The following is a 142,634-nucleotide window of genomic DNA, read 5'->3' as shown; positions in this document are numbered from 1 at the left end:
GTCTCTACATGCAGCATGGGGCTCAAACTCATAACCCTAAGATCAAGAGCCACACATTCAACTAACTGGGCCAGCCAGGAGCCCCCAAAGGCAATAATATTCTGATCCATATTACAACATGGATGAACCCAGAAATCATCATGCTTAGTGAAATAAACCAGACAGAAAAAGACAAATACACAATTCAATTTATTGGGGCTACCCAGAATAGGCAAATTCATAGAGACAGAAAGTAGAACAGAGTTTACCAGGGGCTGGAAGAGCCTGGATGGGGGGTAATGGAGAAAGGGGTACAGAATTTTGTCTGGGCTGATGAAAAAGTTCTTGAAATAAATAGCAGCGAAGATCACACAACATTGTGAAGATAAGTAATGTCATTTAATTATATACTTAAAAATCATGAAAATGGTAGATTTCATGTTATGTATATTTTATTATAACAACTGTATTCTGTTATATGTATTTCAAGCACCTAACATGATACTTTGTGGGCACTCAAATTTAATTGGAAGCATTCCTTAGGTAATACCTTTACCGGGATTAAGACTTTTCCATAGTTAAAGAAAGAGGGTGCAAGACGTCACCTGGGAAGAGAGCCACAGCAGGGCGTTAAAGAAGAGGTCAAGGTAATCTTCATTGCAACCGTTTATTCACCCTAGTGCCAAGCCCACGGTAGAACACCAAAGGCGGAAGGCAAAAGCTGCCCATCCCTGCCCCCGCTCCCAGCACTTACATCTCTCTGAAGACATGTCACAGAAGAGAAGACAGAAAACGTGAATTGATTTTTCCCCTGTCACAGGAGGATTTACACGTAAGGCCAGCTCTGCTGTCAGGCAAGCTCTGGAACCAGGTTGAGGGATGGAGGATGGGGGTGGCCTCGAAAGCTGACGGAGCACTCTATCTTTACAGGTTGAGGACCTCTATCAGCTTCTCCGAAGGTGACCGGATGGACCCCAGCCAAATCTTGTAAGGTCAGTTTTCAACCCATAATCAAGTATTCGTGTCCAGTAATGGCTAGAGTCATTAAGTAGATCGCCATGAAGAGTCCGCCGTCAAGTCTTTGGTGTGGTAAAATGCTCGACACACAAGGACGTGCTCTTACTCTTTCCTGCCCCTTTCAGAATTCCTTGCAGACCCCCCTTTTCCTATAAGCCATTTCTCCTTGAGACAGATCCCCCAGGTATCTATGTTGCTTGCTGCCTCTAAGGGGCACCGTGGGCCTGAGGACAGAGTCGCCTGGGCCTCCACACAGGCAAAAGTGCTACCAAACCCCATGAATGTGAGGGACCTCTGCAGCTGTGTGCCTCCCCTCCGGTGACCTGCACCCCCACTGGATCCCTTTAAATCCAAGTTCCGGAGGGAGGGGCTTCAGACTGAAAAGCCACCCCGGGTGGCGCAGTCAGTGAAGCATCTGCCTTCACCTCAGGTCATGACGATCCCAGGGTCCCGGGGTTGAGCCCCGCGGTGGGCTCCCGGCTCAGCAGGAGAGTCTGCTTCTCCCTCTCCCTTTGCCCCTCCCCTGACTTGTGTGCGTGTGCGCTCTCTCTCTCAAATAAATAAAATCTTAAAAAAAAAAAAAAAGTGAGGCAGGCACTAGGGAGTGGTGAGGACTGTGGCACCTGTGGGCTCTCAGACCTCCCCTGAGAAGGCAGCCGCTCAGCTCTTGCCTGCCGTGGCCACACCCACAGCTGTGGCATCCCAAGACCCTCCTACTTCATACACAGAAGTCCTAAGTCTAGATTCTTACGTGAAATATCTCACTGTCTAAACACTGGTGTATTAACCGTGTGTCTTATTTTCTGCATTCCGATGCTGGGGTCTTGTTGACCCTGGGAGGACTGTCCCTCCCAGGGTTAGCTATTTCCTGGAGAGAGTAAACAACTCACCCATGAGCACACTGGTCAAATCCAAAGTCCACACCTCAGCCACCTCTTTTACTGGGCTCTCGTGATCTGTGTGTCGTTACCTTCCTGCCCTAATCACCCCAGGGCAAGTCCCAGACAATCAAGGGCCCCACCTGTGCCCCTGTCCCTGCTGACATCATTCCAATAGCCAATCCTAAACCCGACACCCCTGCCTTGCCCACTTCTTCCCACAGAAACCACCAAAAAGGCTCTTGCCCATGCTCTTCCCCTCCATCTCTGTCTCTGCTTCTGGACCCACCCTAGCAGTTTCCCTCTGCATCCGCCCCCCACTCCCCGCCCCTGCCATGGTGTAATATTTCCTCTCTTGGGAACTATAACCAACTATGTTTTCGATGACAATTATTTCCTCAACTATTGACCTTACTGAACTTCAAATTCTCTATTGATACACTATATTTTATTTTTAAAAAATATTTTATTTATTTGACAGAGAGAGAGAGATACCGAAAGAGAGGGAACACAAGCACAGGGAGTGGGAGAGGAAGAAGCAGGCTTTCCACAGAGCAGGGAGCCCGATGTGGGGCTCGATCCCAGGACCCCGGGATCATGACCTGAGCCAAAGGCAGATATTTAACCAACTGAGCCACCCAGGCACCCCTGCCCATAGTTTTATAATATAGTGTATCAGTAGGGGCACCTGGGTGGCCCAGTAGTTATGCGTCTGCTTTAGGCTCAGGTCATAATCCCGGGGTCCTGGGATCAAGCCCCACTTCGGGCTCCCTGCTCAGCGGGGAATCTGCTTCTCCCTTTGTCTCTGCCTGCTGCTCCCCCTGCTTGTGCTCTATCAACTAAATAAATAAAATATTTTAAAAAATAATAATAATAAACAATGGACAACATGGCTTTTTAAATTTTATTGTTTGTTTGTTTATATTTTATTTTTAGGGAGAAGAGCAGGGGGAGAGGCAGAGCAGGAGGGAAGGAGGATCTTCATGCAGACTCCCCGCCGAGCCAGAGCCCATTCAACCCAGGACCCTGAAACCAGGACCTGAGCCTAAGCCAAGAGTCTGCTTAATGGACTGAGTGACCCAGTTGCCCCCCCACCTTTTTTTTTTTTAAGATTTTTTTATGTATTTATTTGGCAGACGGAGATCACAAGTAGGCAGAGAGAGAGGAAGAGAGAGAGGAGGAAGCAGGCTCCCTGCGGAGCAGAGAGCCCGATGCAGGGCTTGATCCCGGGACTCTGGGATCATGACCTGAACTGAAGACAGAGGCTTTAACCCACTGAGCCACCCAGGCGCCCCCCAGTTGCCCCTTTTTAAAAATGTTTAATTGGTAAGAGCAGTGACATCTGTTATAATAAAGGAAAGAGGCTAACATCTATGAAGCTTGCAAAGAAGTTTTCAGTACTTCTTTCCACTGACTCTTCACATCAATCCTGTCCAGATACTATTGGTTTCTTTCTTATAGATAAGGAACCTGAAACCCAGAGAAGTTAACTACTAGCCCAATGTCAGCAAGTAAGCGTGTACATGGAAATTGAATTTGAGTTTGAACTTGGAGAAGGCAGGATTAGGGGAGGAGGAGAAACAGAAACTCCTCAAACAGAGATCAGGACTGTAATCTCACAGCGGCCAAGGAGAGAGACTGTCCGAGGGGACTGGCTAAGTGGTCGTTTCCTTTTCTCAGGACATTAAGAAAAAAAAATGGGGGTGCCTGGGTGGCTCAGTTGGTTAAGCATCTGCCTTCAGCTCAGGTCATGGTCCCAGCATCCTGGGATCAAGCCCTGCATTGTGGCCCCTGCTCAGCGGGGAGCCTGCTTCTCCCTCTCCCTCTAATCCTACCCCCTGCTTGTGTGCTTTCTCTCTATCAATAAAAAATGAAATCTTTTTTTAAAAATGGTTTCAGGGTACCTGGCCGGCTCAGCCAATAGAGCATGTGACTCTTGGTCTCTGGGCCATGAGTTGGAGCCCCACATTGAGTGTAGAGATTACTTAAAAAAAAAAAGTTTGTTAGTGCCCATTGGTGATGGTTAACAATTGAATAAAGATTTTATCTTGTTCTAAGGTTTGTGTTTTACTTCGGATCTAAAAATAGAAGGGCTTCATCCAATCACAAATTAGCTCTGGTAGAGGAAGAGGAGGATTGAGCCGCTAGATAGTTAAGATTCCAAGTTAATAAAACACCTGCTGGGGGCGCCGGGGTGGTTCATTTGGTTAAGCGTCTGCCATTGGCTCAGGTCACGATCCCAGGGTCCTGAGACTGAGCCCCTCATGGGGCTCCCTGCTCAGTGGGGAGTCTGTTTCTCCTTCTAACCCTCCCCCCCCATTCTCTCTCTCTCTCAAATAAGATCTTCTTTTTTTTTTTTTTTAAGATTTTATTTATTTATTTGACAGAGATCACAGGCAGGCAGAGAGAGGCGGGGAGGCAGGCTCCCTGCCGAGCAGAGAGCCCAATGTAGGGCTCGAACCCAGGACCCTGGGATTATGACCTGAGCCAAAGGCAGAGGCTTTAACCCACTGAGCCACCCAGGCGCCCCTCAAATAAAATCTTAAAAACAAAAACAAAAACAAACCCCTTATTTAAAACCCTTGCTGGTACTGAACTAGCAGACCTGCAGTGGCTGCTGTATCTCAGGCCCAAGGTCATTCCCATCAGTTTGTACCAAGCGATACACACAGGTGTGTTGGGCATACTGAATGGTACCTCTGGAGTTTGCAGACTGACATTTTGCATGTCCAAAGAATGCAGATGTTGATCTGGTTGTTTTTTAATGTGCTATATAAATGTCATCTCAAAACAGAAGAAATTCAAGGCATTTCATTTCGGGGCTATTATTGAATTGCTTGCCTGGGTAAAGTCCATTTTCAGCTATGTGCCCCATGACACCACCAGGACCCCCCAGGTTGGGTGTGACACCCCCCCCCCCAAGCTGTGCAGGGTCTTCAGCCCTATACTTACAGAATCACACATGTTTTGGGATGTCTTTATACTACCAGTGAATGTGGACAAATGCCAGGATCAGAGAAATGGGTGTACCCCCGACAAGACCGGCTGTGTCAGAAACCAGGCAGCGTGACCAGCAATAGGGTGTGACAGGCACCCTTAGTATGTCTCCTCAGTGTCCATCTCACCCTCTTTGCTAATGAACCAAAGGTGGGAGGGTGGGGTTGGCAATGTGCCCAGCTAATTAATCACCTGCCCTCCTCTCTTGCAGGTACAGCTGGCCATGTGACACAGCTCGGGACAGAGATGGGGAACCAGAAATCCACTGGGAGTTTCCTAAGAAAGCTTGGCCTTTCCAGGAGAACGGGGACAGAGGCAGCAAATCAAGTCTTTACCTCCCGCTCCCTCAAATGGCGGTGGGATGACTGCAGCGCAGCAGGTGTCTGAAAACCACGAGATGGATAAGCCTGAGAGTGGGAACCAACTTGGTAGGATCGATGGAGCAAAACCTAGAAGGCAGCTGGGTCCCCAATGGCACTGATGAGCAGCTGTCCCGAAGCCAGCTCCTGTCTGCTCCTCTCCCCACCTGACGTCTCATTGTGAAAAAGTTTTAAACTTACAGAGAAGTTGAAGGAGTTGTACAGTGTACACCCACCACCCATCTTCATTTTATTACATCTGCTTCATTGCGTGTGTGCCCGTCACACGTCCTTCCAACCATCCCTCAGTCTGTCTCTTCTAAATGCATTTCTGAGAACACTCCCTCCCATACATTTTAGTACGCATGTCATTCAGTAGACTATTGGTTTAGAATCCTTTTTAAAAGATTTTATTTATTTGAGAGAGAGAGAGAGAGAGAGAGTGGAAGCGAGAGAGAGAGAAAGAGAGAGAGAGAGAGCATGAGCAGGGGGAGGGGCAGAGGGAGAAGTCGACTCCGCACTGAGCAGGGAGCCCGTTGTGGGGCTCGATCCCAGGACCCTGGGATCATGACCTGAGCCTAAGGCAGACACTTAGCCACTGAGCCAGCCAGGCACTACACCGCATTTTTTAAATTTTAGATTTTAGCTCTCTGGAGCGCATATCATGATATCTTATAGTGATTTTAACTCGCATTTCCGTGATGACTCATGGTGTTGAATGCTTTTTCATGTGCTCATTGACCACTTGGGTGTCTTTTTTGTCAAGTTGGCAGAAGCACACGACGGGGGCTGCCAGCATCCCCCTCGCACGGCCTGGAGGAGAATCGACTGAGCAGCACAAGCTGGGATGTGAATGAGACATAACCTTCTGTTTTGCGAATCCACTGAAATGCCATCCCATTTGCTTCAAGAGTTAAACTGTATATTAAATTATACCTCTGTACACTTAATTAAAAAATAAAATGAATGGTGGAGGAGGGGGTGATCCTGAGAAGACAGGAACTCCAAGGGATGCTGAGGTGATCTTGGACCTCCAACCATCATGACTCACAGGTGGACAGGGCTCTGGGCCCTGACTTTCCGTGGTTGGATTTAGCCCTCGACTGAGCATTTGTAATGTTCACTCAATTGTGTTCCTCCCAAGATGTCATCAGTCTTGAGGTGAAAATTTAAACTAGAGCAATGCAGATGGGCTGGAATTACCCAACATTGTCCCAAAAAACCCAGCTCCGGTACTGGTAAACCAAGAGGCCAGGCCTCAGGCTCCAATATCTGCTCCAAATGGGCCCACCTCCTGCAGTCTGGGAGTGGCTGATTCTGGGCCCAGCCGCCTGCAGAGCTAAATTGAGACCGCCGGGAACTCTGTTAGGCACAGGTATTTCTAAATCCTCTGGACTGTCCTTGGCCGAACCTTCCTCCACCTCCCCCAGGCCTGCTAAGCTCTATTTGAAGAGCTTGCAATTTAAAGAAGTGAAGAACCAGCAAATACATCGGGTTGAAAATGAAAAACATTTTCTGCAGGGTTTAACCAAGTCCTGGAGTTAAGACTTGTTAGTGGAGCCCACCTGCTATCCTTTTAAATAGATAAAAGACATTTCAGTCTCTGGCCTTGAAATACTAGAGGCCCTCCCTGCTCCCCCTTCGCTTTCCTACCCCCCCGCTCCCCCCTCCACCCCAAAATCCTATAATTAAAAAGGCTCTTTTCAGACTGGAATACAATTCAAACATAATCATTATGAAAACTCTGCCCTGTTTCTGTGGTTACTGACAACTCCCTTTGTGTAAATCTCATTAAATCAAACCAGGGACTCCCGATTTGGGGGACAATCCCCGGGAAGAAAAGGCTCTGTTGATTTTAGAAATAATGTTGCAGGTCTCAGGTAGGAGACCCTTCTGGATTAGAAAATAATATTATTTATCTCTCCGACGCCACTGACAAATCAACCATGAAAAATTGATAATGGCTTTTATCACCCCACGTGCTTTTTCTGCCGCGGCGGTATTCTCACGTCTCCTGTAGAAGGCGGCTTTCTCTGACAAGCTAGCTTATTTTCCTGCCTTTAAGAAGACAAATGAAATCACTGAAAACGTTGCTTTAGAGACTATGTTCCATTCATTTTCATCCTATACATTTTCAGCGCTTAGGAGAAATCAGCTTCTCATTTGTAAAGAATGATTTCTATTCAAGCTGTAAGCAGTGGTGGGTTTTCATTACACCCTGAAAAGCTTGAGAAGTAAAGTGGTTCTCATATAAAATTAAAGACAACAGTGAAATTTCTGCATATCTTACAGAGGAGCATACAATATAGAAAACTTACACTTCTCTCTAGGCCTAGAGGTGATGTTAGCTACTGTCCGTTTCCCCTTTAATTTTGTTCTTTCTATTCCAATTCTGGAATTTCCCAAGTCCTTAACGGTAAAAACATTCCTCTTGCCCCTGTGACTTTTTCCATTAGAAGATATAAATGGCTTAGACTTCCTTACCATCAAATGCACAAACAGACTATATTGGGCCCTATTCTGGGTGTGACCAATAAAGAATGAGGGTACCACTGACCCTGTGTTCTGCCCTGCATGGATTTATGCATGCATATGTCTTTCCTTGCAGGAATTAGGGCTCTTCCTTGCCACTGTACCAAGACAACTGGCAGAATGGGAGAAGATTATTTGCAAATGACGTATCAGATAAAGGGCTAGCATCCAAAGTCCTAGTGACTGGAAACAAGCTCCTTGGGGACTCCATTTATTTTTAATTTTTCAGAGATTTTATTTATTTATTTGAGAGAGACACAGGAAGAGCACGGGGAGGGGGACGGGGGAGCTGGGGGGAGGAACAGAGGGAGAAGCAGACCCCCGACTGAATGTGACACATGACGACGTGGGGCTCAATCCAGGATCCTGAGATTAGGACCTGAGCTGAAGTCAGTGGCTTAACTGACTGAACCACCCCGGCGCCCCTTGGGGACTTCATTTAAAGGAGTTAACTTCCACTGATTCATCGGTCTAATAGGGATCTTCCTATAAGCCTTCTGCCTCGCTCAAATTCACGTGCATTTACTAACCTTAGTACATGGTTGCTGCAATCAATGGCTAATGTGTCAACTTAGGAGAAACAGACTCCAGGTGGGGTAAGGATAAAATATCGAGTGTGACCATTCAGGGATCAGCAGGAATAGAAACTCTGAATGCCACACTAAGGCCTGAGCTGCCCCCGCCCCCTGCATCTACCGGCTCCCCCTGGGGCCCACGGGCCCCCAGCTGCTCCCAACATGCTAGCTTTTGCCTTGTAAGTCTTCTATTTCATTCTGCCCCTTATTACAGAGCACTGTTTCCTTTGTGTTTATCCTTAAAGACTGGAAGGTGTTATTCTTCTGGGTGGCCCTCCAGGGCACACCGCTCTGCCCGGCACGCCCATTTATACATGTGAAGAGAACCTCTTATCCATCGCAGGGAGTATCAACGGAGTACAATGCCCAAGAATCTAGAGCTGTGGGGCCTTGGTCAGATATACTTTACAGAACAAAGATAACCTTCTGGTAGAATAAACTAAAGATAGAGGTAAATAAAGAAAGCTTTAGATCAGAACCAGAAATATCTTTACCCTGAATGAGATTGCAAAGACCTAGGAAGACCTTCGGAGGTTTAGGAGTGGAGAAGAGTATCAGACAAAGGGAGGAGGGAGGAGAGGGCCAAAGGGAAGAGGCTTACGGAGGCACACCCTTTTGTGAGATTACATAGTGATTAGCACAGTGGAAATGAATATTTATGAAGCCGGCGTTGATTATACTGTATTACGGGAGATCATTTGAATAATCATGAATATGTTTCCACGCATTTGGACCTAATGGGATGGTTTTCCGTCTTTAATGAGGCACTGGCGCGTGTTTGAAGAGCCTGGGAGAGGGGGGTGGGAGCAGGAAGAAGGGAATGAACAAAACAGGTCACCGGGTTTCAGCCCGTATTTTTCTCACTGTATTGCTCTCATTGCTACAGTCCTACCAGTATAGATCTGAGGGAGAAAAGGGTCTAAAATCATGAATTGGGTGCCCATCGATGCATAAGCTAAAAGGTTAGTGACTTTCCCAAGGTCACACAGGGATGCAATGGCTGAACCAAGGCTGCAGATACATTTCCGCCACCACTTCCAAGTGCATAGGGTGCATAGACAGCCGGGTCCCAGGTTACCCCTACTGTTTTGCCACAATGACTATGCGATTATCCCTTTCATTGGCAAAAGTGTAACCCTTGGGATGTTAAAATGGTTTCTTTTGTTAAATGGTTTGAGGAAAGCACCCATTTATTTATTCTACCTTCAGTCCCTAGCGGGATGCCAAGTGCCCATAAATGATGGTAGCTGTTTTGGAAGGAGAGCTCTCAGGAGGGCAGGTGGAGGGAGACTGGACAAGCATAGAGAGATGGGAGCACTTCTGTGTTCTTGTGAGTTGTTGGGAAGCGCGGGGGGTGGGGGCGCTGTGGTCAAAGACCGTCTGTGGGAGCGAACACAGTTCAGTATCACTCTATTGAGATGGATTTGCTGCTCAGAGAAGACATGCATGAAACCAGCCCTGCATAAAGCGGGGGCATAAACCAGAATGCCAACTCAGTTATTTTCTACAAAGAGAAACACAGCTCTCCCTGGTCCAGGCATGCTCGCGTGGGCGGAGCATGCCGGGGAGAGGTGAAGCTGTCCTGCGTCCGGGAGCTGGGCGAGCCCGGATCCAGACCCCAGCTCTCTCTCGGCATCTGCAGTTTGACCTTGGACAAGTCCTCTAGCTCCCGGAGGCGTGGGTTCCTTGGCCGGAAGCTGGGCTGTGTGGGACTGAAACGCAACGAGGAGTGTACCCAAGGTGCCTAGCCCAGGCTGCAGACCAAGCACGTGGGAGCTATTATTAGCCTCTGCCTGAAGGCGGAAGCGGAATTGCACTCGGGTTGCGGGAACTAGAGCGGAGGAGGTAAGCGGCTGATTCAGCTGCTGGTGCATCCTTTTGGAGCCGGGCTACACCCGCAGTAGCTGGCACCTCCAGCCTGGGAAGGTTCTGGGTGGGCGCCGTCAAAGAAGGATACCGACTGGAGTTTATTTTCCCAAGGTTCTAAGCTAACCGCCCCCCCCCCGTGTGATTGACACATTCTTTCTTTAGATATGCTAATACCCTCCACCGGCGTACGGTCTCGTCTTGCCTTGGCAGCCTTTGTCTCTTAAGAGAACTTTGTCTATTTCAGTACTTTCATCTGAGGTTTTTTAATAGTTCACCGCTGAGGCAAACTTTTGACCTTATTTCTGAGTTCCATCAGGGGTATCCCACTCCGGGTAACCTCCAAGGCCGACCAGGGCCCCCAGGGCCCCACTGGACAAAGACTTTTTTTTTTTTTTTTAATAGCTGAGACCTCTTGATCAATTTCTTTTTAAACGGGAAACTACAGCACACTTTCCTAATCTACCAGCTGGGTTGTCCAGTGAGTTGTTATGAAGCTTATGCTAAGTAATCCTCAAGGAAGGATCAAGTGAGCAAATCTGGGGTATCCTAGAGCTTGGTGCATGGTAGTTTCTCCATAGTGTGTTGAATGGATAATGATTGTGGCTACTTTTTGGGAATACAACAGTGAATCAAACAGGGTCCTCACCCTCACTGAGCCTGCCGTGCACAAGGGAGAAAGGCAAGTAAGCCTAGTGCTGTGTCATAAAGGCAGTGATGGGGGACATAAGGGTGTTACTGGAGCTCTTAGCTGGAGGACCCAAGTCAAGGACGAGGTCTTTGAGGTTCCCCAGAGGAAGTGGCTTCCATGCTGTGATAGGAATTTTCAGAGTTAGCCCAGCAGAGGCGGAGAACCTGCGCGCCCTGGTGCAGAGCTCTCAAGGCAAGACAGCTTTCTTCCAAGAGAAAGACCCTGACGAATTATTTTGAGTGTTTCTTGTCAGAGGATCTGGGCCTGAGGAGAGGCTGAGGGGGTAAGCTAGGGTTGGATTTGGGAGGGGGTTGTAAACCACATAAAGGAGTTGGATTTTGTCCTAAGAGACAGTGTTAGAAGACAAGGTTCCACAGGCTCAGCAAAAATTAGAGTGCGGAGGGAAGGCTGAAGGAGGGCTATGGACGACTCAGGGCTTTCAAGGGTGGATTCCATGTTGAGCACTGATCCGCAGAACATGGTGCCGGACGGCCTGGGACTGAGCGCTGACCACTGTGGAAGGCCGTGTGCTGGCGAAAGCCTCATCTGTAAACGGAGAGAAGTCCCAGGACCCAACTCTTAGGCTCACAGGAGAGAACGTGGGTTAAATGTGACAAGATACAGAGCAAAGTACTTTGCCAGGACCGGGCCCAGAGAAAGCACCCCCTACGCGTTGGGTGTGGTCTTTGCTAGGAGAGCTCACACAGCAAGTCAGCGAAGTCGGAGGCCCAGCCGGCTCTGTAAAACGTACCTGGGGATTGCCAAGGGAGGGGCAGCTTAGAAGCTGCCGGGAAGATGGAGACTCCAGGAACTTGGAGCTCCTCCTCTCGGCTTAGTCCTGCTTCCTTACAAACTTGGTTTCCATAACCTCATTAGAAGAGGAGGAGCTGGGGCGCCTGGGTGGCTCAGTGGGTTAAGCCTCTGCCTTCGGCTCAGGTCATGATCCCAGGGTCCTGGGATCGAGCCCCACATCAGGCTCTCTGCTCCGTGAGGCGCCTGCTTCCTCCTTTCTCCCTGCCTGCCTCTCTGCCTACTTGTCATCTTTCTCTATCAAATAAATAAAATCTTTAAGAAAAAAAAAAAAAAGAAGAGGAGTAGCTGCCGGAAGCAGGTCCGCTAGAAAGGCAGAAGGAACTACTGGCAGCTCAAGGAAAATCCAAGGTACTAGGAGACAGACCCAAGAACCACAGAAGTAGAATAAACTGGCAAACTGGGCATTGCGAGCATAGGGTGAGTCCCGTCCACTCAAAGCTCAATGAAGTCTTCACTGCTTCTAGTACAACTACTGAGCGCGTAAAGACACTGTTCAGAATACCGAACGTTTGCACGTTACGGCAGGCGAATGTTTCATGAACTTCAGAAACCGTGTTATGTGGGACAAACCATAACAGATTCCCAAGAGATCTAATGCAAAGCAGCCCAGGGCATGCTCTCTGGTATTTCTATTCTGAACCTCGGCTTCCGCCTGCCGGGCTGTCTAGGTTTGGCACCGGTTTGGCTTTTTCTTCTTGGGGTGGATTCTTGGATCTTGACAATGTTCTGGGCAGGTTTTCAACAACATCTGCCTGAACTGTTAGCCTCACTTTCTTCCTGCATCCCCCCGCTGTGTCCTTGGTACTTGGTCCTTTCCCCCCGGATGTTCCAAGACCCGCACTGCTTGTAACTACGCTGGAGGGTTAAGGCACAGCAGACCTTAGAGGAATTACTAAGAAAAAAACATACATGGCAATTTATTTATATGAAGGTAGATGGTTTCCGGTGGTTTTTTTTCCCCCTCATTTCTTTTCCTCCAGATGGGTGGGGTGTGGAACAGGCAGAAGAGATGTTGGTTTCTTTCTGGGTGTTAATTTCAAGTTTAAACCATGGCAAGAAGCACTCACCTTCTGTTGCTGGGTAGGAAAGGTGTGCTGTTTTGAGCTTCCGCCGCCTCCCCGGCTTCCTGCCCCTGGAAGAGACCCGTACGAGGAATGCCACGGGTCACGAGAGTTACTTAGCTGAGTAAACACACATGAGTGATTGGGGGAGAATTACAAAGTCTCCTCTAAGTAACCGAGTCAAAGCTAACAATACTCAGTTGTCAGAACATCAAATGAAGCTGCCCAAACTATCACCCTAGACACGTCCAAGCATTTAAAAGACTAGCTGTTGAGGACAGTATTTGATGGATGTAGTTTTGTTTTCGAGCTTATGGGAACCAGAGCTCCACGGAGGAGTAACAGAGTGAATGCAGTTGGGGAAGGAAATCCGGGGATTGTCCCCGGGGGCTGCTTGGCAAGACAAGGAATGGATGGGATGGGGGTATGTTTAAAAAAAAAAAAAGGATTCTGTTTTTACTGCCACATTTATGGCTCAATTTAGATTTGTGTCAGCAGGATTTGTAAGCTGTCCTTTGCCTGGGGTTTGGCGGGTTGGTATGTACTGGTGGTCTTAATCCAGTATCTGGACCCGAAAGCAATCGTTTACATCCTTGGAATCCCCGTTACAATTGGAAATTTTCCAAGGAGACAGCAGAAGCCAGATGGGAATGTCGCATGCTTTGCCGGGTTAGCGCTGGGTCCTCGGTGCTGTAGTGCTTTGTGCTTTCTTCCTTATTCTGTAAACTGATGAACTCCTGCTCTGTGCTAAGGCTGGTGAGGCCCCAGAATGCTAGGTGTTGGGGATTTGGAGCAGTGAATCCAAAAGACCCCGTATCTCGGTCGCACGCAGTTCCTGTTGGGAGTGGGAGGGAGAGAGGCGATATAAGTGAAAAATACAAGACGCCCAGTTAAATTTGAACTTCTGACGAAGGATGAATGATTTTTTTAGTGTAAGCAGGTTCTGAAGATGGCAATGTGTGTTATCTGGCGATCTTAAAAATAAAGCCGGGTGGTGGCAATGCTGCGGGGCAGATAAAGCAGAGTCAACGGCCAGCTGGGGATGGAAGGAGATGTGAGGGTGCCATTGAATTAGCGTGATCAGAAATGCTCCCTAGGACAAGGTAACAGTTGAGCCGAGAGGGGAAGGGGAGGGGGCCAAGCCCCTAAGTGTTGGTGGGTGGGAAGAGCCTCGGAGGGAGCAGGAACTGTACTGCAGAGGCCCTGAGATGCCATTCTAGCTCCAAGACTTGGACTCTGCACCAGCAGGCCCTCAGTCACGGACGGAAGAGGTTAGCCGCTCGCTTCCTAGTGCTGCCGTGGGTCTCTCGACATCTGGGTGGTTGGGTGGAAAAGGACGAAGAGTGGGAATGAAGCAGGAGAGTACAGAGACTGTTGAGCATGGTCTGGGGATGGAATTCAGCCTCAAAGGTCCACCCTGGGCACAGCTGGGAGGGGACCTTTGCGAGCTGACGCTAGGCACGTCCCTGCACGCTGGGTCTCTAAAGGCAGGCTGGTCGTCTAATGGAAGGGCTGTTTTAAATCCTATCCTCCGGCATCAGAGTTTGGCATAAGGTTGAGTGCCCCTGTTGTTTCTACACTGGCACGTACGCCTCAGGACTGTAGCATCCACTGTCGTAAAGTACCCCCTGTAACAGATAAAGGATGGTTTTCCAAATGCTGCCTAGAGAGCCATGGTTCTGGGACAAAGGGAGGCCTTCCCTGGCTTTGTATTTGTTCATGGGCTTTTGCCGTTTAATTCTAGGTGTTTATTCACATGTTCGCTTGGAACGGTAATTTAAAAAAAAAAAAGGTTTTCTTCTTCTCTTGACGAGTTTCCTAGCAGAAACAACAGAAATAGGGGCGCCCGGCTGGCTCAGTGGGTTAAGCCTCTGCTTTCGGCTCAGGTCATGATCTCAGGTTCTGGGATCGAGCCCAGCAGGGAGCCTGCTTCCCACCCCCCCACCTGTCTCTCTGCCTACTTGTGATTTCTCTCTCTGTCAAATAAATAAATAAATTCTTAAAAAGGAAAAAAAAAAAAGAAACAATAGAAATATTTTAACACAAGACAAAATGGTTGGGAGGGGCTCCTGGCTAGCTTAGTTGGTGGCGTGTGTGACTCTGGATCTTGGGATTGTTAGTTCAAGCCCCATGTTGGGTGTATAGATAACTAAAAAAAAAAACAAACAAACAAACAAAAAAAAACAACTTTTTAAAAAGATTATTTGAGAGAGGGAGAGAAAACACAGGAGATTTTGAGGGAGAAACAGGCTCCCCACTGAGCAGGGAGCTGGTGCAGGACTCCATCCCAGGATCCTGGGATCATGCCGAGCCAGAACGCAGACACCCAATGACTGAGCCCCCCCCAGACAACCCTAAAAATAAAAAAAATCTTTTAAAAAATAATAAAGAGGTTAAGAGGCTAAAAGTTTAAACACAATTCTTTTCCCAGATCTGTCCAGTGCCTCCCTCAGATCCTACTTACCTGATCATGCAGGTGTCCTGTGATGGTCTTGGATTTACAGGTAGCAGGATCTGCCCCCCTTTTATGGCAAGACTGTGGATTTGCGAAGGATAAAATGACCGGACCGTTTTACTGAAATTTTTCTTACTTATCCAAATGCTTTACTCTCTAGTAGGTTCCAGGGAATACTTCTGTAAATGTTCTCTTTCCTTCGGGTCACCTGGCCTTCTTCTGACCTCAGACTGGAAGGAACAACTGGCTACCCCCGACCCCAGCCGCTACATTGAGAACTTAAGCTGCACCTTAGTATCTGCATTAACATTACTTTGCAATTTCATTGCCTTAATTAGCATTTCTTCCAGAACTCTCTTGCCCAAGCCAAGAGTTTGATTGTTTCTTAGAGGAAATTCTTCAAAGACCCATCAGCTTTTCAGTGGAAAGGGCCTAAGCATTTGTGCTCTAAAATTCTTTCAATACCTCTCCTTGTTGTTACCAGCAATCCTGGACTCACACCTCTTAGCCAAATTCCTGCACTGAGAGACCCACCTTAAGCCAAGCTTCCGGTTCTCTATAAACTCTAACCAGACATCACCCATCCCCCACCCCCTCCAGATACCGCCCAAGCTTTCCAGGTGTTGTTCTCTCTTAGGTAAGCCTTGAACTTGGCTTTGCCTCGTCAGCAGGTTGTGTTGGTCATGTCTGGGGAGCCAGCTTCTGACAAGAGGGACCTTTTTCTTTCAGAGGAGAGGAATAACATGGTTGCTCTGTATTTACTCTGATAAACTGGTTGTTTAAGGGTGAGGTTAGTGATTAGCGACATGTCTGTAAGACCAGGTGATGGACAACCGCTTACAACAGGGCATCAGTGCAGATAGAAACAGCGAATCCCGTGGAGACTGTGGGAAGAACCGGCCTCACTCTCTGGGATGTGGAGGGAGGAGTGTAATAGGACAAGGGACAGGGAAGTGGGTGTGGTGCCACTGAGTCACATACTGGCGGCCCAGGAAGAAAGAGGAGGAGGTACCATTTTGGACCTCCTGAGTTGGAAATGGTTGTCAGTGATTTCTCTAATTTCCTGGGCAGTTTATTGTGATCTGGAGTTAGAGGAGATTTGAGCGCTAAAAACAGATTTGAGGAACACCAGTGCAGGTACTTAAAACCCTGAGTGCAAATGTGTTTACCCAAGAGGGGCAGATTTAGAAAAGAAGGGCTTTGGGTACACCTGGCCTGCTCGTTCTGTAGAGCTTGTGACTTGGTGTCATGAGTTCAAGCCCCACACTGGGTATAGAGCTTACTTAAAAAAAAAAAAATAGGGGCGCCTGGGTGCCTCTGCCTTTGGCTCAGGTCATGATCCCGGGGTCCTGGGATCGAGCCCCACATCGGGCTCACTGCTCAGCGGGGAACTTGCTTCCCTTCCTCTCTCTCTGCCTGCCTCTCTGCCTACTTGTGATCTCTGTCTGTCAAATAAATTAATTAAAAAAACAAAAAACAAAAACAAAGAAACAAATCTGGGGTGCCTGGGTGGTGCTGTCATTTAAGTGCCTGACTCTTGGTTGCTGCTCAGGTGGTGATCCCAGGGTCCTGGAATCGAGTTCCGCGTTGGGCTTCTTGCTTCACGGGGAGCCTGCTTCTCCCTCTCCTTCTGCCTGCTGCTCCTCCTGCTTGTGCTCTCTCTCTCTCTCTCTGTGTCAAATAAATAAATAAAATCCTTTAAAAAAAGAATGCATGTTTAATATAGGAATGCAGAAAAAGCAGCTAAGAAGAAAGCCTGAGAAGGAATGATCTTTTTGGGAAGGGGAAAAGCCTCAGGGAAGTTAAGGGAAGAGAGAAGTTCCAGAAGGGGCTGGAGAGAGGTGTCCCAAGCAGAACTCCCCAAATAGAGAAAATCTTGCAGACCATCGTTTCACTAAGGGAGACAGCCAAAAAGGGGCCAGAGGATTGATTTTATGCCCCAAGAGAATGGGTCATACATTATTCGTCTTTGACTTAATTTGTGTTTAGAAGGTAAGAGATATGCTGGTTGAAAGACTATAGACGGATGATAGCACCTGGAGGGCCTTCCTCACTGCTCTGTCTGCAGAGCTGGTGAGCTCTGTGCACCTGTCTGGTGCCTGATGTCGCTTCCTGGGTTGTGATTTATGCTCAGAATTCCCCTCGGCTACAGTTGAGGTGACAACACTGTATGGCCCGCGTGGGCGGTGGGGGTGGGGGGACAAGATGAGATGGGAGAAGGATCAGGGAAGAGGCGAGGCCAGAAAGGGAGGCTCCAGGAACTGTCTGCAAGGGAGCCGTCCAGGCAGCATTTACGTTCGGTCAGTGGTTGAGATGGAAACTCGCAGACTGTGGTGATGTGACTTATCTCATGCTTGGACTGGGCTCATTCAGCACCACAGGCATTATATTTACCCAAATCTACACTGTCAGCGCAGTGACAGTAAGGAGTACGTAGGTGTTCGCCCTGTGGCTGGCAAACGTTGAGCTTGCCCACTCAAGGACATATTTTGACCCACTGGCTCAGTCGCACCCCTATGTTCACTTTTAAATTCAAAACAGGGAGTCCTATGCTAATAGGTCATATGTTACAAATTATACACAAAAATAGAAGTCAAGTTTGAAATTATGGTGGACTAAACAATGTCATTGACATTTACTTCTCTTTAGAGGCGCCTGGGGGCTCAGGTCATGGTCTCAGAGTCTTGGGACCGAGCCCCCCTCCCCCCCCCCTGCAGGCTCCCCCCTCGGCGGGGGGTCCGCTGCTGCTTCTCCCACTGCCCCTCCCCACACTCACTCATTCTTGCTCTCTCACTCTCAAGTAAAATCTTTAACAAATTTTACTTTTCTTTAGTAGCAGTATGGAGTAATTTTGCTTTCATTAAAATTCTGAATATTGAACATGCTTCTTTTTTGGAAATCTTGGAGTAACGCGTTATGACAAGATGATTTGAAGATCTTGTTCTAAATTCCATTTATTTCAACCTTAGTTGTTTTCAAAGCTGTCCTACTGGGAAAAGATGCTTCACAAAGTTATGTACCATTGGAAGAAGTCAATTATTTTCACCATATACTTAATAACAATGCTCGTCTGTCTTTCCTTTCTTTTCTCTTCCTTCCTTCCTTTCTTTCCTTCCTTCCTTCCTGATTTTAAAAATAATCTCTACACCCATCATGGGGCTTGAACTCACAACCTCGAGATCAAGACTCACATGTCCTCCGACTGAGCCAGCCAGGCGCCCCCTAATGCTTGTTTTTCAATTCCACCTACCAACTAAGCAAAACGTTTAGTTGAAATTTAGTTGATGAATCCCTGTTTCCCAAAGTCGGTCCATCATTCCTGCAATGTAAATTGGAGGATTTTGCATTTGCATTTTTATATTTTAAACAAATAGATTTCAAGCACACTGAAACTCTTCATCCGGGAACTGTTGTTAATGGTTTAGAAAATTGTTTATGACATTTTAAGTGTACATATCTGATAGCTGTCAAAGGTAATACTCATACATAATTTTTAGCATCGAACTATGAGTGATTTCCAAACATCTGTTTCTAAAATGCTCTCTCCATAGCATGAGTTTCTTCCTGAAAGCAATCACTTTCTTTTTCATGGTTAAATGTTCTCTTTACCTTAAAGTGTCAGATTAAACATTTTTGTTCCAACATATTTCTGCCAGATAGCATATTACAGACAGCATTTACCAAAGATCAGCAAATTTGAAACTCCTCTTTTTAAAAGGACAGTGAATAACTCATCTTAAGTTCTTTGCCATAACCAGCAAACTACGGTGTGATACAAAATATTCCAATAGAAATGCCTTCTCTTTCAAAGACCAGTAGAGGGGCGCCTGGGAGGCTCAGTTGGTTAAGCATCTGCCTTCCACTCTGGTCATGATACCGGGGTCCTGGGATCGAATTCCACATTGTGGGGCGGGGGTGGTCCCTGCGCAGTGGGGAGAATGCTTCTCCCTCTCCCTTGGCCTGCCACTTCCCCTACTTGTGCTCTCTCTGTCAAATAAATAACTATCTAAAAAAAAAAAAAAAAAAAGAGCAGTAGAGTTCTTTGTAAAGGGAGGGTTGCAAAGTCCTTCTTACCTCTCTTTAAAAATGAAATGAACTTCACAAGGGCTGGCCTCCTCAAGATGGGCCACGTTGGCTTGAACATTATTTCAAGTTAATAGCAAGCCAAACCCAGCAGATTCAGAACAAACTCTTTGCTTCCCCCTCAACTGCCTTGCTGTACCAGGAAGAGAGGTATTAAGAGAGATTCTTCTTTACCAAAGTAATTTATCTGCATAACAGAGCAACCTTTGTTTTCCAGACATCTCCTCTCCCTTTCCGGCTAATGGTCTTTTCTCCCCTTTGTATCCTCAGACCCTACCTCTCTTTCTAGCTCCCGTTAAGCATCTTGTTGCTGAACTGTTTGGAACTTCCAAATCGGGGTGGATTCCCCTATGTAGTAAATTAAATTCGATTTTCTCCTGTTAATCTGTCTCGTGTCATTTTTAGTCTTAGTCCAGCTAGAAGGACCTTGAAGAGCAGAGGGAATTCTTCCTCCCTGACAGTAACAATCTATAAAACTTCTGGCTTCAATTTTTTGGCTAAAGTAGCTTATCTGTGAATGATTCAGTGGGAAAATTTGAGTGTTGGGAGTTTTGTAATTTAATCCCAGAATTTTAAATTGCTGTAGAGAAGCAGCTTTTTTAGTTGTTGTTAAAACAGTTTAAAAAATTATATACATGGGGTGCCTGGCTGTCTCAGTTGGAAGAGCTCGAAACTCTTGATCTTGGGGTTATGAGTTCGAGCCCCATATTGGGTGTAGAGAGAACTAAAATAAATAAATAAATAAAACTTTAAAAAATTATATGTGCATATTATTTTGGCTAAAGAAGTAATTTATTATTGAGAATATCCCTTCCCTGCTAAATTTTTATTGAGTGGTTCATAAAACAATAAGTTTTTATGGAAGGTCCTGATTGGAACAAGATCAAACTTACACCCTAAGCAGCGGCATGTTAGAAATAGCTGTACTTTTCTTTCAACAGTAGGGCAATCCTCCCACACTGTGTAATTTATTCTAATACGTGTTTCTTCAAATCTACAGCAATATTTTCTAAGCGTCTTCCAACTGTTTGCTGACAAATGAATGTATTTTATTTTGCAGTCATATTTTCTGGTTATTATTTTCATCTTTCAACATTTGCTTGTATTTTCTACCTTTCCAGGAATAACCAATGTTTCCCGAGTGAGATGCGACTTTGGGTCTTTTGGCAAGAAATAAATGTGTCATTAAGTCTAGCAAAAATTGTAAAGTACTTGATCTTCTCTTATCTCTAAATGTCATTGAAAAAAAAATCAACAACCCCGTTGGTGTTTAATTAAGCTTGATGTTCTGAACTCCTAATTTTTAAGTGTCTTTCTGTGTGTGGTAGCATTGAGAAGACTTCATTGAGCCGAAGTATCATTGTGCCTGATCTCACAAGTTTCTTGTCTCGTAGAGAGAGCCAAATATATCTCAAATATTGTGTGGAAAGGACAATTTAGGGACACACGTCAGGGACACCCAGACTCAGCTTGTGTGTGGGGGGAGAAGTCAGGGAAGACTTTTCCACGTGAGAGACATAAATTAGGCGTAAAGATAATACATGGCAATAAGACAAAGGGGGTTGGGTGGGAGAGCTCCCAGAAAGAGGAAACAGCAGGGTCAAGGCCTGATGGTGAAAGCAATAAGGTCTCATTGCAATAACAGAAAGTTCTAGGAGGCTGCATCTTGCAATGGAGGAGGGAAGGGCAAGGGATGTGGACAGGCAAAGGGGCTTCATTACTTACACAGCCTGCGCCTTATTCTGTGGACAATGGAGACAAATGGAAAGGTTCGAGCAGAGGCATGGCAGAATGGTATCTTTAGAAAGTTGCCTGGAGAATGTACTGGAAGTTGGCCAGATTGGAGGCATGAAGATCAGTTAGGGGATGGGAACTGAAGGGATGGGCTAAGCGTTGAATCTGGTGAAGGATGTGGAGAGAAGGGACTGGAATTACGAGATACCTGGAAGGTAGAATCCATAGCACACCATGATGAAGTAGACGAGAGGGAATGGGAGTCATCAGAGAATGGAGTTAATGGGGAGTTGGGGCTGAGTGTCCTGGAAACAGGCTCTTGAAAATCTCTGGAGGAAGACGTGTGAGGGAGTGAGGAAGGCAGGATTAGGCAGAATGAGAAGCTTGAGCAACATGCTATGGGGACCAAGGCCTCAGCCCATTCACAGTGAACTCTGGAACTGGGCGGCCCCTCAGAAATAGTCCACACGAGGCAAGAGGGCTAAGCCTTTGTATCTCCACATCAGCCAGACAGAAGTTGCTTGCTACCTGGGACCAGGGCATGGGGGCAGGGGGTAGAGGAGGAGGCACAAACTTAGTGAAGACAGTTCCCAGGAACTGGCACAGGTCAGTACCAGGACAATGGGCAGGGAGGGCCTCAGCTGGGAGTGGTCAGCAGCCGATGTTCTCAGGAGCTAGGGGATGGGACATACCTCCTGAAGAGAGGTTCTGGACAAAACACTGTAGTCTCCACTACCGGGGCAAAAGCTCTTACATTTACTATGGGGTATGTTTACTTTTAGGTGCCTGGGAACTTATTATCCATTCCTTAGTTCCCAACTGGTTAATTCCGTCCCACAACTAGTTAATTCTGTCCTTCCTTCCTTCCTCCCTCCTCCCCTCCCTTCCTCTTCCTTCCTCCTTTCTCCCCTCCCTTCCTTCCTTCTCTTCTCTACACCCAACATGGGCCTCAAACTTATCAGGCAAGATGAGGAGTCGAATGCTCTACTTAGTGAGCCAGCCAGGCATCCCGATAACTAGTTAACTTCAGCTGTGGGATGTGTGAAGCATTATGCTAACTGGTGGGGATGGTGGGGGTGTTGGGGGCAGATGCAAAGATGAAGATTCAAAAAGCACAGTGCCCAGGGAGCCTCTGTACTGGAGAAGACCAGTTCTTCTCTGGGTCCTCATTTCCTGCCTGTTCCTTTCTCCTCCTTGAAAGATTAACCGGACGGCTCTCCTTTTTCTCAGACACCGTCTTAGCTCTCCTTCCCTTCTCTTAGGCCTGGAGAGTCGAAAACAAGCCCAAACATCAGTTCTTTTCAGAGATCCTCAGGCATAATGTAAACATTACAAACAGGTAAGAGATCTTACAAAATTCTCAACAGGCCTTGCCCACTGGCCCACCATTCCCAAAGATGATTCTGTGCTGGTATACCAAACGCCATACCTCTGGCTTTTCTTGAATTCTCTAGAATTCATAAAACCACCCCTTCCTTGGTCCCTGTCCTCTTTCCTTGGGCAAGGCTGGCTTTCCAGCAGTCAGGCCCCAAAGTGACAGTAGGAGAGAAACCTTAGCGGATCCATCTAGTAGCCAGGACTCAGGAAGTCATTCAGATATCGAGGGGCCTCCTGCGGAATGCCCAACTTTGAACTGTTAAATTAATTAAAACAAGGAGGCCAACAGACTGAGGCAGCTCGAATGACATGGTGGCCCACGTACGCAAATCAAAATCTAGGCCTGTAAATACTTGAAGGTCACATAATGGAAAAGCTAAGGACACCCAATCACAAACAGCCGACTGGGCTGCGGCTGTAGCCAATCACATCACTTCCTTTCTTTGTTCCGGCACCTTCTCTTGTCTCTCCCCGGGCTCCTGTAGGTGGAGCGCTCGGAACGACTTCCGGTTTGGCACTGCCCAATTTGAGTTCATTTTTCCTCAAATAAACTCTTCACATTTTTAATATGCCCCGGTTTATCTTTTCACAGACAGACACCCTACTTCCCCCACATTCAGTTCTCTGAGTGAAGGGCTTCCCAGGCATTTCCAAACTCAGGGTCAAGAAAGGGGATGTGGCTTTGCTACAGAAAATCTATTTATAAAATCACTAACAAAGAATAAGGGGAACCCTTTCCCAGACCTCCCCCCAGTCTATTTCTGGTAGGCCAATAATAATTTAAATCTGATTATGGCTTCTTTCAAGGGTATGGTTTTTGGGGAAAAAAAATCCCGATTCTATCAATATGTCGATGTTAAAAAGATGGATTTTCTTTTCCTTGCTGGTCACTCAGCTCCAGATCTTTAAATTATAATGCTAGTGTTGAATAGTGTAATCACTTCTTTTAAATCGAGCCAGCAAATGTAACCTATTAAACTATAACCGCCTAGGCCGACCTTAGTTTTGAGGTGAAAAATGTGTAGCTCAGGTCAGGAGACTCAATTTAGGAGTAGTTTCCAAGGCTTTTTGATGGTGAGATAAAGAAAAGGTTTTTCTTCTCGTTTTTGGTCTCCTTTTCCTCAAGGAACACACCTTTTGTGTGCTCTAACAAAGGAATTTCCGAATTCATAGTGGAATTTGGGGGTGAAGTATTACGGGTAGACTGATAACTATATGTGCTTGCAAAGCCGGTTTCAAACCACAAAAGGATTAAAAAAAAAAAAGAAAGAAAAGCTGGGATTTTGCAATATACTGATTGGAGGAAAAGCTAAGACATTGCGAGTTAGCAATAAAAAACAGCAACAAACAAAATCCCAAAGGATTTGGAATTCCTTTAGTTTCTATTTGGCATAAGAATAATATGATTTCTTTGTTCTGTTCTTTCTTATCTCCAGCACTCAAATAATCCTTTATTTCATTCGTGCAGTCAAGTTACTTCTATTGTTGCCCAGAGCAGAAGGGTACCCAAGATAGCCTTACGTATGTAGAATAACAGAATGAACCTTTGTGTTGATTTTTTGGTGGAGGGGTAGTGTCATGCTTCAAAAACTTACACTAAATGTGTTGTTGTTTTTTTTTTTTTTTCTGTTGTGAAACTCAATAATTTTACAGAATGGGCTAGGATGGGTTCTTTGCTTTTAACTGTTGGTCTACCTGGCAAAAGGATTTCTCTGAAATCCTCTTTGTAAAATAGAACAGAGACAATGTGCAAGAAATTATTATTTTTTTAAAATTTTGGTTGTTTATGGTTTTTAAAAGCAGATGCAATGTTATCTGTGGCCGTTTGTGCAAATGATGAATTGTGCTTTCAAACTAATTTCCTCCAGCGAGTTTGACCAAAACACTGGGCTTTGTAAAAGCTCTGCTTAAAAAGTATTTGGCATCATGAGGCCACGAGGCAGTTGTACAACTGAAGCCTCTTTATGATAAAAATAAGAAATCCAGACTTTAGTTTTGGTAATACAATTTTTGTAACCATTCGAACACTGCTGGGCTGTGCTTTCAACTCCTGAGAGAAGGAATGGGGGCAGGGCAAGGGAGCTTGCTCAGTAAACAAAGATTCCAAATCTAGGGAACCTAGGATTTAGTAGGATATGTGCATTATGAAATTTCATATATCAGAGTATGTGTAGTTCATCAAGATTTCAGATAAGTAGGTCCTTGTATACTCTTCAATGCCTGGAATGTTTTTACACGCATGCTAATAAAGGCCCACCTTTGGGAGAAGAAAAAAGGCCTCCTTTCAAATGAAATCAAGCCCAGGTAAAGTTGAAACTCAACCCACAGAGCTCTGGCACCGTTTCAGGCTAAAAGAAGATGAGAGTTTCAATTTCATCATCTTGTAACACTGATAAATGTGGTGCCCTGGCTGACAAAATTTGCAGATTACCGAGGTCTTTCTAAACACGTGTAAATTCGCGTGCCCATTTATGTGCAACTCCAAACAATTTGCCGTTTGCAATGAAAGACCAACGACTCTTCCGTGAGACAATCATTTGGTTCATTTACATGAAAAGTCTTAAATAGCAAAAATGCTACTTTCAATTTACATCATAGTGTCCCCATAATCGAGAACAATGGCTTCCTCAATGGAAGATAATGCAAAGGAGAGGCATACTGAGATTTAAAAAAGAACAACAACAAACCTCTAAAAACAAACCAAACCAACCGCAACTTTTCAGCATACTTTGCAAATACAAGCCAATTAATCTAATTTAAAATATAACACACAGCAACAGCTTCCCATGCTGGGAGTCTTCAGTGCTACTGGAGGAATATTAGTTCTCTTTAGAGTCCATCCGTTCACACACAAGTGAGCCTTTTTAAGAGCTTATGGTGACTTTTTTTTTTTTTTTTTCAGATCCTTCCATTTTGTCCTAGTTCCAGGGCAGCCACAATTAGCTTGACATGGGGTTTCTCTCTCCTTTCAAAAAACCTTTCAATTGAGTGCACGTCTGTGAACGAGGTAGGACCCGGGACCCAGGGCCGGATAAAGAGCATACCTGATCTGTTGGTAACATATTGTCTCCTTCGTGGACGTGTGAACGATTATGCACACCTCTGTGCGGGGTTTATACATGTATCTTTCTGCGTTCTGTAGGCTAGGACCACCTGCTGTATGTATAATACGTGCTTGCTCTATTTGTACACCATCTTCCTTCTTGAATTTAAAGACCCACCTATTACAGCTTGTTTACTCAGTATCATTCCCCCATTAAAGAAAAAAAAAATCCTACAAGAACTCAACATGCCATGTTTCAATCTGGCCCCAGTGGCTTTTTCCCTGAAAGCAAAACGTGTGTCTTTTACACCAGGGCTTTCTCCCCACCCCAGGGGGTGTCTTCCATTCTTTTGTGGCTCAGTTTAAGGCGAAAGGGCTCCAAACCACTAACTAAACAGAAGAGAGCCCCTTCTTCCCCCTCCAGGGAGAATTTCAGATTTAATTTATCTGAAGATAGCGTGCTCTCTTCTTACTTATTTGCCACCATTACGAGGATAACAAAACACCACCTTGGCTTCAAGATCCTGGGTGGAGAGGCTCACGGTCTTTTTCAACCATCTTTGGCGAGGCCTTGCTTCCTTCCACTCGAGTAAGTTGCGGCTTGGGGCCACGGAAAGGACTGGGTGAGAGCCCGAAATGTCGTTTGAAAAAGAGAGAAGCCCTCCCTCCATCCCCTGAGCCCCACCAGCCCGCTCTCCGGGGCGAAGCTGCGATCCAGCAGCCCCATATGGGCGAGACTTGGCAGGTCCGCGGGGCTCCTCTCGCAGCCGCGGAGTCGGCGCCGGCCGGGCGTCCGCGCCCGCCGGCCGCGGGGCTTCGCGCTCTCGCCTCCCTTCTCCCCGAATCCTCCCTTCCCCCACCGGCCGCCCCCTCCCCCTCCGCCGCGCTCCCTTTTGTTCGCTCGCCGCTCGGGCCGCCGCCGCCGCCGCCGGGCCCGCACCCCCAGCCGTAGGCCCCGGCGTGGCGGGCCGCCCCGCCGCCGCCGCCGCCGCCGCGCGGCCTAGAGCGCGCCGCCCGGGGAGGCGCGGGGCCCGGGGCCGGGCGCACGGCGAGGCCGCGGCGGCGGGGCGGCGGCGGGGCGGCCCGGGGGCGCGGGAGCCGGCAGCCCGGGAGGCGGCGGCGGCGGCGGCGGCAGGCGGCGGCGAGGCCGCTCCACCGCACACGCACACACAGACCCCGGCAGCGGGAATGCAGATGACACGCCCGTAACATGGAAGCCGCCGCCGCCGCCGCCGCCGCTACGACGACAGCAGCAGCAGCCACAGCAGCAGCAGCCGGCGGCGCCGCGCTGAACAAAGGTCATCCGAGCTGCGGCCCAGACGCCCGGGCTTGACCGCTGCGAAGGCCAACCCCGGGAAGGGGGTGGGTGTGCGCCCGCGGGGCGGGGGGCGGCGAGGGGCGGCCGGGACGGGGTGGGGTGGGGTGGGAAGCCGGCGAGCGAGGGGCGAGGGCCGCGCAGGACGGGGCGCGGGTGGGCTGCGGGGGAGAGGCGGGCGCGCCGGCCCCTCGTGCCCACCCCTGCGGGCCGGGGTGAGCGCGTGAGGCTCAGGCCCCTTGGCCTGACTGCAGCGGCCTGTCCCACCCTGGCCTTGGGGACGGCTGGCCTTCGCGCCCCGCCGGCTTCCTCGGGGGGGCCGAGGACGAGCCGGTTTCGCTAGGCCCCACAGGTTCAGAGAGGGGGGCCACGTGAGCGCTGGAGCTCGCTCCTACCCCCTCCAGCGCCGGCGGTGCACCGAGGAGTCTTTAAAGGCCTCTGTGCCCCTCGTTCTCACTGCCCCTCCGCTCGCCCCCCCACCCCCACCGCAGGCATCCCTAGTTTCCTACCCCGAGGTGAAGGGATTTGGACTTCTCCCCCCAGGTGCTTGAAAGAAGAGAAGGTTGGAGGAGGAGGAGACTGGGGGGGCTGCTGGTGGTGGTGACAGGGCTGGGAGAGCGAGGAGAGGGACGGGAGGAGGGGGCTGGGTGGGGTGGGGGTGACAGGCAGAGAGGAGCCTGGTCAACAAGCCAGCACCACTCTGCTAGGAGGCCGAGGCCGCTCCTGCAGCCGACGCATCCAGTGTGAAGAGACACACATAGATTGCTTTCTTGGGGGCTCTTTGTCAGCCACCAACACAGAGAACACACACTGACACACACGTACACAAAGATGTGAGCCAGGTTGTGGGAGGTAAGTGGGGGAAGGAGAAGGAGGGGGAAACAGTGTCTGCGGTGGGCTTTGGGGTGGAGGGGCAGGGGGGATGGGCCCTGAGGGGCTCTGGGGTGCTTGTGAGGTGAGCCTTTCCAAGGCTGTGTGCTTGTGTGTGTGTGTGTGTGTGTGTGTGTGTGTTGGGGTGGGGGACACACGATGACCTTCCCCTCCTCACGAAGACCTAAAAGGGAAAAGCAACCCCTAGCGAGATCCCCTCTGTGCTGATGATTTTCAGGGACTTGTTGGCAACTCAGCGAGGGTTGCCATAGCTTTTTTATGTAGGGTGACCAGAACCGGCTGAAACTGGTTTGAGGCAGATCAGCTCCTGAACACAATGCAGTCACTGAGCTACTACAGTGGGATAGCAGCTTCCTCCCTTCATGGCAGCCAAAAGCAGAGGAGCTTGCAGGAAGGTACCATCCCAACACAGTATGTGAATGCACACTTAGACACCACACAGCACTGGTACGTGACTGATGGAGCCCTAAAAGATTCTGTGTAGAGAAGAGGGAAAAAAAAAATGTGCAGGTTTGCAAGGTCTGAGATTACTTGGGCTTTTCCTGCCTTTTTCTTTTGCTTAAGGGATGGACAAGGAGCTGAGATTTATGACCCTTATTAAAGAAAAAATGTGCCTTGCTAGGGTGGGGACACTTGGTTTCTGCAGTCTCTCTTTCTCTCTCTCTTTCTCTGTGTTTTTAACAAAACAAAACCAAAATGAACTGATGGGTTTGTAATGGTAGTTTTGTTTGTTGCTGGAGAATGCTACTTTGCATGCTTTTTTTTTTTTCTCTCTCTTGCAGGGTATGTTCTGTTTTGTGCTTTTCCTTTTAGAAGCTACTAAAGGGTGTTGGGGATCCTTCTGACTATTATGAAGGCCAAAAGGTAACAATATTGTTCTAGGAAATGAGCATAAATGCGTTCCAGTGATGCTGTAAGGCATACATGCTGTCTTTTTTTTCCTTGTAGGCCTGTTGACTGGGGCTGCTTTTAACCCTTTCATATTTGCAGAGAATGCAAAACCGTGTGACAGTCACTGAACATTGAGCCAAAGTCTTTCCAAAAGGTCAAGGTTCACAAGGTGAGATATGATATTTTGAGCATGAATTTAAGTGTTTTATTTGAAGGTCTGTGCAGAGGCAGATGGACAGTGGATTGGTACCCTGGAGATAATTTTGGGTTCAGAGTGGAGAGGGAATACTCTTAATGTTATCCAAGTTTAATGGGATTAGGGTGACTTTATGATGGTATTGCTATCAAGGCAAAATCAGAATGACTTCCTTAATTCGCATGTGGCTAGTCCTTGGGAAGGAGGCAGGCCTGGAAAGAGGCAAGTTTAGAGAACGGTAGGCATCAGGGCCTTGTGGCGAATGCACTGGTTTGCATGAGACTTAAAGCAGCACACATGTAGCATTATCCTGATGGTGACCAAAAAAAAAAAAAAAAAAAAAAAGGAAGGACTTGGCCAAATCGAGGCAGCCTATTTGAGGAGTCTGAAGGTAGATTTGCCTTTTGTTCATTCATCACCTTCCTTTTACCTTGTGCTCTGTGTTAACCTGAAAGGTTTTTCAACTCCGAGTCAAGTGGTGGAATGGCTTTTATTGATTTTAGGGGCTGTCGACGGTGAGTTTGCCATTGGATTATTTGTGGCATACATTTTAATGTGGAATGCTAATGCAGTACCAGGAGGAAACCGGCTAGTCTGGCTTCGTCTGTGAAAAGATGCCTGTTAACTCAAAGCTTTGTAGCAGAGGATGGTGGAAAATGTCTGATGCCTTAAAGAGCTCTCAGTTATCTTCGGGCTGGCGTTTGTATGCACCCCCAAAGCCAGAGGTTTTCGAGGAGCAGGGAGAAGAAAGCAGGCATGAGTCTGGCAAAGTAAAGAACAAAGGCAGTGAGCGCTCACCGGGGGAGCACTAAGCATTTTGCCTTAGGGTTCCTGGTGAAAAGAGCTGCAACTTCCCCAAGCAGGAAGCCAGCCGCTCCAGAATCCTATCCAGTATGGTCTCCACGACACACAGAACTCGTTCTGGGTCCTGGTTTGGTAGGAGTACAGTCAAGAGGAGCTCAGAGAGGACAGGATTGGAAAATACATTTGTCCCCTACTTTGAAGAGGGCATTTTGTTCCTCCTCGATTTGATTTGCGCAGAGTCGAGCCTTTTCAGAAATGCCGTGGATCTTAGAATATGCTAAGTTGTGTGCTGGCCCGTTGGTGGGCAGAGTATCTGCAGTGAAGGGTGTCAAGTATGCAAGGGGTTTTATTGTTAAGGGTTTTTTTTCATGTGATCGCAGAGCACCCAGTATGTGATAAAGCTGGCAAAAGGGAAGCGAGTGCACGGTTAGCTCAGAGTACTTTGCACAGTATTTAATAAAGATAAATGTAATCTTCGTCTGATATACCAGTAAATAGCTTACACAATGGAACAAGATTCTTTACAAATCACTGTGCTAAAATGGGTGTTCAATTCTACATCATTTTCGACTGCCAGAGGTTCTCTGTCTGAGTGTGGTAGAAATCTGCTTGCAAAGCAGATCACAATCCACGTTGCACGATATGCTGCTCCTGCTTTTCTGGTGCCAACTAAAACTCAGATGGCGAATATGATAAACCTTAATTAGCTTAATACAATAAGCTGTTTTATAATTTAGTCCTTCATTCCCATCTTTAGAAAGGCAGTGGTTTTTATTTAACTTTGACAGCTAACCCCTTGCAATCAATGTTTCTTGATAGTCTGTTTTAAGAGCCCCTTTTGTAAGGAATTGCATGGCGCAGAATGTTCTGGTTGACTCTCTCTGTGGTTTTTAGCTTTGTTACTCCTCCTCCCCCCAGAAGGCTCCTGGAAAATCGCATTTGTTTTGCATTTAGGCCAGCCTTTCCAGCTGCAAGGGCTGTTTAAGCTTGGAGAGCTGGTTCTCCGGGGCAGCAATCAGAAGCTCATCTGTGGACTGAGGTTTGTCTCAGGTGGCGATCTCCTGCTGAGGTCTAACAATGTAGCAGGCCCAGGTCTCCCAGGACAGGAACCGAGAGCTTTCTGGGCTTGGCAATGTGAATGTGAGTGTGGAGAGTGAGCAGCAGCATTCTTCTTCCTGGAAGAGCCAGGAGAGAGCAGGGTAGCACCCCCATTTGGGGCTGGGCGTGTGTCCTTGCTGTCACTGTCACCATGCGGAAGGCCACACCTGGAGCCTGCCAGGGATCGCCTGCGGCAGGCTCTGAGGAGGGTGACAAGCCGGCCATCCCGTCTGGAGGAAGAATGTGTGGGTTTGGCTGATGAGGGTATGCTGGAAAGAAAGTGTCGCAGGGTGTTGAACCTTTGTTTTCATCATTTGCTTCCTTGGATTTATTTTTTTGCACGTTAAGAAACATTAGATCCTGGGCTTTTAGGACTCTGAGCATCCTGGTTCAGGAGAGGAGGCTTGTTGCTTTCTCTTTCCCTCTCTCTTTTCTCGCAAAGGGATTCCCTGCCCCCATCCACCTTGACTCCTTAAAAGAAGGGTTTAGGAGGGAGGCAGGGCACATGTAGGTGGAATTTTCTGTGTATACCTTTGCCTCGGATGAGTTAGAGTTTTCAGATTTGTGTCTCCCATCCCTCTTTATTTCTTCCCTTGAAATGCTTTCTTGGGTCTGTCTTCTCTTGGGTTTGAATAAGCTCCCTCGTCTCCTTGTTGGAACTCCCCATCTAGCTCTTCACAGCTGGAGCAGAGGTTGTCCCGATATGGGACCCTGGGATGGTTGCCAGTGCAAGGGAAACCGAAAGTATCTGGAAAAGATTTGGGGTTGCTCTCTCCTCATTCCCCTAACATCTCACCCGAATCAGTACAGTAACCACATCCGCAGTAAACATTGAGGGAATCTACACCTGTGTGTTAATTACATTCGAGGGATGATCTTTAACCAAGTCATGGTTAAATAATTAACTTTTTTAACTTTTAAATTTACATACAGTGAAATCTGCTCTGTGGTGTGGAGTCTTAGGGGTTTTGACTAGCGTACAGCGCTGTGTGTCCACCCGCGCCGTCCACGGGGAGTGGTTCCGTCACCCCTGAAACTTGCCTCCTGCTGTACATTGGTGGTCAGATTCTTCCCACCCCAACCCTTGGCAACCACTGGTTTGTTCTGTCCCTATGTTTGGTCTTCCCCAGAATGCCATACGAATGGCTTCTTTCCCTTAGCAAAGCCCATCTGACATTCATCCACGTTGTTGTGTGTATCCATACTGGCTGCTTTTCCGTTGCCAAGCTGTGGACCTCGATATGGACATACCACAGTGGGTTTCTTCGTTCCCCCGGACGTGTGGGGGTGCTTCTGCTTGGCGGGTGCTTGCGAGTAAGGCGGCTATAAACATTTGCATACAGGCTTTTGTCTGAACCTGAGTTTTTACGTCTCTTCCCTAAATACGTGGGGGCAGGTGGCGTGGCTGGGTCATATGGTCAGTACCTAAGAATTAGAAGTCCGAGCGAAAGCACGTTCAGCTCTTCTCGCAGCTCACGAGAGAGAGCTGGCCTTGTCAGTGGCAGTTAAGACTTCCCAAGTAAGACATCGCAGGGAGCATTATCTGAAGACGCACGAGAGATGATTATGATAATAGGACCACTCACTAACGGGATGACATGCTTTATAACCCAGAACTAATCGGAATTAGCCAAAAGTGGAAACAGAAAACTGCCGGTGGTAAAATATCCTTTATTTCCTACAGCGATCATTTTTCGTCTCTTCAGAAACATTTGGCAGTTTAATTTTTACATTTGTCTTCAGGTTCAGGGCCACGCCAGACAACAGCAGAATCACAGTTTCGGAAAGTGGTACCGAAGATCTTTGTTGAAATTGGACTTGCGTAAACAACGTATTATTATGATTTGCCCCAGTTTTCGACTGCCAGAATATGGGTGTGGTTTTAATATCTGAAGGTATTTTTCAGGTTTGATGCCTTTTAAGGAAATGAGAATATTTAAGCAAAATCCAGGCAATGAAGTCGGGAGATTTGGGGGATATTTAAAAAAAATTTTTTTTTTCTTTTAACTTTAAACATTTTTCCAGACCAAGGTTATGGGTACTGGAGACAGAGGAGAGCCCGAGAAGTGGGAAGTGATCTTAAATGGGGCTTTATTTCATCCATTTTACAGTTACTGAATGTTTACAAAGCACCAGACATTTTGCTAGGCCCTAGGAGTACCAAGAGAAAAGGAATCCAGAGAGAAAACTGGAGTGGGAAGTAGCCTACTGGTGCTATGACAGGAATGTGAATGGGCCACCTAATGCCCAGTGTCCAGAGGGAGGAGCCCTCAAAGAGGTGGCTTCTGTAGCGAACCGGGAAAGACGGGTAAGAGTAGAAACAGCAGGCGGAGGCCGGGGGAAGAGCGCGGAGTCCTTTGGAAAGACACTGAGCGAGCCTGGAGTTGTCCATGGGGCCGGGAGAGCCACGTGGCTGTGGGAGAGGAGGAGAGGACATCAGGAGGCTGTCAAGGGCCAGGCTTCTGAAGGTCATTCTCGAGTGGGGACTTTCTTGTGGAGGTGGTAGAAGCCGAAAGCCTTCGGCCTTGGGGCAGTGTCTGAGAAGGGAAGGGAGGCTCTCCTGCTGGAGGCAAGGAGGTCACAGGAGGGGACCACCGTAGCAAATCCAGGACGGAGGAGGGCCTGACCCCAGGCGATGCAGTGGGACGGAGTCGTAGGTGGGGGAGGTGTGTGTACCCATGGGAAGGGGGTGGGGGAGAGGGAGGAACAGAGGACAGCGCCAAGTTTGCTCCTTGAGGTTACTTGCTGCTGGTTGTTTTTGTCCGGGAGACACCGCGATGAGAAGGCAGAATAGGTTTGGAGGGTGAATGTGAAGGGGCTCCATACAGTGAGGTCAAGTTTGGGTTGGGTTGCCCATGGAAGTGTCCTTTGTTGCCAGGATCTCTTTGGGCTGGAGGAATGGGCATGGAACAGAGATGATAGAAGAAAGATGTAAAAAAAAAAGTTGAGTTTGGGGTTCCATAAGATAACGGTTTATATAGTCACAGCTTTAAAGAAGGAGCAGCTGAAGAACTTACCACGCATGCTTTGGAAAATGGGAGGGCAAGACATTTCCGGAGAGGCAGAAAGTAATCTTAGTAGCTGACATCTGCAGACACGCAGCCCATGCAGGAGGCCGTTCTGCTTGTTATCTCCCGTCATACTGAAACAGCGAGAGGAGCTGGGTCCTTTTATTCCCGTGATGCAGGTGGGAAACAAAGACCTGGCCAAGGTGGCTCGTAAGTGATACTAGAGGCAGAATTTGAAGCTTGTTCCTCACCACCAGGCTGTTCTGCTTTGGGGAGCAGAATTGGTGGGCATGAGGAAACCGTGGAAGGTGTTTATGGGTGTGGAGGAGGAGCCGGAGAGGGCACAGGTAGGCCCTAGACAGTAAAGGCACTGATAAGGTTCACGTTAGAGGTGGCAGTTGACGATGGCTCAGGTGAGAACATGTCATGGAGAAGTTTGGGACACAGTTGAGGTTCCCTTGTAATTAGCCCCGTTTTCTTGACTTCACTCAGCCTGGAGAGAGGAGAGTACGTCAGAGATGGTGAAGGAAAGTGGGTTGAGAAGAGTACATTTTTACTGGGCACTATAGGGTGAGGATACAAATTGGAAGGGAGAAGGAACAGGGATGTTTTTGTTTTTATTTATTCTTTGGAAAGAACTCAGATTGAAAGTAGTGCTGAGAAGAATCTTTAGTTTCAGTAATAAATAAACACAGTTAAAGAATTCTTTGAGTCATCTTCTGCAGACAGGAAGTTCTAAATTTTTCCTCTTTTAGAATGGGAGGAGGAGAAGCAAATTCTACTTGATCTAAATCTGGAGACTGAAATAAGTAATTTTTAGACAAACCCAAAGTAGCCTTTTTAGCTGTCCCAAGTGTTCCCTCCTAAGTGGCCTGTAATTGATGGTCCTTAGGGACAGAAAGTGCGGGTTTTGTGTTGTTTTCGGTTAGGTATTAGTACAGCTAGACGTAAGAAGAAATTCCAGGCATCTTGTAGGATCTAGAGAGGCCTAAAGATAAAATCAAGGTGTTGTTCTTGAATGTTTTCTCAACTCAGCCTTTCCTTTTTGGGACACAAACTCTGGCTTTGCAAAGGCTGACTCATTGGTTTCATTATGGGTATTGATTTTGATCATTTTCTTCCGAGAGGAACAGAATTCTTTCTAGGGATCTGAATCGCAATTAGGTAGCTGAAAACCTAAGAAAATTTGGAGCCCTGTGTTATGTTTTTGTTTTTAAAGATCTGCTAGCTGGAAATACTTCAAAGATTTACACTAATCTCCTCCTTTACTGCAGTGAGCCCAGATTGGGGGGAGAGTGGGGTCAGTTGGTGGACGTGGAACCCAGCACTCTCTGCTCCCAGTCCGGCAGCTTGTGTCATCACAGACTGTCTCTCTGCCCTCCAATTTGTTATGGGCTGGCTGGTGTGTATGCCCGCTCCTGATACCATCCTTAGGTCCTGTGAACCACACAGGTTCTCATTGGTGAGCTGGTCTTGAACTGTTCTGCTGATTTAACATAGCAAGAGTGGGAGAGGTAGTTTGAGGTCTCTAGTTTGAGACGTGATCATGCCGAGTGTTCTAGTGAAATCTGGGGGCTTGGTCCACGGGGATTTTCAGTGGCCTTTTCCTGGCTCTTGGTGACCTCAAGCTGCATTCTGCCACCATGGGACCTTGAGCAAGTTCCTTAAATTCTAGGCTTTGCTTTTCTTTGAGGGTTGTTATGAAGATTAAGTGCATGTAAGGTGCTTCATAGAGTGTCTGCTACAGGGTGAGTCCTCCCTTGGATCTTAGCTGTGCTGTATTCCCAGCTTCCCTGGTTTAGGGGAAGGGCCTTTGCTGACATTTCTTCTCTCATCGTAGAGGGCGTCGTTTCTCCTGTCGTGCCTGTTAGCTCAGTTTTAAGTACTTTTGTTTTGGTTTGTTTTGGCCCACGAAAATCCACAGTTGAGTGTCTCCCACCTGGTCTGTAATGTCTTCAGTGATAGCTGCCCGATACCTGGTATATAAGTAGGGGAAATGTAGGCAGGAGGATAGTGTCCTTGTTCCCACTTGGCTGGACATTCATTTGTAGCTGGAAAACGTTAGATGAATGTTGTCATTATCATCTCATGCTTCGACTGTCTTTGTTTCCAGAAAAATCCAGCCCAATCAGTGGTGGCTGTAGCCTAGCTGATGTCATTTATGTTAACCAGAGATAAAAGAAACAAAACCTGCTTGTGCAAATATGGCAGGTTAGCCACAGCCTCCGCTCCGTCCCTTTTCCCATGGCACGCTGCTTCTCACGTTTGCTTGGCAATGACCAGATGCTCGTTATCTTGCACACCGGGAGTTGGTGGTGGTAGAAGACTGAGTGGAGAAGGAACCTGCGGGTCATATATTAACGTCTAAAACTTCACTGTCGGTAGAGTGAGCGCCAGCCCCATAGGGCCGTGGAGTGCTTGCAGTGTGACGGGTCCTAACTGGGCTGAGCTGTAAGCATAGAACGCACACCAGGTTCTGAAGACATACACAAAAGGAAAAAAAAAAAAGGATGCAAATATTTCATTAATACTTTTTCATATTGATTACATGTTGAAGCAAGGCTCTTTTGGTTGAATACAATTTATTACTAAACTAAAATTATTAATGTTGTTTTGCGCGCCCCCCCCTTTTTCCTTTTTTAAATGTGACTGCTGGAAAACTTAAAACTGTATGTGTGGCTTTCATTCTTTCTCTGTTGGACAGGGCTGGTCTGGAACATCTGAAGAAATTAAGCGGTGAAATCTCTCTGGTGCCCTCAAGTGTTGAAGTTCATTGTGTTGAGTTACCCTTTGGTTGGAAAAGATAGTGGGAGACGATGTGACGTCTCCTGGTTAGAGAAACTCGTGCTCCCCTGGTTTGGACCCTCTTCTCTCACACGTGTCCCTGGTTCACGTCTCTGCATTATTGGGTCTAGACAGCTGTGCCAGGCCGGCGTCTGCTTCCAAACGGACTAGGAACCAGTGCGGATCACACGTTTACCACGTACGCTAGATGCTAACACCTAATGTCCCCTGTGAAGTGTGATTACCATCCCCGGTGAGACTCCGGGGAGGTGAAGTGACTGGCCCAAGGTAGTACCACTCGTGAGTGACAGACCTTGGATTTGGGCCAGGGACGAGCTGGCTTGGGAGTCCTACTGCCTTTTCCGAAAAATGGTTCCTGCTTGGTGTTCCTGTCTTGGTCCTCTTGCTCAGAGTCCCATACCTGGTCCCGGGTGCCCTTACTGTCTAGATAGCATTTCTCCCACTTTAATTTGCACGCAGATCCCCTGGGGCTGTGTTAGATTGTGCAGACAGTGATGCCGGCGAGCTGAGTGGGCCAGGGTTCTGTCCCTCTAACAGGCTCACGCCGGTCGTGGTGATCTGCTGCTGGACCACACGTTGGGTAGCAAGAGTCTGCGCTGTTTCCTTGGGTTTTGGACTTGCTTCCTCTGATTCCAGAGTGATCTGATTCTCCAAAACTTGCCTCATTCTGCAGGGGCTCACCCTGTGGCTTTGCCTGGGATGTCAGCAAGCGCATATGGGGCCGGAACTGGTTTTCGGTCGCAGGTACCCAGTGGGCATGAACGCTGATTTCTGTGTACACACAGGTGGACTGGATCGACGTATTCCTGTTCTTATACAAGTGCATCACTCCTCCTTTCTTATCTTAACCCCTTCCACACCTGTTGTCTGATAAAACATAAGATAATTTTAACACTGAGCTATGTGGTAGGGGTCTCCGTTTGAAGTCCTTGCGATGAAGACAGGCCTTAAGTTGACACTTGGGGCTGACTCTGCCATGTTTGGTTTAGAGTCGGTATCTGAGAGAGATGAGGACTCGGAGCAGTGGGCCTGCCACTGTTTCTGCCTCTGTGCCTGACAAGGAATCCAGGTGGCTTGTGACTTTCCCTTAGAATGGGAGTTACAGTGCGCACCTCACACCGAAGTGTGGAGGGATGAGTCATCACCACCACCTGCTTCTTAGCTCAGGGTGAAGGCAGCCAGCCCGGAGTCCTTGGATCAGGAGGTCTTGGTCTTTGGACAAACCAGAAATGGGGTTTCAGGAGGGAGCTTGGTGTGTTGTGTGTTTGAACTCTGAAGAGGTTGTGCAAAATTTAGTGTATTTTTAAATTTTTAAAATTTTAAACAAGTTTTAAAAACATCTTAACATTTTTTTTTTAAAGATTTTTACTTATTTACCTGACAGAGATCACAAGTAGGCAGAGAGGCAGGCAGAGAGAGAGAGAGAGAGAGGAGGAAACAGGCTCCCCGCCGAGCAGAGAGCCCGTTGCGGGGCTCGATCCCAGGACCCTGCGATCATGACCTGAGCAGAAGGCAGAGGCTTTAACCCACTGAGCCACCCAGGTGCCCCAACATCTTAACATTTTTAATCTTTAAGAAATGATTTATCTGTTTATTTTTAGAGAGAGGGAGAGCCTGTGCACACACTCACGTGAGCAGGGAGGGGGCAAGGAAGGGAGCAAGGGAGAGGCAGAGAATCCTCGGGTGGATTCCCTGCTGAGCACGGAGCCCAGCGTGGGGGCTCAATCCCAGGATCCCAAGATCAGGACCTGAGCCCAAATCAAGAGTCAGACACTCAGATGACTGAGCCACCCAGCGTATTTTTTAAATTCGGGGGTGCGTATTGATTAAATGAGCTAATGATTAAATGATGTCTGATACATTAGGTTACTGTCCCCATCGCTCTGTAAGAAAACTCTTTCACAGAAACACGAGTTGAATTTTAGATCTTACTGGAAATTTGGATTCAGAGTGTTCTACGATACATGAATCTGGCACAGTGAACAGGATTTTTAATTGTTGGCTAAATCTGTCAGCTCCCTGCTTGGCGCGGGACCCTGTGCCTGGTGCGGTGGGGTGTCTGCCTGGCCCGTGAGCGAAGCTGCTGAGTCCCAGACTGCTGGAAGGGGAGTGGGGTGGGGTCGGGGGGGGGGTGGCAGCAAGGCTGGGTGTTCAGGGTGGGCCAGGCGGTGGGGCCAGCCCTGGAGAAAGGGGTTGGGACTGTGGAAGTTCAGTCTGAATTGCGGGTGAGTTCAGAGTGCAGTGGGGGGTGGTAAGTGCAAAGGCTTTCAGAGCATGCCAAGCGTCAGGAGAAGTTAGGAGTCCGAGACGAGACAGACACTCAGAGGTTGTCAGAAGACAGAGCAAAGCTGGATGGATGGTCACGAGTCTAGTGGACAGGCAGGAACCAGCGGAGCACGACGCCGCAGAAGTGGCGGCTCTGTAGAAATTCAGGACAGCAGCAGTTGGGCGATGGGGACTGTGCGCTCAGAGGAGAGGCCCCCGGAATGATGGTGGGGTGCGTGAACGGGCGAGGGCGAGATGAGCTACTGTTGCCAGTGATCTCTGCATCACAGAATCAGAACCAGCTCTACGGGGCAGCCTTCCTGTGACGTGGCAGGTCAGGACACTTATTGCTCAGGTGGTTGAGGTTAGGAGAATGGACTGGGAGAAGCAGTAGCTCCTTGTACGCAAGATGGATGCAGAAAGGCGTTAAAATACTAGATCGTTTGGAGTTTGCCTGATTTCACAGGACACATGATCAAGAGATGGCTTTTCAAACTCACACCGGAGGAGAAGGTGTTGACGATGAGGCCATGCCTGCTGACAGGGAGGGCTCCCATGTCATCTTGCACTGAGCTTATTCTGTGTTCTTTTCAGGGCCACATGGCCTCTGCTGTCTCTTTGTGCCTCTCCTTTGGTAGAACTGCTTTCTCCTTCTGGTGCACTTGGCAATGGTGACTGTCCCACAGCCCCTGTGTTCCCGCATCCCCGTCTAAACTGCTAGTAACAGGGCACCTGGGTGGCTCAGTGTGTTAAGCATCTGCCTTCAGCTCAGGTCATGATCGAAGGGTCCTGGAATCCAGCTCCGTGTTGGGCTCTCCACTCTGCGGGAAGCCTGCTTCTCCCTCTCGCACTCCCCCTACTTGTGTTCCCTCTCTTGCCGTCTCTTTGTCAAATAAATAAATAAAATCTTAAAAAAAGAAAGTCCTAGTAACATCCCCTGTGTTGCTTAGTGCTGCTTCTGGTTCACCAGACCCGCAGCTAACGGGTCCTGTCTGCTCAGCTGTGGCTTGGAGGGCCGGGTTATGCTAACGCTGCATGGGTGGTAGTTCGCACTGGCTAGTGAAACACCCCTTAGTGACACATCTACTGCCTGGCAAGGGGGTGGTCTTACCCCGTTGTATGCCTGAGAAACTCGAGGCTCTGAGAGGTTAACACATGGGGAGGCTTAGTTGGGAATTGGCTTCCGTGCCGGGGTCTTCCTGACCCCAATCCTATACCCTTTACCATTCTCTGTATAGTAGCTAAAGTGAAGGGGCTCTTTGGAGCATAGAGTTGGACTCCTTTGTTGATTTTCTGTTTACTCAAAATCACAAAAACGATATGCTTAGCTTCCAGCATTTGCTCCGTAAATGGCGAAGGCCGATTATCTGAGTTATACATTGGAATGAGACACCGGAGGTAGGAAATTTGGCTAGATGGCTACACATCAGGCCTAATGGGTAGGGTTCACGGGGACGTTGCTGTATATTTGAGGCCTCTCCCGGGCAGGGGTGTGTGTGCGCGCGTGTGCACGCACATTAGTGCATATGTTTGAGGCCCCGTATAGCACGTACCTATTTGGCAGAAGGCCAAGTCTGGTTTATCCGGCCGATGTTAATTTGGGGAAAGATGAAACACTTATTTCAGCACTTGAGTAGTAATAATGAGGCTTTAATGGTTTTGATTTTGGATGACTCATAGAACTGTAAGACATTTGTGTTCTCCTCGTCTGCAGCGTTAGGATATTGTCGACCTCCGCTGGAATTTCACACGTAGCTCTAACCTCTTTGGTTACACAGTGCTCTTATTTCAGGTCACTGAGGACAGGAAACATTTGTTCTGCGTCTCTTGTCCTTCTTAGAAGACCTTGTGGGGCTGTCTGTGTGCAGGAGGCACTTTTGGATGCTCGTTCTGTCCCAGGTAGTGGCTGGGAATTCTAATGGTATCGGTCTTATTATCCCCTATCTGAGAGCACCGGAGTTGTGGCTTCATTTCTTCTAGGGCTTTCTCTATGCTAGAATCCTCTCCCTGACCTTGTTTTGATACTATAATAACCCAGAGTAATCAGTACTCAACTGTATTCCAGATAGTTCAGGTAGAAGTAAGTATCTACCTGGATTATTAGTATTTTTTTAAGATTTTATTTATTTCTTAGGAAGAGAGAGAGCAGGGGGAGGAGCAGAGGGAGGCGGACAAGCAGACTCCCTGCTGAGCAGGGAGCCCGGCATGGGGCTCGATCCCACCACCCTGAGATCGTGACCTGAGCTGAAACCGAGAGTGGGACGCTCAGTGGCCTGAACCACCCAGGCGCCCCTGGCTTGTTGTATTTAACCTTCACAGTAACTCTGGAGTGGGTCTTATTTTTTTCATTTTACACATGAGAAAACAAGCTTGAAGAGGTTAACTAACTTGCCCAGAGTCTCGTAACTTCGAAGGGGAAGAGCCAGGGCTCACTCGCCTTTGTCTTCCTCCGGAGCCCATGCTTTGAGCCATGACCGCACACTGTGGTTTACAGATGTCATTTCTGCAGCCCAGCCACGGCAGGCTCACGTGTCTTTGAGGTTCAGAGCTGCTGCGTCTGGGTCAGCCAGTATTTCTCCTATTGTCGAGGTCCGAGAGGTATTTCTCGCCTGCTCTGTGACACTGATGTGGCTCTGGCGGCTGAAGGCAGGTAAACATTGAGAGCTACCCGTGCCGCCTTCCCTGACTTGTCTTCTTGACCACACGTGTGTCTCTACCTGTGCGTCTGTGCGTCTGGCAGCACAGGCAGCGTCCTTTGGCAGTAATTACCCGCCAGTCAATGTCTTTGTCATCCCTTTGGCGGCGTTAAGGTTAAGGCACAGTCTATTTAGGATCAGCTTTTTATTACTCTTCCTCTGTGTTTGGAGATTCGTTCCCTTGCTCTTTCTCGAGTTGTCTTGGGGTTAATGCAGAGGTGCCCACGGAGTGGAGCTGTTGGGAGAAACACAGAGTTAAACATCAGGAGAATGGGAATGGGGCATGTCCTGCACACTCCATTCCAGAATGCATTCCTCTTTGCCAAGAGCCATCTCCAGGGAGAACAGCTGCTTACACCTTGTTGCAAGCGTGTCCCAAAGATGTCTCACCCACAGGCTTCTGGCCTCCAATCCTCTTGGAGGGTGCTCCCAGCCTGGGGCCCCAGAATGAAGATTCTCACTGGGAGTTCACAGCAGCAGATCCGGGAAGAGAGCTGTGTGTGTGTGTGTGCGCGCATGCACACACACATTTAATCCAACATTTCCCACATTCCCGGGTTGTGGAATCCCTTTTTGGTGGAACATTCCTGGGTGAACATCCTTCGGGCTGTTGGCTGTCGCTGATGTGAACTTAGTGAAAGATGGGGAGGGCCTCGAGGGGAGGAGGGCCAGGGCTTCCTCCGATCTCTTCCTTTTAATATAATATAGTGACTGGTGAAATGATGTGATTCATTGTGTGTTTTTCTGCCTTCTCTCTACCCCGGGAAGAGAATTTGTGAGTGAGTTTATTTGTAAGGTCCACAGCCAGTAGGCCTGCTGTGAGTGGTAACTTCGGGGTGAGGCTCTTAGTTGTAGCTGATAGATGAAAGTAGTACCTTTCATAATTCCAAACACGTTTTGAATGAAACGTGTCTGGTGAGAATCGTTCAATGCTCCGGTGATGGCTTCACTTTGGAATGAATGTGAGAGCGTTTGCGATCGGGACGCAGGGAGTCCTTCGAGCACACTCTTTTCAGTGGGTGGAGAGGAAGGGGGCCGAGGTGCCAGAGCAGGTGCCGGCCACCATCTCCACCTGGGTGACTGGGGGGCTGGCGGGAAGGCAGGTTTGTGGTGATTTTAAGAGGTTTAGGTCTTGGTGAGAGGAGGACAGGGTGGTGATGGGAAAAATCTCTTGTTCACTTGGAGCAAAGTTTTTCAGCCTCAGTGCTGTTGGCATTTGGAGCTGCACAGCGCTGTGTTGTGGGGCTACCCTGGGCATTGCAGGATGGATGGCCGCATCCGACACCGATACGCACCCCTCACCTCACCCTCCGCCGCCAACATGTGACAACCAGAGATGTCTCTAGACCTTGCTAGATAGCAGGGATGGGGCGGGGATGGTGAAGGGGAGTCGCCCCACTTGAGAACCACGGACTGAAAGCGTTATGGCAAGAACGATACTTCAAAACTTCGGGCAGTAAGAATTCCCAACGAAGACCTCCAAGCAAAGCGAGCAAGCAAGCAGGCAAGCAGGCATCTTGAAACTGTACAGATCCCCCAAGGAATGTAACATACCGTGAGCTGCTGATTTTCTCTTCTGTGTTGTCTAATGCTAGGAGTCTCAAAACTGTTCGCACGTATTTGAAATTTAGTATTTAAGTTGAAAAAGCAAAAAAACAACAACACTGGTAAAATGAGTAAGAAACCACAGAAAACGGATCTGCTGGTTTGATTGTAGCATTTCAGGGACAAAGCCTTGCATGTAGGATTTAGGGTTTATGTGTGAAAACTGAGAAGGCTTATTCAGGTGACAAAGGAAAATTACTTTGAAGTTCTCCATTGTATACTCAACATTTCACTTGTAATTTAGCAAATCAATCTTTGCTTCAAGCTAGAATTGTAGAGATGCTACTAAAAAAATGTGGTATTTATAAAATGCCAAAGGAATGCTAAAGCTTTTGTGGGTTCTGCTCTTGACGGTGGGGATCCTTTGTTTCAGCATTTAAATGGGCAGGTGATTTCTTGAGTTTGAAATACTGGAATTCACCAAACATGTTTCATTTAAAAAAAAAAAAGGCACTTTACATCTAATAGTGAGGTTTTTTGTTTTTTTGTTTTTTTAACTTTCTCATGTAATCTTTTGAATAACCCACTTCAAGCAGAGGATGTAGTGAACTTTCCTGAAATTTATTGATGGTGACAGGTTTAGCCCAGACCCTTTCAGTATTTCTCTAAACTCATTGATGAATTAGCAAATTACCAGCACCAGGGTCTTTCACTTAAAAGAACGTAAATCCAATGGGAAATAGGGCTAGAGCAAAAGTGCCTTGGACAGAATTTACCAAGATTGATGACTTTGACTATGCCTAAGTTCACAAGAAATATAAACTCTCATCTACTTTCCTGTAGGTATGAAATTTTGAAAATGCACACCTACACTTGGTGGATGAACTCCGAAAAATATTTGCCCCTGTTTTCCCATCATCCCCTGCTCTTTTCTGGATTCAAGTGACAGAATGTTTGGTGTGCATACTAACCCTTTCTATGAATTTTACATATCTCTTCATTTTACATATCTATATGTAGAAACATATAAAATGTAGTATGCTTGTTTTTTCTTTTCAGTTTTAGTGTAATTTAGATACTGTTTTATGACCTGATTTTTATTTTCACAAAATGGTGTACCTTGATGGTTCCATGTTAGTATCTATAACACACTTACTTATGCTTTTTTTCTTTTTTTTTTTAAAGATTTATTTATTTACTCTGGAGAGAGTGAGGGGAGGGGCAGAGGGAGAGAATCCTCAAGCAGACTCCACCGAGCAGGGGGCCCAGTGTGGGGGTGGAGGGGGGTTGGGGAGGGGGTGTTGGGGTGCTCAGTCCCAGGACACATGCGATCATGACCTGAGCTGAAACCAAGAGTCAGAGGCTTAACTGACACTCAGGTGTCCCTCGTCTGTCTTACTTTAATGACTGCATAATACTCCATAAAAAGGATGTATTATAAATAATGTGAAAGGATGTATTATAAATAATGTAAATGAGGTAACACTGTTGAACTGTGTACTTAGAAATGCTTAAGGTGGGGCACCTGGATGGCTCAATTGTTAAGTGGCTGCCTTTGGCTCAGGTTGTGATCACCGGGGTCCCTGCTCAGTGGGAAGCCTGCTTCTCCCTCCTACTCCCCCTGCTTGTGTTCCCTCTCTCGCTGTCAAATAAATAAGTAAAATCTTAAAAAAAAAAAAAAAAAGGTTAAGGTGGTAAATTTCACGTTACGTGTATTTCACCACAGTTTTTTTGAAGAGGATGTATCACAGTTGATTCAGTCATCTCTCTACCGATGAACATTTCCATTTTTTCCAGGGTTCTGCTGCATCAAACATTTTTTATAGCAGTGCCTCTCACTTTGGAAGATTTAATTTTTTTTTGGTTTAAAACATTGCCCCTGTGCCCTAAGGTCAATGTCATGTTGTCCAGGTACAGGAAATGGGATCCTTGTCTTTTTCCCTTTGGAGGGGAAGAAAAAAAAAACCTAAGGAAAAGAGCCTTTGCTGCCCCCCCCCCCCATCTGGACTTTAAGGATTTATTGGTTGTGGGTGGGCTGCTGGAGAGTGAGACTCCCATGGTAATCTCCTTAGCTGAAGGTTCTCTCTCCTCATTAGCAACCTCCGGGCGTCTGGGCAGGCCCTTGCCCAGAGCACCTTTTTGTTGTCCTAGACCAGATACCTGTAGAGCTGTGAGACCAGGTGGATTACCGGGTGTCCAGAGGAGTTCCTGGAGGTGAAATGAAGGACAGCCCTAGGGAGGGCGTGCGCAGCCAGATAACAGTTCTGATAGCGAGGATCGGGCCCGGGAGGGTTCAGGTCGCCTGCGGTGGTTTGATAGTCAACTCGTCCTTCTGCTTGGAGCTTTCCTAGCAGAGCCATTGCTTTGAAATGCTAACCCGAGGGCAGCCCTGCCCTTTAAATTGCCATTCCGCTTTCTAAAGAAAAACCTGAGATAGGTATTTTTGGAAGCTCTGTGTGTTCAGTAAGTAGATGTTCCCCGGCTCAAAAACTTTAGCACTCTGGGCCAGTCAGCACGATTCTATTTTTGACTCTTGAGCGAGAGAAAGAAAACAGTGGTCACGTGGATCGACTGGAGGGGCTTAATTTGGGTATGTTTGATAGCGGTTTCGTCAGACAGCACCCTGTGTCATGTGCCTTTTGGGTCCCTGAGACCATCTGGTGGGAGAGGAGGGAGATACAGAGTGGGTCTGAGCAGCTGTGGCAGTGAGGGACCCGTCACCTTCCACCTGGGCCCCCACAAAAGCCACAAAACAAAGCAGAAGCCCCAGGCTTGAGGGCGCGGGAGCGTCTATCCTGTGGGACCAGCCAGTGTCGCTCGTTGTGGCGAATGTGTCCTCTTCCAAATCCTAGACCTTCTCTGAATGCCGGAGAGCACGCTGAGCTGGGGGCGACTGTGGTCAGTCCCATTTCCTGAGGAAGTGACTGAGGCCGCAGGCTTCTGAGAGCGGCTTCAGCCTGGGACCCCAGGAGCCCGCAGGACTGGAAATCACATGCACATTGATTTTCCTTTGAGCAGGGGCTTTGACACAAAAGGAGCCCTCTGCCGATGTTTTTGTTAGGTTAGTTCTTTGCTTTCGAAAATTATTTTACTGCTCTGCCGTTATAGTTGTCTTTCCGTGGCTGTCCTCTACTCCGGGAAGTCCCAACACGGAAGGATCGGAACTTTGTGTCTCCCGCAAGGGTGCTCTGCGATTACGTTCTGGTCTAAGTTAAGAAACCCAGTGTATTTTAAAAGGACTTTAATCACTTGAATAACAAAACACAATCTTTATGGGATATTTAATGTTATACAGGCAGACTCAGGATGGAATTCTTACTGTTTTTTTTTAATTCTTAAAAAATAATTAATTTGATACATTTATTTGAGAGCGAGCATGTGTGCACGAGTGGGGGGTGTGGAGGGCAGAGGGAAAGGATCCCAAGCGGACTGCTCTGAGCGCAGAGTACCACCTGGGTCTCGATCTCACAACCCAGAGATCAGGACCTGTGCCGAAAGTGAGTCACATGCTTAATCGACTGTGCCACCCAGGTGCCCCTCAGATAGTTTTTTTAACGGACAAAATATGGGAAACTGGGCATTTTGGGATTTGTATGTGATGTTAGCAACGTACGAAGGAAAATGAAGTATTAAATCAGCGAACTCCACACGAAGAGGGCCATTTCATGGCTTGATACCATGTGTTTTCTAATTTTATAAATATGAAATCAGGTATTTTTCTTTAGAGTTTGTTTATTTTTTTTAAGGTGAAAATGTATATGACTCAGTCTTTTCCTCCCCTGGCCACCCCCTACCCCAGCATATTGTGGACCGTATTTTCTCTTTTCTTGATTTTCCTTCTTCCCAAGCATTTAGCTAACACACAAGACTCAGAAGCTCTGAAGTTAGCTTGGTGGAGGTAAATAAGCCCCGGGTTTCCCTGTTTGCAGGTAGCTGGCACAAAGAAAGAAAGGAGTGCTTGTTCAGGCTTTACCTGAAATCCAGGGTTGTCTCTCTTGAGCTACGTAACGTTTATCCGTATGTCTTTTTTTTTCTTCATGTTGCTTTTACTTGCCTTTTCATATATATTTTATATTTTTTATAGAATACAGTTATTAAGAACATCATTCATATTAACTTGAGCGTTCTGTTTAAAAAGACATTTTTCCAGAAGTGGAGCAGGTGCTTAAGAAATATAAACTCCTAAATAAAATTAAGTACCCTTGTCAGTCCTTAACTGTTATCACCTGGGCTTATCCAAACATTTGCTTTCCTTCTACCCAGAGGGCAGTAACTGTGCTCAGGGCCCCATTTCTTTCCTGGAAGGGTGGTTATTACCTCTTTAACGACTTCTAGGTATTTCTTTTTTTTTGACTTTTAATTGTACCTGGTATCTGCTTGCTAAAATCCCCTCAGTCTCAATTGCTCTGGTAAAGAGTTCTTTTCTGTCTCCCTGCCTATCTTTTTTGAGAAATGTAAAATGTAACAAAAAGAATAATGATGAATTGCATATCAGGTACGAACCAGGCACTATTTTAACTGTGTATGTCTCTCTGTATGCACACTCTGTTCCTGCTTCTCCTCTCCTACCATTTCCCCCTTCCCTTCCCCCTCTCTTTCTCCCTCCCTCTTCCTCCCTTCTCCCACCTCCTCTTCCCTCCTTTTTCTCTCCCTCCATCCTACCCTCCTCTTTCCCTGCCTCCCTTCCACCTTCTTCCTCCTCTTCCCTTGGACCTCATAGGCAACTGGCTCCTTCCTTCCTTTTTAGAGGGACCTGGGACCCTTGTACTGATGCACATTAAAAATCACCAGATAAATGGATTATGCCTTATAAATGGGGTTAAAAAGTTTTCTTATGGGGCGCCTAGGTGGCTCAGTTGGTTAAGTGTCTGCCTTTGGCCCAGGTCATGGTCTCAGGGTCCTGGCTCAGCAGGGAGGGAGCCTGCCTCTCTCTCTCCCCCCTGCTCTTGCTGTGTTTCTCAAATAAAATCCCCCCCCCCAAAAAAAGTTTTCTTATCCTTGGGTTTTCATCTGTGTTTTCACATATGTATGAAGCCTCTTAAAACAAGAATTTGACTTATAATCATTTCGACTCAATGTACCTTAGAAAGTTGACTAGAGATCTCAGCTTGTCTTCCTGACCAGCCTTTTTTTTTTTTTTTTAAATTGTTGACCCGTGTGGATTTTCTTTCTCATCCTAGCATGATTGGCTATTAAGTTGCAGCCTCAACCAGTTTGCCCTTTCTTAGGAAGCTTGGTGGCCTTCTGGATTCGTCCTTTCCTCGAGCAAGGGAAGTGGCTTATTGTTTAGATAAGACTTCCTTCAGGCTACGATCCCTTTGGAGAGTGGAAGGGAAAGCATACTGCGATATCAGACATGGATAAATACAGATAAATATATTATAAGTTTTTGGATAAATGCTTATCCACAGAGAATCCTAGTTTACTGTGAAATCAAGAATATGTGGTCTCTCGATGGATGGAATGACAGAAGTTAAACATAAGGGTTATGATTTAAGAGCATGAGTAAATGATTTTAATGTCTGTTTCCCTCATCTTTCATTTTACCACGAGCTAAAAATACATCTTCAGAATTTTAACGCAAATGGGTGAAACTCAACACTGTATATCTTAAAGGTTATTTTTTGAAGTGTTCTTATTTTTGCAAGAATTCTCCAAGAAAGGTCTCTCTCGTGGTTCCTTGCCTTGGCAAAAATCTCTTTGGAAAATATCAAAATCTAAATTTAAAAGGGTATTCTTGAGCAAATGTGTGCACTGAATTCACACGAACATATGTCTGACATGATGGAAACATGCATAGACATGGAGAGAGATTGTTGAATGTGACAAGGCCTAGTATGTTAAAAATATGTATGTGTGTTTGTATTTATGCTTCTGTATGCATTTAGAAGTCTGTATGCCAAATGTTATCAGAACTTACCTCTGACTAGTGGGCCTCCTGGAGACTTTTGCTTATGTCTTTGGGTTTTAGAGGACTGGCAAAGAGCATATACTATGCTTATAATAAAAATGGTCTCAAAATCCAGGGGTGAAAGAAAGGCATTTGAATAAATGGCAGCCCGCTGGCTAAATAAAGCTTTTTTTCAAAGATGCTAGCTGAGCATTCAAGGTTAAGAGTGCTTCTGTTGGAGTGGCAACGTTTACATAGGGATTTTAGAATCTAAGTGGTGGTTGTATTGGCAAGCAGGGAAAGAGCTGGAGGTGGTGGGATGCCATTACCGTAACAGAACTCCCATGAAAGAACTCTGGGTTCTGTGGCTAGTGTATGAATTGGTGGGGTTCTTGACCTGTTGTTTCTGTACCATTCAGCGGACAGAAGAGAGGGGGAGAGAAGGGCGGGACAGAGGGAGAGGGAGTGTCTCCAGCAGGCTCCACACCTAGTGTGGAGTCTGATGTGGGGCTCGATCTCATGACCCTGAGATCATGGCCTGAGCTGAAACCAAGAGTCATATGCTCACCCACCTGAGCCACCCAGGAGCCCTAGTAGACAGAAAATCTTAAGGAATGCTTTTCAATAAAGAGAGTGGGTTGGTTAATCCCAGTTATGAGGTCAGCATTTTCTGATTTGTTCTTCAAAGGAAGAAGTAAAAGAATAATTGGAAGTTTCTGTGAGTTCCTTCAGACCTCAGTGAATCTCCTCCTGTCAGGGGGTACATTAACCCTTAACTATTAGAAGTGAGCTCATTGGGAAGTTCTAGACATTTTTGGACGTACGTGCTTATTACTCAGTCTGCTAGAATTGTCTGAAGACCTGGCCTGCCCATGAAATGGTTGGCCTTACTATTTTCTTTCTTTCTAAAGGGTTTGGCTTACATTTTTTGTGTGTGTAAGCCAGAGAGAGCAGTGACGGCATGGAGTCATGGCGGCCTCGGTTTCACTTACCTGTTGGTCGGCTGGATGGTTCCAAACATCCTGAACCTTCAAAAAATCCCCCCAACATGTTCACTGGGTTTATTGTGGCTTTTTCCTTGTCCTGTATTGATGGTCTTTGGTAGCGAGATGGGAGAACCATTTCCTCTGATTCTAGACTTGAGAGGAGGAGGAGCGCGATGGCCCCTCGGTGTCTTGCTGGTCCAGTACTGTTTATCATTGACCTTGTCATTCTCAGCACTTTTGCAAAGAAACATAAATATGTGATTTTCATCACAGAAGGCCTTTCCTCTGTTTAGGAGGGGTTGAAATAATAAGTGAAAATAATATTCTTACTAATCAAATCCAATAAACCATGGCTTGTTCTGGGTGTCAATTTGCGAGGCTTTAAGATTATTGACCTCCTTATCCTTCCCTAAGGAATTAATTAATCATTTGCCCTTTCTGCTGCTCTCATCCTCCTTTTACCGGCTTCATTTCCATTGCACTTGATCTTCCCCTGTGTGTAGGCATTCCTTGGCATTCTGTGAACTGAGCTCATTTATCAATTTTCTCTAGATATTTGGGCAGCTTTATCTAGAGTCATACTGCGCCCTACCTGGAATATTTTAGAGGTTAATGTACCTTAAGGCTGTGGGGGTTATTGGAATCTTAAGGGTTGTGTTGTGGGTCCTGGAGAGAAGTTAATATTCCCCTGGCAAGACCAAAAGAAACTGCCCAAACTTTCTCTTTCCCTTGAACCCTGTGGCTCGGGGCCAGTGATCAGAGGCTGTTTGGGCTCCTCTGTGTAAATTGTCTGGAAAGTTTGACCCACATTGGCTTGTCCCACTTGGATTGTCTACCAGGGTGCGCTGGTCACACCCGGTATTGGTGGTGCTCTACACCTTCTGGACACCTGACCATCTGTGCTCTTTGTGGTGGTGTCTGTTTGCGGCTGCCGATGAGAAGACTCGTGTCTTTGTGGCAATACTTCCCGGAAGACATGGGGCACCTCTGAGTCCCTCTTAGAGGAAAAAGAGGGTCTGGAGGTCCAGTAGATGTGGTGAACATTTCATGCTGCAGCCGCTCTTTGTGATTCAAAGTGGATATTGATGTGGTAACGATCTCAGAAGGTGGGGCGCCTGGGTGGCTCAGTTGGTTACACAGCTGCCTTTGGTTCCAGCCACGATCGGGTCCTGGCATGGAGTCCTGCCTCAGGCTCCCTGCTCAGTGGGGGGCCTGCTTCTTCCCCTCCCTCTCCCTTTTCTCCTCCCCCTCCTTTCGCGCTCTCTCTCTCTCTCTTGCTCTCTCAAATAAATAAATAAAATCTTAAAAAAAGAAAGAGCTCAAAAGATGGTGGGGATAGATATTTAGGGAAGCCTTGTGGTAAGGAAACCAGTTTAAATGTTGAACCATTTTACTCAGAAGCTTCTTCCCTCCTAATATTTATAAACAGAACACACTTTGGGAAATAGTGACGTGGAGATGTCTTGGCGGGTAGCAGCTGCCCCTCACTGGCTCACTTGCCCACTGCGTGTGCCTCTTCTCAGCCACACTGGTCATGTTTATCGTGTTAGTAACCTCCGAAGTGTATTGTGGTGGGGGTACCCAAACACTGAAATGGATAAATGCTAAAGATCAGGGCTCTGTACCCCTCAGATTGCTGTTTGCTGGAGGTTACCAGCACTGTCCATTTCCTTAAAGTTGGTCACAAAAGGGTACTGGATTTTGGAATTTCCAAAATCTTCATTCCCTCCCTTCCTTCCTGTCTTTCTCTCTATCTTTCTTCCTTTATCTCCATGCCCAGCGTGGAGCCCAATATGGGGCTTGAACTCACGATGCTGAGACGAAGAGTCATATGCTTTTTTTTTTTTTTTTTTTTAAGATTTTATTTCTTTATTTGACAGACATAGATCACAAGTAGGCAGAGAGGCAGGCAGAGAGAGAGAGGGGAGGAAGCAGGCTCCCTGCTGAGCAGAGAGCCTGATGCGGGGCTCGATCCCAGGACCCTGGGATCATGACCTGAGCCGAGGGCAGAGGCTTTAACCCACTGAGCCACCCAGGCGCCCCGAAGAGTCATATGCTTAACCGCCTGACCCACCCAGGTGCCCCTCAAAAATCTTCATTTTTTAAAATTTAAAAAAAAAATTTTTTTTTTTAAATTTGACAGAGAGATCACAAGTAGGCAGAGAGGCAGGCAGAGAGAGAGGGGGAAGCAGGCTCCCTGCTGAGCAGAGAGCCTGATGCAGGGCTGGATCCCAGGACCCTGAGATCATGACCTGGGCCGAAGGCAGAGGCTTAACCCACTGAGCCACCCAGGCGCCCCGAAAATCTTCATTTTAAAATCCGACACTCCTTGTCCTCTCTGTTCTTCTCTCTTCAGCGCAGTTTTTTTTTTTTTTTAAATTGTGGTAAAATATGCGTAGCATAATAGTTACTGTTTTAACCATCTGCATTAATTAACCAGTGGCATTAAATACATCCCTGTGTGTAAAACTTTTTCATCACCCCCAACAAAAGGTCTGAACCAGTTCAGTGGTAACTTTCCTCCCCACCTTCCCCCACGCCCCTAACCTCTGTTCTGCTTTACGTCTCTGTGAATTTGCCTGTTGCGGGCGCCTCCTCTACGTGGAAATAGAGTTTTTATCCGGGGTGTCGCCAGGATCCCGTGGAGCCGTCTCCGGTGTCTGGGACGGAAGCTGAGGAAGGAGGGTGCAGACGCCTTCAGATGCCTGCGTCACAGGGGATGCCTCTCCCTCTGCAGTTTCGGGTCCTTATCTGTCTCTTACTATAAACCACTTCAGAGCCTTCTTCAAAGGTATCAAATGAATAAAACAATGACGCATGGTGGAGATAAGTGTTAGAAAGGCCAGTACCTTGGACAGATTGAAGCAGGTCGGGGTTGCTCAGTTAGAGGTGTCCTCGGGAGGCTTTGAACAGGAGGAAGTCAGATGAGGCTCAGGAATAGAGCGGATGGAGGTAAGCCAGCCGGAGAACAAGCTGGGAGACAAGCCCCGAGCCCTCTGCGACCTCACATTTTAAGATGGGCAGCCTGGTTAGCTAGAGACATAAAAGGCTACCCGACTGCATTCTACAAAGGGCCATGGCTTTGTTCTGGGGTCAAGTCTTAGGTTGTAAGCCTTTTTCTTTTTTCTCTCTGTTTCTCCCTCCCCAGGGCTTGAACAGAAACACAAAAAAATTCTCCAGGGTTGGAATTTTTCTCTTTGATACTGGCCCTGATCTAAGTGGGGGGGGGGGGGGAATTGTTATTTGCATTTCATTACATGTGCTCTTAGATTTGGTAGGCTTGGCGGAAGAGCTCAGCTGATTCCGAATTAAACAAATAATTTTATGAGCTGTGCAGTTTTCTAGAATATACATAATCTGAAAGTAGTTGGATGCCAAATCCTCCCCCACGCCTCTTTTTGCTTCCTGTATTTTTAACTCTCACTGAGTAAGGGTCTTCTCAACGCGTTGAAGTTGGAGGGAGAGAGACCTCAAAAAGAAAAACACACTTAAAAATTCTTCCTGAATATTCATGTAGCCTAATTTTGCAATAATAAAAAAAAAAGACTATTTCTGGGTTTTCAGTTACGTAACATTTTTTCTGACCAGTGAGGGAATATGCCATATTTCACTGTAAAGAATTTTGAGACCACACTTAATACGGTAATGCCCTAAGGGTTACAATTAGTGAGCTGCTTTCTAATTGTGACAGATTTGCACTTGCGTTAGGAAAAGCCATGAGTAGGTTTTATGCTTTTTTGGAGAAACGAGGCTTTGAGGAGCAGAGTGATTTTTTTTTTTTTTTAAAGTTGTCTCTGTTGAGGGGAGAGATGTGATGTTAAGATCGTTACTTAACGATTTCTAAAAGTTTTAATTTTTTGTCAAAGTAATACACGTACATAGATTTGAAAGAACCACACGGTGACTTCTAGTCCTCATCCCTGCGGGCAGTCAATTTCACCTCTTTGATCTTCCCTTATTGACTCTCTGGTTTCTCAGTAATAAACTCACAGTGCTAACTTCAGATTTCTTCATTTTAGATATTACCTCCTGATCTCCCGGTGGAGGTCACAAGCTGGGGCCGCGGAGGCAGAAGGTGTGGGTTCTTGTCCATCCTCCAACATTGACTGGCCATGTGTCCTTGAGTGAGATACTCAAACTCTCTCTGCCTGGTATATAAAAGAGGAATAATAATAATAGTCGTAATAGTCATAATGGCTCCCAGGCCCACCCTTGATGTTCCAGAGCAGAGCCTGGGGCCAGACTACAAGAGGAGACCAGCTGGCTAAATATTTAAAAGGTATAATGAAATATTTAAAAAATATATTTAAATATTTAAAAGGTATATACCATATGCCTAAATATTTAAAAGGTTTAAATCAAGCTGTGTCTTTGGCCTGGTCCACGGTCCCACCCAGGGCCTTGCCGCCTGGCCCTCAAGACCCAGAGTGTGCAGGCGGCGTCCTCCTCCTCCAAGCAGCCCTGTGAGCCCAGCTAGCCTGGAGCCCCCGGAACCCAGCTGCGGACAGCAGCGCAGGCTTCCCAGGGAGCCCGGATGGGTGGAGTCGCCATCCAGCATAATTTTCTTGAACTTCTCTCCGACTTAAGTTTTGTGACTGAAGATTTTCAGTACTTCCGTGCCCCTGGGAGTTAAGGAGCTCGGGGACCCCAGGGCAATGCTGTGGTCTCCACATACATGCCACCCCCGTTTCTTTCCCATAATTCCTATTCACTCGGCCAATGTCTGAAACTAAAGGGAAAACCAAAACTCCTAAGGGGCCAAAGAGAAAAAACCCAGTCTCTGCGTTTGGTACTGTTGGAAATGCCTGCCTAAAGCACAGGCCCAGGGCAGGGCTCCTCTTGTCTGTGGACAGGTGTGAGTTGCCCTGTTGGCTGCCGAGGGGACCCAGGAAACGCTGTCCAGTCCTTTGTTGTACTTCTTAAATTTTTTGATGTTCCTTTAATTTCGCTGTGCTCTGGACTGTTGTCATTTGCTGTGCTAGGCAGTCAGAGGTAGAGGGTTGCCAGATTTAGCAAACAGAAAACACAAGGTGCCGAGATAAGCAACAGAACATACTTTTGCAAAGAGACAGATCACTGTTTATCTGAAATTCAGATGTAGTTGGGCATCCTGTATTTTATCTGGCAGCCTGTGCTGGCCCCTGCCTCCCGAGACTTGGCGCGTTTAGTCTCGGGGAGTTACTCCTGCATTTTTTCTTTGATAGTACCTCTCTTTATTTTTTCTTTCTGAAGCACTCTCAGTAGTCAGATGTTGGACCAACTGGATTGAACTTTCCATGTTCATGCCTTTGCCCTTTTGTCGTCTGGATCTCTTTTCCAGTTCCGCGTTCCTTGGCTTTACTTACTTATTTATTACCTGTTTTCTCTTTTGTTTCCGGTATTATTTCTAAAAGTTCCTTCTTACTCTTTGGGTGCATGTTTTCCATAATGCCTTCTTCCGTTTTCTCCGAGGCTACTCTTCGTGTGTATATCCTTCCACTCTTTGCAGCATTTCTGTCCTCTTTTTGTTTTTTAATTCTTTATTTCTTCTGGTCTCTTTCCTGTTGGAGGCTTTCCCTCAGGTCTGGCAGTCCGAGTTAAGGACAAGGCCATGAAAAGCTGGGTGGAAGCTCTCGCTTCCCCGTGAGACGGCCCTTTGCCCAAGGGGCGGGGGCGGGGGGTAGGAGGGTGGGAGTGTTGGGGGGGGCGAGGGGGTGTTTCTCCGATTACTCATGGAGTTGGACCCTTCTTTGCGGGATCCCACAAGCCAGCATCTGGAATCTTCTCACTGCAGCTTTCGTTTCTTAGGAGACTCGTCCCTGCTTCTGTCTGGGGAGTAAACTTGGCTTTTGGTTTGAGGGGTGGAGGAAACGGAAGGCCGCAGGCCAGGCTTTCCGTCTCAGACTTCACGACGGGGGCTCTGAATCCCAAGCCTCCCGTGGCTCTCCGATAACCCGGAGCATTTGCCCCCTCCCCTCCAACTGGCCCAGCCTGCAAGAGGCCGGGGAAGGGCACAAGGGCTCTTTATCCGCTCCCTGTTGGACCCCCACCCCGGTCCTCCCGACAGATGCAGCGCTGACTCCTTTGCTGAGTCCGAGGCCTGAGCTTTGAAGTTCCCTAGGACTCACTGTCCGGCTCCGTGGCGGCCTCCTGCATGACCTTGGGACACAGCTTCCTGTCCCTGCAGAGCCAGCTGCCGCTCGCCTGCCCTCTCTTCCTTTTCCCTAAAGCTTTGTTGGCGTCTTCTGTTGGGTTTGACTCCATTCTCGCTGTCCTTTCCTTGTGGGTATACAGTGTAGGTAATTTTTGGTAGGGACTTTATTTAGAGACGCAGGTCACCCGCGTGCGGCGTACGGGTCGGTGGTTTTCCGTGTACTCGAGGAGCTGTGGAACCATCTCCATGGTCACCTGGAGGACTTTTTCATCCCCCAGAGAGAAGCTCTGTTCCCCTTAGCTGTCCCTCCTCACTTCTCCGGTGCCCCCAGCCCTAAGCAGTATGAGATACTTCTGTCTCTATGTTTGCTATTTTTTTTTTATTTTTTTATTTTAATAAACATATAATGTATTTTTATCCCCAGGGGTATGTTTGCTATTTTTATCTTTTAAAAATATTTCTAATGTCATTTTTGTAGGACTGGAGGGGGGGGGAAGAAACTCGTGAATGCAGTCAGCATTCTTTCATGGGAAGCTCTTGTCCTGTGCAGAATATTAATACACAACAACACTCCACTTGTTTCTCTACTTCTGCATTCCAGGGGTTGACGAAGCGCCCTCTGACAGACGTGGGAATTTTCCTGCATGTTCTCTCTTTCTCTTCTTTCCCATGTGTAATATCTTTGCTTGACCTGAACTTGGATCTTTTGGAGCTGGAAATTGCTAAGCCTTCATGTCCTCTTGGCATCCAGAGATTTTCAAGTGTCTGAGGAATGGTTCTCCAGGGGGGTTGACGCGGAGCTGGAAGGTCGGCCTTTGAATCCAGGCCCCCGGTATTTTCTGGGTGAAGGAAATGGGAGGCTGTGTGCTGTGAAAGTAGACTACTTTCAGTCACTTTGTAATTTTTTTTTTTTTTAAAGATTTTGTTTTGGAGCACCTTGATGGCCCAGTCGTTAAACATCTGCCTTCGGTTCAGGTCATGATTCCAGGCCCTGGATCGGGCTCCCTGTTCAGCGGGGAGCCTGCTTCTCCCTCTCCCACTCCCCCTGCTAGTGTTCCCTCTCTTGCTGTGTCTCTATCAAATAAATAAATGAAATCTTAAAAAAAAAAAAAAGATTTTCTTCTTAAGTAATCTCTACAGTCAGCGTGGGGCTGCTGGAACTCATGACTCCGAGACCAGCAGTGGCACACACCACCGACTGAGCCAGCCAGGCGCCCCTCGGTCACTTCTCTCTTACATCATCGTTCAGTCAACACCTACTCTTGGGAGAGCATCGCTGATGAGCGGTGGCAGAGCATGGGTGGAACCAGCTAGAGAGAGGACAGACACAAACGCAGCCCTTATCAGAAGTGACGACCCGCACGTCCACAGGGGGGCAGTCAGGAGTTAGCATGACCTCAGAGAGCACCCCCAGTGGACACTAACCTCTTCTTGGGGTGGCTGCCAGGGAGCCCTTTCCCCATGTCGCTCTGCCTTCACAGCCGCCAGACCCTGGTGGTCTTCCCCTCGTCCCAGGTCCCCTCCCTTCGTCTTTCCACAAGGAAAGGGCAGCCCCTCCACTTGCCAGAGAACTGGACGACTGGGTAGATAACTCTGCAGTGCGGTGAGGACTTCTTAGCCCCGTTTTGCTTTGACTTTTCTTTTCTCTGAGCCTGGTCTGCCCCTTCCCTTTCTTCTCTAGCTTCTCTTGGAGTGTTGGTTCATTGGTATAGGACTTGGGGACCACTCCTCGGGGTGGGGCTCCTGGCTGGGGGAATTCTCCTGAGGGCTCCTAGTGTGGCGTTCATCCGTGGCGACCTGCTGGGGCTGCTCGGGCTGGTGCTCGGCCCTTCCGTGGGGCCCGGTCTGTGAGCCGCCAGGGCCTGGTGCCATGTCCGTCAGCGTGTGAACGTGGTCCCGCCGTGTGGGTTGGGCCAAGGTTGGGAAAGGAGTTGTTGAGATCGCAGCCAGTCACGCTTGGCTCAGAAGACAGTTTCGAAATTGGGAAAAAGGGTTACGGGACAGTCAGAGGGACCTGCTGAGGTATTTTGCTTTGCAGGTTGAAATTCTGCTGCCTTTTCAGAGGAAACTACGCTCTTTTCCAGGTACGAAGTCTCGTGATCCTAGCGGTGGCTGGTGGTGGGACTGGGGCGCCTCCACGGGAGGAGAAAAGCTGTATGTTGTGAAGTGAAATGAGATGTAGTAAGGAAGCGGTGCCTTCACTTTGCAAAGTGCCTTGCTTTTCCTCCAACCAAACCGTCATTACCTCCAACTTACTTTACTTCCTCACCTCAAAAACACTTACTCAGTTTTCCTTTTTTTTTTTTTCTGTTTTGTTTTGCTATTCTCACAATTCAACAGAAAGGAGGAAAATAGCATTTTATTTATTTACTTATTTACTTTACATTTACCAGTTTTAAAGATTTTTTTCTTTTTTAATTTATTTGACAGAGATCACAAGTAGACAGAGGCAGGCAGTGAGAGAGGAAGGGAAGCAGGCTCCCCGCTGAGCAGAGAGCCTGATGTGGGGCTTGATCCCAGGACCCCGAGATCATGACCTGAGCCGAAGGCAGAGGCTTAACCCACTGAGCCACCCACGTGTCCAGAAAATAGCATTTTAATGCTGATGCGTTGGTGCTTTGTGTATGTATTACGTGTTTTCACTTACACGGCAGTCCTGTGCAATGGCTGTTGTTATCGGTGCCCATTTTTAAAATGATGAAGTTGAGGCTCTTCGAGAAAAACCTGAGGAATGGGTTCTCAAACATGGCCCACGGAGGGGTGTGTGTGTCGGGCCAAGAAATCACGAGGCCCAAGGAGAGGTGCGCCTGCAGGGGATACCTGCCGGGTGCGGCCTGGCGGTGGTTGGCCCTCACTCAGCTGGATAGGGCCTATGGGGTCAGGCCAAGGAGTTCGGCTGTAGTTTGGAAAGTGATTTGAGGATTTTGAATAGAGGGGAGTGATAGATATGGTTGAAAGGGAGTGTAGATGGTTGAGTCAGGCAGTTCCGAATGAGAGGTTGGAGAATCGGGTGTTGTCTTTGTCTAGGTGTGAGGTGACCTGGTTCACAGCTAGAGGAGGGAAGGCATTCTAGAGAGGACAGATGTGACGTGCCTGAGGAAAATGGGCAGGACTCCGTGAGAGAGAAATAGAGGGGATACTCTTATTTTGAGTGTCTGAGAGAAAAACAGTATAGGGAGAGGGGAGTCTGATTTTGAGGAATAGGTAGATGGGGAAACTCCACGGAAGAGACTTGAAATGAGGTACGATTGTAAATCTCTCCCAGGCCCTTTAACTGGATATCTCAGAAAAAAACCCAAAAATTAGGTTTGAATCTCTCTCAAGTGAGTGGCTGGGGTATGACATACAAATGTTCAGTGAATCAGTTGTGTGTTCGAGAGAGAGAGAGAGAGAGTGAGAGAGAGAGAGTGTGTGTGTGTGTGTGTGTTTGTGTGTCCGAAGTCTGAAGTCCAAACCTTGGAGAATGTGTGAGTTAAATTGCCCTTTAGAGGTTTTAAGACACTTTCAGCAAACATTGGGGGACAGCTCAGCTAATTGTTTTAGAAATAGTAGGTAGCATTTTTTTGCTTTTATTATTTTTATGTAGTTTTCATATTAAAATTATATCGTTAAAGGGCACCTGGGTGGCTCCGTCGGTGAGGTGTCTGACTCCAATCTCAGTTCAGGGCTTGGAGCCTCCTTAAAAATATTATTTAGTTAAGATGGTAAACTTTGTGGTATGAGTATTTTACCACAAAAAAAAAAAATAAATGTATTACCTTGTTCTGTTTTCCTGCATGCAGGCCATTCGTTGTATTGGCTTCACAAGTGGATTGCAGTGGATGACTGGGAAAGCGTTCTGCATATAATTTATTTAAAGGGAAGCAGCAGTTTCTGTTTACGGCTGCCAAAGTTTGGACAGCAGACCCCATTTACAGTGTTATCGTGGAAGGAAAGACCAGCTTTGTTAGAAGATACCTAAATCATAGTGAGAGGCATAAACAATTCATTTATTTCCATGTGACCTGTACGACCAAACCTTTGTTTAGGAGGTACTTTTTTTTAAAGGTGGGAAGGGGCCAAGGAAGAGGGAGAGAGACACAATCTCAAGCAGGCTCCATGCCCAGCACAAAGCCAGATCCTGGGAGGGATCTCATGACCCTGAGATCATGACCTTGAGCCCAAATCAGGAGTCGGATGCTTAACCGACTGAACCACCCAGGCGCCCCCAGAGGGATCTGTTTTTTTTTAATAGGCTATTGTCTTATATATTAAATTATTAGTGATCCATTTGTCATATTGTCTGCCATTAGGTAAAAAGAGACACCAAATAAGTCATTTATCATCTTTGGCCACAGATTGGGGCTGGGTGTGGTAGTGGAAGATTGTCCCAGTCATTTCGTGTGCAGAGAGCATGGAATATGCAAACTTTGGGAAATTCTGTTCCTTTGTTTTGTCTTGTCGTGTCTTTGGTTTGGTTTTGTTTTGTTTTAAAGATTTTATTTCTTAAGTAATCTTTACACCCAACCTGGGGCTCGAATTCAGCCCTCAGACCAAAATTCCAACATTCCACTGACTGAGCCCGCCAGGCGCTCCTGGAAATCCTATTTCTAATAAACGTTGGTTTAAAAGTTAAGTTAGGGATACCTGGGTGGCTCTGTTGGTTAAGCACCTGCCTTCAGCTGAGGTCACGATCCTGCCTTTGGCTGGGGTCAAGTCCTGCGGCGGCCTCCTTGCTTGGTGGGGAGCCTGCTTCTCCTTCTGCCTACCGCTTCCCCTGCTTGTGGGCACTCTGTCTCTTACAAATAAATAAAATCTTTTTTTTTTTAAGATTTTATTTATTTATTTGACACAGAGACACACAGCAAGAGAGGGAACACAAGCCAGGGGGTGGGGGCAGAGGGGGAGTAGGCTTCCCGCCGAGCAGAGAGCCTGATGCGGGGCTTGATACCAGGATCCTGGGATCATGACTGGAGCCAAAGGCAGACGCTTACCGACTGAGCCACCCAGGTGTCCCAATTAAAAAAAAAAAAAAAAAAGTTAAGTCATTTTGATTTGTCAGTGGCTGACCTTGAGGCAGCTTATTGCTAAGAGGATAAAAGGGAAGATTAATCTCCCCATACAGAGAGCTGTGCCGTAAACATTTTAGGAATACCTTGTTTGTAAAGCTATTGGCCCACCCAAGTGTGGCCTTTCTCCAGGGACTGCTCGTCCCAGTCCCCTCTTCACGTTTTAGCGCCCTCCCACCCTCTTAGCTAGCTGTTCATTATCTCTGCCTTACTTGCTTTTATTTATTTATTTATTTTTAATAAAATTTATTTATTTATTTGAGAGAGAACGAGCAGTGGGGAGGAGCGGAGGGAGAGGGAGAAGCAGACTGCCCTCTGAGCTCGGAAGCCTGACGAGGGGCTCCATCCCAGAGCCCTGGGATCCCAGGACCCCTGAGATCATGAGCCGAAGGCAGGTGCTTAACCGACTGAGCCACCCAGCGCCCCTGTCTTACTCACTTTAAAAAAAAAACTAAAGCCTGTGATTTCTTTAGATTTCCTCCGTTTTTACCCGATGCCCTGTTCTGTTCCGGCATCCCATGCAGGACGTCACGTTATGTTTAGTTGCTGCGTCTCCGTACCCCTCTCTTGGCTGTGATGCTTTCTCAGACTTGCTTGTGATCCATGATCCTGCGCTTCCGAGGAGCGGCGGTCGGTGGTTTGTGGAGCGGGTGGCGGCTGGGCTTTGTGCAACGTCTTTCTCGTGGTTAGACTGAGGAAGCCTGTTTCTGGGGTAATGTGCTGTTCTCCTCACATCAACGCGGGACCTGCTCTACCTGCAAGTTACCACTTTGAATGGTGACCTTGGTCATCTGGCTCAGAGAGGGGGTGTCAGGCATTTCTACCGAAAGTTACTCTTTTCTTTCCTTTCTGCACTATCCTCTTTGGAAGAAAGTCACTTCAGGAGTTGGGAATCCTCTTCCCCTGAGGAAGGGCGGGGCGCCAGGGTGGTCACTCAGAGTTCCCCCATGCGGGAGGTTTACCTGCTGTCTCCCCTTGAGACCATCAGTCCTTCGTGTCATCAGGGACTCATGGGCTTTTATTTTATACTTTGGGTTATAATCCAGTACTGCTTTGTTTGTTACCCGAGTCGCACCAGCTCTGGCCACGGCACACTCTTTCAGTTGACCTCTGTGTCCTTGTCAATGTCGTCGTGTCGTTCTGGGCCCTTGCTTCCTTACCAGCACTAGGTGCTCCAGGCCCCTGTTGTGTATTTCCTGCCTGATCCTAGAATCAGCCATTTCTCCAAGGGACCCTGGTTCCTTTTAGTGGAGAATGCGCCAGAAACTATGATTCGTGTGCTGGCTGTCCCCACTTTTGGTCTTTGCCAGGCATCTGCACCAGTGCTGGGCTCACCTTCTCGCATGACTCACTTTCTTCTTTCACTTAGCGAATCTTTCCGTAAGACTGCCAGGATATGGTTTTTGTCTAGCTGTCAGATTTTTTTTTTTAGGATTTTGTTTGTGTATTTGGCAGAGAGAGAACACAAGCAGGGAGAGCAGCAGGCAGCGGCAGATTCCCTGCTGAGCTGGGAGCTGATGTGGGACTCATCCCAGGACCCCAGGGTCATGACCTGAGCTGAAGGCAGATACTTAATGACTGAGCCGTCCAGGCACCCCTAGCTGTCAGACTTTTAGAAGACTACGTCAATACAAAATTACATTCTGGGGAGCCTCAGTTGCTTGAGTGTCTGACTCTTGATTTCGGCCCCGATTGTGATCTCCGGGTTTTGGGATCGGGTTGTGGGATCAAGCTGAGCACAGTCGGCTTGGGATTTTCCCTCCTCCTCCTCCCTGTGCATCTTCTGCTCGCGAGCATATATGCAGATGTGCGTGCTCTCTCGCACTCTCTAAAATAAATAAGATCTTTTAAAAAAATTATTATTCCTTGGATGGGGAGTTAAGCAGCTTTTTTCTATGGCCTAAGTTTCAGTATCGACACTGAACAGGCATCTGGCAAATAGAATTGAATTTGGGTCGATGATATTTTTGGTCTGCAATTTGTATCTTTTATTACACTTCTCAAGAATTTTTACAGATTTGTGAGCCTTCGGGAGATAGTTAAAAACTCATTAACGTTAAATTTTGAGCATTTGGTTTTATGAAGGCAAAACAAATAGATGAAATAAAATGGACTTGGGAACTGGAGGTTTGCATCTGTCTTTCCCAATTTACAGTGTAGCTTTGATGATGGGGACTGCCAAGGGTAGTGACAGAGTTAAATGAAGAAGATTAAAGCAAAGTGTAGGCGACTGGAACAGTATGAAAATTCACATCTTCAGGATGTAATTTCTTCTATATTTGTCCTTCATGGGAAATCCTATATGAGAACCACTTTCTTGTTGAGTGTGACTCTCGAAACAGATGGAGGTATACGTTATTTTCTTTTCTGTTCCTCAGATCACATTAATTATTGATTGATTTTTTAAAAATTAACCAAGATTCAGAACTTAAGAGTGTTAGACAATTCTTGGGGCTCCCCTGGGAAGACCTTGTTTGCAGGGGTTCTGAGGATTTCGAGAAGCCCCATCTCTTAGGTGTGACCTTCGCCAATGTTCCATCCATCTTCAGGGGAGAGCGGCTGTTGGTGGGAAGTTGTGCAAACTGTGAGGTGCTGTGTCCGGATGTCTGCTGTGATTTGGGGGCTGTCGGGTGCAGGTGGGCTCTGATGAGGATGGTGCCATGCCGTCTCTGTCTGGGCACCTCTTCTGTCTGCCTCCGCGGTTCTGACCTGGTGGCTTTGATTTGTGCCCCAGTCTCTAACTCTGACCCCGACCGAGGCTCACAGCCCGGCCTGTGGGCTCTGTGCGGGATCTCCCATCGCCCGGGCCCTCAGGGCCAGCCTCCCCACCCGAGAGTGCTGTCCACTTAGCTTCGTTCCTTCTCTTGCTCAAACCCTGTGAGAAGGAAGGTTAATAATCACACACCGTTCTCCACAATGCGGTCCTGAATGCTTGGCCAGGAAGGTGTCCTGGCCCTGGGTGTAGATCTCCCAAGTGGTTGTGGGGTGACAGGAGGAGGAACATTCCTTGAAATTCTCTGACCAGTGGCCACTCCTTGTTTGAATCGGGCACTTTCTGTGCTTTTTTGTGCCGTGTGTTTGACTTTGACAGTGCCCTCTCTCAAATCGTTAAGTACCCAGTCCTTCCCGTATATCCCCGGGGCTGGGTATATACTGTTACCCTCATTTTTTAGGTGGAAAATTTTCTGGCGTGAGGAAGTCAGAGCAAAGGGAACGTTAGTGCTGGACTGGAACAGTGCTAGAGTGAGGCACTGTGCCCTCCCACCTGTGGTCTGCATGTTGTGTAGCTGCGATGTCGAATGCTCCTTCTCTTCGTCAGGGTTTGTCCATAGAAACTAATTTATTTTAGGGAACTGTATGGATGGGTTTGCTGTGCTTTTGCTGATTATTATTCACTAAGTGACAAGAGCACAGGTTGGTAAGATATCTCGTAGAGCGGCAGAAAGAAGCAAATAGGATATTCATCATCTCCCTCTGCATCCATTCATTATTCAGTGAACAAATACTTCTCTTAAAACTGGTAAGCAAACCACGTGGGAAAAGTTTCAAACTTTCTAATAACCAATAACGTAGAAATCAGTATGTAATAAGTTATCTTTTTGCTGCCTTAGATATTTGCTAATAAATATTTATGAAGTTGAGAGACAGGATGAGCTTAAAATAACTCCTTTTTAATGCATAAAGGCAGCAACAAAAATTGGTATATCCTTTTGGGAAATCATTTTGGCATTTGTATTCATGGATCAGAAAAAAAAGGACCTTTGGTTAGATCAGAATCCGGGGACTGCCGCATTTTTCTTTTCAGAGATTTAGAATATTCATTAGCATGATAATTAGCTGTCCTGCTGGAAGGAGTCTGTTCCTGTGTAGAAAAATCAGCATTTACTATGTGTATTTCAGCCTTGTGTTGGCAAGAAGCCTAGTAAGATCCTACAGAAGTCACGTCTGTTTCATTGCTTGTGAAATGCTGCCTGAGGGCTTTTCATGTTTTCACAGAAAAGGTGAATATCATCGACATAACACGGACAGGGCTCAGGAGGAACAGGTTGGGCGGAATATGAGGGCTTTAGGGTAACTTTGCCGCGCAGCTAGGGGAGCCAAGTGGAGCATGAAGCAGGCAGTTCGGAGAGGTGGCTCTGCAGGTAGAATTAGGGCTGAATGGGGAAGTGCCTGAGTTCTGTGAAAGGGCAGGTGGTTGGGACCAGGGGGTTGCTGCCGCTGCCCTTGGACGCAGGGAGGTATAGAGTCAGACAGGACCCAGGCGGTGGGGAGGGGAGAGCCAGGGAGTCTGGTGGGCTCCTGGCGGTGCTCTGGGGTTCACGAGAGGCAAGGATGCCTGGGGCATGGAATTCTGCTGTAAGACCACGGCGGCGGGAAAGGACGCAGGCCACAAACGGGGCCGTGGTACAGAGTGTTTCCAGCCACGATGCACTCGCTTGATTTTCTTTTAGTAGCTCTACACGACTAAATGATAGCACTATCTTCATTTAGCTATTTTGAAATTATTATAACTTACAGAAGAGTTGCAAAGATACCACAGGGAGTTTCCAGGAACCCTTTACCCAGCTGTCCCTGACCACCCTGCGTCATTAAGACACAGTCATCACAAGGAAGCAGTTATCCCCGGTACACTGCTGCTAACGAGATCGCAGACCTTACTCTGATTCGGCAATTTTTGTACTGAGGAGAGGAGAGAGTATGTGCACGTTTCCCTCCTCTGCGGCCTTAGAGCATACGGTCAGGATTGTGTTTTCTCGGGGCTTCAGCTAGTTCTTTCTTCCGTCCTCCTCCCAGGCGCTGATACTGTTGACGGGGACGGACTTAGGTCCTTTGTTACCGTTGCTCTTCATTTTGGGCCTCCCAGTATTCCTGGTAGTTCCACCCCCTTTTACATAGAGTAAATTCTTTGGGTCTCCACAAATGCAAAGAAATACGTATCCACCCCAAAAATGGTGATACAGAACTGTTCCTCCACCCCCAGATGCCTTCCTACAGCCTGGATTTTAGCGGTGGTATCAGGAGTGGATTGCAGAGGGGCCGGGAAGGAGCTAGAGGTCCCTAATTTGTCCCAGCCGTTGAGCGCTTTCCTGGAGGCGGCGTGCCCACGAGACAGGGCACTGATAGTAGGGTCTGCAGGCTAAGATTAGGCTCTTTATGCCAGCAGGTAGAGATGACAGGTGTGGTCAAGAGTGCAGGAGAGGGGGGCAGCCAGCTCGCAGTGGATTTGGAGGACTGGCTTGCCATGGACAGCTGTGCGGGAGTGGGAAAGGTCGGAAGGTAGGAAGGGCTCTGGGAGAGGTCTCGCCTGATGCCCCCGTCTCTGAAGCTGACGGCAGGGAGAAGGTGGTATGAAGCAGGTAAGAAGGAAGGTTAGGAACAGCTTCTGACCGCTGGCAGCAAGGGAGTCAGCAATGGGGAAGAGAGCTTCGTGGAGCCAAGTGAGACTGGGGTTCCCCTGGGGCGGGGATAAAGAACAGGGATCTGCAGTCTTCTCTAGAAGTTCTCCTGGCCACTGGAGAACCTCCGTGGGAAAAGCAAAGGAGCTCATTATGGCTGAGCTTTGAGAGTTTGGATCTAAGGGGGACCTTCCTTAGGTGCGGTGACATGGGAAATAGGCCAGAAATTGCAAGTTGAGCTTCTGGAAGGGCTGAGGTCTGTAGAGACCCTTTGCTCATGTGGCAGGATGCTCTGCTGGCTTCTCCTGAAGGGCTGAGGAGAGTGGAGGGGCCAGGAGGGTAGGGAGGTGCCTGTGTGTATTGCCTTGAGGGCAGTACATAGAAGAACCACAGGGAAGGGCTGGTTTTATTCTGGTGTCTCTCAGGGTTGTGCCCTGATTACTGTGGTGCTGTGTTTTTATTTCCAAGAAGGGGTTTGAACTTTTCTATCCGTTATATTTCAAATCAGGAACACTAAGTTTCTTTTTAAAAAGATTTTTATTTATTTATCTCTTTGACAGAGATCACAAGTAGGCAGAGAGGCAGGCAGAGAAAGAGAGGGGGAAGCAGGCTCCCTGCTGAGCAGAGAGCCTGATCCTGGGCTAGATCCCAGGACCCTGGGATCATGACCTGAGCTGAAGGCAGCGGCTTAACCCACTGAGCCACCCAGGTGCCCCAGGACCGCTAAGTATTAACTGAAAAAGGACACACTACCTTGGCCAAAGTGTCTGCATTATTGAGAATTGATAAAAGGATCATATCAAGATGGATAGGAGGGTTTAGTGAAACAAGTAAATCTATTATGGATAAATAGCAATTATATTTACTAATTTCTTATTAATTCACATGGAATTAGCAAAATGTATATTCTGTTCTCTTCATCCTATGTGCGAAATGTCTTTTTTTTTTTTATTTTTAAATTTATCTATTTATTGGTTGGGGGAGAAAGAGACCAAGCAAAGCAGGGGGAGGGGCAGAGAGAGAGAGAGAGAATCCCATGCAGACTCCCTGCTGAGTGGAGCCTGATGCGGGGCTCAGTCATGACTTGAGCCGAAATCATGAGTCAGACGCTCAACTGGCTCTTGATCTCAAGGTCATGAGCTAGCCCTGCTTTGGGGCTTTGTGCTCAGTGTGGAGACTACATTAAAGAAAAAAAGAAAAACAAAAACGTTTTGTATTTGAGGGAAAGACAAGGAGGTTAGAAGTATGAGTTAGGGGCGCCTGGGTGGCTCAGTGGGTTAAAGCCTCTGCCTTCGGCTCAGGTCCTGGGTTGAGGCCCGCATTGGGCTCTCTGCTCAGCGGGGAGCCTGCTTCCCTTCCTCTCTCTCTCTGCCTGCCTCTCTGCCTACTTGTGATCTCTGTCTGTCAAATAAATAAATAAAATCTTAAAAAAAAAAAAAGTATGAGTTAGTTTCATTACTCAGTGAATGATTTCTTCAGAAAGGGCTTCGGTGTCCAGACGGTGCTAGAAAATAGTGACGAACATAGTCTGTGTGTACTATGGTTTTCTTTAGGATTATTATGATTTAGAGTTTATTGGTTTTCATGAAATTAAAATGTTAGTTTCTCCATTTAAATGGTGGATTTGATGTGTTTTCGCTGTCCAGATTGGCCTTTGCATGGTCATTTTGGATGCAGAACCGTGGCCAGGTCAGACCTGGATGTAGGCTGGGTCAGGCACGGGCAGGCGGGCTTCCGGGGGTGATCCGAAGTTAGCACTCCCCGGGTAAGTGATGCCTGAGCCTTTTACCGCTGGTCTCTAGTTTGAAACTGGAAAACAGGTCCCCGAAAAGCGGTCTCTTTCATCACAAAGTGTACGAAGGACGATGAAGGGTAAATAGGTTTTTCTTTTTTTTTAAGATTTTTTTTTTAATTTTTTATTTTTTTTTTAATTTATTTGACAGACAGAAATCACAAGTAGGCAGAGAGGCAGGCAGAGAGAGAGGAGGAAGCAGGCTCCCTGCTGAGCAGAGAGCCCGATGCAGGGCTCGATCCCAGGACCCTGGGATCATGACCTGAGCCGAAGGCAGAGGCTTTAACCCGCTGAGCCACCCAGGCGCCCCTAAATAGGTTTTTCTTAAATTTTTCTTGGACCTGATAACTCTTGACTTTGGCCAACAAAGACGAAATAGCTTTCTTTAATTCTAAGAGGCTTTGCTAAGAAAGGAAATGTTTTGTCCGTGTCATAGGAGAGAATAAAGTGATCACATGACAGACTCGAGTTCTTTCAGTTTCCATTTCTGTAAAGAGGCCTAGCATTCCCCCCTCCCCAATATTTTCAGTGTCTGGGTAAAAGGACATTCTGCATTAGGCACAAATGCTATTTGTGAACCATAGGTTATTTATATGGGGTTTAGTTTCAAATTAAAAGACTGTTGGTGCCTTTGCAGGAAGGTATGTTTTATGGAGTACAAATGAAATAGAAGACATTATTACAACAACTAAAGCTAATTCTGCCTGAAAACCAAGCTGTCCAATGAAAGAGATGCTCAAGCAAGTTCCCTGTCCATTATCTTTAATTTTTTTTAATTTAAAAATTTTTAAAAAAAGATTTTATTAATTTTTTTGACAAGAGACACAGCGAGAGAGGGAACAGAAGCAGGGGGAAGTGGGAAAGGGAGCCCGGCACAGGGCTCAGTCCCAGGACCCTGCGATCATGACCTGAGCCGAAGGCAGACGCCTAACTACTGAGCCACCCGGGCGCCCCTGTCCATTATCTTTAAAAGAAAAGACTGAAATTTATTTTTATAGTGTTTTCAACACAGTGGTTCTTCGGGACCAGGATGAAAAATGGAGAGAAAACTTTTAAACATAAACATTTCTCTTTGTACCTGATATAACTGGGAAATGAAGTGGGAGTTAAACATTCTGTTCCCCCAAGTGGAGAATTTGCTCTTGCCTTCCAGAATGCAGGAAGGGAGCAGGTGATAGGTAGTGGGATTGTGAGGCTGACAAACATTTCCGGAAACCAAGCAAGAAGTGTGAAGTTACAGAGAGCGGGGTTCCTTACATCGGTTCTGTAGCCCTGCAGACGCGGGTCCCCCCCGCCAGTGATGTTAGGTTCCAGGCAGTGCCAGTGCTGTGTGCACATGCTGGGCTTAGCACCCCGGTTTTCATGCCTGTCCTGTGTCTGTGACCTTCACATCTGGATTCCTTCAGGTGAACCAGCAGGGCTGATTCAGAGTTTTTGAAACCTCTGCTAAGTTGCCATCACCCCAGTGCTCTTCAGAAGGTCCCGTTATTTTGCCCTCAAGTCCACCCCCTTCCCGAAGAGACAGTATAAATCTTAGGTGACACGGAGGGATGGGAGAGCGGGGAGTGCGCCCATGGTACGACGGAGGGAGAGTTGCTCCTGCATGGGGAATGTCCTCTCAACCCCTGGGGACATTGGCAGGCTTTGGGGATCCTGTCTGGGGTGTTCCAAGCCTTCACTCTGCTTTGGCTGGGTGGGGGTGGCGAGGTGACAGGAAAAGACGTGGGCGGCGTGGTGGACACTGTCCTGCCACTGACCGAGTGATGGAACGCTCTGCGGTAGCGTGGGCGTCCCTGCGTGTGGGTGGGACAGCAGGGCCCTCGTGTCAGCAGAAGAGGAAGATGAGGTTCACTTGTTAGTCTCCCACGGGTGCCTGCGAGTGGGTGCCAGTCACACTGCAGATCCAAGCTGTCACTTGCACAGCAGGCTTTGTTCCATGGGGGAGCTTTTATCATCTGTTGCGATTGTGTGTCCTGGGCCTACCACCTGTGAGTCTTTGAATGGCCTTTTATGTTCTTTTTGTTCCTGAACCGACTGCCCTCGGGAATGAATGATGGGAAACTGGATGATGTTTTTTGGTCTAAGGAGAGGGCACGTGACATAAATCCGGTGTCACCGTAAAGAAAGGACAGAGAGAAGACAGAGCCTGTCCACTCCCAGGGACGTCTAGAACATGGGTCCAAGCTTTGGATAAGTGGTGGGTTAAACACTTCCCAGTGTTTCAACTCTCTTCAGACCCTTTCTGCTCTGGTGGGAGTTGGGCAGTAGTTGGTGATTCTGTGTCTTGAGTTCTCTAAAAACCATGATCTCTACACTTCGGTCAGCATGCTTGGTAGAGATCAGCCACAGGGTCTGGGTGCTTTGCTACTGATGATTTTATTTTTTTTAGTTTTTATTTATTTTTTAAAAATTTTATTTATTTGAGAGGGAGGGGAGAGAGAGCGTGTGTGCACGAGCATGAGGAAGGGCAGAAGGAGAGGGAGAAGCAGACACCCCACTTAGCAGGGAGCCCAACGTGGGGCTGTATCCCAGGACCCCAAGATCATGACCTGAGCCAAGGGCAGACACCTAACCTACTGAGCCACCCACATGCCCCCTTAATGGTGATTTTATCATGAGTTTTCACTTACAGTTGCCATTTGCTGCTTAAAAATAAATATAGTGACATTCTGGGATTATTCCTAAGTGGGTGGACTCTTGTGTGGGTATTATCTGACAGATGGATTTTTCATTCCTTGTATTCTGTAGTTTAAATGTTCAATTTCATTCTAGAAAGAAAATCATAATCACAGAATTGCACTGAGTATGACTCGTCATAGATATTTTCATAACAATATCAACTTAGAAGTGTTGATGTTTTCTCGGGGCTATAGTTTGATGCTGGGGATACAGTATTCCCTGTGGGTCCCGCGGGCATCCATCTGAGAGAAGGGTGGCCCCAGGGTATTTTCTCTCCAAGCAAACCATGTAGGGAAAGGCATATGTGACTTCTTCAGTTCAGTATTGACCAGGACAAATGTGAATGGAAGGTGATTTGTTCTCTGCCTCCTGTTGAACCAAGCCTGCTAATTTCTTCAGTAGTTGTTTTCCACCCAGATAATGAGCAGTGTTGGGATGTGTCCCGCAGGCTGTGAGTAAGCCAAGGAGGGTGTGTTAGCGCCTACTGATGGACTTGAGGTTTCTGTGTTTTCAGTGGTATGCCTGTTGTCACCTCAGTGGGAAGTCTGCTCAGTGGGAACCTTGACCCCTGTGTAGGTTTTGTTAGGAATGTGTGATTAGGGCGCCTGGGTGGCTCAGTTGGTTAAGCGTCTGCCTTCCATTCAGGTCGTGATCCCAGGGTTCTGGGATGAGCCCTGTCGGACTCTCAGCTCAGTGGGGAGTCTCCTTTTTCTGCTCCCTCTGCCCCTTCTCCCTGCTTGTGCCTCTCTCTCTCAAAGAAATAAAATCTTAAGAAAAAAAGGAATGCATGATCTCTTGCAGTTCATACAAAAAGAAAAATTATTAAATACTTCAGTAGAATGCGGAGGACAATTTCTCAGTGATTTAAAGGAGATTTAAAGAAGGAACAAATAAAAAAAAATCAAAAAAGGCGGGGGCACCTGGGTGGCTCAGTGGGTTAAGCCGCTGCCTTTGTCTCAGGTCATGATCTCAGGGTCCTGGGATCGAGCCCTGCATTGGGCTTTCTGCTCAGGGAGAAGGGGGAGCCTGCTCCCCCCCGCCCCCCGCCTGCCTCTCTGCTTACTTGTGATCTCTCTCTCTGTCAAATGAATAAATAAATAACTTTAAAGGAGAAACAGTAGTAAGTATTAAAGATGAAAGAGCCTTAGGAATAAATGTCTGTAGATCAGTTAGGCTGATTCTTGCATTGAAAGTTGCCTAAAATCAGCTGCAACCCTCTTCCCTTCTGACATTGAACTTTGCTTCCTGTTTTCCTTCTCTTCCTGACTGCCTCCCTCCACAGCAGAAAGAAGGAATAGGTCCAAAGATTCCCTCCTTTCCTGAGGGTCCCAGAGCTAGGGAGTGACAGATCTGGGCCTGGGCCCATCTTTCTGAGCAGTCCAGTGTGCTGGCCCCTGGCTCGTGGTGTGTTAGTCATGTGGCATTTATGGTGCAGAGATGAGCGAGACATTGCCATCTTCAGTCAGCTGACAGGCCAGTAGGTATGAAGAGACAAGTACACACACGTGCCGTGCTACATACCAGAAGGTCATAGAAACACAGAGTGCTCTGACGTTCAGGCAGGAGGAGGGATGTCTCCGGTAGTGGAGCTTCTCTTGTGATCTCTACGATCCCGTGTCCTCTGCAGATGGGGTGAAGGGTACCCTTTAAAGACCCCAAGCATTTCATGCGTTTATAATCATTCACCTTTAGCCATGGGTATGACCATCCTTTCTCCTAAAATGCTCTGTCCTTTTACCGCCCAGGATTTTGCTGACATTAATGGGAGCACTTCACAGAATGTGACCTACCCGGATCTGGCCCCAGTGCAGAGGAGAAGGCCTGCCTTCTCCCAGGCTCTGCCATGCCCTCGGGTCCACGTGTACACGCCGAGAGCAGCGTCAGCCGCGGGGCCATGGCCCGGCAGCCACAGTCAGTTGGACAACATCTGTGCCAGTGGAGTGGCGGTTAGGAAATGACCTTGTGTTACCTTCAGCACTGAAAGCACTAAACCAAGGAGGGAGAAGGAAGGGATGCTATCCTTTTTTTTTTTTAAATCTACCTTTTTTTTTTTTAATCCTTTCCCTAACATAATAGAGAAAATTAGGATTAGATAAAAACTGATTGAAAAAGCTTCTTAGGAATTTTTTTTTTTCTTTTTTAAATCTCAGGCCAAACTTTATTAGCAGCAGATAGCCCCTGGTGGGCTGGGATGCTCATTTGTTGTGTGGGTGAATTGAAATCTGTAATTGGTTTTTTGATTGTCATATATTCCCTTTAATGTGATAGGCCAAATGTGATGGTGACCATAATTGCGCACATTGTGCCAGTGGAATTGAGTGCTGTAGAGATTAAAATATGTTTGGGAGTAGCTTTTTATGAAAACTGTGTGATGAATCCAGTGGTAAATGACAAATTTTGTGCTGTATCCGTGCCAGTCAACTTCTTTCTTGTTTGAGAGCCGCCGTGCTGGTAATGCCATGCAGCATTTTGGGGAAATTGGTTTGAAGCTGTAATTACCAAGGCTTTGTACGTGTTCTCTGGGTGTTCGTTCACTCAGTTTCCTAGTTGTCGGAAGCACAGTTACCAACCCGCTCTTTCTTGCTGATCATCACTGTGTAAGTCCTAGAGGGATATTTATCTCATCATTACAGAGTGTTCCTTGCTGATGGAATTATTTCTGTTCGTTTGACAGAACATTTGATCAAATTCATGACCATGGGGGATATGAAGACCCCAGACTTTGATGACCTCCTGGCAGCCTTTGACATCCCAGATATGGTCGATCCAAAAGCAGCCATCGAGTCTGCACACGATGACCAGGAAAGCCACATCAAGCAGAACGCGCACGGAGATGACGACTCCCACACGCCCTCCTCTTCTGACGTGGGCGTCAGTGTCATCGTGAAGAACGTTCGGAACATCGACTCCGCCGAGGGCGCTGAGAAAGATGGCCACAATCCCACCGGCAACGGCTTACACAACGGGTTTCTCACCACGTCCTCTCTCGACAGTTACGGCAAAGACGGATCCAAGTCCTTGAAAGGAGATGCGCCTACCTCAGAGGTGACTTTGAAAGACTCCACGTTCAGCCAGTTCAGCCCCATCTCAAGTGCTGAAGAGTTTGACGACGACGAGAAGATAGAAGTGGACGACCCCCCAGACAAAGAGGACGTGCGTTCTGGTTTCCGGTCGAACGTGTTGACGGGGTCGTCTGCCCAGCAGGACTATGACAAGCCAAAGGCGCTTGGAGGGGACAGCTTGAGCAAAACTGGAATCTCTCCTGCGGGCAATTTAGATAAAAACAGAGCTGTTAAGAGAGAAACAGAAACAAATTCCATGAATCTGAGTGTTTACGAACCTTTTAAAGCCAGAAAAGCAGAGGAGAAGCTGAAGGAAAACTCTGAAAAGGTGCTTGAAAATCGGGCCCACGAGGGGAAGCCGAGCTCGGAGAAGAGCGACCCGGGCCTCGGCAGTGTCGCACTGTCACGGTCAAAGCCATCGTCCAAGCTGTCCTCATGTATAGCTGCGATAGCAGCCCTGAGTGCTAAAAAGGCTGCTTCCGACTCCTGCAAAGAACCGGTGACCGACTCCCAGGGGTCCTCTCCGTTACCTAAAGAAGCGAATGACAGTCCCAGAGCCACGGAAAAGTCTCCCGAATCCCAGAGCCTCATCGACGGGACAAAAAAAGCGTCCCTGAAGCAGCCGGACAGCCCCCGGAGCATCTCCAGTGAGAACAGCAGCAAAGGGTCACCGTCCTCTCCCGCAGGGTCGACACCAGCAATCCCCAAAGTCCGCATCAAAACCATTAAGACGTCTTCTGGGGAAATAAAGAGAACAGTGACAAGGGTGTTGCCAGAGGTCGATCTTGACTCTGGGAAAAAGCCTTCTGAGCAGGCAGGGTCCGTGATGGCGTCTGTGACGTCTCTCCTGTCCTCTCCAGCTTCGGCTGCCGTCCTCTCCTCCCCACCCAGAGCACCTCTGCAGTCGGCGGTGGTCACCAATGCGGTCGCCCCTGCAGAGTTGACCCCCAAACAGGTCACCATTAAGCCCGTGGCAACCGCCTTCCTCCCAGTGTCTGCCGTGAAGACGGCGGGCTCGCAGGTCATCAATTTGAAGCTCGCTAACAACACGACGGTCAAAGCCACGGTCATATCTGCTGCCTCCGTTCAGAGTGCCAGCAGCGCCATCATCAAAGCCGCCAACGCCATCCAGCAGCAAACCGTTGTGGTGCCAGCATCCAGCCTGGCCAACGCCAAACTCGTGCCAAAGACTGTGCACCTCGCCAACCTTAACCTTCTGCCTCAGGGCGCCCAGGCCACCTCTGAGCTCCGCCAAGTGCTAACCAAACCTCAGCAGCAAATAAAGCAGGCAATAATCAATGCAGCGGCCTCTCAACCACCCAAGAAGGTGTCTCGGGTCCAGGTGGTGTCCTCCTTGCAGAGTTCCGTGGTGGAGGCTTTCAACAAGGTGCTGAGCAGCGTCAACCCAGTCCCAGTTTACATCCCCAACCTCAGTCCTCCTGCCAACGCAGGCATCACGTTACCGACCCGCGGGTACAAGTGCTTGGAATGCGGGGACTCCTTTGCCCTCGAAAAGAGCCTGACCCAACACTACGACCGACGCAGCGTGCGCATCGAAGTAACGTGTAACCACTGTACCAAGAACCTCGTTTTTTACAACAAGTGCAGTCTCCTTTCCCACGCGCGCGGGCACAAGGAAAAGGGGGTTGTGATGCAGTGCTCCCACTTGATCTTAAAGCCAGTCCCAGCTGATCAAATGATTGTCTCTCCGTCAAGCAATACTTCTACTCCGTCGTCCGCTCTTCCAAGCTCCGTGGGGGCCAGCACACACACTGTAGCGAAAATTCAGTCTGGCATTACCGGGACCGTCATATCCGCTCCCTCAAGTACGCCCATCATTCCAGCTATGCCTCTAGACGAGGACCCCTCCAAGCTGTGCAGGCATAGTCTGAAATGTCTGGAGTGCAACGAGGTTTTCCAGGACGAGACGTCGCTGGCTACACACTTCCAGCAGGCTGCAGATACGAGTGGACAAGTAGAGTATCCCTTACATTTTGGTGTTTCGGTGACGAATCCATAGACATGAGTGCTCTATGCAATGCCCTGGATTTTCGGGGCGGGGGCTCAGTCAAATGGGTGTGTGTGTGTGTGTGTGTATGTGAGAGAGATGCACAAGAGAAAAGTTTCATAGACTTGCACAATGTTGAAAGGGAAGGCGCTTTTTTTTTTAAAAGATTTTATTTATTTATTTGACAGAGAGGAAGATCACAAGTAGGCAGAGAGGTAGGCAGAGAGAGAGGGAGAGGCACACTCCCCGCTGAGCAGAGAGCTGATGTGGGGCTCAATCCCAGGGCCCTGGGATCATGACCTGAGCTGAAGGCAGAGGCTTTAACCCGCCGAGCCACCTTTTTTTTTTTTTAAAGTCAAACTGTGTACTAGTTGAGTTAATGGCACCTCAGATTTAGGGTAAATGAGTTTGTAATTGTTGGCATATACGCAGGAAGTCTGAGATCTGACTAATGAGAGCATAATCCCTTGGTATGAAATGTTCAGGTTAGGTTAAATCACGTATTGAGTTATTAATGACAATTTGGGGATTTAAAAAAAAGTCCTCGTGTTATTTAGAATTACTGTCTCGTATAGTTAAACAGACTTAATTGGTGCCCACTTATATGGTGTGCCTGCTTACTTATGGCGTTGGACCAGAAGTATCTTCAGTAATAGTCCTCAGTACAATGAATTTAAGCTACAGATGGAAAACCGTCTCCATCTGAATACAAAATAGCTTTGCATTTCTTTATAGCCTTTTTTTGGCGGGGGGTAAAGTGTAGGTTGATGTTGGTGAAGTACGCGTCAGTGGGCATCAGTGAGTCTTTTTATCTTCTATTGTTTTTCTCTTTGAGGCATCCTTGGGCCAATAGAGCAGCGTGTTTTACAGATAATGATACTTATTTGGAATGGAAGTAACTGCGTATGTCCAGTGAACCAGATTCAAGCTAGAGAGACTGTGCGGTTTATTGTCCGAAGCAGAGAACTTGTGAAATTGGACATGGTGGGTCCTAGTTTGCGCTGATACACGCTGGCTCGCAATTGTGTTTGTGGAGACCCGGCAGCGAGCTGACCTTTCCTTCGTTTGCCTCCATATCTTGCTGGCTGGGGTGATGCTGCCGTCCAGGCGTCGGGTTCAGTTGCCACGATCCATTCCCCCAGGGCGACTCCTGAGTCAAGTTCTTGGTGGGATTTTGAGTTGGGCGACCAAAAGACCAAGAATACCTTCGTCGTGTTTTTCTTTGGGTGTTGTTTAGTGCAGGTGGAAATTAGAGTTTTGAGAGCACTCTCTCGGCCTCGGGTTTCCTTGGCTCGGACGGTGGTACACTCGGGGGAGTGTGGCTGGTTCAGGAAGGCAGGGGTTGACGTGCTCTTCCAGCATATCCTGGTGACAGGGCCTGGGTTCTTTCTGGGGCCTCTTACCTTGTCACGGCTTCATCAGGAAGGTAATATTCCCTCCGTTGCGTGTGTTGTGTTGCCTCGTTTCTCGTTTCTCGGTCCACTGGTGCTCTGAGCGGTGTGGCAGATGCGGTCCTGGCTCCGGGGGCTCTCACTGCCTTCCAGCGTCCTGTGTGCTGCTCAGTATCAGGCATTCTGAGCTGCCCTCCCGTACGCTCTGTTCTCTTCGGGATCTTGTCTTCTCGAGGAAGAAGGGATGTGGGCGGGGAGGTGGGACTGCCCCTTCCTCCGCGGATACCTCCAGCTCTTGTTCTCCACTGACCGGCCTGGCTCTGCAGCCAAATGAGGGTCAAACTAGGGGGGGAAATTAACATCTTTTCTCGTGTGTGTGACTGTTTTACCTTGACTTCTGCCTTTTGCCGGGACAGGTGTATAGTGTAGCTCACGCGTTTCACCCGGAATGCTTAGGAATGAGTCACGGCTGAATAACATTAACTCTGGGGCCAGATGCACACAAGCCAAACGTTGCCCCTCCCCCTGCCCTGCCCAGCAGTTGTATTTTCTTTCTTCCACTGTGCCTGGCTAAGTGTCCACTCACTTCACATTTACAGTCGCAAGCCTCAGCTGCCTGCACGTCCAGGCACGGCTGGCTGGCGAGCTAAACGTGCCCCAGGGTACACTCTGCCTGTTCCCCATTTCCCCTTGTCTTGTTGGGGTCCTTGCCCAGAACCTCTGCCACCCCGAGTACTTCCCCGTTCTTCTCGGACTAGGCCCGAGTAGGGTTCCCCTGCGGACCCAGGCAGCAGCCTGGTCTCTTGCTCAGCAGCCCAGCCCGCGTGGCTCTCCGTGGAGAGTGGGAGGGCTGCTACTATTTCGGCGCTCAGTTTAATCAAGCCAGCCCCGAGTCCCTTCCCCAGTCCGGGACATCGGTGGGATCCATACGACTGTCACTGTACCAGCTTCAGGTGTCGTGGAAGCTAGGGGCGTCCTCATGCATCGCGGGCACCTGGTGTGGCATCTGGCACCGCTGGTAGTGGTGGTGGGGGCTGAGGACCGGAAGAGCAGAAGAGAGAAGTGGGAAAATTCTTCATTTCGTCGTCTCCGGTTTGCCGTTCACGTGACCGTCCGTTTACAGTTTGTGACATTAAATTCAATTAGAGAAAAAAATCTCCCTGTGTAAACTGTTACTTCCCTGAGAATGGCTCTTAAGACACTACGTCTTCTCACAAAATGTTGCAGTTGAGGCCCCTCAAGGCCCGGTCTTTCCCGAACCCCATCTTTCCTTGTCACTACGGTCAGGTCATTAAAACATTTACTCTCCATTTCTCTGTGGACCTCCACGTTCTCAGTAAGTCTTTGGTGGACTGAGAGGGCAGACTACCTCGCCTTCGTAACAGCCCCCTGGGGCCTCCCCCTTTGACGGTTCCTTCTGGAGTAGGAATCTGGTGCAAGGTCAGCCCGTGCCTGCAAGCTGCCCGTTTTCTCTTCTGGACTAACTGAGCCCTTGGCCGGGCAAGTTTCCCTAGGTCTGCAGAGTAGTCTTAGTTAGGGAACCGTTCACAGCGGGTGCCCACACTGATCCTGCTGCCGCCATTGGTTCTGAAAGTTAAGGGTGTGACCTCAGGGCCCTGGCACTACCAACAGGGCCACTGCCCCCTCGTTCATTGACTCCCAGCATTCAACTCCACCAGGCCTAGAGAGAGGTGTACCCCTTCACAGGCAGCAGGGCTGTTCTTCCTTCCTGCCCTCCCTTCCCCTCCCTTCCTTCCCGCTGCCTGCCTCTACTTATAATTACCATAATCGCTTGAAAATTTTGTCTGATAATGCTGTAGTGTTCTCTGCGGATGTTCTGGGTCTTCCTTCTCAAATCACTGACTTTAAAATTAAACTTTTCATTTTGAGATAATTTTAGATTCATATAAGAAATAAATACCCTTTATTTAGTTTCCCCCAGTAGTACACTTGGCAAAACTGTAGAACAGTTGTCATCACTAGGGTATCCTCGTCGGTGCCCTGAGCCTACAGAATATTCCATCACCAAAGGGGTCTCTCGGATGGCCTTCTCAGAGCCACTCCCACCCATTTCTTAACCCCCAGCAGCCCCTAATCTGTTCTCCATTTTTATTCTGTTGTCATTTCAGGAGCGCTTTGTAAATGGGGCCATACCGTATGTCACCTTTGGGGATTGGCTTTTTGTACTCAGTGTAATTCCCTGGAGACTCACAGAGGTGGTGGCAGGTACCAGGAGGCTGTTCTTTGAAATCACTGAGGAGGATTCCTGGGGAGGTTGTCCCATAGGGTGTTTCCCTTTTGGTCTTTGAAGGACAGTCTGCATTGTTTGCAGTTCGGGGTCATTACGAATGAAGCGGCTGTGAACATTCGTGTACAGGTGTTTGTGTGAACATGAGTTGGAGTTTGCTGGGATAAATGCCCACATGTACAGTTGCTGGGTCGTATGGTAGTTGCACATTTATATTTTTAAGAAACCGTTTTCCAGAGTGACTAAACTGGTGTATATTCCTTGGGCCGGGTACTGGTGATGCCGTTTCTTTGCTCCCTTGTCAGCTTTTGGTGGTGGTGGTTTCCATTTTAGCCATTTTGGTAGATGTGTGATAGCTGTCATGGTTTTAATTTGTAGTTCCCCAGTAGCTAATGATGTAGAACGTCCTTCTTCATGTGTTTATTTGCCCTCTGGATGGTCTTTCTGGTGAAATATCTCAAGTCTTTTGCCTGTTTTCTATTTAGATCATGTTTGTGTCCTTTAGCTGTTGAGTTGTAGGAGTTCTTGTTGTATTCTAGATACTACTCCTTTGCTGGGTATGTGGTTGTGAGTCTTTTCTCCTGGTTGGGCCTTTGCGTCTTTTTTTTTTTTTTTTTAATAATATATTTTTTAAGAATTTTATTTATTTGACACAGAGAGAGAGAGAAAGTGAGGGAGAGAACATAAACAAGGGAAGTGGGAGAGGGAGAGGGAGAAGCAGGCTTCCCGCTGAGCAGGGAGCCCGATGTGGGACTCAGTCCCAGGACCCCGGGATCATGGTCTGAGCCGAAGGCAGATGCTTAATGACTGAGCCACCCAGGCGCCCCAGAGCCTTTGCGTCTCTTAAACAGGTCTTTAGCAGAGCAAATGCTTTCAATTCTAATGAAGTCCAGTGTATCCATTGTCCCTTTTACAATTCATGCTTCTGGTGTCAAGCCTAATTTTCGCTCTGGATCCTGAAAGTTTTTTTCCTGTGTTTTTTCCTTAAAGTTTTATAGTTTTAGTTTTTGTATTTAAGCCCATGATCCATTTGGGTTCGTTTTTATGTAAGGTATGACATTTAAACTGAATTTTATTGTTGTTGTTTATTTTACCTGTGCATATCTTCTTCCTCTAATACCATTTGTCCAGAAGGCTGTCCTTTACTGTTGAATTGCCTTACCACCTTTGTTGAATATCATTTGGCGGTGTGTATATATGTGTATATATGTATATATATGTGTATATATACACACACACACATTATATATATATACACACATATATATATAATTTTTTTTTAAGTAATCTCTATGCCCAGCGTGGGGCTCGAACTCACAAACTAAAGATCAAGAGTTGCACGCTCTGCCTGCTAAGCCAGCCAAGTGCCCCTCAGTTGGGCGTAGTTGTGTGTGGCTGTTTCTGGGTTCTGGCTTCTGTCCTATTGATTTACATGTCTGTCCCTCCACTAGCACCACACAGTCTTGACTGTAGTGACCATAAAGTGTCTTGAAGTCCAGTACACTGGTATGCCCAACTTTATTCTTCTTTCTCAAAATAGTTATTTTTCTCTAATTGAAGTATAGTTGACACTCACACTTGTTTTTAGCAATCCTAGCTTTTTTTGCCTTTCCATATAAATTTTAGGATTATCTTGTCTATATCTATAAAATCTTCTGGGATTTTGATAGGAATTACATTAAACCTGTATCAGTTTGGGGAGAATCATTATCTTTACTGTGTTGAGTCTTTCAGTTCGTGAACATTTATTTATTTATGCATTTATTTATTTATTTTAAGGATTTTAAAAATTTATTTATTTGGTGGGGAGAGAGAGAAAATATGTACGTGATTAGGGGGGAGCAGAGGAAGAGGGACAAGCAGACTTAATGCTGAGTGCGGAGCCTGACACGGGGCTCAGACCCACAACCATAAGATCACAGCCTGAGCCAAAATCAGAGTTACATGCTCAGCTGGCGGAGCCACCCAGGTTCCCCTCTCTGTTAATTTAGATCTTTGATTCCTTTTGTTGTTTTGTGGTTTTCATCATATGAGTCCTCTAAATGTCTTGTTTTGCTCTTTTTTCTCTCCTAACAATTGTAAATGGTATTCTGTTTTTCAGTGTTCGCATGTTACTGCTCTATTGAAATACAATTAATTTTTCTATATTTATCATGTACCCCCTGACTTTGTTGAGCTCATTTATTCGATTCAGTGTTTGGGGAAATAAATTATATTGAGTTTTCAGGGATGAGCAGTCCCTTGCATTCCTGGAATGAATCCCACTTGCTCAGGCTGTATGATTCTTTTTATATTTGGTGAAGTTAATCTAATATTTTGCATTAGAGTTTTACATTTATATATATATTTATATTTATATATATATGTATGTGTATTTTTTTTTGTACTGTCTTTGGTGGGTTTTGGACAGGTTAGAATTAGCTTTATATAATGCATTGAGAAGTGTTCTCTTCTATTTTCTGGAAGAGAGTGTGCAGTTAGTGTTCATTTTTCTTTAAATATTTGGTAGAATTCTTCAGTGAAACCATCTGGGCCTGGAGATTGCTTTGGGGACTTTTCTTAAAACACCTTCTGGGCTGGTAGAAGGACTCTATCACTTGATGTAGGGATGAAAACCCCTCTTCCCTACTGGCTTTCTCTGACACCATCCAGGCGGTGCTGGGACAGCTTACTATAGCCCGAAGAGGGTGGACGTCTGGGCTGCTCCCGGACTTGGCGCGGTGGGCGTGGGACTGTGGTGTTTCCTGTGGTGGTTGGCTGGAGCCGTCGTTATCTAAAAAGTTTTCTCCTTTGTTAGCCTGACCCTTTCTTGGTCCTTTGGCTAGTGATAGCAGGCTTTTCTTGGGGATTATCATTATTATTATTATTTTGTCTCTTATCTTTTGGTGTTTCCAGATTGCCAGTTTCTTCAGCTCCAAATGTGGAAGATACATGAGGCAGAAAGAAACAGAGAGAACTCGTCACTGACTCCCAGGGTCCTGAGGTCCTTAGCCAGCCTGCCTCCTTCTCTCTGCTTCTCAGAGCCTTTTAATGTCTGTTTTATGTATAATGCCCAGGAGTTTCAGTGGTATTTAGTGGAAGGAATAGGGAAAGGTACTTCCATTTCCTTTTCCCAGAAGTGGAAGTTTTGCTCTTTTAACATCCTGTGTAGCTGCTGTCTTCAGGGAGAGAGCCCATGATTACGTCGCTAGGCTCAGCCTGAGCCTTCCAGCCTGTGACTCTCAGTTGTGTTTGGAACTAGGTGTCCCATGAGCACAGCGTTCTGCTTGATTCCTCTCTGCTCTCCAGGTCCATTTCCACGCATCCTGGCTCTTAGCCCACCGGTAAAAGCAGTCAGGGATGAGGTGGTGAATCTCTTCTGTTTGTTGTCTGTGGAGCCCAGGCTCCGAACACCCCACCCAGCCTTTCCCTTGGGAACCACTTTTTCTCGGTTGAGCACAGTGTCCCGTTTCATCTCTGATTGCCTCCCCGTTTAGATGTTGACTCCCGCTGCTGTTGGAATGGGTCCTTCCAGGAGTTTCCCAACGGTGCCTGTTGGAACCCAGCAGAGGGTCTCTTCTGTCGATCCCAGCTGTGGCCACACGTGCTGATCTCCTTCCACCGTCTCCTCACATGTGCGCGTTCAGCTTTTCCAGAACTTTCGAGAATGTAATGGGATGAAGGAAGGTTTTAGTGGCATTTGCCGGTTACTCCTCTTCCAAATGTCCTGTGGACCATCTGTACTAAAGTAATGCTTGACACGGGGAATCAGGGTGCCACTTCACTCATAACTGGCCTCTTGCTCAGCACACCTGCTGATGCAGGCCTCCGCTGAGAGTGGAATTGGAAAATGTATGGTTTAGCGCAAGGCCCAGCCGGAGTCCAAGTCCTGGAATTCCTCTGTGATAGGGGCAGGACCCCAGGCATGCTTAGCCGGGGTTGGACCGCCCTGCCCCTGTCTGCTGATCTCCCGGAGGAGACGGCAAGGAATCATGGGTGAGTCATTTCCCCGCCCAGCCGCGTGGAACCGAGCCACACAAGCGCTTGACTTTGCAACACCCGTAAATCTGCCCTGCTCGGAGGTTTTTATTCCGACCTCTTTGCTTCTAATAATCCCCGCTTTGGGGCACACGGAGAAGCGGAGTGGGTGGAAGGGTGGAGAAGATTCCCGGTTCTCCATGAAGTATTTAAGAGCTAACAACTGAACTGCTAATAATTGATATTAAAATGTACGGGAATGTCATTGCTTCGCCCTTCAGTAAAACCATGACTGAATTTAGCCAAGAACAGACTAGAAGTGCATCCTGTAACCTCTTAGTTGGTAGGATGTTTTCGTAGCAGAGAATGTTACAGGTCCTTTGGTCAGCCTTTTGTTGTACAGTTGGAGAAACAAATACCCAGTGAGGGGCAGAATAGGGACTGGAGGCAAGAGTGCCTAAGAGCCGGTTCATTATTCTGTCCGCTTTGTCACGCTGATAACCTCGGATCGAGAAGCATTTGGCAGTGGCAGGGAGCATTGGAATTAGAAGAGAATGGAATCTGGGGTTCTAGCCAGGTCAGCTCCTAGAGTGCAGACAGAGGTGCCTTTTTCTGCCGTGGTCCCATTTTCAGGGATTGCTGATTCAGTGTAGTTTCTGCGCATCATGAACACAACACACCACGTGTATTAAATTATCTTGAGCAGCCCCGGTCAGCCCTCATTTCTAGACACACTCTGCCCAGGCAGTTGCTTCTGGAAACCATGGAGGCCACCTCCATGCCCTCGCCCACCCACAATATTACTAGCCCGTAGACTCCCGGCTCTTGCTTGGTCCCGCTCTTCTTCTAAGTGCTTAATTTCAATTCTGGCCAGACTAGGCCCGTCCCAGTTTGCACTTCTGCCTTATCAACCTTTTATCATCTGAGTAGGTTTAATGTGCTGACCAGACCACTTTCTGTAAATGTGCTCCTATAACTGTCAGCTCTTATTAGAAATTTTCAGTGTAGCAGAATGACTTGAGGACAAAAACCACCGCAACCCACCAGTTTGGAAACAGAAGGAGTCAAGAGTCATATCTGTTATAAATCTCGTTTTGTGTTATTTCCAATCTAAGCGAGATCTGGAATGAAATGCTCTGTGTACTCATCGTAAAATGGGATGAAAGTGAGAGTCAGAAGGCAAACTGGTGTGCTTTATTATTACTGGTATTATTTTGGGGGTGACTTTGCTGTAGCCAGAAGACTACAGAGCTAGTGTCAGCGAGACAGACGTGGTTTACGTAGCACGGGGGCTGCTTCGCCCGCGGTGTTTTGACCTTCAGACCCACTGTTTCAGGCTGCCGCCCGCTTTGGTGCGTTCGAAATGTAAGCACAGCACATGGTGTATTTACTCCTATTTCTCTAGCTTTTCTCACCATTCGCGGGCAGTTTTTTTCTTTAAAACATGAATTACAACACATGGAATTATTTTCCTTGTTACCTTGTTACGATAATTCCTCTCGCATGCAAGGGGGATGCCCAGCTCTGGCATCCCTGAGTCCTCAATAGGGCCATGATGTGCCCCTTTCCTCTTCCTCCCAGCCAGCAGGGAGGCGGGGCCAGGGCCGCGGGAGGCGGGGCCGGTTCCTGGGGAGAAGGCACCGTGTGACTAATTGTCACGTATGGAATGTGATTTTTTTTTTCCAGCTTTATCTTCCTGTAGCTTTCTTGTGTTACTTGACTATGGAAAGGTAATATCTTAACTTTAAAAAGTAGCAGTTCTCTGAGCAGATGAATCTGCCCCAGTGTAGAAGTTAGCTGTTTATTAACGAAGTACTGAAAATACTTCCTTTTTCAGATGTTATAAGTAAAATGTCAGAAGACAAATGAAGCCACTTAAGTGCATTTTGTTATAGTTAACCCTTGAACAAAGTGGGGGTTAAGGGCACCGATCCTCCACACAGTCAAAAATCCATGTATAACTTTCAGCTCCCCCAAAACTTAACTACTAATAGCCTACTGGGTTGTTTTGAAGTTTTTATTTAAGTTCTAGTTAATTAACATATAGTAAAATATTGGCTTCAGGAGTAGATTTTAGTGACTCATCACTTACATATCACACACAGTGCTCATCCCAAAAGGTGTCCTCCTTAATCCCCATCCCCCCTTTAGCCCGCTCCCCCCAACTACTAACCTACTGTTGACTAGAAGCTTTACCGATAACAAAAACAAGTTGATTAACACATATTTTGTATGTTATATGTATTATATACTGTAGCCTTATAAGGTTAGCTAGAGAAAAGAATATGTTAAAAAAATCACAAGGAAGAGAAATTACATAGCAGTACCGTACTGTAAAAGAGCCCCATGTAAGTGGACCCACGTGGTTCAAACCATGTTGTTCAAGGGCCGACAGTATACTTTTCTCTATTCAGTTAAGAACTGTCACATTAAACTGCTTTATTCTCTTGTAAATAGCCTCAACTTGTAGAGAATTAGAGTTTTCAGATGTATTTTAGTTCTTTGATTTTAAAAAAAGGAAAGGAAAGTCAGATTCTTGTAAAACCGCAAAGAAATACTGACCTGCCCCCATGCTATTCTATCCCTAAATCCAGAAAACAACTGTCATCACCATGAGGTCAGAGTATCCCAGAGAAGCTGATGGGTTAGTCTGTGAAAATGCTGTACCCGTGTCTGGGGAAGCAGGGGTAGCACAACGTTATCTGAAGCAGGTAGAGTGAAACAGACAAAAACTCCGGGGAGTACAGCTAGACATGAGTCATGTGATCGTTCAACTATTGATAACACAAGCATCAAGGAGAGAGTGTCTACAACCAAAATACCATGCTTTTTCTCAAGACGGAAGGGAGGCAAGGAGCAGAAGTGGGTACCCAGAGAGAAATGTGGAGCCAATACAGTGTCTATGCATGAATATATATGTGTGAACTAGAGGTAAGACCGTCACCAGTGTGATCCCCCCAGCCACTGAATTCTCCCATTTCAGTAGTTGCAAAATATGGATGCATTTTGATTTGGGGCGATAGTGCCTACTGGCTCCCACTTTCTCCTTGTACTTCTGTGTCTAAAGTGGGTGAGGAGCCTTAGCCAGTGGAAATGGGTGAGTGCAAACACAGGGAGCTAGTCCATGGCTGGGGCAGGAGATGGGGGTGGGATGGCCGCCAGCAGCCCTCACAGAGCCCCACGGGCTGGACCGCCCCACCACACGGTGCGTCACGAAGGGACCGCTTCCCCTCTCCAGGAAACGGGTATGAGCAAGGTTGGTATTTGTCGTTGGTATCTGGTATCTGGTATCTGTTACTCTAACACGTTTTTCGTAGTAGTGTAAGGAATACTCAGGAGTTTGTAATATCTCTTCTTGAATCATTTCGATACTTATTTTAGTTAACCTGCTAAGCAATGAAACCTTTTCACTTCACCAGTATTTCCGTGACTGTTTAAATATGTATTATAAACAAATAAATGTCCAACAAGGAAGATTAAATGATTCATCGTGAATTTTGTACGTATCATGAAGGATATTTGTTGATAGATCTTGACGAGAGAGAATGTGAAAGTTACTTTCAGCTTTTTTTTTTTTTTTAAGAATTTCTTTTATTTGTGTTGCTGTTTTTCCCTATCATAAACTAGTGTAACCATGTTGCTTTAGATAAAGGAGAAGCTGTAGAGATGATGTCCACTTGAGCCCTAACACAACGGTTGGGCAGTTCTAACAGATTAAGTAGTGAGCTCTAAGGTCCAGAAGTACACACAGCTTCTCAGTGATCTCACTACCAAGTCCTAGATCGTTATGAGAATTGAATGGAATGTTGCATTTCCATGTATTTTAAGTACTTCATCGCTTGGCCTGTAGTGGAATGCAGTCCGTTTCTGAGGTGCGTGTGGACATGCACATGTTACGATTCACTGCCTGGGATTAATGGCCATGTGGCCAAAGCAAATAGAAGACCTGAGTTCAAAGGAACCAGTGATTTACCTGTGATAGCGTAGACATCAACAGGATCTTCTAATGGACGAAGGTGCAGATGGCTTTTTCTTGTTGTGGCTTGTTTTAACCTTGGCTGTATGTGTTGTTAGACAAGGAATGCTTTTTTTTTTTTTTTTTTTTTTTAATGACGCTGGCCTCATCAAAGCTGCCTGTAATGTTCTTTATTTTGTGATTATAATATACATTTTGTGAGATAACATTTGTATTTAGTCCTTTTAGGAGGAAAAACTGGACATTTTTTTTAAGCAAGTTTCTGGTTTTCCATAGTTTTAGTTGCTCAGAAGTTTAAGGCCTTAATTTTGGGGACTGGATTCAAAAGCTAAAAGAAAAAGAAATCTTTTAAAAATTTTATACCTCCTCAGCATAAAAGGTCATTTTAAATCTTAGCTAGAGTCTGTATTTTGAGGATTTCTTTAACTAACTTTAGTGTAAGTTAGACATTTTAGAAGGTGATGGATTCTTGTTACATTAATAGCTAACTAGAATTTGAATACATTTTATCTTGTATTGTGTTAGGTTTATTTTTGGAGTGGATGCAGTAAGTCCTCCTTTATATTTACCTTAAGTTTGCTGTTTCTGTGTTTGAAGAATAGGCCATGTTCACTGCTTACGTCTAAGGAGACGAAAAATAGTATGTTTCAGTTTTTCCTGGTTAGTTAAGTGTAGGGCCTTTTCCAAAGAGCATTTCTGTCTTTATTTTATATGGGACTAGACTTTAAGCTTTATAAAGTTTCAGTTTAATATCAAAATGTATGTATCTGAATTTGAGTTCACTGATTTTATCATAAATCCTACGGTGTCCAGCTCATCCACTGAAAGACCAACTAAAGTAGAAAAACAACAGCTAATTGCTGTGGGTCATTCTTTTGTATTCCTGTATTTTAGAGTTCAGGTAACTGAAGTGGCTGGGAAAAGAAAGAAAGAAACAAACAAAAATTGGATTAGTCTCTATTTTTTATTATTCTGAAGAAAGTTTTTTATGGGTTGTGGGAACTGGCTACTCTTGAGATAGATGCTTGTAAACCTGTAATTCTACATGAAAGCTGACTTGCTAATGTGATTTGCAAGATTACCTCCTCTAACATCCCTCCTCTGCACTGAATAAAATGTAAAAGTTAACAGAATTGAAAGTTGACCTGAAACTGACATTCTCTTTACCTCGTGCTTTGGGGTGGACCCTGATTACCTAGTATAGCACCTATTATTTTTCTTTTCCAGGGTAAGGGATGTTAGGTTTAAAACGTTTAACTTTCAAGTTTTGCTTTCTCTTTGGGCTTAGAAGCCACGAGAGCAGTATTTGACATGAGCGATGTGCCGTTAATTGGGGGTTATAACCACGCTTCTTTGCATATTAGAAAGTCCTTTGTAGGACCAACCCTGTCTCCCCCCTTTGGTTTATCTAGAAGACTTGCACTATCTGCCAGATGCTGCTTCCTAACCAGTGCAGCTACGCCTCACACCAGAGAATCCATCAGCACAAATCTCCCTACACCTGCCCCGAGTGCGGGGCCGTCTGCAGGTCGGTGCACTTCCAGAGCCACGTCACCAAGAACTGTCTGCACTACACACGGAGAGTTGGTTTTCGGTCAGTATCTTGTTTGCTTACATGCAAGTAAAGCCCGCTCGCTTGTCACCGCGCGGCATTTCGAGTTCTGAGGGGTCCATGCACACCGTTTGCGGGGTCATACAGTGATACCTCAATTAACAGATCCTCTGGGAACCGAGGTCATGTGCAGTGGCGTTGATCTGTTTGGATCCTTGTGGGATTAGCCTTCTGGTCCCCTACTCCAGAGGGTAGATGGAGCCCGTCCTCCTGCAAAACCGTGCATGGGCCAGCGGTCAGCTTGGATGAACTATTAGAGCTTTTCCTTTCAGCACCCTTTCCAGCAACCTTCTGCTGTCACACTCTGTGCGTTTGAACCCCTCTAAGAACACCATGCATTTCCGTACCTTTTCATACGTCTCCTCTGAGCAAAACAGGATGCATGGTCCCTTTTTTTTTTTTTTTTTTTTTTTTTTTTAAAGATTTTATTTATTTATTTGTCAGAGAGAGTGAGCACAGGCAGACAGAGAGGCAGGCAGAGGCAGAGGGAGAAGCAGGCTCCCTGCTGAGCAAGAAGCCCGATGTGGGACTCGATCCCAGGACGCTGGGATCATGACCTGAGCCGAAGGCAGCCGCTTAACCAACTGAGCCACCCAGGCGTCCCGATGCATGGTCCCTTTTATTTCGTCCTGTCGAAGGATTGGGTGTTTGCCCTTTCCCAACATCATCGTTCTTTGTGGAAGAACCTTCTACCCCAGGTAACCTTCCTCTGTCCCTTTTTCCTCATTACCCAAGTCCAGGCGTTTCCCTCGTTTCTGTACATCCTAGCTGTGGCCCCTTTTACTGCCCCTTGAGAATCTCAGATAACATCTGTTACAACATCTGGCAAATCTAATGTTCATTTAGGGAGCGTGGAGTGATGATACACTGGAGCTTTGCCTTCCACGTGGTGACCTTCTGAAAAGCATTCCTGTGCCTTTTCTATTCTGACCCCACGAAGGTCAGCCAAGAAAGCACGCCGTTGCCACACAGTGTCTTTGTTAATAGAGGTATTACTGTACTGTGTGTGTACCTTAAAATTAAGTGTTTGCTTGCCTACAACTTAATTGTTAGACTGTTAATACACAGTGATATGTTCTAGTTGCACAGTTAACGCTATTTTATAAAAAGGAAGTCTAGTCGGTATAATTTGATGATTTTATTTCCGTTACATTCAGGTCACAGCAGTATCGATGGTCTGTCCATTTCTCTAACCCTAAGAGAGACTTCGTTCACATTCTTATCACACGCCTCCAAGCCTGTGACGCACGAATGCTTAATGCATTGGGATCCACCCTCATAGGAAACGGTTCGGTTTGGAAATTAAGGAACTAGGGATTTGGGGGCCAGTTTTGCCACTTACTTGGTGGTAGTTCTGTCCCGTGGTGCCTCTGGCAACGGCGGGGTGGAGCCTGCCCCGGCTGCACTGAGATGCCCCTGAGAATGCAAGTGTGTGCCTGCGGGCTCTAGGTGCTGAGGAAAGTCACACATTGAAGGTGCCCTTGATTCCACAAAGCCCGTACACGAGGGTACCTTGGTTCTTACCCCAGGGTTTAAAACTATTATTACAGGGTTCTTTGTTTAGTCATGGGAAGCAGTTCTGCCCCATTTTTCTCTCTGCTCCTCTTTTAACAGATGCCAAACTTTCCTCAAGTGTTTTATTTTTTTGAGTATAATGAAAGTAAAGTTAGGGGGGAATGAATAAAGGAAGTAGGACTTCTGCAATTCTCGCTATTCCTGGTGCCTTTCCTAAATTAAAACAAGCTCCGCACCCAGGCTAAAAGTAATCAACTCAGTTGGAAAAGCCGATCCTTGCTTTTCTCTCCCCTGCCCCCCATTTGGCACTTGGAATTTTTAAAAAATTTTGCGTTTAGTGCAGGTTTTTTTCCCTTGGACTGTGGGGGCATAGAGGAGCTATAAAAACGCTTCTGTGTGTGTATTCTGTGTAGTTCGTGTTTACCTCTTTAGGTGGGAGAAAAAATATTTGACCTTAATTTTTTTTACCTGCTGCTTCAAATAATGGTCCTGCCTGGTATCTGCCAGGGACTGAGCAGCCCCTTGGCTTTGTTATTTCTCCCAACTCTGTATGGGGAGAAAGACTTCTGGCTCTCTACTCCCTTCGTTTTCCCTTTGGGTTTTTTTTTTTTTTTTTTTTTTTTTTTGGTCAGAGAAGTTTCTCTGAAAAAGCTCTCATGCCTCATTTGTCCCTTCGTGACTCAGTGAGCCTGGTTCTTTCTCTTCTTGATCCTACCACCTCTCCCAGATGCTGAGGGTGGTCACTCCTGGCTCCTGGTCGATGTGGTAAAAGTCCTAGGTTTCTATGAATTTTCCTACTTCTTGATCCATTGGCTTTGCATTTCGAAAGGGGGGTCTATAGGATTGTATACTATAAACAGTTAAAAAAAAAATTTTTTTTTTAACATGAAGAGAAACTTTATTGGTACCCAGAGCACAAAGGACCTCAGGTACATGAAATATTTATTAATAGATAGGATTTTTGTAGCATTAAGATACTATGTGAATCCTTCAAATTCTGTCTTCTGTTTGTTGTCTTTCCGTTCCCTGTTGACCTCTGTGCCCCGGAAACTTTTCTTCCATCTGAGGGCAGATACTTTACAAAACTCTCTCTTTTCTTAACTGGTTTGTGAATTCTCTGCTTTCCTTCCTCACGTTAAGGACGGTTTTCCCTCAGCCTCGTTGGTGCTCTTTGGGCCTCGTCCTTCCACTGTCGTCGAGATGCTTTACTTTCCCGTTTATTTTCCATAGGATTAAATCTTCCTTCCCAGTCCAGATGGAATCAGAGAATTAGTTCTTTGTGTCTTTTTGCCCTTCCTCAGTCTTTGCCCTTTGAACACCACCTTCCTGCCCTTGATGAGAAAATTTTTCTGTTTATGGTGCCGGTGGAGAGGACCCTTCTGTTTCGTTAGTGACCCATTTTTGTTTGATGGGATCCTCCTCTTAACGTAGGAATCAGGCTTGTAGGGTCGGGAAGAACTAAAAAGAACTAAAAAGTGACTTGAGTTCAACTGTCCTCCTTTCACACATGAGAAACGGGCCCAGAGAGGATCAGTGACCTGTTGAAGACAACACAAGTTCAGGTTAACCCAAACTAATTTCATTGTGCATGGGTGGCTTTATTGCCTAAAATAACACTTCAAGTAGGTAAGATAGAGGAGCTTTCCTTACTGATCCTCCTGTTACGATTTAGTGTATTTTTTAATGTATATGCTGCTGAACATGATGCCTTAAATCATTTAAGATGCTAATGCACGAGCTACGATTTATATGGACTGCCGGCAAAGCTTCACACGGCATGCTTTATGGAACCCCCATGAGTCAGAATCCCGAAGGTTCTAGGAATGAAAGTACCTTAAATTCATGCAGGCATAATGGAGCACTGCCTGCTGGAAGGCGCACCCTGTCTGGAGTCCCCCTTCCCCAGGTCTGCCCCCCTCTTCACGTCCAGGAATGGCGCCGCTCAGGTGCGTTGCGGGTTTACCTCCACAGACTCCGTGTCTGCAGAGCCCACCCTCTGGTTAGTTCTCAGGTGTGAAGACAGGGCAGTCCGGTCATCAAGCAGGTATGTGAGCAGCGTTGCCCAGAGTCCCTGCAGGAGAGAGAAGAGCTTGGGAAGAAACACATCTAAGTGTCAGAGCTTGTTTCCCAAGGACTAGATGAGATCCGTTCACGAGCTAATCAAATTATCACACTTTCAAGAAGTAAAGAAGTTAATTGGAAAGATTATTTAGCGATGTTGATTTTTCAGGAGTTTATAATTCATGTTACTTCTTAAAACAAATGTAAGTGTACACGAACTTACTTTCCAGGAGACAGACAGTGTAGGTGGTTAACCTTCTCTACCCAACAGGCTCCCTTCATTGCAGATCCATTGAACACATCAGTGTGTCCCTGAAGACCATGGCCATGGCTTCGAAGCCAGTACTGATTGGTTCTCTCTGCCTCTCTGTTGATAGCATGTAGGTTGAGGCAGTGAAGAGTTCTTCCATTGGAAATGCGATTTAGGCTTTGGGGGGTGGTTAGGAGTCTCAGGGCCTGGGGTCCGAATCCAGCATGTGGGAGTGTTCTCCAGAGTCACAAGACCTAGGGTCTTGCCGTGTTCCCTGGGCTTGGTACCGCCCCCGCACTCCGCCGATCTCCCCACGCGCTGGAGTCTGGGTATCTACTCCGGGCAGTGTCGACGATGCCCAGGACGTGGGGCAGTTGAGTTTTGTTTTCCTTCTTCATGATCTTCCTTCTTAAGTATATAAAAATAATTTGACCTATTATAAGTAGAAAACAAAACAAGATTTACTTCCTAAAGGCCATGAGAAGCCTCAAGAGGCCATTGAAAAGATGCTCATTTTCGCTGACTTTGACAGTGAAGGTGCCCACGTGTGATGGTCCCGTGCTGACGACCGCGTGTTTGTTTCCTGGCAGGTGTGTCCATTGCAATGTCGTGTACTCTGACGTGGCCGCTCTGAAGTCTCACATCCAGGGCTCTCACTGTGAAGTCTTCTACAAGTGTCCTATTTGTCCCATGGCGTTTAAGTCTGCCCCAAGCACACATTCCCATGCCTACACACAGCATCCCGGCGTCAAGATAGGAGAGCCAAAGTAAGTCCTGCCGCCTTCTGACTTCGTGCCACTGCCTGCTCAGGGATTTAGAGGACGGGGTAGTTCTGTGGAATAAAACTTAAGGTACAAAGAAGGATCCACTGTGAAGAGGTTGCTGTGGCTTGTCACTCCCGGCACCCTTCGGCTCCTTCCAGGGGAAGCCTCCGGCCAAAAATGTCACTTCCTACATATGCCCTTCAGCTGTCACAAAGCAAGTGAATATTTATCAGTTTTGTCCTTTTTCTTAAGATGATTTTAACAATTAAGTTTGAGGGGAATGGTAAAATACTGTCATCTTCCCTTTTTTGCTTTAAACCTGGTTTCTTATAGGGTACCAAAGTCCGTTTAAAACACTGGTTAGTGAATTTAACTTCATAGCCAGTATAAATCCTTGATTAGCAAAAGCAAATTTCATTTTTGTGTTAATCTTGCTCTTACTTTGGTCAGTTTTTGCTTTGTTGAGTCTTTAATAATGAAGTGGCCCTGGAGGAGACCTGGACCTCCTGCCTGTGTCACGGGCAGTTTAGCCAAGGGGAGGGAGTGTGGGCTTTGGAATTCGAGGCCTGCCATCCTCCCCACCCCCCACCAGCTGTGAGGTCTGGGACTGTCACGTGCTCTGTTTCAACATCCCTTTTTCTCCCTGTAAAGTGAGGGTAGTGCTTACAGCCCAGAGTTTGTGTGAGGCTGAAGGGAGGTGACGTTTAAAATGTGTGGCACACAGTCCCTCTGATCAGAGCACAGAGGGGCTCAGTGACTTTGGTCCTTTCCACATTTCTTTGTTGTGTACATAGCGCTGGGTTACAGCCTCGCGGTGAAGCTCATTTCATTCCCATATCATTTATGGTAACATGGAATTTGATTGTTACGTGTGAGGTTAGTCTGCTGCACGAAGCTATTGCTGTGTTTTGCCCGTAACTCCATGATCACGGAAGTGTTAGAGGGAAGATGTGCAGACGCGCCACGTTATGTGTGCCGGCCTTTATGGTAACATTTAGTTTGAGGAAATATTAATGATGGAACACTATAGGAGCATTTATTAGAAAATGAGGATAAAGTTTGGAATCCTGTTCTAGGAAGACCTCCCCTCTAGTCTCTCGATCCTTGAAATGAAGCAAACTGCAGATCAGGCGACCCGTATATAACCTGTTATCTTGGCCCCGAAGACACACTTGAGTGAGCTCTGAGGTCCCCGCTGTTCATGGTAGTAAAGCTTCTAGGTGCTAAGGCGGTGTCTTGCCCTGTTAATACAGTTTTTAATTGGGTTCTTTTTTTTTTCTTAAAGATTTTATTTATTTATTTGACAGACAGAGACCACAAGTAGGTAGAGAGAGAGGGGAAGAAGCAGGCTTCCCGCAGAGCAGGGAGCCCAGTGTGGGGCTTGATCCTAGGACCCTGAGATCATGACCTGAGCCGGAGACAGAGGCTTAACCCACTGAGCCACCCAGGCACCCCTAACTGGGTTCTTTATTCAAATAAATAAATAAAACTTAACTGACATCCGGAATAGTAGTTGTTACTTGGGAATACAGGGCAGCAACTGATTAAGGTAAGCTAAAACGGTATTTTTCCAGTTTGAGTAATGCATAGGAAGAAATTACTCCAGTATTTTCCTAAAATTATTTTTGCTACAATTGTTCTTTAATAAGTACCAGCTCTAAAGACAGGCATCAACTACTATGTTTTAAATTGTAAAACCAAAGGAAAAAAAATTATGGATGAAATACAGCAAAACTGCCAAACCGGGCAGCTTTAACTCAGCTGCATCCGTTCAGTGACTGGCTGTGCTTGGCCGAGGCGAGTCGCCACCTGCAGCCTGGCTGGGACCCCAGGTGCTGCCCGTCAGGCTCCGTGTGGCACGGCTGTATCACAGGGGGGCCTTGAGCTCGCTCTTCCCTGCCGCCTTGCCCCATTCAGCCTCCTGTGAGGCCTCGCTGTGCCTGCTGGAATACTTACCTGGCCTCCACGTGATTCGGAAGCTTCCTTTTGACATTAAATGCATCTCTGCTCTGTTGATGTAAGCTCACCTCCCCGCCTCCCCTGGTCAGATCAGTAGCCCTGACTACCCTGGAGACTCAGGTGTTGAAATCTAGCAGGATTGGGTTCACAGGTGGTTATGCAAATGCCTCAACGTTAAGCAAATGGTGTGCATTAATTTTTTTAAAGATCAGTATAAAAATAGCCCTCCCCCATTTTCTTTCGAGGCTTTTAGACCTCTTATGAGGTCTAAAAATATAGTGCCATAAAGTCCTGTTGTCCCAGCACCTCAAACTGAAATGCATAGATTCTGCTTCTGTATTTTTTTAAAAATATTTTTATTTAACATTTATGTAGTGTTTCTTATATGTGCCAGGCACTGTTCCAGTGCTGTGTTTCTTGCTTTTTCAGTGTGTGGTCAGGCTTGTTACCCTGCTGTCTTAAAAGAAAGCGGTGAGCCCTCTTTAATCCTTTCTGGGTGATTTCCAGTTCATTTTGAATGCCCTTTCCTGGATTTCATGGTGGTAGAGGTTTGTGTCTATTTTCGTCTTTTCCTTGACGTCTGATAAACAGCGGGGTTTTTGCTATTTTGTGCCTTCCTCTTACTTGCCGCCCTAAATGTATGGGAGGGCAGAAGTGAGACCTCCAAAGTCTAGGATTATATAAGAGACGGAGTTTCTGAATCAGTCCAGCATGTACTAAATTATAAGAGCAGAACGACGGGAGGCTTTGGAGTCAGATGAGGCTGAATTTGAACCGTGGCCCTGGGATTTGTGCGGCATCCAGCAGATTCTCTTCACCCTGAGCCTGTCGGTGACATGGTTCACCGGTTGGAGGCGTGCGGATGGTCTGTTGCTCAGGACAGTGCGTTGAGCTTAGTTGGATTCAGTCAGTGGTAATGAAGGAGGTGGTTTGTGGTAGTGATTTCTGAGCTTAGAATCTTTGGTTCCATAAGCTTTTACATTTGTTTCGAGGGTTACGCACTATTCTGGAGTTTGGGTTGCTATAAGTTGGACCTGAGTGTGGGTATTTGGTTTTAGCTTTCTTTTTTTCTCTTCCTTTCTTTCCCCTCCTTTCCCTCTCTTTCCCTCCCCTCCCCTTCCCTTCCCTTCCCCTTCCTTCCTTCCCTCCTTCCTTGTATTAGGCTTTTTAATTAAGTTAGGGTCCAGCGTGGAGCCCAACATGGGGCTTGAACTCGTGAGCCTTAGATCAAGACCTGAGCTGAGATCAAGAATCACTCAACCGAGGAGCCACCCAGACGCTTGGTTTTAGGTTTCAGTTTCTTTTTCCCCCTCTTCCCCGCCTCTGCCCCCTTCTCTCCAGTTCCCTCTGCCGCTGCCCTTAGTCCGGTTACCCCACTATTCCCTCAGTCTTGCGGCGAGGGTAGGATTCAGTCAGACACACAGGTTTGGCTTTCAGGGCCCTTTGCAGCTCTGCAGGACGCCCCCCGCCGTTCCCACAGCCTGGGGACCCAGCCACACTCTTTGTTTCTGTTCCCTCACCGTGCGGTGCCCAAGCGTTGGCCTGCGTACACGCGGGCCTCGCCCTCGCCGTCCGCCTGGCTTCCCTCCCTTGCCTGGCTACGTCCCGTGGTTTTCTGCCATTGTAGTTGGAGAGTTTGCTCGATCTTCATGTCCTAACTCTTGTGTCTGTGAGGTTCGTTTATTTGAGCTTTGTTTTTTTTAACATGAGCACCATTTGAACATTTCTCAGTAGTTTCTGTCCTATGGGAAAGTTGGAAAACTCTACAGATGATATCCCTTCACCCACATTCCCCAGTTGCCCACATTCCTGACATTTACTCCCACCATTTCTTTCTCTGTCTCTCTCTCTCTCTCGTTAAAGAAAAATGGGGCAGCATGACATAAATATTAGAGTGTGTTCTGCCTCTCCACCCAAAAAGGTCACCCACGTATGGCACCTCCTTTGGGCCCTCGGTGTGATTACATTACTGCTCAATGCGTAGACCCCATGAAAATTTCTCTAATAGATGAGAAAATGTCCCCCCCCCCCGCCCCCCGCCCCTTTCAGGTTCAAAATCCTATCCAGGAATGTGTTTTGCATTTAATCGCCCTGTCTTGTCAGGGTTCTTCTGCCTGGAACAGTTGCTCGGTCTTCCCCCGCCTCTCATGTCTTTGGCCCCCCTCATTCTCAAGAGGACCCTCGTCCGTCGTGCTTTCTCGCAGCTGGACGCAGGACACGTCCTCTTGGCAGGAGGCTCCTTGTGTCCCATCAGGGACCGGCGGTGCCCATGTGTGCTTCTAGCGGTGATGCCGGCCTGCGCCGTCTTGTCAGGCTGGTGCCCGCCAGACCTCCCCGCCATATGGTCCCCACCTCCCCCTTGATAAGCACTAGCAGTTGGTGGGGTGGTGTTCCGGCATCATACCAGCAGACTGTTCCTCAGAAAAATGCTGAAGTAAATAGTTTCTCTCCTATTTTATACTTTCTTTGCTATTCCGTGGAAAGCAAAAAAAAAAAAAAAAAAAAAAGTCAAAGCAAACAAAACCCCTCCCCAAAGGAATGTAGCGCTGGGAAAATGGGCCGTGCCAGTTTTCATGCAATAGTTCTTCCTAAAAAACGTAAGAATAGAATGCTGAGAAAAATTCTTAGCCTAGCTGGTTAATCTTCATTCTTTCCCTGAGGCTGCTCTTTTTTCCCCTCTTGCTCTGCGGTAATTACAGAAAAATCAAGAAGTGCGGACAGGGCAAACAGTGAGCGTGCGTATGGTATCGTCCGGCAGAGATGATGGCAGTCGTGTGACCTTCGGTGTCTTCTCTACGCCCTTGAAAAAATGTGAACGTGTCGTACGTCCTGTCTTGTTCCCTGTTGTTTGAATTTTCACGAAAATCTCCCCGTGCACTGGCGTGCGTGTGTGTGTCGCACAATCTGTGAAAAATGCCGTAGCTGCTCTTTTTCCTCTGCTGGACAGGACTGTCCGTTTGGGCTCTTTTCAGTTCTAAGCTGTTTTGAACAGCGAGGAAGTGACCGTCCTCGTCACACTTGGTACCGTTCACGACGGCACATCATCAGGGCGCCCCCTTTGAGCTGTGCGGTGACGTCCCGAAGTCCTCGGAAATCCCCTCCTCTCCCCACAGGTGCCCGTGATCTGCGCTCAGTTATTAATAGGTGTCAAGACCTCGTGTGCCGCTCATCCAATTAAATTTATACATTTTATGTGGGAAAAGGTGAAAAAAAGCTGAGTCTGCCATTTATTGACAGAGAACCGGGAAGCGAGATGGGCTTTCCTAGGAAGAGCCTGAGAGGGAAGACCTGTGGCTCCCAGAAGCTTTCCTTTCTTTGGCCTTGCTGTGCGAGTAGCAAATGGAATCTCCGCTCGCTCTTTCCGCCTCCGACTTGACCTTCAGTCCGTGTTGGTCTGCCATTTTCCTGAGCTGCTCCCTCGGATTCTTTGTGCCTGTCCTCGCAGTGCTTCAAAGGAGGCACAGGTGGTGTCTCTAGGCCTCCTCGGAGGACCAGGAAGACCCGGGGCAGATACGGGAGAAAGGGGACCCTCGTGGCATCCTGAGTGAGCAGTGAAGCCCCTGGGGGCGGAGGGTGGTGGCTGGGGAGTCTAGTCCTTCTCCTGCCTGAGCTTCGGTGGAAGGTGTTAGTGGTTGGAAGGGGTTGTGTGCAGAAGGCTCAGGTCTGAGTTGGCTTAGGGAGGCTGCTTGGCAGCTAACCCCGGGTAGGGAAATGGTCTGTAGTGGACGGAATTTTAAACCATTTTAAGCTCAGTAGATGTAAATTGAAACAACAATGGTATGGATTTTCTTTTTTCTCTTTCCCTCTTTCTCTCTGTCTCTCTCTTTTTTTTGGGACGGGGGGTGTATAATTGTTGACCGTGTAGGGCTTTCTGTGTTGAGAACATGTAGGGAAATTCTGCAATCCAAGTGTAAAATTTCCCCCAACTGGAAAAGAAAACTTGGGACAAGTAAGAGCTTGTGCCGGCGTTGGAGCTGAACAGGCCTACTTTAGTTCATTGTCAAATGCTTTTTCAAGTTAGGGGACCACCTCCCAGCTGCCTTCCTTGTCTTCCCTTAAAGGATACTTAAAAACAAACAAACAAACACAAAAACCAAAAAACCAAGATGCTTTTGCTCTGTGTTAAAGTAACTAACAGGTGAAGGTCTTGTACAAACAGTCTCCGCTGTAGATCTGTAAGTCGTAAAATGGTCATTAATTTAGACTTCTATGCAAATGGGGTTGAATGCATCTTTACTCGAAATGTTAAGACGGATCTGCCCTTGAGTGATGCCGGTTGCCTCCCAAAGTTTGTTTCACAGCTAAACTGTTTTGTTCTTTTTACCGTGTTTATGTGTTCTCACTGCTCCTGCCTCCTGAATTCTTGAGATGAGATGTAAAGTAGCAGTTCCTTTGGCTTCCGAGACGAGGGCTGACTGACATTTCCACGCACTTCTTCTGTTTTAGAATAATATATAAGTGTTCCATGTGCGACACTGTTTTTACCCTGCAAACCCTGCTGTATCGCCACTTTGACCAACACATCGAAAACCAGAAGGTGTCTGTTTTCAAGTGTCCAGACTGTTCTCTTTTATATGCACAGAAGCAACTCATGATGGACCATATCAAGGTGTGTGCGCATCTCTCGTGTCCTTTAAGTCAATTGCAGACCCATTCATTGATTGTAAGTCAGGGCTGAGCTGCAGGTGAAGAGAAGGCATGCCTGCTCTAGGGGGAAGGGACGGATGCTGGTTGTTGGTACAGAGCAGTTTACAGAATGCTGCCATCATCCACTTCGCTGATGCTTTTTATCTGCGTCCTGTGACAGGTCAGTGCAGAGTAACACATGCATGCCGTGGTTCTCAGAAATAAGTATCAGGGCTCTTCTTGTCCCTGCATGTGAAAATGATGACTGTGAAATTTACTTTTTTTGAGAAGTCCGTGTTGTAATGGACTTAGAAATAGACAGGGACTCTGACGAGTTGTGTTAATTCGTTGTAAATATTGGTGTATTTAGAAAGATGAAGGTTTTCCTTTGAAATTATGTAAGCGATTAAATTTACATGATAATTGATTCCCCTGCGTCTTTTTTTAAGTCTTTTTTTCTATCAAGGTTGTGTGCAAATCGAAGGTAAAATGTGTAGGATAGAAGAGTGGCCCCTGGCAAGTGTTCAGTTAACGAAATGAATAAATGTCCAGGTTGGATAATTCTCACCCTCCAAACCCCAAAAGGGGCACCTAAATCTCTATACAGCCTTTGAAGCTCATGGAGGGCAGTGCTTAGTCTTAGCCTCCTAAGTGCCCACTGTGAAAGGGTAAGCAGTTTTATTGCTGTGTGATAAGGACATAATATCTGGGAGCTCTCAGAGCTTAAAGTGACTTGACTTTTTAAAAAGAGAAAGCAACAGTGTCCTGATACCATGAACTCCCATCTCTCTTCCTCTTAGTTCTTCTCTTTTTTAATATGGAATACGAGAAAGGTGAGCAAATCAGGTCTCCCGAGTTAGTCCGGTCTCATCTTAATTAGATGAATGGACTGTTAACCCTTGAAATTTCCTGTGTTGAGCATATCTGAGCTCACGTAGCATAACTGCCTATTGCAAAGAACCTAACGCCTGTTCATTGGAGGGTCTGCTCATTGGCGGCCGGGCTAAGGTAGTGGCTCTGTAGCATTACTACAGTGAATCAGTGCATGGGAGATACATTTCATCATTATCACTTAAAGTACAGTAAAATCCTCTTAAGATATTTTAAAGGTTTTAACTAAAATCACAAAACTGTCTTGACAACAAATACTTAATGATTGGGGGAAAAAAAACCCAAACCCTAAAAACTGCTCATAAAAACATAGTGACATTGGAATTAGACCCAAATATTTTAGCATACTTTTTACAGAGAGGAAAACGAAAGAAAAGTTAACTTCTTAAGAGGCTTTTAAGGTATTTGCTTTCTGGAACTCATGTTTACATCTGGAAGTGGGGTCATTGACATTGTGGTTAGGGTCTTCCTTGTGTTAATAGTGAATTTGGAGGAATACAAGGTTCCAAGAGTAGAGACTGAAGAGGAGTGGCAAAATCCTGTGGCCACAAGGACGAAAGAATTGTTTTTATTCATCTGAACCTTTACGAGACCACGTGACACGAAAAACAGTGGGAATACTCACTTGTGTTCTCATTTCAAGTATGTCCTATACATTTAAAATATCCTGCCTTTATGTGTTTGGGGATGGGTAAGAATAAAGATAAAGTTTTAGGGGCACTCTACTTTTGTTTTCATTTTTAAGATCTGTACTAGTTCTTGTGAGTTTATTTATATCACCTGATACCTGTGCTGTTCACTTTTTTGTGAAGAGGAAATTAAGAGAAAGCAGGACAGGAGCCCCCATACATATTCTTTTAAAGGTAGATCTTTTTTCGCCTAATTTAATCCGTTCATAGCATTTCTTCTTCCAGAGTATAGCTTGATTCCCTGTGTGCATGTTGGCATTTACATAAAAAGCAAACTTTCAAGTTACAGTTGTTCAAGTTACTTGTTGTTACAGGATCTAAGAAAAAAATCAGTTCTAAAAGAATTAAGTGGTATTTCTTTTATTTAATAAAGACTTTTGCTTTTAATAAACGATACTATTTTTACTTTATGATGTGAAAATGGAATGAATAAAGTAGAAATTCCCATTGTAGCACCCATGACCTTGCCCTCTTGTCAGGGCAGAACTTTTTGCTGCTTTTCTGTAATTCCTGTAGCACCGCAAGGTTGTCTTACCAAAGAATACTTATTAAATATTAAATACTTATTAAATACTTATTAAATAAATTATAAATACCCTCTCCTCAACTTTCTAGTTTGTAAAAATGTATTTGCCTAGAAACTTATGAAAAGTTTACTAGGAGATTTTGGGTTTTTGTTTTCTTTGGGTTTTAAATGGTTAAAAAGGTAAACACTTGGCTTCTGTTTTGGAAAAGGCCATTGGAAACCCAAAAGCCTCTGCCCTGCGAAATGGCAGAGAAGCCAGTGCCCGGCTTTTTGTCTGTCCCGAGCTCACGCCTTGCCTCCCTGCAGACTTTCTTGTGCCAAAGAACATTAGACATTTTCCTCCCAGGCCTCTTTTTAGGGACCAGTTTGAGGATCCTCTGGAGAGACTTGACACCTTTGCTCATGGGAAAATTACAGAACCCCCTCTTTCTTTTTGTGGTAAGACCGTAAGGAGGGTTGGCAAATTCGTGGCACTGATTAGAGGTGATCTTGCCTGGGAAGGTGTGATGGAGAGTACCCTGAGGGAGCCGCTTCAGACTCCAACACTCAGGAAAGAATATGGAGTCGAGATACACTCAGTGTGAATCTCCGGGATGTAGGAGGCCTGGAGCGCTTGGGAAACGTGTGTCATGTTGTGCCTTTCTGTAGGTTTTGCAGGTTCAGAACTCTAGCCTGAAGGCTGATAACACGAGAAGGCCTGTTTAAAGATAAATTCTACACTGAGGCACAGACTTCGTTGCCTCCTTTTTTTTTTTCCTGGACTCTGTTTCTAGAACGCAAACAAAACAAAAACCAAAGGCACGATGATCTTTAGGATCAAATGGCACCCGCTTTCCCCTGGTAGAATTTGGAGTCCTCTGAGTTTGAGTGGGTTGGCCGTTGTGGTTGTCACGTTAATGACAGTAAAGCTAAGCAATTGTAAAAGGCTTTTTGAGTCTCTGCTGTATACAGCCTAGAAGTCTGGGTGTTGTCAGGAAGACGGGACAGATCAGGATAGGATGCGGGGGTCCTGATGGTACCCCAAAAAACCCCAACGAAAATCCAAACTCTTACACGTGTCCCAAGAATGTGGAGGATCTGAAAGGGAGGGAGAAGGCCCCGCTCTTGTCTCAGGTGTTTGTGGAAGGGTGCTTGGCCGGGGGTCTTGAACACCTACCCGTGCATCAGCCTAGCCCCACGTCTCTGGGTAGATGTGAAAGTAAACACCTCCTTCCCCAGGAAGAGTCTGTTGTGGAGAGAACTCACTGGTTCACTGGGGGAGGACAGAGCCAGGAATAACTTGGACTCAAAGCAGAAGGCTTTATTTTTTAAAGAATTTAAAAATGGCACAAGCGAATAAGCTTTCAGAAGTTACTTGGAACTAGGAATGTATAATTCAGAGCAACCACAAAAGTTAATTCTTCTCTGTCTCTTTTTAAGTGTCTGTTTGCATAGGTTTCCTTTTTGCTCTATTAAGAAATGTTTCTGAATGAATATAAAATCCTATTGGAATATCTGTAACATGTCAAGAGTAGTCCACGTGTGTTTCTCTCCATGGTAACCATTTATGATAGATCTTTCTTTTCTTTTTGTAACATAGTCTATGCATGGAACATTGAAAAGTATTGAAGGGCCTCCAAACTTGGGTATAAACTTGCCTTTGAGCATTAAGCCTGCAACTCAAAATTCAGCAAATCAAAACAAAGAGGATACCAGATCCATGAATGGGAAAGAGAAACTGGAAAAGAAGTCTCCGTCACCTGTGAAAAAGTCCCTGGAACCCAAGAAGGTGGCCAGTCCCGGCTGGACGTGTTGGGAGTGTGACCGCCTGTTCACGCAGAGAGATGTTTACATTTCCCACGTGAGGAAGGAGCACGGGAAGGTAAGAGCAAGAGGCCACCCATGGGTGTGAGGAAGAGCACAGGACTGGGCAGACGTCCAAAACTCGGGAGCTTGGCTCTGCCAGGAGTTAACAAATAAGGAAGAAAGGAGGAGAAAGAGGAAGTGATGTTTGGAAAACTATTAGTATTTGTATGACTTAATATGATTCTTTCCTGAGTTTGGTAGTGGGAAGGGATACTGCATCCTTCCTAAAGCTATCCAGGAGAAGCTCAGTAGCTGAAAAGTCACTGAAAAATCTGGAGTTGGAATATTTATATATATCCTTCTCTTTTTTAAATAATAAGTACACATCTCCAACTAAGGGATTTTTTTTTTAATGCCCATTATTAGACCTCATGAAACTAGCAAGACAATTTTGTAATACGGTTCCAGTAGTCTTAAAGTTGGATTTTTTCCGTTAGGATCTGGAAAGAAGCTGCATTGCATTTGGTTTTTGTAGAACTGTAGTCTCTTATTCTATAGTAGCCCTCCTGAGACACCCCCCCCCCCCCCCCCCCCCCGCCAAACCTCTCGGGGAAATTTCGGTTACCCTCATGGCTTCACTTCCTGTATATATGTACAGATAACTCCCACATCTCTGTCTCCAGCTGTGGTTTCTTGCCTGCATTCCAGTCCCCAAATCCAACCACTTTCTCAGCTGTTTCAGCTTCTTGGACAATTCACAGGCGCTCTTGGTCTGCCCAACAGGGAACCCAGGCTTGCCCCCAGCCCCCAGTTTCTGCCGCCCAAAGCCTGGTGTCCAACCTGGCTTGACGCTTCCTTCCATCTTTGTTCAGGCCACTCTGGCTGCAGAGAGACCTCCCCGAAATGCGTTCCCACTGGCCTCAGCTGTCCGATGGCTCCCTGGGTCTCCCCGATCTCCCTCCCTCCAGCCGTGTCTCACGTGGGGCGCACTAGACAAATGAGACTGCTCCGCCTGCTTCATTTATTTTTTAAAAAGATTTCATTTACTTACTTATTTGAGAGAGAGCACGCACACGAGCATGTGAGCCGGTGAAGGGGCAGAGGGAGAGGGAGAAGCAGACTTGCCGAGGACGCGGGGCTGCATCCCAGGGTCCCGGGATCGTGACCTGAGCCAAAGGCAGATGCTTGACCGACTGAGCCACCCGGGGGCCCCTGCCCCACCTGCCTGAGACACTGTTCGCCCACTCGTCTGTGGGGCTTTACAGGAGTGTGCTGCCCTGGTGCTACCTGCTCTTAGTGCTCTCAGCTTCGACCTCACCCCATCTGGAGAGCCTTCCTCGGCCCCTTCCCCTACGTGTTTCCAGGGCAGCCCGTGCTTCCCTTACCCTGACCCATCCCTCTGCAAAGGCTGCCTCTTACCTCTTTCTCCCAGTAGCAGCTTCATCCCTCTTCCTCCTTCAGTTCCCATCCAGAACAACTGGCGGCCTTCTGTCCCCAGCCCACAGCACGCCGATAGATATTTCTCAAATTAATGGATCAAGAATGAGTGCTGACTTGGAAGACATCTTATCCCCCCTTAGACTTAACTTTCTCTTCTTTAAAATGGGAGTAATCACATATTTAGTGACCACACAGTGTCCTGTGCTGTAGGTACCTAGAGGGAACTGCTGTGAGGTGATCAGTGGCCTCCAGTCCTTTTGGATTTAAGGTGAGACATAAATGCGAAATGATGAGGGATTTGAAAATGGTATCTGGCTAAAGGTCCCAGGAGAGCATAATTTTTTATTTCCACCAGGTGAGAAATTACTGGAAAGATCTGATTTCATCAGATTACCCAGTGAAATACCATTACGTAAATGTTCTGACCCAGAGCACTGTGAAGGGATACTTCATTTTAATACTGTAATCATGCCTAAAAAAATAAGTGTGTGTGTATATATAATTTTGAGAATAGTGTGAGCACATTCTGCCAACCACAGCGGTTTGCTTTAGTGTTACTGCTGCTAATACAGTTATTTCGGAGAAAAGGCTTTGAGTTAGGAGTCAGCCCACTTGGCATAAATTAAAAACTCCTGTCTGGGTAATTTACTGCTGCCTCTTTTAAGATGGCCTCTTTTGGTCTCAATAATTGTTTGATTTTTTTTTTCTCTCGACTCAATTCCCATCCAAAAAATTTTTACTAAAAATATTGTATGGAGTTCCACATCAAAACAAAGATCTTTAGGAGCTTTGTCTTCAGGGTTCAAAACCATAGATCCAGCTATGCTAGTTACTTATTTTTAGTAGCTAGTTTCTTTATTTCACTAATGTAGAGTATATATATTTTTTACTAGTACACATGCACTATCCACTTCCAGTGGCTTTTAAAAATTTTTTTAAGTAATTTGTTGTAATTAGATATTAAGTCAAATAATTTTTAAAAAATTGGGGGCAGGTAATCCATAAAAATTTACAGTGATGTAATAATTTAAGAACAATTTGTCACATTATTATTTTAGCCATTTAAAAAAGAGTAGTTAAAGCAGCCTGATTGGATTGATTGATTGATTATCTAAGATTTTATTTACTGATTTGAAAGAGAGTGTGAAGCAGAGGGAGAGGGACAAGGAAGACGCCATGCTGAGTGACAGGCCCAACTTGGGGCTCGATCCCGTGACGGGAAGATCATGATCTGAGCCGAAAGCAAGAGTTGGAAAGCAGCCACATTTAGAAACGATTCTTAACTGAACTTCAGTACAGAGAAAGCAGTATAAAATCAATCACTTTCTAAAGCTGATATTATTGTTTTGTTATGGGCAGGTTGTAGCTGCCTTTTAAAATCATAGCACTCTTTGAGGACAAGTTCTAAATCTGTTATTGTAGCTTCCATGGTTTGTGATGTTGCCCATTTGGAAAGGGGTATTGTGTCAGTCACGTCTAGGTTTGGACATTAGTTTTTTTGACCACAGAAATCCTCTCATCTTCCCCGTGTCCCTGCTCTCAGATACAAAAACAGGAAGATGAGCTTGTCAGTATCATTATCCTGATGGTCTCATCTCAGCCGTGAGCCCTTCCCCAGATAAATGTACAAATACACAGAATTTTATGTACAATTTTAGGGGCTCATGTACCTCCTGACATTCTTTCTTGATTGCTTTAGGGGTCTTCTAGGAACCGCAAATTAGGATCCCCTCAACGAGATAACGTGAGGTTAGATCACACAGTCTGCACTTAGGTAACCTGATAGCAAGTTAAAAAATAAAAGTTGCCTGTACTTGTCCAGATCTAGAAAATTATAGGCTGATCTATGATAATTATTTATAGCCATTTGGTTATCTGCTGCCCTACACATTGAGAGATCATTATGGAACATTATGGAACTTTTTTTTTTTTTTAAGATTTTATTCATTTGACAGAGATCACAAGTAGGCAGAGAGGCAGGCAGAGAGAGAGGAGGAAGCGGGCTGCTCTCGGAGGAGAGAGCCCGATGCTGGGCTCCATCCCAGGACCTTGAGATCATGACCTGAGCTGAAGGCAGAGGTTTAACCCACTGAGCCACCCAGGCGCCCCCATTATGGAACTATTTAACTAGAAAGAGCGTAAATAGAGTAGTGTTTACTGAATTACGGGACTCAGATGGCATTCAGATGAACCTTACGAGATACTTGGAGATTCTCCAAAGGTGTAGGTATGGTCCAGTTCTGTGTCTAGAAATTGGGCAGAGCTAAATTACTGTCATTATGTATTTTTTGGTTGAGATTATTTTAGATTTCCAGGGGGAGCTGCTAAAGTTGGCTCCTGTGTCCTTTCCACATGCCCCCACTTTGGAGACTCCCTTACTTTATTCCGTCGATAGATTCCCAGTTCATCCTCTGTTCTCCCCATTTCAGCCCTGCAGTCAACCATCTCTCTAGGGAGACTGGTGTCTTTCTTTTTTTCCTTTTTCCTTTTTTTTTTTTTTTTTTTTTCAGTAGGCTCCATGCCCAGTGTGGGGCTTGCATTCATGACCCACCTGAGCTCCAGAGTCCCCGGTTTCTTTCATTGAGAATGAGAAACATATATTTTCAAGACACGGTGTGTGTGTGTGCATTTTGATGATCACTTAGCATGGGACACTAGACTCGGGGAAACAGTATGGATAGAAGAAAGCAGGACGTTTCACAGTGGCTTCTTCATTATTTAGTGTGAGCTAATAATGTACATGGCAATTCATGGATTTTTATCAGACACTCAGACTTGTAAAATATATCCCGTTGTTGGAATATATAAGAGCCATTTTATAGAATATGAGGGAAAAGGACAGGTAAAGCCCATTGTTTTCTGGGAAATTAGTTTTACAGTTGACCAAGAGAAGGCTCCTGTCCTGCTTCTTTAGGGAAAATGGAACCAGTGTCCTTGAGGGGGGAAATGGATGCCCCAGAAAGAGGCCCTTTATTCGGGCCTAGCTAGTGTGGATAAGTTCACTTTTCCCCCTTTACATGGGGCTAAAGGAGCTTCCGTGTGTGTGTGTGTGTGTGTGTGTGTGATGGAAAATGGGATATGACCAAATATCCTGCTTGTCTAAAAGGAGAAAGTTGGGTGGATTCTTAAAATCCCAGTTCATTCTGCCTCATTGAGCCCAAACGTTTCAGAGACCAGACTGTTGTGTCGCCACGTTCTGAGCACCAGGAAAAAGAACGCATCGAAGACTGAGAACAGCTGATTCCAGATACATTTTATTTCTTTTTGTTCCCAGGGTACTTGGTGGTAGTAGAGTAACGCCACAGAGAGGGTAGCAGGGTTTCAGCATAGCTTCTGAGAGTCTCTCGCTTACCACTCTTCTGTACAGGATAGCACTAAAGGGCCTGGCTGAAATGGCTGAATTTACAGCTGACTCTAGGCTCACTGCTTTGTTGGGAGAGAGCTTCCATTTTGGGAGGAGATTTTACCCGGCGTTCCTCTGAGTGACCTGATTGTAGGGCAAGAAGCTGGGAGGGATTTTGCAAGGTAAATCCTAGCAAGTAGATGCAGAGGTCTTTATTTAGGTTTTTTTTTTTTAAAAATCAAGTACACAAATATTATGTGGGGCGCATGGGGTTTAGCAACTGTATATAAGAAATCATTTTGGGGGCGCCTGGGTGGCTCAGTGGGTTAAAGCCTCTGCCTTCAGCTCAGGTCATGATCCCAGGGTCCTGGGATCGAGCCCCGCATCAGGCTCTCTGCTCAGCAGGGAGCCTGCTTCCCTTCCTTTCTCTCTGCCTGCCTCTCTACCTACTTGTGATCTGTCTGTCAAATAAATAAAATCTTTAAAAAAAAAAAAAAAAGAAATCATTTTGGCTTTTGACAATTTTTTAAAAAAGATTTAATTATTTATTAGAGAGAGAGTGCATGGGGGAAGGGCAAAGGGAGAGAGAGAGTCTTAAGCAGGCTCCATGGCTCAGCGAGGAGACCAACTCGGGGTTTGAGATCACGAGATCACGTCTGAGCCGGGACGAAACCAAGAGTCAGATGCTTAACCGACTGTGCCACCCACGCGTCCCTGGCTTTTGACGATCTGATACAACCCGTCCCTCTTTGCAGCTGCAGGATAACAGCACTCGTGTCAAGGAAGCTAATGCCCTTTGATTTGGCACCATATTTTAATTAGTGGTTCCCAGAACTTGACTGTGCATCAGAATCACCTGGAGGGTTTGGTAAAAGGCTGGTTGCTGGGCTGTATCCCAGTGGTTTCTGATCCAGTAGGTTTGGTATGGAACCTGATGAGCTGCATTTCTTAGAAGTCTGCCCTTTGAGGGGCGCCTGGGTGGCTCAGTGGATTAAAGCCTCTGCCTTCAGCTCAGGTCATGATCTCGGAGTCCTGGGATTGAGCCCTGCGTGGGGCTCTCTGCTCGGCGGGGAGCCTGCTTCCTCCTCCCTCTCGGCCTGCCTTTCTGCCTACTTGTGATCTCTGTCTGTCAAATAAATAAATAAGTAAGTAAATAAAAAAGAAGTCTGCCCTTTGAGAGCAACCCCCCCACCCATTTATCCTGTGTGGCAGTAAAATCCCCTAGAGCCCACTGATTTACGCAATAAAAGTTTATTCTTGCACATGTAGTTTGCTATGAGTTTCGGCACTTCGGTGGGGCGCCTGTCCTTCCCACTGATGACTCAGTGATCAAGGCGGTTTCTTTCAGCCCCGCCCTCTCCATATAGGTGTCACTGTACGGGGCTGGGGTGGGGGGAAGACTGGAGAATCCCATCCGGCCGTTACACGCCCTTATTCTGGATGTGACACGCAGTGCGTCATTGGTCAGAAGGACTCATGTGACCAGCCCCAGTTGTAGCGGACTGAGAAGTGTGTGTTCCTATGTGTCCCGAAGGGTAGGGAAGGGCAAGCAGTGCTGATCACACCTGTGCAGTGGCTGCTGAATGATCTGGGGTGCTCAGGGGCCCACCGCGCCCACTTCAGATGGAAAGGAGGTAAAGTCAGAGATGCAGAGAAGGAGCTAGGAGATGTGGCACTCTGAATCAAAGATGAAATGACAAGTGGGCGCCTCACTTCCATGTCTGAAATTTACGGACGATTCCATGAGGGACAGAAAATGAAGAAAAATAAAATGCTTTTGAGAAAGATTAACAAGTTATTTAGAAAATGTGACTCAAATAAGAATATTTTATTCCAAATTTTGTTTATGGCCAGAATAGATTTTTTGTTGTTGTTGTTGTTGTTGTTGTTTTGGAGTCTTAGGAAGATTTGCTTTTAGGGTGAAATGTCTGTATGTGGTCAGGTGTCTGTTACAGCCATTTTAGGAGGCATTTTTCTATAAAATCACTGGAGGTTTCTCCAAACAAGGTTGAAGGCTGCAAGTACTTATTTGCATACACCTAGTTAATGTAGTCTAAGAAAAAGACCTGGCCTTCTCTGTTAACTTCTCTTACTGCCGCACTGTGCATGTTTTCTGATTACACTGTGGTTCAGGGCATGTTACCACACACCCCGTTGGATGTTAAGTGTAAAACCCCAAATCAGGGGATGTACAATAAAATTAATAAGATGGAGTGGTAGGCGGGTGTGTAAATGTTTTGAGCCCCAGTAACTGGACCGGTGGGCTGGCCTTTGGAAGTCTGTTAGGATTTAGGCACTGGTGGGGCCTGAGCCGGAGCTGCTGGGGGTCCCGGTTGGAGGGTCCAACTGCCCTGTGATCAGAGCCCGGGAGGTTAGACTCACTGGCAGATAACAGAGCTGGCGGGTAGACCCCCACCCAGCTGCGGGCCTGATCTCTTCAGAGTACAAGTCCGTCTGTCCTGCGTGGACCCTCCCTGTGTATGTTTAAGGTGGAGTCTAATGCCCTTCTCATGTGCACCTTCTCCATACCTGCTCCGCTGTGCCTCTCCTGTGGTTCCAGCCATAGAGAGCTGCCCAAGGGCCCTCACGTATACCTTGCTTCTTGGACTCATTGCCTGGTGTGCTCGGGTACACTGGATTCAGCTAGTCGTGGCCGGTAGAAGTGCCCGAGCCTGCTCGGCCCCTTTCTATTCCTCCATGTACCTGTGACTGCTGCAGTCCAGGCCCAGCGTGGGAACCCCGTCTTCATTGAGTTCTGCCTTCGACCCACTGTGATCTCCTTGAGGGCGGGACACTCCCGGTTCCTAAAAGGAGGAGCCCCGTCAGTACTGTGGAATGAGCGGGCCTGCCCTGGTGTGCTGGTTATTTAGGCAGTTGTGACCCTCAGTGTGGCCCAGTCACGGGCGCTACAGATACCAAGTTATACCTTTGCACTTGAAGTAGGGCGCCTAGGGGGCTCTTCTGAAAAGCCAGCCCCCCAGCGAGGCGCCCAAGCAGCCGCTGGTTCGAGCTGGGTGCTGCCCACCACCAGGGAGATGTTTATGGACGTCTGGGCCACCGAGGTGCATTGGCCGCAAGGCCTGCTCGCTCTCATTTTGGAGTCTGAAGAGGATGCCTCGGGCTTTTCCTGTTTATCACTGGAGGCTCAGGCAGTAAAAGCTCCGTCGAGGCTGGGTGGCCGGTGCTGCTGCCAGACGGGAGAAAGACGGTTCCCGGCCCGGTCTGCTCCAGGTGCCGGGTGCCGGGAGCTGGGTACCCGGTCCTGCTGGCTTAAGAAGCTTCCTTACGGAAAATATCGCCTGTAGCCAGAGGCTTAATTCCCTCACTGCCGCAGACGGAGCAGTTTCCATTCTGTCTGCTTCCGCCGCCCCAGACCGATGGCCGCCACAACCCTTCCTCTTATCTGTCAAAGCTCTGTCCCTTCCCGTGCCTGTGGGGCTCAGGGAGGAAAGTGGTTTCTTCCCTGACTTGAAGTTTCCAGATCTGCTCTGGGGTTAGGTTTCTCTGTCCAGTCAGTGGTGAACGTGGTCATTAGGCTTTAGAACATTGGTACGATGTTTGGATCTGCTGTATTATGTGGGGAGACTTTTTTATGTTCCTGTCCAGGATTGCAGCATGGATTTGTAATTTCTTTCAGAAAGTACATCCCTAAATCCAAGTGGCAGACCAGATTTTTAGATTTTAAGAATTTAGCGTAGGAGGGGCGCCTGGGTGGCTCAGTCATTAAGCATCTGCTTCGGTTCAGGTCATGATCCCAAGGTTCTGGGATTGAGCTCCGCATGGGCTCCCTGCTCAGTGGGAAGCCTGCTTCTCCCTCTCCCACTCCCCCTGCTTGTGTTTCCTCTCTGCTGTGTCTCTCACTGTCAAATAAATACAATCTTAAAAAAGAAAAGAAAAGAATTTAGCATAGGATTCTGTGTCTAAGTCGATACTCCTTCCAAGCCCTGAGCAAGCAGAAAATAATTTCTGCATACCATTAAGTGGGGGGCGGTGAAAGAAAGAAAAGCCATTCTAGCCATTATTGACTTCTAAGGAACCCTAACATGGCTCTAGAAGGTAACTGAGAGCTCACGAAACCCCACTCAGTTCAGTTAATAGACGGGAAGACTTTAGACCCAAAAGGACTGTGAGGCCGTTTTCAGACTTTAACTTGTGCCGAGGGCTAGAACCCAGCAGCCCCTCCCTCCACCTCAAGTTCAGAGTGTGGGGTCTCCAGGTTAGGGTTGAGAACAGATCTTATTTGGCAGAAGAAGAGCCAGTGCCCCAGGCGAGACTGGAGCAAGGAGGAAGATTCTACTGCTCGATTCCATAATTCATTAATTCAGCAAGCCCCATGGCTTTCCTGTGTCCACTGCCCGTGCTACTGCACAGATGCCTTTGGAAGGGCCGTCAGGGGAGAAAGTGGGACTCTGTGTGCACAGAGCCCCTCAGAGCCTAGGAATTGTAAGGCTGGAAAGCAGCACCAAGCAGACACCCACAGAAGAGCCTTTCAGGGGCTGCATGACGTTTGTCCTCACTCCAGGACGCTGCGGGGTCACGCGGTCTGGGACCTTCAGCCTGAGCAGTTGATGGTTTTAGTGGTAGCTCTTGGGATCTTTGTGCTTGCTTGTTGAGCGTATTTACAGACGTCTAATAGATGATCGGATAAAAACCAGTGATTATCTTGAGGAGGAATGTCTAGTTTCTTTTGTCTTCTGATTTGTGGAAATAAATGATCGCAGAGGGAGCCAACTCAAGTCTTCAGACACTATGCTTTAGTATCTTTATTCTGTAGTAATACTTGTACTTTCGTAACGGTGATTGTAGGGGACATATCTTTCACAGTGACTTTTTTCCTATTCAGGTTGCCTTTTTTTTTTTTTTTAAAGATTTTATTTATTTATTTGTCAGAGAGAGAGAGAGCGAGCGAGCACAGGCAGAGGCAGAGGGAGAAGCAGGCTCCCTGCCGAGCAAGGAGCCCGATGTGGGACTCGATCCCAGGTCACTGGGATCATGACCTGAGCCGAAGGCAGCTGCTTAACCAACTGAGCCACCCAGGTGTCCCCTCAGGTTGCTTTTTAAATCAAAAGGGCCAAAAGATGGTATTAAAAATGTTATTAGAAGGAAAAAAAAAAAACCACTGTATTCTTTCTTGTGGTCCCCTCTTAAGGACTGGATTCTCTGAGAACAGAGACAATAGAGAAATAATGTGTCCCCGTCTGTACGCATGTATTTGAGGAAACAGAGGCTGAGAAGACGGGACAGACCTTTTTAAGTAGAAGAAGGGGATCAAAGCTGGACCAGACCCAGAAGAAGCTGGCAGCAAAGGTTTTTTCGTACTCATGTGGCCTTTGAGTCCTGAATGTCCTAGAGTCGGTGAAATGTGGCGGCGCAGAGCCCACGGCGCCGTCGCTGCTGTTTCTCTCATTGTGAGGGGGAAGGATGGGAAATAGCAGGTTGCCCCGGGGAGGACCTTTAATGAAGTGACTGTAGGACAGTGGAGGTGAGTGAGTCTCCTGACAGGGAGGGGACACGGGGTCTGTTTGTGTCCGTACACGGGAGCCCCAGAGCTCCGCTGCATGTCCCCACTGGTCTCTTGTGGTAGAAGCAGAGGCCCTGGGCTGACACGTACCCCTGGTGACCCCACGACACCCCAGCAGGCATTTTGGAGTTCTGGTGCCATGATCCTGGCAGCCTGTCAGAGTGTCTGTCGTTCGCTCGGCACCCCCCTTGCCCCCGGCCCCAGGGTCTGATGTGGCTCCGGGCACAGAGACTGCCGTGCGACACGTTTCTTTCCCGTCTGCTCTGGGTTTGGCCTTTCATTATTCTGCCTCAGTCACGGCTCTGGGTTTTCCTTTTTCGGTTGTACGACGTCATCAGCACACCAGCTGGTCGTAGAACCAGAAAGTTAGAAGACTGGTTTTGGTTTTGTTTGTTCTTGTTTTATGTTTTTATTTACTTATTTTTAAAGATTTTATTTATTTGACAGAGAGAGATCACAGTAGGCAGAGAGAGACAGGCGGGGGGGAGGGGGGAAACAGGCTCCCCGCTGAGCAGAGAGCCCGATGTGGGGCTCGATCCCAGGACCCTGAGATCACGACCTGAGCCAAAGGCGGAGGCTTAACCCACTGAGCCACCCAGGCGCCCCTTATTGTTTTTTTAAAGCCTTATATATTTAATGAGAGAGAGCATATGCACAAGCCCGTGCAAGCTGGGGGAGGGGCAGAGGGAAAGAGAATCAGAAGCAGGCCCCACACCCAGTGCAAGCCTGATACAGGGCTCGATCTCTCCTCCCTGAGATCGTGACCTGAGCCGTGACCTGAGCCGACATCAGCAGCCCGATGCTTAACTGCCTGAGCCACCCAGGCGCCCCTTGTTTGTTGTTGTTTTTAAGCAAGCATAGCAACTAGCTATGGCCGCCGTGACCTCAGTGACCTAGAGACAGTACAGTGATCCTGGCGGTCCCCAGGACATAGTCTGAGCATGCCGTAGGAAAAACAAACCCTTCTTACTTAGCGTTCCAGCTTGTTTTTTTCCTGGATAGATCACCTACTCTGTTAACTAGATTTGGTTCTGACTTACTGAGACTTGGCTCTGTTTTCTCCAAGAGTGTAAGACCGTGGTCTAAATCGGGGTTCTTAAACTATGGTTCACAGGCTGGCCACCCATTTTGTAAATAATTTATTGAAACACAGCCACACCCTCTCATTTATGTATTATTGTGGCTGCTTTTGAACGGCAAGGCACAGTTGAGTAGTTGCAACAGACTTTATGGCCTGCGAAGCTTAAAATATTTACTGTCTGGCCCTTTACAGAAAACGTCTGCCAACCTCTGGTCTAAATTTATACTCTGTGTTTAAATATTTCCCCAAAACCACTCCGTTCCAATTTGTAGCAACTTGGATGGTTCAGTACTCAGAGATTGTTTTTCTTGATGATTTCAGACATATGTAGTCTGAGTTTCCTGTGCTGTGCTCAGCTGACTACCCATTTATTTGTATGTTCTGGGATGTAGTGAGACCAGAAGATCTCGCTTGTGTCCTAGACATTAAACTCACAGTGAGGACTTTAGAATTTACGACCTACAGTATTCCACACTTAGGGGAAGGCTACCTGCCTGTGTAAAAAACCATTTCTCGAGGACAGTGTGGGTGGCTTGGGTAAGCCGGTTTGCTGCTTACAACTTATCCTCGGGTGCCTGGGTGGCTCAGTCGTTAAGGGTCTGCCATCGGGCTCCCTGCTCTGCAGGAAGCCTGCTTCTCCCTCTCCCACCCCCCCTGGTTGTGTTCCCTCTCTCACTGTCTCTGTCAAATAAATAAAATCTTTAAAAAAAAAAACCCACAAAACAACTTACCCTCTATAACTGTAGGTGGTATCTTGCAAACGGAAAGGGAGTGCCCAGTTTTGAGGGCACACACTGACGATATTCGGATCTAAAATGAATAGATGAAGACAGTGAAATCTCTATGAAGCATTATTTCTTTGATATATATCCTGGTGAAAAGTTTCAGGATCTCTCAGTGAAAATTACACTTTTGTTCATGTAATACATACACAGAGGATGTTACATATTTCTTCAGTGAATTTCTTTTTTTAAAAGCAAGTTTCTTGGGTCATAATTAATATGCAATCTTAGTACATTTCTATTCTGTAGAAAAGCTCATTTATTTTATGGGAGACGTAGTAGACTAGATTTTTTTGGCCCGTTCAGGTTATCAATCTATATGGTTTCTCTTTTTCAGTCTTTGCTTTGTCTGGGCACTTGCATATTACAGGGGCGAGGCACTATTCTGAAACTATTTAGAATAGGCCGTTCCTTCGTACTTTGGGAATGTTTAGCTTTTCATGTTTGTTCTTCTGTGTGTAACCTTTTTTTAAAATTCTGTAAATATTTACCAAGTCACACAGCATTTGTTATGCTGAAGAAGAAATGATATAGTTCTTGTCCTGCAGATGCTTACAGCTGGGTATAAAAAAGCATAAATATTTTTAAAGCTGCCGCTAGTGTGTGGGCCTTAGAGGAATCACAGGGCGGAATGTAGTTAAAACTAAGGGAAAGGGGCTTCCCGTTCAGCTTTCAGCTCAGGCTTTCTGAGGCTCTGACCAGAGCAAGCAATAAAATACAGCACAGGCTTAAAAGAGGTCGGTGGAAGACGGAGTGAAATTAAAAAATTAAAAGTTGCAGGTGATATGTGGACAAGAAGGATTAGAGTTGCCTCTGAGGCCCACGGAAGCAGGGGTTTGAGCATCACCGTTTCTTGGTGAATTGGCTGGGGCTGGGGGATGCCCGGGAAGGCTTCACAGAAGAAATACTACCTTGCGGGATGCCTGGGTGGCTCAGTCAGTTAAGTGTCTGCCTTCGGCTCAGGTCATGATCCCAGGGTCGTGGGATCGAGTCCCGCATCGGGCTCCTTGCTTGGTGGGGAGCCTGCTTCTTCCTCTGCCTGCTACTGCTCCCCCTGCTCATGCTCTCTCTCTCTGCCTCTCTAACAAATACATAAATAGAATCTTTAAAAAAAAAAGAAAGAAGGAAATACTACCTCGCTACGTACCTGGTGGATGCTTGGGAGGAATTCACCCAGTGTATGAGCCCAGCAGGACTTCCTAAGTGATGGCTGACAAGTCGTTCCGGAGTGTGACGCCCGGGAAGGGCATGGTCGAGGTTGGGATTGGCGAGGTAGGCAAGTCCAAAGACCTTCGCCCCTGAAGGTACAAAGAAGAGGAGAGCTGGCCGAAGGGGCCAAAGGGTTGGAATGGGCCTCGAGGAGAAGGAAGGCTGTCTTTGAAGGGCAAGGGAGGAATGCGTCATTGTCTTCAGAAGATGTGATTTGAGTGGCTTTGAATGCAGCAGTTACGAAGTTCTAGGAGATGCACTCAGGAGTGGTGGACAGTCTTGAAAGCCGAGAAGTGGGGCGCCTGGGTGGCTCAGTGGGTTAATCGTCTACCTTCGGCTCAGGTCATGATTTCAGGGTCCTGGGATCAAGCCCCCCATCGGGCTCCCTGCTCCTCGAGAAGCCTGCTTCTCCCTCTCCCACTGCTTGTGTTCCCTCTCTTGCCACGTCTCTCTGTCAAATAAACAAATAAAATATTTTAAAAATAAAATTAGGAAAAAAAAAAAAAGGAAAGGAAAGCCAAGAAGTTTGGATTTTGGCTCACACCCAAGGAGAGACAGGCAATGAAAACCCCTTCACCCTGCCCTCTGCGGTTACAAGGGTGACTCTGTGGCCCCGTGAGGCCCACCCCCCTGCCTGTGCACTCCCTCCAGCCCCCTTCTTGGACCACTGGAGGGCCTCACCACCACACTCGTCCACTGTCCCCTGCATCTTCACTTTTTCCCAGATTATTCTCAAAATCCTAAGGTTCGCCGTGGTGCCTCTTACCCTGACTGAACAGCCTTCCTGACCCACTCGCCTGTCGCCTTTTCCCTCTGCTCCGCTTTACAGCGAACATCCCCGAGATGGCTCTGTATCCCTGCGCTCCCCACCCCCTCCCGCTGAGGCGACCCTGTTACTGCCCCACAGAAACTGCTCGACTAGTTCTGCAGGTCGAGGGACTTGGGCCCGGGGGGTCTTGGCTTTCTCAGTGCTGTCGTTTGAGTTGAAGCGGTTGTCGGCTAGGTCCTTCTTGAAATGCTTTCTCTGCTAGCTAGGCCTCTGGGTTCTCATCCTGCCTCACCGGTAGCTTTTCTCGGTCTTTCTCCTCTTTCCAGCCTGTAAATGTTGATGTGCCCTTTATTCTCAGAAACCGCTCACCCCGGCCCATGACTTTAAATGCCATACACAGTCAGCCAGCTCACAGAGTTCTGTCTGTGGCCTGGTCCGCTCCCCGGAGTTGCGCACTCAAATCTAACCACTTAGTTAGCGTCTCTGATTAGATCCCCAATGGGCTTCTTAAATTTAATATATCCAAAATGTAATTCTTGACTCCTCTCCTTCCCTAAACCTGCTTCTCTCCTGCTTCCCTGGTTAGTAACTGGTAACCATTTTGCCAAGTGCCTAGCCAAGGAATTTGAAGGGATACTTGACGCCCTTCTCTTTCTCCTTTGTCATCCACATTCAGCCCATCCACAGATCTACCTTTGTGATATACACCAAATCTAATCACTTGTCATCACCTTGACTTTCCAAACCCACAGCACTTCTTCTGTCCCCTGGATTGTCACAGACAGCCTCTGCACTGGTTCTTTGCTTCCACACTTGGCAGCAAGAGTGACCCATGTAATTCATTGATCATATTAGTCCTCTGTTCAAACCCATTGGTGTCTTCCTGTCACTCTCACAGATGACCCATTGGTGTCTTTCAGTCACTCTCACAGATGACCCATTGGTGTCTGCAGTCATGCATCTTGGAGGACGCAGAGTCCCCACGACCTGTGGTCTTGCTCTGACCTCCGCACCTGACATTGTTTTCGGTCTTTACTCTCTAGAAACTGCGGAAAGGATACGGTTGGGCAGTTCACTAGAGAAAGATAAGTGGCTCAGGAATGTATAGATAGATGTCCAGCATCCTTAGGTCTTTTTTTTTTTAAAGGTTTTATTTATTTATTTGACAGACAGAGATCACAAGCAGGCAGAGAGAGAGGAAGGGAAGCAGGCTCCCGCTGAGCAGAGAGCCCGATGCGGGGCTCGATCCCAGGACCCCGAGATCATGACCTGAGCCTGAGATAACCCACTGAGCCACACAGGCGCCCCCCCCCCTTTTTTAAAGATTTTATTTATTTATTTGAGAGATAGATCACAAGTAGGCAGAGAGGCAGGCAGAGAGAGAAGGGAAGAAGCAGGCTCCCTGCTGAGCAGAGAGCACGATGCGGGGCTCGATCCCAGGATGCTGGGATCATGACCTGAGCCGAAGGCAGCGGCTTTAACCCACTGAGCCACCCAGGCGCCCCCAGCATCCTTAGGTCTTAAGGAAAAACAAAACAAAGTGCAGTACAGTCTTTTATCTACCATTTTGGTAGAGTCGAATGGTGATCTGTAAGACTTTTGGCAAATAAGCCCTGACTGACAGCAATAGGGGGTTCCTTTTTGAGGACAGTTTGGCAAGAAGTGTCAAGCCTTAACATTTTTCATGGTTTCTAGACTAGAAAGACTTTCAGAAATTCCTATCACAGAAGTAGTTGGTTGACGACAGAAATTTTTGCCTATGATTACCGAAGATTAGAAACAACCTAAATCATTAATGAGAGTTAAATAAGTTGTGGCCCATTTATACAACAGAATACTACGTTGTGTTAAGAAAAACACAGAAACATCAAAATATGTGTAGCTGTGCGTGAAAAAAATCACGTTACAAATTAAGATGTATAACATAGACTCATAAATGCACACGAGTGTGGATTTGGAAGAGAAATGGGAAGGATATATAGCTGGAGATTGACAGTAGTTACTGCAGTCAGTGACATTCGAGGCAGTCTGTTCTCTCATCTATTTTCCAATAAGTGTAATTTTTATATTTAGCAACAATAAGGGAAAGAAAATGAAGGCTGGATTACCCGGATGCACCATATATACTTTTCTTTGAAGTGGAAGCTGCCGGGGGCGCCTGGGTGGCTCAGCCCATTAAGCATGTGCCTTGGGCTCAGGTCATGATCCCGGGGTCCTGGGATCGAGCCCCACATTGGGCTCCCTGCTCGGCTGGGAGCCTGCTTCTCCCTCTTGCACTCCTCCTGCTTGTGCTCTCTCTCTCTCTCACTCTCAAATAAATAAATAAACAAAATCTTTAAAAAGGAAAAACGAAATGGAAGCTGGGGCAGGAGTTCCTTCCGTATCCCAATCCATTTGTCACCACTCCCCTGGCCATAGTAAGCAGTACACCTGTCTGCGGACGGTGCCTTCTCTCCAGTCCCACAGGAAGACATGTCCTTCCTTCCTGTCTGAATTCTCCCTGCCCTCTGACCCCTCTCGCCTCTGTCCTCAGTAGCTTAGTTTGTCCACCGGCTCTTGGCAGAACTCAGACTTGCGCAGGTCTGCCCCGGCTTCCAGCAACAAGCCGTGCCGGCTGTGTGTCCAGCGCGGGATCCCAAATGTGCTCCTCTAGATTCCTTTCTAGAACCTGCTTATATTTTTCCAGTAGATAACTGTGTTTTCAGTTATTCTTTCCTTGACTGATTCACACGATAAACATTCACGGAGCACTTCCTCTGTGCCAAATGCCAGGGGTATAGAGATGAGCGATTTACGGCTTCGGTTTTCCAGGCGCTCACTCGGCACTGAGATGCCTCCTGAAATAGAAATGAAAAACCAGAAACTCGTAGAGTTCCAGGTTTTTCCTCGGAGGGAGAGGTACACTGTATAAGTAGGTTGTCTTGTCCACTGAAAATCTTACCTTCACGCCCCCTCAGAGAAAGGCACGTTACCCCACAAGGAGGAACTCCTGGCCGCCCTGTAGGATGGCCACGGGGAGGGCGGCAGAGCAGCTGGCGGAAATGCCAGGTGCGGCCGTTCTGGGAAACGGGTGGACAGTTTCTTGCTTATTTTACCCTGGGGCTCAGTCATCTCATTCCCGGAGAGAAATAAGGGCCTATGTTCACACCAAACCCTGTACGTGCCCGTTTGCAGGGGCTTTAATTCCTAAGTCCCCAAAGCTGGAAACAACCTAGATGTCGCTCACCGGAGGAGCGGATAAACGGAGAGCGCGCGGCGGTCGCGTGGAGCGCTGCGCCGCGGTGGGAAGGGACGGGCTGCGCATGCGCCCGGCGGCCGGGCTGGATTGCACGTGTTCTGCTCCGGAAAGGAGCCGGACTCCGAGAACCACGTGCTGGAGTACATGCTTCTATCTGTGGGACGAATGGAGGAGACAAAACGAGGGGAGAGGAAAGAAGACAGAGCAGTGGGTGCCCAGAGCTGTAAAGGGGCACATAGGAATTTTAGGGCCGATGCAACTGCTCTGTCAAAATTGTATCTATTTGTCGAAATTTCTAGAATCTTACGTGAAAAACAGTGGATTTTACATTGTATAAGTTATACTTCAGTACACCTGGCTGAAATTTTTTTTTTTTTTCCTGAGGCAACAGAAGAACATCTTTTTGCTACGGGCTATATTCACATTTTCCCACAATCTAAACAATATGAAGGCATCGGGCAAAAAGCCTCATTCCTACCCTGCCACCCACCAGCGCTAAGTGTCTTATGTATCTTGAAGCGTCTCTGTGCAGGTATCCTCAGAGATGCGTATGTGTTCTTGTTTTTATTTCTTTCCCATGCAGAACGCAGCTCACGAATCTGATATTCTGCACCAGCTGCTTCTCCATGTAGTGTGTGTTTTATAGTACATCAAGATCTGCCATTCTTTTCCACAGCTGCAAGGCAAGAATGTAGCTGTAGGTGTGCGTATAATTCATTTAACCAGTTCTTGCTTGGTGGAGCCAGATTTTTTTCCCATCTTTCCCCATCACACCCAGTGCTGCCCCAAAGAACCTTGTCTGCACCGTCTGTCCTGCTGTAGCGCTTCTGTTAGGAACAGATCTTCTCATGCATTTGATCTCTCAGGGAATAGTTGGAGCCTAACATGAATTCTCAGTTTGCGCATGTATGATATCACCCCTGAGAAGCACTAGGTGAGCACAGAAAATCCTGGAACGGAGTCACGTAGGAGTACACAAAACACACACATGCACTCACCTCAGACTGCTGTCGGCAACTTCCTCTCCCCATTGAGTCACACTGGTGCACACCCCGTGTTACGCCTTCCCTCCGACCCTCCGATCTCTTGTAACCCTCCTTCCTCCACTTCACAAAAGCCCAGCAAGCCGCAACCCCTGGTGCGCACTTCCCCGGGCATCCTGCGTGACACCGTGCTCTGCCATTTTTACTAGGTGTGTCACTGACAGGGTTTGAGTGTTACGCTCCTAACTTCATTTTTGTCGGAAACCATGTGGTTTTTCTTGCTTGATTTTGTGTCGTGCAAATGACCCATGATACATGTGTGTCGTGTTACACAGAACTGACCGTACTGTGTGCGGGTGTATCTGTAGGCTAGATTTCCAGGGAGGGCCTGCAGTTTTAGGAGTTCTGTCCAGTGGGATCACTGCTGTGATAGGCTGAAGTTTGTACAGGTGGTTGGGGTTTTCCTTTTCATAGGAAGTGTTTATGATAAGAGCTGAAGGGTGTGTTGTCATCATGGCTCGGGAATCATTCTGCTCCCTTTCGTCCTGAATCTGTGGGGGGTTTAGATGTCTGATGGGAGTTGAGGAAGCTCTTTGAGTGTCGTTGGGAGGCCGATAACCTCACGGAAACAGGAATGGCAAAACAAGGCCAAGTGCATGTCTGGCCAGCGGGATGTCTCCCTCTACTTCTTGAGAGTCTCCTGAAACAGAAAGAGGGCTTCAAGCCAAGACACAAGGAGGGACTAGCTGTCAGAATGGGAAGTGTCCGGTGTGTGAGCCCTTGACATTTCAAACACATTCACCAAGTACTACCCAGAAAGAATGGCCTTCAGAGGTGTTGTAAATCCCAGAGCTCAGAACTTGAGCCCCGAGTGAGGGCACTCGGAAGGCATCTGCTAAGAGGAGCTGATGCTTTCTTTCCTAAAGAATGTGAAGGCAGTGGGGTGCCTGGGTGGCTCAGTGGGTTAAAGCCTCTGCCTTTGGCTCGGCTCGTGATCCCAGGGTCCTGGGATCGAGCCCTGCATCGGGCTCTCTGCTCAGCACGGAGCCTGCTTCCTCCTCTCTCTCTCTCTCTCTGCCTGCCTCTCTGTCAAATAAATAAAATCTTAAAAAAAAAAAGAAGAAGAAGAAGAAGAAGAAGAGCCATGTGTTTATCTTAAAAAAAAAAAAAAAGAATGTGAAGGCAAAAGAGTCAACAATCGGAGATTAGGGAGAACGTTTAGGAAAGGTACCCAAGTGTTTGTTTTATTTGGTATTTAAAGTTTTCCTAAAAATTTTCAGACTCTCTCAGCTATCCTTCCACTGCTTCTTCAGAGAGTTCTATTTAAAAACGAAATAATTCATAATTGAGTAGGAAAACCTGACTGCAAGAAGTCCACTCAGGGCCCTGGTTCCCTCAATATCCACTTGTACTACTGGAACCGGAGGAGGTAAATGGCCTTATCAGTCTCGAAAACTGAGTGACGATAGACTATGCTGTTTCAATACAGTTGTTTTTTTCCCCATTTTTGTTTGGTTGATAAAATTGCTTTCTGTGTCAGAAAGTGGCTTCGGTATTGTAATACTGAAGAGGTAGAAGTTAGGAAAATAAATTAGATACAGCACCTTTGAATAAGTTAGTATTTAAAATTTAACAAAGAAGGAAGTCATTTGTTTTCTTAGGTAATGGGAACGTGGCAGTCTGATCTGGAGACTGGTGTTTAAGCCTGTGATTTTCTTGTCACCACTGATTTTGAAACCCCGCTCCATTGTTTGGGGATGGCATGGCTCGTTTCTGCATTTTTTTTTTCATAAAGACGTTGGAAAAGAAGAGTATCTCACACATTGTCAACTCCTTTTTGAAAATAGTAATTACTGATTCAGCTAAGCTGCTCTTCATTTAATGTGTTACCTACTGAGGACTTCTTGACTGATATTTCTCTATTAAAATTTTGATTTGATATTAATATGATGACACCATAACAAGAAATGGAATTTCAAACCCTTCATCTTAATGGAAAATCCATTTGCATTCCTCTGAAGCCTCTTGCCCTGTTGGATGGTTAGAAAGCTATATGTCAATTCTCTACTTACTTTATGGTTATTTGCTATAACTGTCTTATTTTTAGAAAAATGTCTTGTGTTTTAACTCTTCCAGGATCTTAACATTGTCCATCTTATAGATACAAAATTCTGCAGGAATTAGATATTAATAGATATTTCAGTACCTTCTTTGAAACACAGGACTACTCATGCCTGACTGTTCTTAAAAGTATTCTTTTTTAAAAAATTTTTTTAAAGACTTTTTTTTTTTTTAATTTGACAGAGAGAGAGAGAGAGAGATCACAAGAAGGCAAAGAGAGAGAGGGGGAAGCAGCCTCCCTGCTGAGCAGAGAGCCCGATGTGGGGCTCGATCCCAGGACCCCGGGATCATGACCTGAGCCGAAGGCAGAGGCTTAACCCACTGAGCCACCCAGGCGCCCCTTAAAACTCTGTTCTGAAGAACCTCTTCTCTGGCTATATAAATGCTAATCCAAGAGACCAGGGATTGTCTTGTGTTATGTGACCAGGATTTTTATGAAGGAATTCCTCTGGGAAAAGAGAGTGTGGCTCAGAGGGATTAGCTGGTTATTCCTGTGTTTCCCATCCTCCCCGCCCTTCCCCCCAGATTATTCTCATAATATCCCAGATCACACGCTTAGGAGAACAATCAAAGCAGTGGTCGGACTCCATCTTCAGCGTGGAGAAGAAACTTCCGCTCTGTCTAGGTTTTTGAGCACTTACACACCAATGTGTTTCATTTAAAAGACAGTAGTTTTCACTTTTAAAATGAAAGTGGATATGTAACTTTATCGTTATTCATAAAAGAATATTTATTGAGGATTTCTCTGTGCCCCAAGGACTGTGCTCCCTCTTTCATTCCCCACCCATCCCCCCTTCCCCCAGCACCCTCTGAGGAAGGCACTAGGGCGATCCCCAACTCTCAGTTCGGGGAGTGGATGTTTATGAAGAAACTTCCCCAGGATCCCACGGTTCGACTTGTGAGCAGTGGAGAGGAGGCGGCAGCCCATTCCTGGGTCTCCAGAGCCAAACTCCGGCACTTAAACAGATAGATTGGCTTTTGAGTAAGGGCATATTTGTCACGTGAGGGGTGTAAAAGCATTGTTTAAAAATATTTATCATTTCTTTAATCACTTAGCCCGCAATTGCTGCTTACTTCTTCTTATTGTCAAAAATAGTGGTATTATTTCACATGAGACCTTGTTCATTATTCTTTAGCCTGATTTTCCAGGAGGGTCCTGCCAGATGCTCCATTCACGAGGCCGGCAGTTACTTCTTGATCTGATTTCCTCGTGAAACGATATTGTTTGATTCCAGACTGCAGTGCGGACGGTACCCAAAGAATGTGTTTTAGGGTTAAGCCGCCTAATTGTGCTTCAGAGGTTCCTCATGAGAATCTTCCGAATTAACACAAGTATTATCATAGCCAAAGTTGCTTTTCACTTTGACTTTTGTATCTCTTGAGATCTTTCTCTGGCCCTCTCACCGTCCCGCGGCCTCCGCGCACACTCGGCCTTGCACACGTGCACACACACGCCGCAGCACTCTAGTGGTGGCGTCCATGAAGTGTTTTCACATTCTTGTGTTCTTGGAATAACTAAATGGTATTATTCAAGAGGCCTTTTGGAAAACTCTTCTCTTATGGTAGGAATCGTTGACTGGTGAGGTGGGCGGGGACTCACGACGATGTTGAAAATCAGCTACAGATTTAATTGGAAGTGGCGCAGTGGATAAATTAACATTCTTTCTGGATCTGTAGCAAATTAATTTTTTTTAAAGATTTTATTTATTCATTTGATAGATCGCAAGCGGGCAGAAAGGCAGGCAGAGAAAGAGGAAGGGAAGCAGGCTCCCCGCCAAGCAGAGAGCCCGACATGGGGCTCGATCCCAGGACGCTGGGATCATGACCTGAGCCGAAGGCAGTAGCTTTAACCCACTGAGCCACCCAGGCGCCCCTGTAGCAAATTAATGTTTTTTATCTGGTATTTATTGAAGTGTTCTGCTTTCATATAGTGTCTGCTATATGAAATGGTAAAAATAACATACGTCTTTTGCAAAGAAAATGTGATGTTTTCAAATATCCAGGGGTTTCTGCTGAATCAACACTGTAAGCGTTTTGAGAAAAAAATGTAATATTTTACTCTTATGATAACGTTTCTCATTCTCTAGAAATTAATTAACCCCTGCGCGGTTGCCCCAGCCTTGGCCCTTTTTATTACGTTTTAAGAAGAATCTTTTCATGTTGTTGTTGTATTGCTTAAACGGTATTGCTTATTATAACTTGAACTATTATGAAAGCATTCTTAATTTTTAAGGCGATTCGGGTTTTGTTCTCTTAAGTGACCCTCTATCTCTTTTTCTCCTACTGAAGCAAATGAAAAAACACCCTTGCCGCCAGTGTGACAAATCTTTCAGCTCCTCACACAGCCTGTGCCGTCACAATCGGATCAAGCACAAAGGCATCAGGAAAGTTTACACCTGCTCGTAAGTCGTGATTTCTAACGTGGGAAGCGCAGGGAAATTAACAAAGCGGAAACGTTCAGGTTTTTCATATGTTGCCGTTAACTTCCCATTTCTCTGCTGTAGTTTGTAGATTTCCGTTTTCAGCTGTATTCTCTTGTTTTGACATACGGTTTCTTGACTGGGTTGTAACACTTAAAAAAAAAGTCAAATAAACAGGAGTAGCCTCTTGCCTACCCCGTATGCTCCTGGGTTCTTACCTGTTGTCCAGAGCTGTATATCTCCTACACCTGAGCATCTTGGAGAAGTGGTTGATTTGCAGGCACACATTCGAATGAGATGCTTTTTGGTCATGAGAGGCCCAGGGAGCTGCCAGCAGTCACTGGCAGGTTGGTTGTCCGGTTGGTTGGTTCAGAGTGGACTCTGATAGCGCCTGGTCGTGGAGTCAGTCCGAGGCTGGCCTCTTCCCTTGTGCAAGGCAGCCTTTTCTCAGCACACGCTTTTGGCGAAGAGACCAAATTCCAGGAATTGAGTGGGCCAGGACACTGAGTGGACGGTAGAGCCGCTCTGGACCCCATGAGCTCTTTCCTTGTATGTGAGAATCAGAACTTGTTGTATCCTTAGTGGAAAAGTTTAGCACCTGCTCAGCCAGAGTGTGCCTCAAGTGAATTGGTATAACTTCTCCTAAAAGAGAGGACTGACGGACACAGAAGCCGTGTGGCCACGTGGCACGTGTGACATGACCGGGCACAGGGTATCGTGTGGCTCGGGACGCTCGTGAAGGTTGGCTGTGGGTTCGGCGGGGCTTCGCTGTTCTCAGTTAGCCAGGGGAGGTTTCTTGGGTAGGGAGACTGGGACACCGACCCGCCTTCGGTGAGATTGAAGCTGGGAGTGATTTTGGTGAGTGAGACCATCCCGTGACCAAGGCCCACGCATGTGAGACCGCATTGCGAGGGTCGGAGAATTTACCAGGAAGCCCTGGCCGAGAAGAAGGTGGAAAGAGACTGGCGTGGCTTTGTCCTTCCTCAGATAGGTTTGTGTCTTTCTCATGGGAGTCACTGTGAGGCCGCAAGGTGCTCGGATTGTCTGGCGGATTTCCTTTATTCTGTGGTGTTGGTGCCGGTTCCCAAGGCTGCCCCAGGAGCGGGCCTTGAATACGAGATCATCAGGGTGTGGGGCCGGTCATTACAGAATGTCCAGAAGCCTTTTGATTCTGCGTAAGGGCCCAAGGTGCTGTGCACACCCGTTCACCGAAGCGGTTTTCTTCTTGTGTGCCTTACAGCATCTGTAGTCACCGTGGCCATTAACTTTGTCTCTTTTTGTCCATTCATTAAGAAAATGGTGACTTCCTACCTTCTAAAGGAAAAACTAGTCATAATCTACAGGTTTGGGGTTTTTTCTCCCACACAAGGGGAAGTGGAAACTTAAAAGAGTGACCTATTTTGGATATCTGTTGAGTTGCCTACTTTTTAGTCTCCTGAATGAACCCATGAGTTTGAGCCCTGTGGCACCGTGTTTGTGTCTTGGTGAGGAATGTGACAGGGCTAGACACCCCGTCTTCTCTTTGTTATGGCAGCTTGGACAGGAAGCCTTAACATCCACATGAAGGAATCAGCGAGGGACTTTTTTCATATTAAAGTATGTCTTACGACATAAATTCTGAGAGAACACTGAGTCATTGTAAAGAAAACTTTTGAAATTTGATATTCTCTACTTCAAAATTAAAGCCCTCTAGAATTACAAATTAAGTACTACCTCAACCAAACCTAGACAGGAAATACTTCATCTGAACTGAATTAGGCCGGTCCCATGGAACACAAAAATGCGACAGAAAAAAGCCTTTTACAAAGGCTGCAGAAACTTTTCTCACAAATTGGACACCGAGTCACAGTGAAATCGCTGTTTCCTTTCGGACCCGTGGCGTCCACGCAGAGCATCTTGACCCCACGGAGCGTTCCGTTGGCTGGTGGAGGTCTTTCCTCGGTGAGCGGACTCTTCAGCGTGGGTGACTTTCCAGCAGGCAGGTGACCTCCTTGTCTTTGCTCCACAGGCACTGCCCAGACTCCAGGCGCACCTTTACGAAACGGTTGATGCTGGAGAAACATATCCAACTCATGCACGGTATTAAGGATCCTGACTTGAAAGAAATGACAGAAGCCACCAATGAGGAGGAAACAGAAATAAAAGAAGATACCAAGGTCAAACATTGCAGATGTTCTCTTTACAGTGACGTTGTGTTGACTTGCTTTTTCCATTCATGCTGTTCACTTTAAATTTTTTGAAATCCAAGCCTGTGCATGGAGGTATAACATAATAGGTCATCTCCCCGCACACCCACTCTGATCTTTCATCTTGCTCTACGAGCTGTTAAGTTTCTTCTGTCTCTTTCCAGAAAGAGCTTTAGGGATCTCCTTACGTATATACATTACAGAATGTTGTGTGGACTCACGTAAACGGTCTCTTAGCCAGAGGGAACGTAGGAAGCTAGGTTCTATCTTGTTGGCAGTGTGTTGGTTGTGAAAGGTACCTAAGAAAAGTGAAGAGATTCTTCTTCGTTTCACTTTGTCAGAGTAAGAGAGAAAGTCACAGATCTGCCTTGTCCTTAGGTCAGTGGGTAGTGAACTTGACTCAGACAACTGTGTATATGTTAGCCTGTGTATCAGGCATGTGTGTGCCAAGTGCTATTCGAGGAGGGAGCAGTCCGGCAGACGTGTAGGGAGATCTGCTGTCTTTGGCACTGGCCTGGGTCTGGGATGTACCTGGGAGACAGCCTCTGCGTGCGTCCAAGGAGTTAATCATTGAGTAAAGCCGAGTCAGAGTACAAGCCAGACAGGAGTCGCATTGAATTGTAATCTTTTCCCCTCGACGGATGGGGTTGGGGGGAGGGGGTTGGGCTGGAATTACAGAATCTTTGTGCAGGGGCAGCTTCAGGCCGAGGCTGTGTGTGAGTGGTGCCCCAGCAACGGGCCGAAAAGATGGGCCCCCGAGCCGGGAGGAGGGAGTGTCTCTCTTCCGGAGCGCTGGAAGTGTGAGGGATCAGAGTTAGAAAGCCGGCAGGGAAGGAGAAAAGCATGGCTGGCAGGGAGCTGCGCGACAAAGGGGGGAGTGGGTGCGCAGGGGAGCTTGGGAGCTGGACCAGCTGGGCCTTCCAGCGCCTTCCGTGCCAGTCCCAGAAAAGGCGATACCCTGGCATTTCTCTGCCCGGCCCCTGCCTCCTCTCCGCACCACCTGCTGGCTTGGCTGTCGCCTCGGCTTCCCGGGCCTGGCCCCCGGCCCTCCCCACAGCAGGCCTCTGTTGGAGTGTCATGGTCCCTGGGGCCATCCCTGATGGTGCAGGGGAGCCTCCCAGACCCCCGTCTCGTCCCAGCCCCATTCCATAGCCCACTTTGTCTTCCTGGGGTCTGACCCACAGCCGATCTCCTGGCTTGGGCTTTTCAGTCCCGCTGTGTCAGAGCCCGCATTCGGGGTGGGGGGGGGCAGGGGCTCATTTGTCCTCTGTGGGGCCCCACAGCTGCCGTGATGCCTGGGAATGTAGGAGCTCGGGTCCTGTGTATGCAGCAGATGAAAGGCAGGAGCCCCAGGGGAGCAGGGGCTGTGTGTGGGGTGGGTAGACACGCAGCTGTAGGAAGCCCCAAATCCTGAAACCCACGGTCGTCGCTGCCCTCGCAGCTCTGAAGCCCGAGGAGAACCGGTTGTGGATCCCCCGTAGGGTGGAACGATTTTCACTCGTGTCGTCCCCTTTGTTCTTCTCTCCAAGGTTCCCAGCCCCAAGCGGAAGTTGGAAGAACCAGTTTTAGAGTTCAGACCTCCCAGAGGGGCGATTACCCAGCCACTGAAAAAACTCAAGATCAACGTTTTCAAGGTTCACAAATGTGCTGTGTGCGGCTTCACCACCGAAAACCTCCTGCAGTTCCACGAGCACATCCCGCAGCACAAGTCGGACGGCTCGTCCCACCAGTGCCGGGAGTGCGGCCTCTGCTACACGTCGCACGTGTCCCTGTCCAGGCACCTCTTCATCGTGCACAAGCTGAAGGAGCCGCAGCCCGTGTCCAAGCAGAACGGGGCCGGGGAAGAGAACCAGCAGGAGAACAAGCCGAGCCCCGAGGACGAGTCGCCCGATGGCGCCGTGTCCGACCGGAAGTGCAAAGTGTGTGCGAAAACGTTTGAAACTGAAGCTGCCTTAAATGCTCACATGCGGACACACGGCATGGCCTTCATCAAGTCCAAAAGAGTGAGTTCGGCGGAGAAATAGCCACAGCCCTTCCGTAAGGAAGATCCCTGTCCACATTGGAAGAAAAGAGACATTTTTGTTACAGAAAGTTTGCAGTATAATAGAGTTAACAGTACTGTCTAGGCTGTTGCAATATCTTCTCTCCGAGTGTCCCTTCCTCACCTGGTCGTGTACATCCTCGATAAGTATTAAAACAGTATTTGAGTTTAAAAGAGTTTGTATATATTTAAATGAATAACTTTTTTATACTCTTTGTTACATGTTTGTATCAGTATTTAGTGGAAGCTGTTTTGAGGTCTTTTTTTTTTTCCTTTTTTTGGTTTTTTGGTGGTTTTTTTTTCCTTTATTCTTTTCTGGGTTAGAATTTTTCTTTTTGTACTGTTTTCTTTTAAAACAGAGTTCTTAGTAACAGGGGCAGTTCCTGAATTCAAATAAACCATTTTGTATGTTACCAATTTGAACGGGGTAACTAACTCCAGGCTAAAATAAGGCCTTTTTTAGTGTTTTTAATTTTTAGAATTCACTACATAAATTGTAGGTATCGTGGGTCTCAAAAACACTAGGGACTTTTAAGTGTCTTAGCACTACCCTCAACGTGCCTGCTCTGAGTCAGCCAGTGCGCCTCTGACGTGTCACCGCACCCCCGGCGTGTCGTGGTATCTTCCAGGCCACGCCAGAGGGTGTCGAAACCAGCCCAGCAGGTAGCTTCCCTTCCCGGCGGCGGATTGAAAACGTCGTCCCGAACTCCAGGAAGGAGCGTGCATTTCCCTTAATTCCACTGTAGAACAGGGAAGGAAGGGTATCCCAGAGGGAAAAGCCAGAGGCCGGTGGTGGTCTGGGCGGATTTTTGCGAGGCTGGCCGAGAGAGCACAAGGAGGTCAAGTCGCCCAAGGGCTGGACTACTGTAAAAACTTACACACCTGTCGTTAGACCAGTAGATTTCTACAGTCGAGTTTTTTTGTCATGTAATTTATTAACTCCTACAAAGACACAACTAAAAATATCAAGTATTTCTCTGGCTCTTGACAGGAAAAAAAAAATCACAGTTGACTTAATAACCCTTTGCCGTCTAAAGAGTTGGCGTTTCCTGTTCTGGGTGCTACTGCCAGACGTCCCTGTACTTGGAGTTGGGATGCTCTATTTCCGCCGCCGACCTGTCAGTGCAGCAGGGACGGGGTGCGATGGGCCGGGCGGTCACGCACTGAGCCACCGGGCTTCGGTTCGGTCGTTTCAATAAGCATCTTCAATATCAGTGGTTCTGCTGCCTCAAAACACAGCAGGGCTCCTCCCCTGTCCCTTCCGTTTATAGTTCTCTGGGAGAGTTCTATTTTTCAGTTTTGGGTTTTTTTTGTGTGTGTTTTCGTTTGCATTTTATATCTTGTATTTATCCCCTAAAGACGTTTTGTACTTTTTTTTTCTTTTTTTAAGAAAAGAAACTCGTTTGTGTATATATAGATATTTGCATGATATACTGTAGTCGACGTTCGGTTCCTCAGAAGGTCTTGCTGCTGTCAGGTGTTACGCACTACGTCCGTCATAACTGTATTAAACACATTTCATATGTAAATAAACGTGGGACATTGGCCCTTGCGCTTCTGTGAGAGAGTTATTGATGGGGGGCGGGGGTGGTCTGGTATCTTCATGAAGTTGAGGACGAGCTTGATGGCAGGAACAGGCTCCACGATATTGCAGAATTCCTCCCCCTGCCCCACCCCCCACCTCCGGAAGGACGACATATCCGTTCTCACTGGCAGTCAGCCCTTTGTCACTTTCTCGTGGACTCCATCGACTCATGGGTGTAATGCAAGGGCGTGATTAAAGGATTCCTACACTTGAAATTCCATTGCTGTTACTTGTTATATTTATACTTGTATTGCTCTGAGTTGTATCACAGCACTCTCATGTGTTTCTGCATATGAACCTTGCAATAAACCTGTGTGGTGGGTTGCACGGTCTTCATAGTCTAGTTTTACGGTCGAGGAAGCTGAGCTCCTCGACCTAATACGTGAAGCCTAAGCACGGTCTTCATAGTCTAGTTTTACGGTCGAGGAAGCTGAGCTCCTCGACCTAATACGTGAAGCCTAAGCCCCCACAGCGGGGAAGCGGCTTCACGTATTAGAACCCAGATACTCTTGCTCTAAATCGTAGTGCTCGCTCTATGTGTTTATGTACATATTGACAAATATTCATTTATTCAACAAATAAAAAGTATCTGCAAAACACGATACTAGAATTTTTGTTTGTGGCACTATGGCTTTTTATCAGATAAAGTGGAAGTCTCTCTAAAGTACCCAGAAATGCTTGCCGGTGTGAAGTTAGCATCCATCAATGCCCAGTTGGAGCATCCAAGAAAGTTGCAAAGAATGCCCTGAGATCCAAAATGAAGAAGAAATGGAAATCCAGAGTAGGAAAACAGCACACAAGGCTGTAGCCGTGGGAGGGAACCCGGATGATTCAACTGAAGAGAGAATTGGTGAACTGGAAGATAGGTTGTGAAGAAATTACCCGGAATAAGCACAGAGGTAAGGAGACGAAGTCTGTGGAAGAGATTAGAAGTCAAGAAGGACAAAACAACAGGATTCATAGCTGTTTCAGAAAGAGGGAACAATTAGAAAGAGGCTATGTGGAAAATTCTTGACCATTAACAAGAGATGTGAATACGTGGGTCGACACAGTGATTGCTGACCAGAAATCCGCAGAGGAACTTGTAGTTCTACCCATTCTTCATTAGTGGTAGACCTGGATGAAGTTGTGGATGTGAGCAATGGAGAAAGAGTATTTTCAGACCAAAGGCAGAAACTGGGCCATGCTCTGTGAATTCTTAGGAAGCCCATTTCCTCTGTGGGTGAGCTGAGGCTTTCAGTGTAGGCTCAGGCCAACAGTAAAAAGCCTTGAATGATGGACTAAGGTTTGTACTCTTTGATAGAGATGAGTTATTTGGACAGGGGAGTGATAAAACCAGACCAGTCAGTGGCAGTATTTAGGATGGAAGGTGGGGGAGTGTATCAATCAGGACAGGATAGGTTATGCTGTGGTTACAACCCTAAATCTTAACGTCTTAAAACAACAAAGCTTATTTCTTGGTCACATTTAATGTTCATTGTCAGTTGACTAAGGAGACATAGCTCCAAACCCCCTTGTCCCCTTATTTCCACTGTCACAGAAACTGCTCATTCTTCTGGCAAAGGGAAGTGTGATTACATGCTCTGGACCAGAAGTGACAGATGTCACTCTTCACAGTTCATTGCCCAAAACCAGTTTCATGATCCTACCTCCTCCTGAGGAGGCTGGAAGTACAACGCTACAACATGCCCAGAAGACAGAAGGCGGCCCATATTTGAACAACATAAATGGCCGCCACAGTAGTAACATTTAAATTGGTCAAGATGTGGTGTTAGCTCAGCCATGGTCACCAAGTAAACGTAACCCGGGGTGGTGAGAGCAGTCCTGGAAGGAAGCTATGGTTGTTGGCATTTCAGAAGTAGGACCAAGAGGATTCCATGCTGTGGGACACAGAAGGAAGAGAAATCTGACTTCTTAAGGTGATGTCTTAGATTTTATTTTCAAGGTTTAGATTACTTAAAACAGAAATAGGAAAGTCAAGATTATAGTTAGATTTCAGGAAGTTTGCACTTTAGACCTACAGATAAGATACGTTTTGGCTGGAGGACGTGGTTGGATGGTTTTATCTTATCATTAATTGAGTTAACAGCGATGTGTAAAGAAGAACGCCAACCAGGGGATGAAGACTAAGAAAATGAGAAAAAAGATGTCGTCTTAGACTGCGTGGTGTAGACCATTTCTTCCTCCCAAACACATTTTCGGCCAGTTCTTGGCTCCTACTCCAGTAAGTACTCCAAGAACAACTGTTCTACCCAGAAGCGCCAGGTCAGTGGGCTTGTGAGGTCCGTCCCAGGATCTCTGGCCAGCAGGGAAATGGGCTGTAGGAGTCTTTGGCCGAGGTTAATACATTATTTCGTGTTAATGTATTCAGCATCCTGTGAGCACGCTTCTTCTTTTAATGCCTACGTGGAAGGAGGCAAAAAGGAAAGTGTGTTTGAAGAATCACGTGAAACAGGATCTAACGGAACCATTCATGTATCCCAAAGAATGGTCTGAGAATAACAAGGGGTGTGCTAAGTGTGGGAAGCTGCTTGAGACATTTATAAATGTTACACACACACACACACACACACACACACCAGTCACTTGGGAATCAGATGCTGGAAGGGTCCCCTATTGGCACTCTTCGGTCTAAGCACATTTGCTACATAAGGAGCCTAGGTTTTGTAACCTTAAAAACCTGGCTCCTACTTCGTACCATTCACTTCTTGCTTACGTGGACCCTTGACTCTTCTTTGTTTAGTTGGAGCTGCTTTTTGCAGTTATGAACCTCATATCCCTCAAGAGCTCATTGTAAACTTTTGGGATAGGACGGAGGGAACTTAGGTCTCTGCAAGGAGCCTCTCTGCTGCCAGGAGCCTCTAAACTAGCCAGTTGTAATTCCATGGTCACCAATACCCCCAAACCTTTTATTTGTTTGTTTGTTTATTTATTTATTTATTTATCTGACAGCAAGTATGAACCGTGGGGAGGAGCAAGGGGAGAGGGAGAAGCAAGCTTCCTGCTGAGCAGGGACCCCCTGATGCAAGACTCGATCCCAGGACCCTGGGACCATGACCTGAGCCGAAGGTAGACGCTTAACCAACTGAACCACCCAGGTGCCGTTATTTATTTTTTTAAAGGTATTGTTTATTTGAGAGAGTGAGCACGAGCAGGGGAGTAGGGGCAGAGGGAACGGGAGAAGCAGATTCCCAGCTGAGCAAGGAGGGAGCCCAATGCAGGACTCGATCCCAGGACCCTGAGACCATGACCTGAGCTGAAGGCAGATGCTTAACCAACTGAGCCACCCAGGCATACCCCGCCCAACCCCAAATCTCTTATTTTGAATAGTCCAGCCTTGGTGCATTGATGTGGCTGTGAGGCTCAATCTGGAGCTTGGCTGTCAGTCTTCCCTATAAAACAGAACATTCTCTTTTCACCCCCATTTTCCCCTTCTACTGTCCTGATAGATTTCAATGAGCATTTTCCTAGATTCAATACATTGGATGATAAAACCCCTGTCATTTTGGCCTGTTTCTTTTTCTGGGAGTTTGCTCATTTATATTCAGTGCCTTCATTGGAAAGGTAGAGCTGAGAGTACCCGGCCTGAGATCCTTTATAAATGAGGGTCCTAGCAGGACAACCAGCGCACTAAGAAACGTCTCACTTCAAAGACATTCAGGAAGGGACTATTACAGAATTGCAGGCTGGAACAAGTGACAGGGAAGCACCCAGGGCCTTAGCGATGGCAGGGAGCCCTTAAGCACCCCCAGGCCTGCTGAGCAGGGAGGAGGGGGGCGTCTAGAGCTGTGGAACAGGGCCTGGATCGGAGTCATGGCAAAGGCACGCACGTGTAGGATGAAAATGACAGGAAAGCTGTCTCGACACACTCAAAGATCTCTTGCCCTCATCTCCCACTGGTCAAAACCAAATAGACATAAGAGGACAAGAAAGCCTAGTGATGTCTCTTATCAGTGTGCTGGGCACAGAGCCGGACGGAGCAGGACGCATAAAGGATCTGGGCTACGGAGACATAACACTCAGACAGACACCTGGCACGGGCTTTCGGAAGCGCCTTCTGTATGCTTGTTTTATTGGCCACATGTATTTTATGCCCTCTAGACTGGGAGTTAGCGGCAGCAGGGTCCTCTGGATTCCACATTTACTTTTCCTTTCTAATTACTTCTCCAGGTTTATCCTGGAATTATACCCTTTCCTCGGTGGTTATTTTTTACCGAAGGAAACAGAATAGCTTTTCCCAGAAAATATTCTTTGCTGGTTTCCAAATTCAATTTACGAGGTTAGTGCTGACTCAAAACAGCACTATTTATAATGCCTCACAGTATTTAAAGGAACTGATTATTCAATTTGCTTTGCTATTTTATCGCAAGCTGCATATCCTGGAGCTTTTCTTATAATTGTAATTGTAAATTACACTACCGTGGCAGCTCTGTTTCTAAAACAGTCCGTGGCAAAACTATGTATTTATCTAGGGGAGCGCTAGAATTACAGTCCACTATCACACCTCTAACTCAGTTCCAGAAAGGGTGGGTTCAGTCCAGGAGGAATTTTCTGACCTTCAGGTCAAGTTTCATTGGATTGGTTATTTCTGGAGAATAAACTTTTTTTTTCCCCCTAAGAACAAGGAAAACCTAGATGTGCTGTTTGGAGAGGATGGTGTGATGTTGACAAGAATCAGGAGATGTCAATGGGAACGACCCGTCTTGGGAAGGGTAGAAGAGTGTCTCCAAGTAGGGCTAATGGACATTTCTCCTTGTTTCGTCAGTTCTGCCTCTGACCCCTTTCCAGGGCTGGGGAGTCTCCCTTGGCTTGAGTCTTGGCAAGAGAAGGGTCTTACCTCCTACTCCGCACACCAGAAGGTCACTCTGACCTCCAGCAGCCAAACCTCAGGCACGGCATGGCTGCCACTTGGCCAGAACGATGCTCTTGCTTTGACTTTCAAGTGAGAGACACAGAGAAGCAGGAACGTTTTGAATTTGCTCATGCTGGTGGCACGGAGGCAGTGACACTCCTCGGTCTCTCTCTTCACCCGGGCATCAGTCTGCCTTCAAAGAACCACCGAACGGTGTGGGATCTGGGCAGTGCCCACAGCCTGGTGGGACATCTCAGAGCTTAGACTCTCGCTTCCCTCTGTAGACCACGCCATCGAAGTAGCATGACAATGTCAGTTATTTTAGAAGAGACTGGACCAAGGTAAACAGAAGTGTGTGTCTGTCAATAGCCACGTAGACCCCAGCAGCCCTTCTGTCCCCCCATCTGACAGCCTCACCAGCCTCATGTCCTGCCTCATCTCCCTCTCCTCCCGGTTGTTCTTGTCACACCGTGTTCCCGTTCCCTTCATGGCGCCTGGCACTGGCTGTTTCCCCTGCCTGGAATGTTCTTCCCTCAGTCATCATTCCCAACTGGGCCTTTTCCTTTCCTTCCTGTTGGTTCAGAAGTCGCCTTCTCGGCCTTTCCAGGTCCCCTAGCTTGCGAGGGGCCCAAGAGCAAACACCCACCACCTCTCTCCGCTCCCTTCCCCTCCGGTGTGGTTTTCCTCCTGGCACTCAGCACCCGCCGACGTCACACGCTGATGTGTCAACTGTCATCCCCTGGACGTACGTGCCGAGCTTCTGCGGGAGCTCTGCCTGCTGAGATCTGTGACCGCCGTCCCCTCTCAGCAGAAGCGGCGTCCTTTCCCCAGCCCGTGAGCAGCAGGTTCCGTTTTCCCCGTCAGGCTGACCCTTACTCTCCTCGGGGAAGACAAATCCTGTTCCCTCAAAGCCAGGGCCGGATGGAGAGCGGCTGACTGCTCTCTCCTGGAGAGCGGGTTGCGTGAATAAAATGACTGTGGCATTAAGAACAGCAGCTGCTGGGCGCCTGGGTGGTTCAGTAGGTTAAAGCCTCTGCCTTCGGCTCAGGTCGTGATCTCGGGGTCCTGGGATCGAGCCCCACATCGGGCTCTCTGCTCAACAGGGCGCCTGCTTCCTCCTCTCTCTCTCTCTCTCTCTCTCTCTCTGCCTGCCTCTCTTTCTGCCAAATAAATAAATGAAAATCTTAAAAAAAAAAAAAAAAAAACAGCAGCCACTGACTGCTGCCGCCTCGGGAAACGATAAAGACCTGCTTTCCGGAAGGGAACACGTTATTTACTTTCAGGTCCTATTTTTACGCCCAACACATTGCGTTGCATGAAACAGGTGCGTGCACGTGTCTTCGTAAGACAACCAAGTCTCCTTGAACTTCGATCGGTCATGATTTTATTTCTCAGGGATGGGGACAAACATTGGAAGGTCCCAAGCTATGAAGCACCCAAAAGTCAGATGCTTTTTTTCCTTTTTACCTAAGTGGTATTTTAAAATCATTTTAGACGGTTTTTATTCCTAATGATTAAAGCATGGGTGTGTGTTCTGCTCATTACGTTTTCCCTGCCAGTTGACAGAAGGTGGAGTATTTAACACTGAATTCTAAGAGCTGTACCATTCCCAGTTTCAGTGACTATAGACCGTTGACAACGGAGTTGGAAATAAATTCAGGTGTCAGACGTTTCTCTGTTTAGTGATTCTTTTTTTCTTTTTTTTTAAGTAATCTCTACACCTAATGTGGGGCTTGAACCTACAGCCCCGAGATCAAGAGTCCCAGGCAGCCAGCCCCGGTTTAGTCGTTCCTAAATATTCAAATTACCTCAACCTCTAGGTTTGGGACGCCTCCCCACCTTTTTTTTTTTTTTTTTTTAAACGTAGGAAGATCGTTAAGCCCAGGGGATGCGTTTGGAGCCGAGAGCTCTGATATGAGCTCCTCTTTGTTTAGGACTCAGGAGCTCTCATTTCATCTTAGGAAATAGCTTCGTGAGGCAGGATGACTTTATGATTTCACAGATGGGGAAACAGAAGTAGTCACCCACTGAACCCTTGTTTCTGGTGCTAAATTAGGTCCCTTTTTAGTGGAAATTGCTGCTTTCTCTAGGTTCCAGGTTGGATGTTATCGTTCTTTCTTTTTTTTTTTTTTTTGTATTGACCTTTCCATCTCTGCTTCAATTTAAGGACCGCTGTGGAGGTGCATGGTGACATCTAATACATTCATGACAGAAAGTAATTCTGAAGGAAGACTCAGACGGTTTCAAGGTCAGAGAAGAGCTTCAAGGTCATTTGTTTAGGAACTGTTTGATGCCGGAGCTCTTCTCTAACAGCCTGATGCAGTGTTCATCCAACACTTGAGCACTTCCAAGGTTGGAAACAGCTAGAACCTTTGAAAGAGCCCAGTTCATCTTTGGGTAGGTTTGGTTCCTAGGAAGTTCTTTTTTTATTGTTTTAAGACTTTCCCTTTGTAACTTGGATCTAATGATCTACTTTTTCAAGGACCTACTTGAAATCTTTTTTTCTTTAGTCCAATAGACAATAATAGTAAGTGGCCACAACAGTTATTGTTTACTAAGGGTCTACAATAGGCCACCGTGAAGTACCCTGGGGTATGCATTGTCTGGGTGTCTGGTGTATATATTACACCAGGAGTATGGGGGGGGGGTGGCATTTAGAATATAAACATTGTAGCTAATATCTTTTATGTACTTATGATAGGCCAGATGTTCTCCTAGTACTTTAAATGTATTTACTTAAATCTCAAAATAACTCCAAGAGATTGAGACTATTGTTCTCCTAATTTTCCAGATGAAGTAAGTGAGGCAGAGAGACTGCCGTAGGTCCCACAGTTAGTGTCAACTTTGTTCTTAGCTACAACATAAGTTGCCTCTCAAAAAGGCATGGGGGGATGGAAAGGCACAGTACCTGCCTTCATGGGCCTTCCAGGCTGCAGGAGAGGGAGACACAGAAGTAGACAGTCTTCGGAGAGAGGAGGTTAAGAGTCTGTAAAGGCAATGAGGGAGCACAGAGAACAGGGACCTCTCCTCCCCTATGGTGAAGCCCAGGAGGACGTCCTGGAAGAGCCAACACCTCCTTCAGAGCAGAAGGGGTGGGCTCGGAGAAGGGCACCGGGGACAGGGAGCCCCGCGTGAGCAAAGGAGCAGAGGTGAGAGACTGTGGAGTTTATGCAATAGAGGGTGTTCTGGTCTGAGTGTTTGTGTTGCCCCCCACAAACCCATATGTTGAAATCCTAAGCCCCAAAGATGACGGTAGTTGGGAGGGGGGCCTCTAAGCATGGAGGCTCTGAGAGTGGAGGCTTTGTAATGGGATTTGTGTCTTTATCAAAGAGACACAAGAAAGGCCCCTTGTTGCCTCTACCTTGTGAGGGCACAGGGAGAAGGCTCTAGATACAACCCTGGAAGAGGGTCTTCACCAGAATGTGACCGTGTTGGAGCCTTGATCTTGGACTTCCCAGCCCGGAGAACCATGAGAAATGAATTTTTGTTCAAAACACACAGTCTGGGGGGTTTTGTTACAGCGGTCCCAAAAGACTCAGACTGAGGAGGGGAGGCTGGGATGCTGGAGGTTGCTGTAAAGCCAGTGAGCAGGAAATACAACTGAGTCACGGCCACCCACACGTGTGGATGTGCTCCGGCTGTGTAAATAAGGTTCACATCACATTTTCAATGTAGTTCGGGAGGTTCCTATTTAAAGAAAGCCTTTCTGAAAGGAGAACATTTACACCAAGAGGCTCCAGAGCTACACATTTGATGTTTTCTTAAAGTAGATGAACACCCGTTACCGTGGTCTTTTGTCAGCATCATTTCCGTCGCAGGATGTGTGTCTAAGCCCCCACATGAGGCTGCAGGAGCTCGTTTGTCCTACTGCAGAGCTGTCTCTTTCCGTGGGGGAGTTCACGACTCCCACGTTTCCATCACGTTCAAGTCCGGAGGACACAGTCACAGATGCAGAAGATGCCCAGATGATCCCGAAGAAGCCCTTCTCTGCTTATGGTTTATCTGAACGTGCCATCGGTCAGATTCTTAATCATTCCTGGAAAATACCCAGTATTGCCACTTACCATCCTCCGTGTATCTTTTAAACCCAGAGATAGACACAAGACATCCAGCTCGGGACAATCCAGCCCACCCGGGTTAGGCGGCAGCATTAATCTGCAAAGCTAAAGGAAGCCAGGTGGCCAGCGGCCCCCACATCCGCAGCGTGAGTTTAGTGAACAATAACAAGTTGTGTATAAATCGGTTTCCATGGTTTGTTCATCTCAGCGGCTTTGCAGGTGGCTGAGGACACATAGCTTATCTCTGCATGTTAAGGAGTGAGCCCTGCCACATTGCCCCCCAGCATATTAGAGACGAGGGTTTCATAAATATAAGGCACTTTGTCTTAGAGGGGAGTTTTACCCTGACAGTTAAGGGACAATGATGGTCCTGACTTTATTATTTTGTCTGCTGTCTTTACTGTTTCAATTACCTTTTGTGTTTCCCACAGGAAACATTTCTCTCAAATGCATGCGAGACACTGATGAATTCCTTTCCGATTTGAACTCAGTGGAGCCCAAAGAATACGCTCTAAGAAGTAAGTAGGTTTTTCTGTCCTATTGAGTAGGCGAACAGAGGGAAATTGGAAGTTTGTGCCAGGAGAATTCTAGAAAAACTCTTGATAATTAAAAACAGAACCAAAGAGGGAAGGCAAGATGAGCCTCAATTTATAAATTGCCCCAGGAATCAAGGAGGGAGGAGGAATTTTTATTGCACAAGGGCAAGAGAGGAAGTGGTATTTGATTCTAGCCAGAAGGAATTTCATGAGGACCGACCTCTTAGTAATAAGAACTGTTTATAAATTGT

General features: G+C 47.0%; 1 protein-coding gene across 2 annotated transcripts; it reads left to right on the top strand.

The window, feature by feature from the left end:
* Positions 1-73,577: 73,577 nt before the first annotated feature.
* On the top strand, positions 73,578-132,905 carry ZNF532 (zinc finger protein 532). Of its 2 annotated transcripts, XM_080821734.1 has the most exons (8): positions 73,578-75,935; positions 88,953-89,134; positions 93,569-93,745; positions 100,148-100,310; positions 104,013-104,294; positions 126,995-127,107; positions 129,134-129,281; positions 130,841-132,905. In XM_080821734.1, exons 1-8 carry the CDS (start codon positions 73,590-73,592, stop codon positions 131,333-131,335), a joined length of 3,906 nt encoding a protein of 1,301 aa, XP_080677860.1. In that variant the 5' UTR covers positions 73,578-73,589; the 3' UTR covers positions 131,336-132,905. The 2 variants fall into 2 exon arrangements, with proteins under 2 accessions (XP_080677860.1, XP_080677861.1); XM_080821735.1 differs by lacking the exon at positions 129,134-129,281 and having other exon boundaries at positions 73,579-75,935; positions 130,841-132,900.
* Positions 132,906-142,634: the final 9,729 nt, after the last annotated feature.

Source organism: Martes martes (genome assembly GCF_963455335.1).
Source record: "Martes martes genome assembly, chromosome: 13".
Classification (NCBI taxonomy): Eukaryota; Metazoa; Chordata; class Mammalia; order Carnivora; family Mustelidae; genus Martes; species Martes martes.
This window is presented reverse-complemented; position numbering and strand designations above follow the sequence as displayed.

Coding starts and splice junctions, on each gene's coding strand:
- ZNF532 (XM_080821734.1), top strand. CDS start 73,590: ATGACCATGGGGGATATGAAGACCCCAGACTTTGATGACCTCCTGGCA. Junction 89,135..93,568: donor ACACGGAGAGTTGGTTTTCG/GTCAGTATCTTG, acceptor GTTTCCTGGCAG/GTGTGTCCATTGCAATGTCG. Junction 100,311..104,012: donor TCATGATGGACCATATCAAG/GTGTGTGCGCAT, acceptor TTTGTAACATAG/TCTATGCATGGAACATTGAA.